The sequence below is a fragment of the Adiantum capillus-veneris genome, chromosome 21 (genome assembly GCF_014529385.1).
Source record: "Adiantum capillus-veneris isolate H3 chromosome 21, ASM1452938v2, whole genome shotgun sequence".
NCBI lineage: Eukaryota > Viridiplantae > Streptophyta > Polypodiopsida > Polypodiales > Pteridaceae > Adiantum > Adiantum capillus-veneris.
This window is the reverse complement of record NC_140951.1, coordinates 19,065,597-19,209,775: the sequence shown is the minus strand read 5'-3', so window position 1 is coordinate 19,209,775 and position 144,179 is coordinate 19,065,597. Positions and strand designations below refer to the sequence as shown.

The following is a 144,179-nucleotide window of genomic DNA, read 5'->3' as shown; positions in this document are numbered from 1 at the left end:
TATAACCTACACTTTTCAAACACCTTCCGCAAACATGATAGATGTTCTTTCCAAGAAGAGTAAACACAAAGGTCGTCTAAGAAAGCTTCACAAAACTCTCTCAAATATTCTTTAAAAGCAGTGTTTATTAATCGTTGGAATGTAGCAGGGGCATTTGTTAAGCCAAAAGCCATCACACGAAATGCAAACACGCCAAATTCCGTGATGAAGGCAGTTTTAGCTTGGTCCTCTAGCGCTATCGTGATTTGGTTGTAGCCTGAGTACCCATCTAGAAAGCTATAAGCTTCCTTGCCTACAACTCTTTCGAGTACATGTTCGGAATATGGTAGGGGGTAATGGTCTCTTCTAGTAGCTGCATTAACTTTTTTGAGGTCCACGCACACCCTGAGTTTCCCATTCTTTTTTGGCACGATAACTATTGGAGACACCCATTCAGAGTGTTCAATAGGATATATGAACCCACATTTGATAAGCTTTTCTAGTTCTTCTTGAATGATCTTTGCGTACTTAGGATTCATCGGGTAGGGTCTTTGTTGTACGGGCTTCGCAATGCTAATCATAGGGATTGTATGTTGGACCACAGAAGATGGAACACCTTTCATATCATGGTATGTCCAAGCGAATATGTCCTTGAATTCCTTGATAAGCTCTTTGAGGACCGCCTCTTCAACTTCTGTGAGGTCTTGGGCAATAAAAACAGGTTTTGATTCTTCACCGGGGTCGGCTAATTCTATTTCTTTAACTATTGCCGGACCATCATAGATTCCATTATTCCCATCGATAGGTATTCTTTGGGCTTTTGTGTACACAACCTTTGCTTCCCCTGTGGTGTAAGATTTGAAATGTTCTGGTGCAGGATGCAAGTCTGTGGATTCTGGTTGTGCTTTGGTTTTTGCTTCCATTTCTGCTTTCTTGTGTTGTCGAGCTAACTCTTGGTTTTGACGCCTCCTTGCAGTGCGGCTCAACTTTGGCTTGTCTATGATCTCTAATTGGGCTATGTCATGGGGTCGTGGTCTACACCACATAAAATTTTGGAGATATTCACCCCAATTGTCTACCAATTTTCGATGAGCATCACATGCTCCTATATAACTGAGCCATTCTGTTGAGGATCGCTTCTTTTTTATCCTAGCACGTACATTGGCTCGATATCGACGCCTCTTAAGGTTTTTCTTTTTCTTATTTGAGACCTGCTTTTGATTTGCATTTAGATCTGGCTCACTAAAGGAGTCCTCGTTGGTGTCCTCTTCACTCTCGGAGGAGCTATCATGGGTTGATGTGCTCGGTCCTTCCGAATGTTTTGACTCTGAACTTGCTCCACTCTTTAATTCATGAGATTCCGAATCCGTTCCACTCTGGAAGTCAGTGTCTGAGTCGTGTTGGTTAAAGTCTTCTATTGAGCTATCGGTGTCACTGTCAGATTGGTCCACAATTGCCTTGCCCTTAGAAGATGCATGTATGGCACTTATCATGTTCAGAGGTGCAATTTGTGGTACCTCTTCCCCCTCTGGTGTGACCCAAGTGGTTCCTCTATTTCCCCAGGTATCTATGGTTGCAGCTAGGTGTACCCAGTCTACGTTGTGTGATTCCGTCATACCCGGTAACACATCCATGTAAGGAGAATCTTGGCCAATGTCTGTATCCTTCTTACAAGTGTAACAATATTGTAGTGGGGCCGAGTGAACGGTGGTGTCAGAGCGATGATCAATAATGGTTTTACTCCCTAAGGGGTGTACCTTACCAGTCACCAAATCCACTCTAAGGACAGAGTCTTGGAATTGCAAATAGACATGATTTTTACACCAATCATGAACCATTTGTGCTTCCCTCATGAATGGTCGTCCTAAAATCATTTCATATGACATAAGGTGTTTAGAGAAATCCATTACAATGAACGTATGTCGTACCTTGTGTCCTAGAACTTTGATCTTAAGATCCTTGAGCATCCCCATAGGTTTGTCTATGGTACCATTTGCCATCTTTACCACAATGTTAGTAACACTGAGGCGGGGTTTTCCCATGGATTCCCAACAATCTTTTGTAACGATGCTAACTCCCGCACCACCATCAAGAATTCCCTTTATAGTTAATCCCTTGGTAGTGATGGGTAGGGTCGCATTAGACTCGTCGCCTTCAAAATACTGCCCTAATTCGTTAATGGGTACCTCGATCACAGACTCGTGTCCATCTAAGTCAAGTGATTGCACATGATTTTTCTCATCAATCATAATCGAGTCAGGCCTATTTGGTTGCGCAAACTGCGGTAATCCCGTTCGTAGCTCTCCGTTAAGGAATGCTCGAAGTGCAAGGAATAACTCAGGATCTCCATACAGCTTTGCTATGATCATGGTTCGGACCTCAGAAGACATGAAGTCCACTAGTTTGGCAACATTCATTGGCATTTTGCAGGGTGTAGGTCCTTGACTAGGAATTGGTGAGGATGGAATCTCATATTCCTCAATGGGATCAGGTATTCCTTCGTTAAACATCCTTTCCAACAAGAAAGGTGTATGCTCACTTTCTGATGTCCCGTCCTCACTCCCTTCTTGGATGATACTAGATATGGCTAACGGTCTATGGTTCATGTGGGGTGGATGAACTTGCGTGGGAAACACTGTGTCATAAATTTTGACATGCATGGGTTCTGGTTCTAGTTTCCTTTGAGTCTCCTCCACTAAACCTCTTAGATGTTTCACCTGCTCAATCTCGTCTACTAGGTTTGGGTACGTCCCAATCTTCTTTTTACGATTCTTCCCTTTTTGCCCCTGCGGTTTATCTTGGGGGTCTTGGATTGGATTTGGAAACACTTGTGGTGTTTTCAGAGGCTCTTTATGGTTTTCTCTTATTCGGTTTTCATTTGGTTCCATGTTACGGTTTTCTTTGTCGGTCTTTCCCTTTGTGGTATTGGTTCTAGTCTCCATTGTCTCGATTAAATCTGAATCATCCTCGAGGTCATTCATATACACGGGGTCATCTCCTGTTCCTATGTTTGTTTTGGAACTTGGCTTTGAATTTCCCGTATTCTGTGACCTCTTCCTTCGTGTCTTCTTTTTCTTTGCTTGGATAACTGACGCGGTATCTCTCTCTTCGAGGATATGGCCTTGCCCTTGAAGCATGGACCGTGTAATCGCATAAGCGGGTGCGACGGGTGGTATTGGCGATGTCACACTAGCAATTTCGACCAAATTTAGGGGTGTGATTTTAGGCGCATTTGGGTTATAGGGGCATTGGGCAATCAAGTGATCTATGCCACAACGATTGCATGTAAGTATTGGCATTGCAGACGTGCTCCCTTGATTCATTTGCATCTGTGCAGCATTCTTTTGCAGCCTAATAGGGCACTCCGCTACCCGATGTGGTCCACCACACTCGTAGCATTGAAGAGGTGGCCTCCTAGCCTGGGTGTTGATATTTTGACCTCTGGATGCGAGAGCAGCAGCTTGATAAACCGGCTTGACTTGCCCCCAACAATCTTCCATGTAGTATATAGGACACTCTCCCAATGTATCAAGTCCGTAGGCAATACTAGTGTCTATTTCCTCCTCACAGCCATCTGCATAAGCATTAGATGGCTCGCAACCCACTTGGTTCATAGGGGCGACTCTTGGATGCGGGGGCTGCGGTCCTAGCACAGGAGGTGGTAGCGGTGTAGCTTGTACAACATTTTGAGATCTAGGGACCATGTGTTGCGGTAGTTGCTCAACAGGTGGAGCAGGCATCAATACAGGAGCTCGAGGTGCATCCGTCCAGGCTACAGGTGGTCTATTTGCCATCATACGTTTGATCATTAAACAATCCTTAGCTTGGTGACCATACCTACCACATGCGTTGCAAGTCCATTAAATTTTACTCTAAACGTAGGGCACTCACTAGTGCTATGTGGACCTAAGCAAATGGAACACCATTGTTGCTCCCTTCTTGGATACATGTGACTATTTTGAGGGGGTCGATTATCCTTAAGAGACTCTTGGATTGCCTTGGTGAGGTCTGTCAAGAATGTCTCAAATACCTTTGGCTCATTAGCAATGGGCTTTGCAGTCATGGGTTCATACTCAATGGCTTGTGAGCTAGTGGATCTCGTGTCAGTAGACACCCTCATGCCTGCTATCATCAAGTTGTCCTCTTATTGGATTGCATTGGCAGTGACATCTTCCCAGGTTGTGATACCTCTAATCACTAGTCCATTATAGATTCCTTCATTCCTCAACCCTCGAATGAATCGATCAAGCAGTTGGTTATTGTTGAAGCGCTCATTTACAGGGCAGCGAGAGTTTAAGTGCTTTAGACGACTAATGAAGTCCTTTACTGACTCTCCTTCCTTACGTTCGGCCTTCTGTAGCTGAGATGCTACACCCCAAAGCACACCTTCTCGTATGTACTCCTTTAGAAACAACCTTCGAAGGGTAGGGTAGATTGTTTTCTCGTCCACCCTTAGGGTTCTATACCAATCTTCAGCCTTCCCACTTAATGTCAAGCTTAAGGAATTGCACTTATGTAGTTCGTTGCGTTCCCCTAAGGAATCACATACTTGTTCAAACACTTCAATGTGTTTTCTAGCATCTTCGTCCCCATTGAATTTTTGCGTGAGTTTGGCAATTTGTACTGCCTTACTTCTAGGCTCTCTATCAGATGCATGACACATATTTTCCGCGATAGATCGACCTATGATTTGAGCAAACGCTGCCAAGTCACCTATGTGAGGAGGCACGGCCGGTGGAGGTACTCTTGGAATCATATGTGGGAGAGGGACGGGTACCGGTCTTGGCATATGTGTGGATGATGCAGGATATGGAACATAACCGGGCATAGGTCCACTCGGATAAGGGCTAGGGAGCGGCACTCGAGGAGCATAAACAAGTGGTACAATTGGAGGTGTGGGGGCCATTTGTGCATAAGGGGCTAGAGGCACATACGGTCGAGGCCCCATATTAGGTACTACGACACTAGGTAGTGGCACTGCGCTAACCGTAGATGTCATCGGTACATTCTCTGTCAGGCTTATCCCGGGAGTGAGCACTGTGTTTTCCTTAATAGAGGGTTGAGCCAAGTTAGGGAAGCTAAAGTTGTCGCTCGGAGGCTCAGATTACATAGAGACCCCAGGTGAAATGACGTAAGATGGGTCCATGGGGCTCATTAGAGGAGTCTCCATTTGTGATAGAGTAGGCTGTTGAGCCTTGCTCATATCCAGAAATCTCATGGGGCCAGTTGAGAGTATATTTACCCCTCGGTTTTGCCTTTCTGATTGAATAATGCCATGGATAACATTACAGATCATTTTTTGTTGATCTTCGATGCTCGTGGCACTAGAGGTGGATTGTACAATCTCTATCCATCCTACATGGTAGGCATGGCCAGAGTGTAGATCCGTCAACACCTCAGTGTGGAGGTCGTATGTCCAATGATCATTAATGAACAATCCTTCTAGAGTCGACATGTTAACGGTTTCTTGTGAGGTAGAAGCAATGTTTCTCCCCGTGGTTTTACTTGTCACCAACGGTACTCTAGAGGGAACTTCTGAAGGAGGTAGCTCAACAGGGCCTTCTTGGTAAGAAGTTGGCAGGATATCCACATGGACACTCTTTGGGGGTGTGGGGTCCACGTGCGATGTGAAAGGAGAGTCCACTTCCCCACCCCCTTCGTGTGCTTCATTTGCATCAGGTTCCGAGCGAGTAGCTCTACCTAATGTTTCCATGAAACGGCTAAACATACTAGTACTAGGCTGTGGAGCTTCGGGAGGTGCATGGCCTTCTCTCTCAGTGTTTTGGGTAGGGTATGCTTCCATGATTTCTGAGTCGGAGGAGGAATCACTAGCGGCTATTTTAGGGTCTTGGGTGGTGCTACCTTGTGTCCCCGCTGAGGGTCTAGAGCCTATCGTGGATGGGTAATGGGTGTCCGTATGAACAGAGGCACCCTCAATATGCTCGTGTTCTAGCACCCGCCCAGAGCGTAAGTGCATGTGCTTTTGATACCCTGAGGTGTCAAAAAGCTGCTCTAGGAGGCCTTGTGACTAGTTTTTAGCGTGTTTTTTGTTTGTTTTTTTGCTAGATTTTTTAGAGCGTGTCGTGGAATGGGCCGTGTGATAGCTCGAAACGAGCGTATCGCTAGGAGGGATGCGCTGTGCTTTACAGCCCACCGTTTGGTTCTATTTTGCTCTAGAAATGCTCGAAACAGTCTTTTCCTAGCTGGGGAACTAGGCCCAAATAGCAAGTCTAAGGGTGCAAGTGGGAAGAGAAGGGAGGAGAGTGGAGGACTTGCACCACATGCTCTCATTCCCTCTTGAGGAGGTAGGGTATATATATAAGAGTGAGTCTAGTATATATCAGAGGACTGAGGCCTGGGCCTGGGCTTGGGCTTGGGCTTGGGCAAATGATCCCGATCCCGATCTAACTTTTATACAAACCAACCCGTCCGTTTTTATAACTCACGTTTTTTATTTTCGAAAATCTAACCTCCCCCTCGCTCACGTTTTTATTTTTCGATAATTTTTTTATTTTTCGAAAACAATTTTTTTTTCAAAAAAAAATTCAAAAAATTTTATTTATTTATTTATTTATTTATTTTTGAGATATTATTTGGTACGCGTTTTGATACGCGCTGACCTCACCTGACTATTTACTGTCCCACCTACCTGCTGACCTGCTAATCAGTGGTTCACCTAATTACTAACCTGCTTAATTAAATAACTGTACGCCTAACTGTGCACAAACCAGAAAACACAAAAAATGCAGAAATTGAAACTTGACAGAACTGTGCAGTGAAAACACAGAAAATGCAAAAAATGCAAAAACGCAAGAAATGCTAACTGCGTAAGCTGAAATCTGAACTTAATAGAACTAGCAAAACAGACCTTAACAGAACACAGAAAACTTGAATGCAGACAACAATAATCAAACTTAAGCCGAGCCTTTCCTGCATAAAAAATAACTTCAATACAATTTACAGGTCGCCATTGGAGCTTCACGCGCAGCAGCTCCCCGGCAACGGCGCCAAAAATGTCAAGGGTAGGGACTTGCTACGCGCCGTGTGCAAGCCACAAAGGCTCCTAGCACACAGTCATACAACAGACAAGCTCACAAGGAAGAACGGTGTGTCACTCACCTTCCTGCGTAGTTGCGAATGAAGGATTCCCGCGCCGCGAAGAAGAGGGAGACGCCGCTACGCCGCGCTCAACCGCCTCGCCGCTGTCGTGCCGCCGCAACGCTCGATCGCACACACACTCTCACTCTCTCTCTCTCTCTCTCTCTCTCTCTCTCTCTCTCTCTCTCTCACTCTCACACACACACACACACACACACACACACACAAGGAGATGGTGAAGGAGAAGGTGGAGATGGAGCAAGAACAGCTTCTATTGCACAATGAGAGAATGACTCAATTTTAGGTTTAATTGGCTTTTATGTGAGCTCACCCCATTCACACTTGGGCGCCCATGCTTAGCCAACTAACCCTAGCATGTTCGTGTTAGAGTGTGCCTCTCATCGGCGATCACTCTACCTTTCCCTATTGGACCGACAAGCCCGGTGCCTGACTCTACTTAAATAAATAATACGGTTACGGTGTCCGTCGTAGGCGATAGGGTGTCCGTGAGCCATGAGGGTTAACACTCCGGAATATTCAGATGTAGAAGAAATTGATGACATGGTGTCTGTGATTGAGGGGACGAATGAGCTATAAAGTTTTTACTATATTCTCAATTAATTTTGCAATGCAAAAGTTATGTGGAGTTTAGCTTCACAATCTCTCTCTCTCTATGTGTGTGTGTGTGTGTCTCACTCTCTTCCTCTCTCATTGTCTCTCTTTCTCTCCATCTGCTCTCTATCATTGTCAAAAAGAGGGAGGAAGAGAGAACATAACTTACACAATTGCAACAACATCCGTCTTGTCTATTTGTTCCAACAAATAGAGATTTACATACCAAAAAGAGGTTTTAGTTACAAATCTTGAGATTTAAGATACAAAAAGAGCTTAGTATTGTTTGGGAGATTTAATTTAAATCATGGGCTTGTTCTCCAAAGAGATTAGACACACAAAATTTTGAATTGTCAAATGAATCACTTGGACCCACATTGCCTATCTCTTCTTCATTAACAAACCCATACCTTGCCTCATACCATGCCAAATCTCTTTCCAGCTCTGCTATACAAGCGCACAACATGGTTGGGGTCTTTCCTTAACTTGCCAAATCCACGCCTTGGGTTGCAAGTTTCTCAATGATTGTGTTTTCTTTGAAAAAATATGTGTAACCTCTCTTGCGAGGAGGATCTTCTTGATTGGCTTCCCGTGCATGAATATTCTCGGCTCGGCGTCCTTTGCCAACGCCTCTTGTAGTGGGATGATCGTTCCAATCTACTTTGAGCCACAATACATAATAACAAGAGCATTGTTGCACAAAGTAAATTGCCATTTGATTATTATTTCATGGCGATCTGTACACTTGGATAAATCTTGAAAGGATATTTCTTGCGAGGACAGTGTGTTGCAAAATTAAAACCTTCAAGGGAGAGGAAGCCTTAGTATTTCCACTGACTTGAAATAATGTATTGCATACAAAGTGATTGGGGCATAGTTGTCTGCATTGCTTGTAATTCAATGGCTCCCCTTGAAGTTTTGATTCGTCTTCTTGGGAGGCAGCCAAAGCATTGAGATCTCCTTGAGCCACCCTAATCTCTTCCTCTTTGTAAATTTGTTGAGCCAATACATGATTAGGCAAAGGATCATTAGGCTATGGTGCATTTTTGGTCGGGAGCAATATCTTCCATACTTGAAATACAAAATAATAAACTTTAATGAGACAGGTCTTAGCACTTAGAAAAGAGAGATGGTTTAGAGGATTTCAGCAATCGAATTTGAAATACTTTAAAACCTTAACTTGAAGAACTTTAAAGACATAACTGAAAATACGATTAAAGATGTAGTTTGAAATATCACCACAGATTGCACACCATTAATGGAAAAAAAGTTTGTTACTGGTCTAATCATCAACATGTCTCAAGCCAGATTCAGTTACAACATGATAGCCAACATTATGGGCTCCATTCAAACAAAGTCTTAAATCCCATATTTTAGGTCTATCTAAGGGTTTAGTGAATTTTCCACTGGCAAAATGTTTGTTTACATATGACAAAAATTTGCACTTGAGAATTTCAGAGGGCTCTGGAATATACACAACCAAGCGTCTAAGAATATATGAGAGACTATATATATCATATGCTTTGGTGAAAGGAGGAGGATTGGTGCTAATATTTTCAGGTGCATTCCATGGATAATCTCGCTCAAATTGAGCTGTCCCCAGTCCGCAATGCCAACATACACTCCTCGCTTGCCAAAATGTAGTAGAATATTTCTAGTGTGTAGATCATTGTGAATGAAGTCCTCGCTTGCCAAAATGTAGTAGAATATTTCTAGTGTGACTATGCACGAATTTCACCGTCTGCAGAAGAGCGTTGCAGATTGGTAAAATGTTGTCTCTAAACTGCTATACAGTTCCAGATGTGTGTTGAAACTCTTTGATTCGGGCTTGCTTCCATCATGATGACATGCCTGAATCCATTGCTCAAGGTGAACTCCATTCCAAAGCTTGAATATCAACATAGGCCTTTTGCTATAACGAACAAAAGCACGAGGCAATATCATGCCACAATGCTGAACAATTATAGCAGTTGCCTCCTCTAGCACAATTTGTAATGTCGTCTTGCTTCCTACCTGGTCCTTGTAAATCTTTGCCACATAGACAGGATCTTTGAAGAGAGGATGGGCCACTGAAACTTGCTTCACATTTGCAAAACATCCCTCACCTAATTAGGGTGCTTGCAAGTGAAAGATACAATGCCCCCCAAGTAAGTGTAAGACAGGAGGATGTCATATCATCCAGGTGTAAAGCTAAGGGCTCAACACCTGAAGGAGGAGGTACATCCTCTTCTGTCCTAGGACGTTTTGAAGAGCCTTCGATCTTATCCTTGCTCTTCAATTCTGAATGTAGCTGTGCCACAAGATACATTCGTTCTTTGAGTCCAGGTTTGGTTTTGATATCTAGATGAACCATACTCTCAAAGCTTCTAGTGACCTGGCCTAATAATTTCTTTACGAGACAAGCACGACTTAAGCTTATCTCAAAATGTGACCCTTCATTTTTACATTTGCACATGCACTACTATATATTGAGCCAGAGTTTGACTTGGATGCATAGCCAATTTTTAAAGGTTTTCTTGCAAGTGCATCGGTTGTGGGAGCTGCTTTAAGTACCACCTTTGCAGGGTCAGGAGAAGACTAGCCTGGATGTCTGAAAACGATATGCATTTTTGCAATAGTTACTAAGTGGGTTCTCTACTCATGTTTTGGTCTCCTAATGTGTACATGTTGGGGTTCTCTACTCATGTTCTCATCTCCTAATGTGTACATGTGCTCTACTCATGTTCTAGTCTCCTAATTTGTACATGCTGGTGTGCTCTAATGTGTACATGTGCTCTACTCATGTTCTGGTCTCCCAATTTGTACATGTTGGTCTCCTAATTTGTACATGATGTTATGGTCTCCTAATGTGTACATGCTCTTAATTTCTCGCATTTGAGGTGGTGTTGGGGGTTGGACTAGTAGAGTGACAATAGCTCCTCTTCATATCTCTGAAGTTTCTTTTTCCTTTGATTGACACGTGTTGATTGAAAGAGAATTCTTTTAACTACACTTACAATCTTGGTGATCGGTTTTTTGTGTCTTATCATCATTGATCTCGTGCCTATAAGTGATGTCTTTTCTACAATGTTGTTATTGAATTTTTTTGTCTTCATGATCTTCCTTGTGTTACGGGGTTTGGACCCATTTCCACAATATTTCCCATAAGAGTTAGGGGTTTTGTATTAGAATTTTCCAAGGAGCTATGTGGATAACAAATGTCATGAGATGACATAGCAATTCCCAATGCTAGATTCATCACTTGGCATTGCACCAAATTTTGCATTTTTTGCATTCTTCTACTTCCTAGCATGGATATTTGTGTTTGTGAAATTGCTAGAAACAAAGACATGCCATTGGGTATGATTGTAGAGTTCTTTGGTATGTCTGTTGTTGAGAAGAGTTGGCAGTCCATATTGATACATTGGAAAAGGAAGGTAGAGTTTGAGTGAGCTAATTGTTAGCAATGGAAAATTGTTTAATTTTTTGGTGGTGATAAAGCCCGGTATTGTTGTCCGAGGGAATAAGTTAAAATCTGTAAGCTGAGGGCTTGCCGAGCTTACACCATCCTAGCGGGATTCTTCATTAATTATCAAGACCTGGGACAACATTGGCTTTAGTTTTTTTGATAGGAAACAGCTTGTGTATGCAATAATTTTTCTAATATCTTGTAGGTTGTGGGTATGCTAGGGATTAGAAGAGCAGGGTCCATATGTGAATTGAGTGTGATTGTATATTCTTATAGATCTTCCAACAATCCTTTTTGCAGGTCATTGTTACCATATACATGTGGTAGTGATGTCTGTGAACACACTAGGACCGTCGGGCCATTTTTACCCTCTTTAGGAGGTTTTTTCCCCCGAGCATTGTATATTCGCTCATCACGCTAGGCTATCTAATATTTGTATTGCATAATAAGTAGCACACTCTCTATTGTGTACCTTGAGCTTCCTTCGTCTTCTCCAAGCTGTGTGCATTTCTCTGCAACCCTAATTCCAACAATTGGTATCAGAGCAGGTTGCGTCCTCCCGAGCTTAGCCGCCAGCTGCTCCAGCACACGCCTGCTCACTTTCTCCGATTACAGTGAGGTTTGGCGAGCGTTTGCAGGTCGACAAATATTTCGGGAGATCTCTTAGAGCTCGGTCTACTCAGAGTTTTGATTTGGGCTCTGTTTCCACTACAGGTAGGTATGCACAGGCAATTTCATCATTTTGTGCATAATTTCTATCAGTGCCGTTTTCTGCATAACAGATGCCTTATAGTCTTCTACGGCTTGTGCTATATAGCACGTGTTGTTCCTGCTCCACTTCTCCTATTTTTGGGCGATTTTAACATCAGGTGCATCATTTAACATGGCTAACAACAACAACACAAATGTGTTCAAGATGTTTGCTGATGAGGACAGGTTGGATGGGGACAATTACCCTATGTGGGCTTATATGATGCAACACGTTCTTGTGTCAAAGGGCATCTGGAATATTGTGCAAGGCATTAATGTATGTTCTGGTTCTGAGGATGTAGACGATGTTGAGGATGTTGCAGGTCTTGCTGCAAGGATTGCTGATGTTAGAGTTGTTTTGCCTATGACAGAACAAGCTCGTTGGGATGTTAAGGATGCGCAGGCTCATGCATTGTTTGCGTTGTCTATGAAGCGCACCATTGTTCCTCACATCCGTTCAACAAAATCTGCAAAACAGGCTTGGGATATTTTGGCTGGTCTTTATGCAAGTCGCAATGAGGCTAAAATTGCTTTGCTGCGTAAAGAGTTGGAGTCGAAGATTATGCATGAGGAAGATGATATGGACACTTTCCTTGCTAGTGTCAAGGATATCAATGAGCAACTTATTTCTGCAGAAGAAGTCATTTCAGACAGTTCCCTTGTGCAGACTATTCTTGATGCCTTACCAGATTCTTACCAGACTTTTGCTAGTACTTGGAGACTTATGACCTAAGGAAATCCAGAAGTTGTCAAGTTTGATGCATTATGCACATTGCTGTTGCAAGAGTCACTTTCCAGAAAAAATAGGACTAGATAGTGTGCAGTTGAATAGGCTTTTATTGCTTCTCAAAGAAAGGATGGTAACAACAATGCAGCCACTTCTTATGGTTCTACTGCGAGTGACAAAACTTATGTTCCTAATGCTTCTGCTAGTAGCACTTTGTCGGGAAATTCTGGTGACAAGGGCAAAAAGAAAATGTGTTGCCATTATTGTAAAGCTAATGATCACTTGATCAAGTTGTGTCCTAAATTGAAGACCAAAGAGGCTACGAAGAAAGAGGGTGGTTCCACTACAAATGTTGGTTCCACTACGGGCACCCTCCATTCCGATCAAGGGGGGGAGTATATGTCTCATGAACTTAATGCATTTCTGGCTAGTCATGGGATAAAACTCGAATGTACAGTCCCTTATACACCTCAGCAAAATGGTGTTGCTCAGAATAAAAACAGGTCACTTACGGAAATGGCATGATGTATGGTCGAAAATCAAGCTTTGCCGCATTCTTTTTGGCTTGAGGTACTTATGTACTTAACACGTGTCCTACGAAAGCTTTGCAATCTATTACTCCATATGAAGCATGGCATGATAGAAAGCCTTCTATTGAGCACATGTTTGTTTTTGGCTATTTGGCATATGCTTTGGTGCCACAAACACAACGCAAAAAATTGGATGATAAGGCTATCAAATGTATTTTTGTTGGTTACACTGCTGGAAGCAAAGGTTACATGTTGTATCATCCACAAACAAAACCTATTTTTGTTTCACGGGATGTAGTGTTTGTGGAAGATTCTATTCAGCCCTTGTTGTCATGTACTAGAGACAGTAATGTAAGCTCACAGGACATTTATGACACTTTTTTGCCTCTTTTCAGTGGTGGAAGTCCGAATGTAAATTCCAATGAGGCAAATGTACAGCCTATGGGGGTTTCCAAAAATGTTACAGATCAGCCTATTATTGAAGCAGATGTACATGATGTACTTGATGAGGAAAGGGATGAAAATGAGCAGGCTAGAGGTATGCCAAAATGGCTGGTGCATACATTGTGTGACAGTAAATTGGATGCACATTTTTCGTACTCATTTAGGCTCTGGCCATGCATCTTATGCATCAGATTGTTGTGTTTTGGTTGTGTCTAGCTTACATGATGTTGAGGAACCTCTCTCTTTTGATGAAGCACAAAATTCAAAAAATTGGACGGCTGCCATGCAATCAGAATATGATGCACTTATAGAAAAGGACACATGGACTTTATGTGATTTGCCACCTGGAAAAAAGGCCATTGGTACGAAGTGGGTTTACAAGTTGAAACGCAAGCCGGATGGTGACATCAATCGATCGCCATAAGGCTCGACTTGTTGCAAAGGGTTATGCACAGCAAAAGGCATAGATCATTAAGAGACTTTTGCTCCTAGCTGTCGTATGACTACTGTGCATTTTCTATGTGCATTGGCAGCTCATTTTGGTTGGGATGTACATCAATCAGACATTGTTACTACTTTCTTGAATGGTGACATATTTGCGGAATTTTATGTAACACAGTCTCACGGTTTTGTCAAGAAAGGACAAGACACAAAGTGTGCAGATGTAAGAAGGCTTTGTATGGGTTGAAGCAATCTCCTCCTGCTTGGTATGAGAAAGCTTATACTCATTTGGTCAAACAAGGCTTTTGTAGCAGTCCAACATAAAGCACATTGTATGTAAAGCGTGAGGGTGATGTACTTCTCATTGTGGTTCTTTATGTAGATGATTTGCTGATCACTGGACCAAATGAGAGACATATTGCTGAATTTAAGGCTGATTTGAATGCTACTTTCAAGATGAAAGATTTGGGGATGTTGCATCATTACTCGGGCATACAGTTTAAGCTGTGTGATGGTGGTATTGCCTTGTGTCAGAAAAGTTACATAGAGACATTGCTACGTAAGTTTGGACTTGAGGATTGCAAACCTATTGCCACTCCCATGGAAACAGGTTTAAAATTGAGTCTTCATGATGCTGGTGATCCTACAGATGTCACTCTTTACCAAACTGTTGTTGGATGCCTCATTTATGTATGCAACACGAGGCCGGGTATTCAGTTTGCAGTCTCATAGGTCAGTAGATTGATGCATAGCCCAAGGTCTAAGCATTGGCAGGTTGTCAAGAGGATTTTCCGCTACCTTAGTGGCACTTTACATCTCTGCTTGTTTTATCCCAAAGGGGGATCATTACCGCCAGGCTTACATGTTTTCTCGGACTCATATTGGGCTAGTTGTTTTGACATGCAAGTGTCCACATGTGGTTTTTGTTTCATGCTTAGAAGTTCATGTATATCATGGTTGAGCAAGAAGCAACCTACTGTGTCCACTTCTAGTTGTGAGGCTGAGTACAGGGCATTCTTCACAACTGCGGTTGAGTGTATGGCTCAGACGCCTTATGGCTGATTTGGGTGTTGGACGAGACACTGCCAACACTATCTACAGTGACAGTCAGAGCGCATTGGCAGTTGCGAGGAACCCAGTTTTTTCATGCTCGCACAAAGCATATTGAGGTGCATTACCACTATGTCAAGGTGAGGCTCTCAACAGGAGAGATCAGCTTGGCTTATGTGCCAACACAGGACAACCTTGCAGATCTTTTCACAAAGGCATTGTCTCGTGAGAAGCTTGAAGCTTTTCGCAAAGCTTTGGGCTTACTCCCCTTTGTGGACTGATCATGTCCTCAGGGCATGGCACTTCCCTTTACTCATGTGCCAGCTCTCGTTCACCGCATCACTCCAGGGGGATTTGTTACCATATACAAGTGGTAGTGATGTGTGTGAACACACTAGGACCGTCGAGGCATTTTTTCCCTCTTTTAGGAGGTTTTTCCCCCGAGCATTGTATATACGCCCATCACTCTAGGGCTATCTATCTTTCTATTGCATACTAAGTAACACACTCTCTATTGTGTGCCTTGGGCTTCCTTCGTCTTCTCCAAGCTGTGTGCGTTTCTCTGCAACCCTAATTCCAACAGTCATTGGGTACCTTTACATCCCCTGCGTGCTACCTAGAATGATATATATTCGATGGGTCTATCATCACTTGGGCTGTTGCTAGGTTCCACTTAGAGGCTCCTAAAGCCCGGGGTCTCCCTTACTCATAGGAAAAAAAGAGAAGGATTTTTTTTAGTTTTAGCTTTGTCTCATGGTTTTTAAAATTTGTATATTTTTTAGCAAGTGCCAAGGTGGCCATCATGATGCATGCATTCATATAGAATGTCAATGAGACTTCTCCTCAGTCAAAGTTGTGAAGGAGGAATGAATCATCCACTCTTTGTTTGAGAATATCTCATTGAAATTCAAACTCACAATTTGATTCATCAATAGAGTAGTAAATAACACCCTTCAATGTGGATTTGGACCTATAGTTGTTTTGGCCCTCGTAATTCTGGCATAAGGTGCAAGCATAGATGATTGCAATTGGAGAAATACCTTCCCTTTGCATCTGGTTAAACCAGCCCGATGCCTTCTTGATGCAAGCATGGTTGAATGCGCTCGGACAAAAGACTTCCCTTTGCATGATAAAACAACTCATAACTTACTTCCTTGCCACATCCTTGTTGGATATATCTTGCAATCAACACGTTCCAAGTGATGGCATTCAGGAGAGGAGGAACATCAAGAATGCTTTGTGTTTTTTATGGCACCACATTTTGCATACATCTTGACCAAATCGGTTCCATGTACAACCTTATTCTCAAAGAATCAACAAATCCAAGTGAGTACAATTTGATGATGATGCCTATCAAGAACTTCTTGTACTTTTGTGATGGTGCCATGCAAACTCATTGTGAATTATCTCATGCTTGTCAACATCTTGTAGAAGGTTATATTCCTTCAATGTGCAAGCATAACTGTTTGAGAAAGTCCCTCTCTTTGCGGCTAGTTAAAATATCCAAGGGCTTCCTTGCCACAAATATGATGGGCATACATTCAATCAACACACTCCACAACTATGTTGGGCTACCTGCAATCAACACACTCCACAAGACATTGGGATTGGATGCACATTGTGGATTCCTATTTCCTGGGAGGCACAATATCTGGCATACATATCAATCAAATCATTGTTGAACATGCCATCTTATGACATACACACTCATTGGGATGTGCTCTTGGACTAGCTTATCAACAAATTTATGTCCTTGAGTTTCTATCAAAGCTGGTTGTTTCGAGAACTTGTGGAATCTATGAGTTACTTTTGATAGGTAGTATGTGGTTACCCAGTTTGAGTTCCACTGCCGCTTGCAATTCCTCATTTCAACACTGTGTCATATCTTGATTCTATTTGCTACACCAATAGTGGGAGCCTACTTCTTTATTGCTACTTGGGATTGCATCTTTAACTGTGGCGTCCCCTGCCAAGCTGGACCAATAGGGGAAGAGGGGAAGAAATATAAGAGATAACTATTAGGTTGAAAGCTATAGTGTGGGGATGTTGTAATCTATTTCAAGTGTTGTCTTTTCCCAAGATGTGATTTTTATACCATTTGCGTACCTCCATCAAATTGCTTTGAGGTGATCATGCTAGACAATATGTTCGAAGATACTCCACTCTAAACCGCAAAGAGCTTTAGGGATATATGTATTTTAGGGAACCACTACTGTCACCCCCAACACACAAAGACCAATTGTCTCTGAAACGAGGCCAAAAACTACAAGAGTCAGTCTGTCGAGAACCAGAGTGGAAGATTCTTTTACTAGACCACATTTTTCCGAACCCAGACCGATGGAATCCTTCAACTGAAGGGTTTCAATGTCTACACATTGAGGTAGTGATATTCTAGACACAATTTTCATCACAAGGGTTCCTGATACTAGAACCGCGGGTAGAGACATGTAACCTGAGGAGAGGCTAAGTGACTGAACTCCCTCCAGGACACCTATCAGTGGATATGAGGCAAGAGATATAGTGGTAGGAGAGCCTGGAATGATGAGAATGTTAGTGGAAACTAGAAAGATGTGACCTTCTCAAGTGGCAAAGTGTGTGTCCAAGAAGTACAGTGGATTGGGAGATCCATACATACATGTTTCCATATTTAAGGGTGAAACAAGTCGCGAATTTCCATACGCAGTACAAAGGATTTGGATTAGACATTGGAAGGAACGGCGTTGACTTGGTTCCAGCCACTGAACAACTGTGATTTCTTAAATATTGATCAACTCTTGCGAGAGTTTTCCAAAGAATTTTCCTAAGAGGGGAATCAAGCACAACAAGGTTTCCAAAATCTATGCTTTTAAGCAGAAGGAGAATGAAAATGTGAAGGAATCTTTTCTTTGCTTCAAACAATACATTGAAAGATATCCAATGTAAGAGTTATTGCAAGATGATCGCTTATTAATTCTCTTCATAGAGGTCCTGAGAAACAAAACTTTAAAAAAGGACTTACAAATGCACCACATTTGAACAAGTCACAAGAGAAGCATTTTGTCTACTTGACAACTATAAGGCACACGGAGGACATTAAAAAAACACTAGAAGTGCCTCTTTTATAACCAGCAAGTCAGCTACAACACAAAGTGCTCCTGCTTCAATCACAAAAAACGTAGACCAAGTGGTTGAAGAAGTGATTTGTAGAATGCACAAGACATATAGACAGAATCCTAATCTGAGACCGTAGCAACCACAAGCAGTCAATGCTCCAAGAGTGTTGACGTGGTGTGCCATTGAGAAAAAAATACACCAATCACGATACGAGTGAGTGCTTTTACAATCGGAATCATGTGAGAGAAAGGAAATATGGACCTCCAACTGTGCAACAATTTCCACCACCTCCGAGGTACCAGATTGGACCCAGTAATGCAGCACGAGGAGGAGATAAACCACAACCTATGTTGGGCCAACAGTCGCCTCTGCCTCATGAAAACTGAGCTATTTTTTGATACATACAGCCGACTGAGCCACTCATGAGTCAACCAATGATACCATCAACTATTTACTTGGAGAAACCTACACAAACCCATGTGAGGGAACCCGAAGGTGTAGCATATGCTACTGAGGATAGTCCATTTTGGGCCAAATCCGACGAATCTACGGAACCTTCATATATTGCTCAAGTAGCTAGAAGCCAATCAACAATGGATGAAAATACGCTCATGTTCATAGCAAACCAAAATTACAAGCCTAGAGGATATCCGCCTAGGACACTACAACCAGCACCACCAGCTGCCCAACTGGAAGGTCCATGCTATGAATGTGGAGGCGACCATTGGGCACGAGGTTGTCCACACAAGGGTCAAGAAACAAAAATATTTGGGTTGTCCACACAAGGGTCAAGAAACAAAAATATTTGGGTTTTGTGAAGATTGTGGGAAGGATCACCTACTCTAGCACTGTGCAAAAAATCCAAATAACATTGGAAAAGCTAGTGTGAATGTCATTGAAGTTTTTCCTTGTTTGAGCGGATTCACGTCAGAGATGCCAATTCCTGCCAAAGTGGTGACTAGAACTCAAGCTCAAGAAGTGGCCAAAAATAAGCCAGTGGTAGATGAGTTAAAACCATCAGAATAAACCAAAATTGAAAGTGGATCAGTAAGGACTAAACGGAAATCATGGAAATCCAAATGAGATAGAATGAAATCAAAGAGGCTAAGGGAAAAGACAGCCTTAGAGACTAAATTAAACCAAACAAAGGAATAGCTCAGATGTGAACAAGAGAATAAATAAAACGCCAAGGGGGAAAAAGAGTCAAAGACTGTATTAGGTGGATCGGTCTTAGTTGAAAAGGTGAACAAGCATGCTATGTTGCAAGCCTACGAGACGAGGTTAAAGAGAAGTCAAACATTTGGAAACAAAAATTGCTTAACTACCCGTATCATGAAAAGAAAACCAAACGAATGGAAATGTGCAAAAGGCTCATAGAGACGGCTCAAGCTTTAATGCATCCAAAAACATTGAAAAGCCCTATGCAAGTAGTGCACGTGCAAAGAAAAGGAAAACAAAAGCGCACTCAAGGAAAGCTACACGAACAAAACAACCATAGTGGAAAGAGAAGAACCTTTGGATACGAGGGTTGTTACGAACACAATAGATGAGGCCAAATCTCATGAGATGCCGCCAATTCTTGAAGTGGACAAGCCTTGGCCACAATCATTATGGGAAACAATCACAAACAAAAAAGACAGAAGTGCGTTGCTGTTTGCACCAATTTTGGAGATCAACATGGATCATGAGATCTATCCTGGGGATATACAGTCATTATACGGGGACCCAGGGACGAAAATATCCATGGAGAGTAAACCAACGACCATAAGGACCTTACCTTCCTTTGTGGGGGAACATGAGACAAAATCTAAAGTGAGGATTGTGCCATCTCAATGGAATCAGATTCCACAGATGACGAATACAAAAAGCTTGCACAATCTGATGTCTTCTCTTATAAGATGCACCATTACTCTTGTCGAACTTTTGAAAATCATACCACATTTGTAGGGACAAATGAGCAAAAATTTGGAAAAAAAGAAAACTGCTACAGAGGCCGTTGAGGCTAGCAAAGATCTTTACGTCGATACAACTTGATAGCCTACTTTGTTGCTCACACTTACCACCAAAGAACCTCATTCTCATCACCTTATGGTAGCTAGAGGTGGGGTGATGGCATGTTTCCCTTCGAAATGCATGGACACACTAAATTTCCAAATGATTACAATTTTGAATGACACACTACAATTCTCTGAAGGACACACTAAGTTTCCAAATGATTGGGATATAGAAATCTAGGAGGCATCCAGCCGAATGCATTTGATTTTGATGTCCATGAGCTCCCATCCACAATCCACTAGAATATCCATCAAGACTTGCCTTGTTTCCCTACGTATACCATGCCTTAAGGATCCACACCAGCAGACTCTTTGAGCACACTTGCAACAGCTTTGCATGTGGGTGCTACACTATGGCCAGTTCTATATGCCTTTACAAGATGAGCCTCTGAAACGTAGCAACAAAGGCTATAGGTGAATAGAAATATCAAGGGTCACAATGACAAACGGGGAAAAGACTTTGAGGACTTGATTGCTTTGCGTTGATGTGAGCCTCTGGCTACGATCACAATCTCATTTAAAAACACAATCCTTCTTGTATACTAAAGCCATTTCTTGCAGAATGAATCCATTTCTTGTAGACCTTATGCACACTTTGATAACGGAACATTGATCACCTACATGCATGTGCTCTTGTGCAAGGTGATAAAGATGGGACGTCCTTGAAAAGATAAGTGCATCATCTGGCTTAATATGCCACATAACCACATACACTTGTGGGAGGTATGGAGAAGCCTTGTAGATCTTAAGTTTCTTTTCTTTTCTTTTTGTTTCAATGACAAAACAAACTTACCAATTAGCAGTCAGGCAAAGCCCTACTCTACTACTTGCCACTAGATGAAAATACCTTTACACCAAATGCCTTCAAGTTCTAGTGCCCTACAAATGTCGTCTTTGACTCTTACTACAATTTGGTAATGTGATTAGAATCACATGCATGCGTTCATATCCCTTCATAGTCAACTTCATCCTAAACTTCCATCCTTGCATAGTTGAGAAGCTACAGTGGTAACATTTAGACCTTAGGAGCCATAAGTAGACGTGATTATTGCAAGAAACGCAAGCCAAGACAACAAAAGGACAAGGGACTATGATGGTTTTGTTAGTGTTGTGATTGGCTTGTTGTTGCGGCTATTCAAGCAATGGTAGCAAAGTGAGTGAAGCAAATTGCCGAGCATCAAAGCGGCCAAAAAACTTAGTTGCACCTTTGTTTTTGTGTAGTGTTCCTCAAATGGCAAGATTTTTCAATCAGAATTGCTCTCGCATGATGGTTGTATTAGGTAGAATTTCATGTTGACCTCGTTTCACCAACAAGACAAGTCATGAAAATACCTTTCAAAAGCTACATACGGAGGACAATGTTGAACTTTAAGCATTACAAAGTAAGACTATTAGACGCTCAAGATTTGCCAAAGTGGCACTACCTTATGGTATTCTCTTACTTCACCTGCTCTTGTACTTTGACAATCTTTTACTTCACCCGCTCCTGCAAAATTTTTACAGCGTCACCATATAAAGCAAGGATGGTTAGTTTTAAAGAATTCTCTCTCTCTCTCTCTCTCTCTCTCTCTCACATTTGCCCCTCAGAAGAGCCATTGCACTTGCTTGGTGGTTCATTGCGTGTAGGTGGTACCCATCTTGAAAATTCTCGTTCATAGGGATCTTGCAAGATCCACTGGTGGAAAGGTGAGTCCATGTTGCCGGTTGGGAAAGCCTCAAGTGCAGATGAGCGATCGGAGCAAGAGCATGAGTCGGAGCAGGACACATTAGGTGGAGATGCAGGGGGAGCCGTGGCGTGGCGTCTTCTGTTTTTTATTAAATAAAAAGCTTTCTAGAGGGCGACTTTGAAGGCCGGTTGAGTGGCTACTCGATGTGGCACAGCTGCATTCACACGTACTTGCGCGCGTTTCGAGAACCGAGTTTGACTTTTATAGTGCCTCTTGGGTTTTAGGATTCTTGCTGTGGAAACTTAGCAGCAAAAGGAATTTGCAGAGATTCCATTGAATAAAACCGAAGATGAGCCTGTATGTGCCCTCGATAAAAAAACGAGAATCTGAATTGATGCAATGCGAAGCGCTAGAAGCAGGGGCTGAAGTCACGCGGCGGAACATGCATCTTGCGGGCGATGGAGGGATGCGATGGTCCAAATAGGCGAGGAAGGGCACCCGTCGCATCGGAGCTAAGTAAGTGCAAGGGGCGTTGTGCAGATCATGTTCGACGTTTTTTTTCTAAATGTAGGGGTTACACGATGAAGCACCATCACGTCGTTGGTGGGTTGGCCACAAGTGCCATCTCAAAGCGTGCCGGCCTCAATCTCCGTAGGAATCTCCTCGTGTATGAATAAAATAAAATATCAGATGAACCAGTAGGGGACTAGTAGGGTATGGGAGGTATATGCTGGTTTCTTAATGAAAGCAAGGCATGTTCAGAGAACTGAGCTGTTTTGTGGTGGTGCTACAGTCTCTTTCCCCGTCCGCCTCCAGGATCACGAAGCAGATCAGGCTGAAGTTTGAACCAATGGAGCCGCGCAAAGATCAGAGAAAGAGAGACGAGACTTGCAAAAAGGGAATAACTCAGAATTTGATCCCGGCCTACCAGCGATTGTTCCAATTCCTCTAAACCATAGGCGCAACAGCCCACACGGTTTATATAAACTTACTTTACTTTGCACCAACGTCGTGCGGTCCTTGATAGCCTAGTTGGTAATGAAGATCTTCGTGCTCATCCCCACCCCCACCCCCACCCCCACCCCCACACACACACACACAATAGAAGTGCCGCCCTCTTGTCCTCTTCAACGCCATGGTCGCCCTTGCTTGCTCATGTGGGTACCCACACAATAGAAGTGTTGTTCCCTCTTCTCCCTTTTGCTAGCTAGTAAGAGAAAGGGAATTGGGATAACCAATCTACCACACGAGCAATAGACAAATTATATTAGTTTCCCCTTCTCTCTCTCTCTCTCTCTCTCTCTCTCTCTCTCTCTCTCTCTCACACACACACACACACACACACACACACACACACATGTGAGAAGAGGAGTTTTTGACATTGTAGGAACAATCCCAAGAGACCTCAAAGATCTATCTCATGTTTGGGGTGGGGGGGGGGGGGGGGGGCCGGGGGGGGGGGGGGGGGGGGGAAGAGAGAGAGAGAGAGATATCAAGATCCACCTCACCATTCCAAAATCATTCGTATTCTCCTTTGCATGAACTATTGAAAAAGAAAACAAAATTTGAATTATTTCCAAACTTTAAAGGGCCAAAACCATTCACTGCATCATTCCTTTTAGTTTTGCGACTTTTTCCTTGATCTCTTACTCTTTCAAAAGTGCAGGTAGCTCTTGTGCGAGTAGCCCAAGGAGAAAATTTCGAGCACATTTTAGCTCCTAACAACAAGTCCTCATAGTATGGGGTGGAAGCATGACTGGGTGGACAAAGGATACAACTATTTGGGAGAAGTGTACCCACCCACTCATGCTCCACCGTATGAAAGGTTGTAAACATATGTGTGAGGTATGGTATGTTACCATATACATGTGGTAGTGATGTGTGTGAACACACTAGGACCGCCGAGGCATTTTTTCCCTCCTTAGGAGGTTTTTTCCCCCGTGCATTGTATATACGCCCATCACTCTAGGGCTATCTATCTTTCCATTGCACACTAAGTAATACACTCTCTATTGTAAAGTGTGAGCGTTGTCCTAAAGTGTGAGTCAAGGAGAGAAGAGTGGTATTATCCCACGAGTGGAAATATCCCACATGCTGTGGAGCAAAGCTGTAGAGCTACTTAAAGCTCATTTCATGAATGAATAAACACAACTCTATTTTGCACTACATGCTTGTCTATGGTGAGCCTGTGCTAAGCTAAGTCAATACTCAAGATTGTGTTTATGAGTCCAAGCTAATTCTATCTGGTACCTAATTCACCTGAGTGATAATCTTGCTTACACACAGGATTGCACTATGTTTCCTTTTCATCCACCCTAGCTAGCATGATCCAATTCCTAACAATTGGTATCAGAGCTTTAGGTAGATTTTTCATTATGCATTAGTGTGTTAATTATTAGCATCTCCATTAGATTGATTAGCATTTCATAATTATTGTTACGGTCCATTGACATTTTCATAACTAGTTGCATCTCTCACTAATTAAGCACTAATCTAGCTATGTGTGGGCATGTCCTTGGCACACCCAAGAGGCCACTACCCTCCATGGCTAGGTAGACATGATTAGGGAGAGGATTAGCATCTTTTTGTGTTGCATTTTAGATTGCCCTTTTGTGTCAATTTTTGCATCATTTGCCTCTTCGATTAAATTCATTGAACTCATTTTCTTTTTGCAGACAATTAGTGCATTTCATAGATGAATGCAAGCATGCACATGATGCCTTGCATGTCCTAGAAAGCAATTTTGGAGCCAGGGCCAAAAGAGTAAAGTTAGTCTCAAAAGACATCTTTACAAGATCAAAAGTTAGTCTCAAAAGAAGTAAAGTTAGTTTCAAAAGACAACTTTACAAGGTCACCATGATTGAAGGGGAGGACATTGCTAGCTTAGTAAATAGGCTTAAGAGCATTGTCACGTAGCTCACTTACATCCAGGTTGAAGTACCAGAAGACGACAAAGTGGCCATACTATTAAGTGCAATTCCACCTTCTTATGACCACTTAGTCACAATTCTTGAAGAAAAAGAACCGGCTCCACCTTTTCAAGATGTCATCAACTTAGTCCAAGCAGAAGAAAGAAAGCAAAAAGATTCATTAACTTCATCAGGAGGGGCCTTTATCACAACATCCTCAAGGGGAAGATATTCGCCATCGACATCATCAACCAGAAGAAAGTGTTATGAATGTGGAAGAATGGGATACATAGAGAAGGACTGTTACACAAACAATCCTTGCAGCAAATGTGGTAAGAAGGGACACCCTCCTTCTCGATGCTACTCAAATGGAGGCACTAGCAGTGGAGAAAGCAGCAGTACTAGAAGCAACAGCAGAAGCAACGAAGGCAAGAGACCTAACAAAGAATCAACTCACATGGTAGAAGACGAAGAAGACAAAGGAGAGACCAACCTTGTCTTTTATGAAAACATACTTTGAAGATGCAGCCTCTCTACTTGTAGGGGAGGACTTTTATTTTCATGTGTGGATATTATCATCCTGTGTGGATTTTGTCAGCTGTGTGAATTTTACCATCCCGTGTGGATACCAGCTTATCATCCTGTGTGGATCATGCATCTTCAGTATTTTGTCATAGTCCAAACCTCAAGGGGAGGATTGTAAAGTGTGAGCTTTGTCCTAAAGTGTGAGTCAAGGAGAGAAGAGTGGAATTATCCCACATGTTGTGGAGCAAGGTTGTAGAGCCACTTAAAGCATATTTCATGAATGAATAAACACAACTCTATTTTGCACTACATGCTTGTCTATGGTGAGCCTGTGCTAAGCTAAGTCAATACTCAAGATTGTGTTTATGAGTCCAAGCTAATTCTATCTTGGAACCTAATTCACTTGAGTGATAATCTTGCTTGCACACGCGCTTGCACTATGTTTCCCTTTCATCCACCCTAGCTAGCATGATCCAATTCCTAACATCTATTGTGTGCCTTGAGCTTCCTTCATCTTCTCCAAGCTATGTGAGTTTTCCTGCAACCCTAATTCCAACAATTAGTATCACATCAGGTTGCGTCCTCCCGGGCTTCGTCGCCAGTAGCTCCAGCACACGCCTGCTCACTTTCTCCGATTTCAATGAGCTTTGGCGAGCGTTTGTAGGTCAACAAAATTTTGAGAGTGCTCGTAGAGCGTAGTCTACTCAGATTTCTAATCTGGACTCATTTCGGCCTCCGTTTCCACTACATGCAATTTTGCACAGGCTATTTCGTCATTTTGTGCAAAATTTTTGTCAATGCCGTTTTTTGCATAATAGGTACCTTACAGTCTTCTACTGTTTGTGCTACATAGCACGTGTTGTTCCCGCTTCATTTCTCTTTTTTTCAGGCAGTTTTTCCATCAAGTGCAACATTTACCATGGCTGACAACAACACAGATGTGTTCAAGATGTTTGTTGCTAAGGACAGATTGGATGGGGACAATTACCCTATGTGGGCTTACATGATGCAACATGTTCTTGTGTCAAAGGGCATTTGGAATATTGTGCAGGGCATTGATGTACACCCTAGTTTTGAGGATGTAGGCGATGTTGAGGATGTTGCAGGTCTTGCTGCATGGATTGCTGCTGTAAGAGTTGTTTTGCCTACGGCAGAACAAGCTCTTTGGGATGTAAAGGATGCGTAGGCTCATGCATTGATTGTGTTGTCTATGAAGTGCACCATTACTCCTCACATTCATTCAGCAAAATATGCAAAATAGGCTTGGGATATTCTGGCTGGTCTTTATGCAAGTTGCAATGAGGCTAAAATTGCATTGTTGCGTAAAGAGCTGGAGTCAAAGATTATGCATGAGGAAGATGATATGGACACTTTTCTTGCTAGTGTCAAGGATATCAATAGCAACTTAATTCTGCAGGTGAAGTCATTTCAGATAGTTCCCTTGTGCAGACTGTTCTCGATGCCTTACCAGATTCTTACCAGAATTTTTCTAGTACTTGGAGACTTATGATCCAAGTAAATCCTGAAGTTCTCAAGGCTGATGCATTGTGCACATTGCTGTTGCAAGAGTTACTTTTCCAAAAAACAGGACTAGATAGTGTGCAATTGAACAGACTTCTATTGCTTCCCAAAGAAAGGGTGGTAACATCAACGCGACCACCTCTTATGGTTCTTCTGCGAGTGGAAAATCAGCTGTTCCTAATGCTTCTGCTGGCAGAAATGTTTCTGAAAATTCTGGTGATAAGGGCAAAAAGAAGATGTGTTGCCATTATTGTAAAGCTAATGATCACTTGATCAAGCAATGTCCCAAGTTGAAGGCCAAAGAGGCTAAGAAGAAAGAGGGTGGTTCCACTGCAAATGTTGGTTCCAGTACAAATGCAGCCATTGTTGAGTCTTCTGTGAAAGGAGACTGTGATGCTGATGTTGATGCAGAATGGGCTTTTAGTGCAGAGTGCACTTACAATCCTATTGTCCATGATGCAAGCATGTCAATTGCTGCAGATTCACATGTGTGGTATTTTGACAGTGGTGCTACAAAGCACATTACCTCACATCATGAATTATTCACCTCTCTCGAGTCTGTCCCTCATGCGAATTCAGTCACTTGTGCCAACAATGCCTCTTATCCGATTCAGGGGGTTAAAAAGATTGTGCTTACTGCTCCAAATGGCAGTTCTTTCACACTTGTTGATGCACTTTATATACTTGGGATCAAGAAGAATCTTTTGTATGTATGTGCACTTGCTAAACTTGGACTTGTAGTCAAATTTGTGGATGGCAGATGTACAGTTCATGATCTCAGATTTGGTGATGAAATTGTTGCATATGGCCTTTGTGTCGTGGTTTGTATAAGCTCACTTTGTATAACAAGTGTGGGCAAAATTTTGCAAATGCAGTTGCAGATTAAAGGGTTGTTTGAGATGCAAAACTATGGCATGCACGTTTTGGGCATCTGAATTTTGCCAGTTTGCTGCGTTTGTAGAAATCTGATATGGTTGCTTCTTTGCCGCCTCTTGAGGCACATGTCAAACATGTTTGTGACGGTTGTATTTTGGATAAGATGCATCATTCGAAGTTTCTAAATAGGATGGTTCAGCTAGGGCCACATGCAGGTTGCAGCTTGTGCATAGTGATGTTGTGGGCACATGCAAACTCCGTCCTTGGGCAATTACCTTTACTTCGTGGGTATTTCCGCTTAAAGTGAACTCCGAAGTTTTTATGTGCTTCAAACAATTCCTAGCTATGGTTGAATGTGTATCAAAATGTACTATGGGCACCCTCCGTTCCGATCGAGGGGGAGAGTATATGTCTCATGAACTTAATGCATTTCTGGCTAGTCGTGGGATTAAACTCGAATGTACAGTCCCTTATACACCTCAGCAAAATGGTGTTGCTCAGAGGAAAAACAAGTCACTTACGGAAATGGCACGATGTATGGTCAAAAATCAAGCTTTGCCGCATTCTTTTTGGCTTGAGGTACTTATGTACTTAACAGGTGTCCTACGAAAGCTTTGCAATCTATTACTCCATATGAAACATGGCATGATAGAAAGCCTTCTATTGAGCACATGTTTGTTTTTGGCTATTTGGCATATGCTTTGGTGCCACAAACACAACGCAAACAATTGGCTGATAAGGCTGTCAAATGTATTTTTGTTGGTTACAGTGCTGGAAGCAAAAGTTACATGTTGTATCATCCACAAACAAAACGTATTTTTGTTTCACGGGATGTAGTGTTTGTGGAAGATTCTATTCAGCCCTTGCTGTCATGTACTAGAGACAGTAATGTAAGCTCGCAGGACATTTATGACACTTTTTTGCCTCTTTTCAGTGGTGGAAGTCCGAATGTAAATTCCAATGAGGCAAATGTACAGCCTATGGGGGTTTCCAAAAATGTTACAGATCAGCCTATTATTGAAGCAGATGTACATGATGTACTTGATGAGGAAAGGGATGAAAATGAGCAGGCTAGAGGTATGCCAAAATGGCTGGTGCATACATTGCGTGACAGTAAATTGGATGCACATTTTTCGTACTCATTCAAGCTCTGGCCATGCATCTTATGCATCAGATTGTTGTGTTTTGGTTGTGTCTAGCTTACATGATGTTGAGGAACCTCTCTCTTTTGATGAAGCACAAAATTCAAAAAATTGGACGGCTGCCATGCAATCAGAATATGATGCACTTATAGAAAAGGACACATGGAATTTATGTGATTTGTCTCCTGGCAAAAACGCTATTGGTACGAAGTGGGTTTACAAGTTGAAACGCAAGCCGGATGGTGACATCAATCCATCGCCATAAGGCTCGACTTGTTGCAAAGGGTTATGCACAGCAAAAAGGCATAGATCATTAAGAGACTTTTGCTCCCAGCTGTCGTATGACTACTGTGCATTTTCTATGTGCATTGGCAGCTCATTTTGGTTGGGATGTACATCAATCAGACATTGTTACTACTTTCTTGAATGGTGACATATTTGCCGAATTTTATGCAACACAGTCTCACGGTTTTGTCAAGAAAGGACAAGACACAAAGTGTGCAGATGTAAGAAGGCTTTGTATGGGTTGAAGCAATCTCCTCCTGCTTGGTATGAGAAAGCTTATACTCATTTGGTCAAACAAGGCTTTTGTAGCAGTCCAACAGAAAGCACATTGTATGTAAAGCGTGAGGGTGATGTACTTCTCATTGTGGTTCTTTATGTAGATGATTTGCTGATCACTGGACCAAATGAGAGAAATATTGCTGAATTTAAGGCTGATTTGAATGCTACTTTCAAGATGAAAGATTTGGGGATGTTGCATCATTACTCGGGCATACAATTTAAGCAGTGTGATGGTGGTATTGCCTTGTGTCAAAAAAGTTACATAGAGACATTGCTATGTAATTTTGGACTTGAGGATTGCAAACCTATTGCCACTCCCATGGAAACAGGTTTAAAATTGAGTCTTCATGATGCTAGTGATCCTACAGATGTCACTCTTTACCAAATTGTTGTTGGATGCCTCATTTATGTATGCAACACGAGGCCGGGTATTCAGTTTGCAGTCTCATAGGTCAGCAGATTGATGCATAGCCCAAGGTCTAAGCATTGGCAGGTTGTCAAGAGGATTTTCCGCTACCTTAGTGGCACTTTACATCTCTGCTTGTTTTATCCCAAAAGGGGATCATTGCCGCCAGGCTTACATGTTTTCTTGGACTCAGATTGGGCTAGTTGTTTTGACATGCAAGTGTCCATAGGTGGTTTTTGTTTCATGCTTAGAAGTTCATGTATATCATGGTTTAGCAAGAAACAACCTACTGTGGACACTTCTAGTTGTGAGGCTGAGTACATGGCAGTCTTCACAGCTACAGTTGAGTGTGTATGGCTCAGAAGCCTTATGGTTGATTTGGGTGTTGGACAGGACACTGCCAACACTATCTAAACTGACAGTCAGAGCGCATTGGCAGTTGCAAGGAACCCATTTTGTCATGCTCTCAAAAAGCACATTGAGGTGCGTTACCAATATGTGAGGGAGAGGCTCTTAGTAGGAGAGATCAGCTAGGCTTATGTGCCAACACAGGACAACCTTACAAATGTTTTCACAAAGGCATTGTCTCGTGAGAAGCTCGAAGCTTTCCGCAAAGCTTTGGGCTTACTCCCCTTTGTGGATTGATCATGTCCTCAGGGCATGTCACTTCCCTTTACTCATGTGCCAGCTCTCGTTCACCGCATCACTCCAGGGGGGATTTGTTACCATATACATGTGGTAGTGATGTGTGTGAACACACTAGGACCGTCGGGACATTTGTTCCCTCCTTAGGAGTTTTTTCCTGCCGTGCATTGTATATACGCCCATCACTTTAGGGCTATCTATCTTTCCATTGCACACTAAGTAATACACTCTCTATTGTGTGCCTTGAGCTTCCTTCATCTTCTCCAAGGCTGTGTGTGTTTTCTTGCAACCCTAATTCCAACATGGTATAGGTTTCCTCACAAGAAATTTCTCTGTCACCCACTTTAGTAAAAACACTAACCCTTGAGAAAACTCCAACGAGTGATCTTGATTGGTGTCCACCTTTACTATAAGTCCCATCCATGTCCATTCCAATCATGTTTTCTAGAATTTCAATCATCTCACTAACTTCAAAATAGGCGCCAAAACGAGGCCAAAATGGAAATCTGGCCACACATTTACAGTTCGAAGGACTATATAGAAACTTGAGATACACAATCTCCAGAAAGAATCACCTCAATCTGAGATCATTTGACTATGGTTCGCGAGAATCTTGAGACCGCTTTCTCTGTTGCTCTTGCTTGCTCCTAGGGCACAACCAGGCTCTTTATCATGTTGAGAGAGAGAGAGAGACTCTTGCAAGCACACACACACACACACTCACATAGATGCAGGAAACCCATGTTCTTCTTCTTCTTCACTATTTAAAGATAAGAGGTCTACATAAAAACATAAGGGAAAATAAAATCATAATGGAAAACTAGTACAATGGTCTAGTGTGAAGGCTAGTGAGTGAGATGAATTGATAAGTGTGCCATCACCCTAGTTGGTAGAACAATTTGGTGTAGTACAAATATAGAATCACTGGCGAAGATATGAGTATCAACCAAGAGATGCTAATGGTGATGACAGTCGGTGATAGTCATCCAGGAGTAGTACATCTTGAGAAATCTCAACATAGGGAAGGTCTTACCTCCAGCATCATTCAATGGTAGCCAAGGCAATGTCCAGTTCCTTACAAACATGAAAACGATGGGCTTTGACAAAAATAATTCAATCATATCATTTTTGTGGGAAACTCTACTTAATAGGCTAAAGGCCTCTTAAAGAAAAAATTTGAATTAGAAAGAAAACTCTATCCTCTTGGCTTCAACATCAAAGATGACATGGAAATATGTGCCATTATGGAGGCAAAATCAATGCCGCTCTTGACTGACGAAGTTGTGTCATTGGAGCCAACTTGGCCTTGCCTATTGAGTCATCCAATATAGCACACTAATGATATGGAATCCAGAGGTGCTCACTAAGCATGCATATGAGGATGTATTGATTGCATGCTCCCCCCTTGCTTTGCCTTGCATCTCAAAACACTACAGTGAAGCTTTTCTTTGTCAGAGTTTCTCCCAAATCGGCACCTTCTTGTAGATCTATTGCTTTTCAAAATTCCATTGAGGATGTCTTCATTCTCCACCTCTTCCTACCATGTCCACTGCTTGCAGCAAGGACTACGTATCAAGATGCCTCTGCTCCAAGCTATGCCAAGGATGTGGGCCTTCAACTTTGATACCAATTGATGGGAAAGAGCTAGGGTGGATGCCATAACATAGAGTAGACATGGAGCATGGGGAGAGTAGATAAAAAATATGGTAGCACACAAAAAAGTAGGTTTTCATTAGCCTTACAAAGCAATTCACACACAAAGAGCCGCCCAAGTTGGGATCAAACCTAACATGGATCAATTTTCCAAAAGAGTAGGTGATGCCCATGGATTATAAGTAGGCTTAACAAAGCTTTTGTTCTTCCTTGGAGTGGCTAAATCTATAAGCAGGCTTACTTATAGGTTTTGAACCTAGCATAATATCAATGCCATGGTCTACTTCCCGAGATGGTGGTGGGAAGCCATCTAGTAAATCACCAAGAAATACATCTAGAAACTCTTCTAATAAATTCATTCAAGCATCTGCATACTTTTCCTTAAGGGTCCCTTTTGCCTTGGAATTTTTTGTTTTAGAATCACATGCATGCCAAATAGGGTTCTCAAGCAGTGGGTTTCATCCAAGGCCATCTTTTTAATTGTGCTTGTCTACAAAAATATTACTTATAGTTTCAACTATAGAAATATTATTATTACTTTCATTTAGAACAATAGAATCTTAAAAAGGATAACAAGCAAATACCTCTACTATCTGGCCTTTGCACACTGCTCTATCTAGATCCATGAAAGAAATGAGAGAGGTAGAGGGGACACTAGGGGTCACACTATAGGGTGATAACCCTACCACCTTGCTCAAACTATAGTGTGTTATGAAATTAACTCCAAAATAATCTAGGGCCCAAGCTATACAACAACTCTCTACCTAGGTACATGTTTGCTTTAGCCAAGTGCATGACTTGAAAGTCAAGCAAAGCCTTGTAGTCTTGCATGGCTAATAGAACTCCCAAGACTACGGTATTCCATACCGTCTTATCATAATTGTTGGCCAACCTAACAATGTACTCATGATCGCTTGCATACTTGGTCAACCTTAACTTCTTAAGCAACGAGTAGTTTAAGAAGTTATCGCTAGCTCCATCATCTATGAAAACAATGACTCTACGGCTACCTATGGTTCCATACATGTGCACCATGCCATGAGTGCCTACACTAGGATACCACATAACTAGTGTCACTAAACAAGAATGACATTTATCATAGTGGCACACAATCACCTCCCTAAACTCTTCAAAACTAAGAGGAAGCATTTGCACTGTTTAAAATTGGCTAGAGGATTTACCCTCTCTCTTGGGCTCACCACCACTAGTGCTAGCTTTGAGCTTTGGGCATTTGGCCTTGGTGTATTCTACCTCATTGCAGCTAAAGCAATGATTTTTATTTTGCGCTTTAACATAATTTGCTTTTTTTTTTTATTTCATTTCCTAGTGCAACATGTTTCTTGATTATCTCCTGATTGGAAATCTCAGCATGGGTTCTCCCATCCATGTCAACAACTTTTGTAAGGCTACCAACTTCAAGGTGCAAGCATGGATGAAAGCATTTGAGAAAGACCTTCCCTTTGGATCCAGACCGCAACTATGTTGGGCCTATTATCAATGAAAGCATTCCAATTGATGACATTCCAGATGGAAAGCCCTTTAAAAACTATTTGTGATTTCATAATAGCATCACATTTAGCTTACATATCAACCCAATCATCGTAAAGCTTAACCTTTCACTCACATATGAATCCAATCACCCCACCAGGAATCACATTTGGCATTACCAGTCATCATATGCTTGCCCATAAACCTCGTCGATGGGGAAAAACAAACACAACCCATATCATTATAACTTAATGTGGTTTCCGAGGTGCATCACATTTGGCATACAATTAAACCAAAACATTGCCAAGCATCTAGATTTGCTCAAAAATCAACTAAACCAATGCCAAGCACAACATTAATTGCATTCACATCAATTTTCTCAACTCATAGAAGTCCAACACTGTGGAGAGAACTGAACTGGCCATAAATTGAGCAAATAATGCCCGTTTAAAGCCCTATAAAGCACATGTTGTAGACCTTTCTAGGTACTAGCAAGAAAAACCCTGTTAAACTTGATTCAAGTTCTTAGCACACATCACGAGACGGGTCCAAAAATAGCAAGATCGCCTCCTGTGGAACTTTTGTATTGCTCATGTTTTCCTCGTCTAACAAGCTGTATAGACAAGCATGTAGAGCATGTCAAGTACTACACTTTGGGAATATAAAACCACACTTTGATAGTATCTTTGCATTCTAGCATACAAGCAACAAGATTGTTAGTCAAAGAATTCCAAGATATTAGAGGGGTGGGGGAAAGTCAAGATCTAGGTTTTGAGAAGGTGATCTAGGTTTTGAGAAGGTGAGGGCCGGGGGGGGGGGGGGGGAGGTATCTGGGGGAATCTAAAAAGTAATCAGATTTATCTTAGGGAAGTCAGTAAGATAGCTCTCGAGTGGGAGTGGAGTACAACAATATGGGGATTTTTAGGGAGTATTGGGTGCATGAAAGAAGCCTCCAATGTGCACATGATAAACCCTAAAATACATCAAAATTACTCTCCCTCAAACATTGACCCCAAAATGTGAGTTCTCCCCTTAACGAATTTTATCATCCCCCTTTGAAGTTGCAAATGTCAAACGTCAAAGGTCTATGTTAAGAGTTCTTTGATCCTAGACTATGCCTAGAAGACTCACTTAGTCTCTCCGAATTGACTCTCACTTCCCTACTCGTCACACCTACGGTGAGTCCTCCAGACTAGCACTGCGTGCCAAGGAGGGAGGTGGCGGTGTTTGTGAGATGGTGTGATCACATATAGCATACCATACCTCTCTAAAAGATGGATCATGCTCACATAAGCCATGTTGTGACTCCAAGAATTTTTTCAAGAAGACTAAGAAGCTTAATTCATTAGTTTGCGGCATGCGAGTAGGTGCATCTGCCACTATGTTACCTCTATGATCACGTATTTGAAGGTCAAACTCCTGTAGCATCTCTACCCACTGAAGTTTTCTTCCGTTCAATTCATTATTCCTTGAAAGAAATTTCAAAATTTCATTGTCTATACGGACCTCAAAAGTGGTTCCATACAAATAGCATCTGAACTTTTTAAGTGCATGTACTATCACTAGTAACTCTCACTCATAGGCTGAGTAGTTACAATGGGCAAGATCTAACTTTTTACTTTCAAATGCAATCGAGTGTCCCCTTTGTATAAGCAAGGCTCCAACAGTCTCATTACTTGTGTCTGTCTCCATGATAAATGAATCCTTCGAATCCACTATAGTTAATAGAGGTGGAGCTACTATGGCCACCTTAAGCTTTTCAAATATATTCTATTGGGCTTCCCCCCAACTTATACTTTTACTTTTTCATCTCAACTAGTCTAAGAAGGGGATTGCAATATACACGTAGTCCTTCACATATTGTCAATAGAACCCCGACATACCAAGAAAGATCTGCAGTTCCTTGGGATTTCTTGGCATTGGCCATCTGAGAATAGCTTCCACTTTCTCGGTTTCCATCCGCAATCCCTCTATGGATTTAACATGACCCAGATAATGAATCTTGGTCATATCCCCAAGGTGTCCACTATGTATAAGTTATATATATCACGTGCATTCAAATCCACTCTTTAAAAACCCTATGTAACCTACTTTAAGAACTTTTTATAACCCCTCTATAAATTTCTAGAAAATAAATAAATCCCTTATGTTAAATAAACACACTAAACAAGGTGAAAAGTGAAGTTTGGCTTCACATTGGCCTACCATAGTAAATTCTACCTCACTTTTAGAGGAGCATGGAGAAGTTGGAAAGGTGTTGATGAAACTTGATATTATATCAGTCAATCTGGTTGAAAGCATTCAAAACTTTGAATAAAAGATGCAATGTTAATGGACATAACTTCAAACAATGTCATTTTCATTCAAAGATACAACTACATCTCTATATTTCTATCAAACCTGTGAACAAAAGATGCAAAGTCAATGGACATAGCTCCAAACAATGTGATTTTCTATCTTAAATACAATTGCATGCTATTTCAAGACAAATAATCTATCTTCACCAACTAGGGCAAGAAACATCTATTGGAATTACCAACTAGGGCAAGAAACATCTATTGGAATTACCAACAATGAGTTTTACCAAGAGCACAAGCTTCCCATTTACAGATTTTCTTCAGTAATCTAAACACATGCAATTCTTTTTCTAAACTCCTCTTTTACTTGAGAAAGAATGTGCAAATGGTATAAAAATCACATTTTGGGAAAAGACAACACTTTGAAATAGATTGCAATATCCCCACACTGTAGCTTTCAACCTAATAGTTATCTTAGTATATTTCTTCCCCTATTCGTCTAGCTTGGCAAGGGATGCCACAGTTAAAGCTGCAATCCCAAGTAGCAAGAAAGAATCAGGCTCCCACTATTGGTGTAGCAAATAGAATCAAGATTTGGCACAGTGTTGAAATGAGGAATTGCAAGCGGCAGTGGAACTCAAATTGGATAACCACATACTACCTATCAAAAGCGCAACTCATAGTTCCACAAGTTTTCCTCTTAAAGGAAACAAACAACTTTAATAGAAACTCAAGGACATAAATTTGTTGATAAGCTAGTCCAAGAGCACATCCAAATGAGTGTGTATGACATGAGATGGCATGCTCAACAATGATTTGATTGATATGTATGCCAGCTATGGTGCCTCCAAGGAAATAGGAATCCATAATGGGCATTCAATCCCAATGTCTTCTGGAGTGTGTTGATTGCAGGTATGCCCATCATAGTTGTGGAAAGGAAGTTCTTGGCTATTTTAACCAGCCACAAAGAGAAGGCCTTTCTCAAATAGTTATGCTCGCACATTGAAGGCATATAACCTTTTACAAGATTTTGGCATGCGTGAGAGCATTCACAACGAGTCTGAATGGCACCATCACAAAAGTACAAGAAGTTCTTGTTAGGCATCATCATCAAATTGTACTCACTTGGCCAAATTTGTTGATTCTTCGAGAATGAGGTTGTACATGGCACGGATTTGTTCAATAGGTATGCCAAATGGGGTGCCATCAAAAACACAAATCATTCTTGATATTCCTCCTCTCCTGGATGTCATCACTTGGAACGCGTTGATTGCAACATATACCAACATGGTTGTGGCAAGGAAGTAAGTTATGAGTTGTTTTAGCATGCAAAGGGAAGTCTTTTATCCAAATGAATTCAACCATGCTTGCACCAAGGAAACATTGGGCTGGTTTAACTAGATGCCAATGGAAGGTCTTTCGCCAATTGCAACCATCTATGCTTGCACCTTATGCAAGAATCACGAGGATCAAAACAACTATAGGTCCCAATCCACGTTGAAGGGTGTTATTTACTACTCTATTGATGATTCAAATTGTGAGTTTGAATTTCAATTAGATATTCTCAAACAAAAGAGTGGATGGTTCATTCCTCCTTCAAAAATTTGATCGAGGATAAGTCTCATTGACATTCTAGATGAATGCATACATCATGATGGCCACCTTGGAACTTGCTAAAAAATATACAACTTTTACAAACCATGAGACAAAGCTAAAACTCAAAAAATTCTTCTCTTTTTTTCCTATGAGGTAAGGGAGACCCCGGGCTTTAGGAGCCTCTAAGTGCAACCTAGCAACAACCCAAGTGATGATAGACCCATCAAATATATATCATTATAGGCAACACAAAGGGGATGTAAAGGTACCTGATGACCTGCAAAAAAGGATTGCTGGAAGATCTACAAGAATATGCAATCACACTCAATTCACATATGGACCCTGCTCTTATAAATCTCTAGCATACCCACAATCTACAGGATATTAGCAAAATTATTGCATACACAAGCTCTTTCCTATCTGAAAAACTAAAGCCAATGTTGTCTCAGCTCTTGATGATTAATTGAAGAATCCCGCTAGGATGGTGTAAGCTCGGCAATCCCTCTGCTTACATATTTTAATTTACTCCCTTGGACATCAATACCAAGCTTTATCACCACCAAAAAATTAACCAATTTTCCATTGTTGACAATCAACTCACTCAGACTTCACCTTCCTTTCCCAATTTATCAATATAGACTGCCGACTCTTCTTTACAGTAGACATACCAAAGAACTCCACAATCCTCTCCAATGGCATGTCTTTGTGTCTAGAAATTTCACAAACACAAATATACATGCTATGAAGTAGAAGAATTCAAAAAACAAAAAAATTGGTGCAATGCCAAGTGAAGAATCTAGCATTGGGAATAGCTCTGTCATCAAGACATTTGTTATCCACATAGTTCCTTGGCAAATTCCAATACAAAACCCCTAACTCTTGTGGGGAATATATTTGCACAAATCATGTTGTGGAAATGGATCCAAATTCCGTAACAAAGAAGATCATGAAGGCAAAAACATTCGGTATCAACATTGTAGCAAAGACAACATCACTTATATGCACGAGATCAGTGATGATAAGACACAAAAGACCAATCACCAAGATTGTAAGTGTAGCTAAAAGAATTCTCTTGCAATCAACATGTGTCAATCAAAGGCAAGAGAAACTTCAGAGATATAAAGAGGAGTACAAACACAACACCACCTAAAATGCGAGCAATTAAGAGCATATACATATTAGGAGATCAGAACATGAGTAGAGCACCCCAGCATGTACACAATAGGAGACCAGAACATGAGTAGAGAACATGTACACATTAGGAGACCAAAACATGAGTAAAAGAACCCAATTAGTAACTACTACAAAAATGCATATCATATTGAGACATGCAGGCCAGTCAGGTCCTGATTCTACAAAGGTGGTACTTAAAGAAACTCCCACAATCAATGCACTTGCAACAAAACCTTCAAATATTGGCTATGCGTCCAAGTCAAACTCTGGCTCAATATATAGTAGAGCATGTACAAATGTAAAAATGAAGGGTCACATTTTGAGGTAAGCTTAAGTCATGCTTGTCTTTCTTGATTGCCACATTCAAAACAAGCCTTTTGAAACCGGCATGTAACCCTTTCTTATTGATCAATAGCTATTTCTACCCATAGAAGATTTTGTACACATGTGAAAAACGTTTTATGCCTTAGTTTCACTAGAATCCTGCAAAATGCAAAACCGAAAAAACAAGGTGATGTAAATGCTCAGCTATTAGATGGGAAAAAATTTGTCATTTTGCATATTCAATAAATATATAGAGTAAGAATGTGTTGTTGACTTGAGATAAATCATCTTTGCTACACCCAATCAATGCATGTTATATCAATAACTAATGAATTGCATGGACATTGGACATTTTATGTAACTATGATCCCATTGTACTTGTCATAATTTGCAACTCTTACCACAAGCGTGGGAGTTGTGAGGCCAAGCATCTCCAACACACTGCTTTCTGCCTTCTAGGATCTTTCTTTGTTTGTTCTAGGCTTGCTCTATGATCCATAACTAGGTGCCCCTTTTGGTCCACAACACTGCTATCTATCTCATTGTCCCCCAAGGTGAAATGAGAGATCTTCTTAGCACAACTGAAAACATGACCTTTGCAGAAGAAGCCTAATGATGTATAACTTTGTAGGGAACCCAAACTCACTTGATCATTGTTGGTAACTCCTCCATGACTGCTTTAAGATGCCTCTCACAAAACATGCATGCATGCTCAATGGAGAGCAAGCCTACTTTCTTTGAGCGTGTGTTTTTGACTGGACATGGAAGAGCTATAGAAAATCTCAAATAATCCACAACATGGACTATACATGTTTAATCTAAGTTATTAAGACTATCAATGTAAGCATTAAATAAAACTAAGTACTTGTGAGATTCAATATGACCAATCCAAGCATAGGTGCAACTCCAAAAATCTAGTTTTCAACCATCAAAAAGGTTGAGACCAGACAAACAAGTCCACTTAGAAACATTTCAAAGACACCATGCAATACAACATTTTAAACATGTGCACTTGGAAACATTTCAAAGACACCATGTAATACAACTCACAAACATATCGTAAACAATCCCAACAAGCTAGCACTTCTATAATGAGCATACTTGTGCTTTGGGGGACATCAAATAGAAAGTTTTGTCCATTGTCACTTGACAACAATAGCAAGTAGATGAACTTAAAAGTTCTACTTTTTTTCCTTGTTCTCTAAGGTAAGCATGAGCTTCATGTTGTTGATGCTGATGCTTGCAGGGCGTAATAAAGGTGTTGATTGAAAGAGAAGGTTCACAGTTAGATGCCTTCATGCACCTTGCATGTGGGGAGATGTATTAGGCAAAAGAGCATTTGTCTTCTCTTGAAAATTCAAAGAGCAATATTTTGATGAAAAAATATTGATAGTTCTAAATTAGCTTTACAAAAGATATACAAAAGCAATGGAAAACCTAAATGGAAGCAAAAATTGCCAAAAAATGATGTCTGTAAGGCAAGCAAACACAAAGTCAGGAGGGGATGCGGAGAGTGCAGGCCTTCTTGTAGCTTGTTGTTGCTACAAAGCTCCCTCTTTGCCTTCTAGGTATTCCTCATCTTCAGCATGTGCGTCTACTACTTGCTAGGCCAAGACTGCCTCACATTATGCTCCTTGTTGGTGGAACCTACAGCTTAATGTTGTTGATGTTGATGCTTGCGGGGTGTAAAAAAGGTGCAGATTAAAAGAGAAGGTTCACAGTTAGATGCCTTGACACACCTTGCATGTGGGGAGATGTATCAGGTAAAAGAGCATTTGTTTTATCTTGAAAAGGGAAAGAGTGCTATTTTGATGAAAAAATATTGATAGCATTAAATCAGCTTTACAAAAGATGCACGAAAGAAAAAACCACGCAAAAATGATGTCCATAAGGCAAGAAAGACAAAGTCGAGAGGGGATGCAGAGAGTGTAGGCCTTCTTGTAGCTTGTTGTTTCTACAAAGCTCCCTTTTTGGCTTCTAAGTATTCCTCAGTGCTAGGACTTGACTCTTGTACAGCTACCCCCTCCTCTATTTGTATCTCTTTGGAGCTCTAGGTGCCCTTTGCTCCTTTTGTACAATTGTGTTGCTCCTCTCACCCACATGCACCTCCCTCGTGTTGGCTTTGATGGTGAGGAATGTGCGAAACACAATCAAGAAAGTGAGGATATCAAGATTCTGCTTCAATGAGAATCAAGGGGGGGGGAGGAGAGAGAGAGAGAGAGAGAGAGAGAGAGAGAGAGAGAGAGAGAGCTATTTGCCTTCACTATGCCTTGAGAGAGCTGCTTCCCTGAGATCTCTCAATGAGAGAGAGAGAGAGAGAGAGAGAATTTTTTGTCTACCTTCACCATGCCTTGAGGGTACTATCGAGGTCGAACTCATCTAGGCCCACGATCTTAAGGACGTCAAAAATATGAACCAAACTACATCCTCTCATGTGCTCCATAGCCGCATTCACCTGACCTTCCAACCATACTATCTCATGCACAAATAAAAGTTGGGTTCACTTCACACTCAATTGAACATTAGGACTAAAGTCAATAGTTCAAAAATACCTCCAACTAGCCAACAAAATTTGAGAGTTATTTCTAAAATTGAAATTTGAAATTTAGCTCTAAAATTGAAATTTGAAGGTGGGAACCTGGAAAAGAGAGTAGATCCAGAATAGAAGTGTATCTCTACAGATGGTTCTCCACTCTTAAGAGCTGTTGTCTAGGGGCGTAGATTGAAAACTTTTAATCAAGTCACTTTACCTCTAGAATTTTTTGTTTGTGTGTTTTCTATATTTTTAGGAAAACATTATTTACTTGGTGCATATGTGCCTATTGCTTATTGGGTAGGTCATGTTTGCCTCACACTATGTTTCTTGTTGATGGAGCCTACTATTGCTCCCCCATTGACTCTCTTTTGAGATCCCATTGCCCTTTTCTTCTTCTTCTTTGCGCTCATCTTGTTGCTCTCACCCACATGCACCTCACTCATGTTGGCCTCTGTGGTGATGACCAGAATGTGCTGAAAACAACACAAAGAGGCAAGGATATCAAGTTTCTCCAAGAATGGAGCCTAAGACTCTCATTGAATGATGTGTGAGATACAATCCATTTGGAAAATCAACAGAAAAATCCCACACGAGAAGGGGCAAGGATGACAATTCTTTGCAATACTTTTGCCCCGGGACAACTGTCCCCTTTTAGAGACAATGAAACTGGACACACCTCATCTCCACAATTTTTATGTAGATTTTTGCAAGGAGTAGCACAAGAGAAAGTTTCCACAAAGGGCTATCTCTAGCAAAAAAATTCGTCGAGGACGGTGCTCAAACGAGAAGCACGAACTGCATCTTTTCATTTGCATGTACCAATAAATGTGAGCCTTTAGGAAGCTAGTGTTGGGAATGTTTAGAGCAATGCACGATAACAAGGATGAAGCCCTACACTAGTCCAAGGGAAATGTGACACGTCAGTAATTTTCTAACCACTACACCAACACCATTGTCTTCATATGGGAGTGAAAACATCTTTTTTATTAACACTAGTCCTGTAAAAAAATAGCCACTTTTGTGGCTTTAAGAGGCTTTGATAGAAAAACAATTCAACAGCATTTTTAACTTAAATATGACTCTCAAAGTCTTAGACACATCCTACCAAGATGCCCAAGTAGTTTCATTAAGTTTTTATGTCATATGTAAAAGTTATGCTTAAAATACTAGAATCTCATCATAGGCCTCTTTAGTGGCTCTAGCCACTTTTGTGGCCCATTACAAGACTACTGGGGGAAGACTAGCTCAGCATCGGAGCTCGTTATTGTCTCCTCTACCCTACTTGCGCCTTCTTTCTAAAAGCGATCATGTAGTTTGCCACATCACTTGCAAAAAAATAAACACTTCACAAAGGTCCCCCCTATAGCAGGCCAAAAAGATTGGAAACACCATCAACGAGGACGCACATCAGGGGACAAAGGAGAGGGAAATTGGGCTTATTTTTTCAAAAAGAGCAACAACTACTTTGAGCCCACTCAAGCCACCTACTTATGTGTTGTTTCAAAAATGGACCATGCCACATCAGAAAGACCAAACTCGGACAAACACTTAGTCCCCCCCTCCCTTGCCCAATGGCAACCAAATAGCCATGTGTCTATGCTAGATGAACTAAGAAGCAAGCTTGACGTGAAAGCATCAAATGTGTGTTCATTGGCTATTCCCTTGAGCAAAAATGATACAAATGTTACAATCCTATCACTAAAAAAGTGAGGGTGAGCAAAGATGTTTTTTTTTATGAAATGGAAAGTCCGTATGCTGATGTGAAAGTTGATTTAGGAGCTGATGTTAGGGAAATGCGGCCACAAAAAATACAGGTGTATAGTCATAAGTTTTGAGTGGGAAAAAAGAGTTACCTGTGTAGTTCATGGTGAGAGGGCATGAGAGTGAGTCCTAATAACTCTTTAAATGTATCAAGAAAAGGGAAGAAAAAGGTTGATGATTCTCCTAAGCTGCCAAATTTGATTATTGGTCATGATGATGGTGATAACAGTGGTTCTGAGTGGAGTTTAGATGAGAAGTTTGGCATAGCCTCTGTGAAGACTTCGAGTGCAAGAAGGATGCAAGTAGGGAACAAGGCACCTAGAAGTGATCTTGGACCACACTGAAAGATTAAGAAAGTAGGGAACAAGGCACCTAGAAGTGCTCTTGGACCACACTGAAAGATTAAGAAATCCTATGCAAAGATTGACTTATGACAGCTATGTGGCTCATCATTGTGCATATATAGTGAAGATTACATAGGAGATAGAACCCATGTGTTTTAAGGATGTTGTTAAAGATGAAAAATGGTAGCTAGATATGGATGAAGAGATAGCTACCCTTGATGCAAATCGAACATGGATTTGGTGCCATTACCAAAGGGAAAGAAGGCAATTGTATATAAGTGGGTTTACAAAATAAAGCATATTAATTGACAGTGTGAGCAGGTACAAGGTCAGGCTTGTGGCCAAAGGTTATGTACAAACTTATGGGATTGATTATGATTAGACATTCAGCCTTGTAGCTACCATTTGTGTGTTTATTACAATGGCTACAACTTTAGGATGGGTGTTGAAACAAATGGATGTAAAGAATGGTTGTTGAAACAAATGGATGTAAAGAATTTCTTTTTGAATGAGACTTGGAGGAAGTTGTGTATATGAAGCAGCCACAAGGCTATGCAAATATGAGTCTTCATGAAGTTGTATGCATGTTAAAGAAAGCATTGTATGGGCTGAAGCAAGCATCTAAAGAAAGGTATGAGAGGATTGTGGTGTTCGTCATTTCATTCGGCTTTGAGATGTGTGATGCAGATCATTCATTGTATGTGCAAAAGAATTGAGGCAAGAATTGTGGTGATATGCATTTATGTGGATGACTTGATTGTTGGAGATGATAATGTGGTTGAAGTAGAGGGTGGACAAGTTCTACCTATACAAGAGTTTGAGATGAAAGACTTAAGAGACAAGTTCTTTTTACATAGAAGAGGGTGTATGGCTGTCACAAAGACAATATGGTTTGGACATGTTGAAAAAGTAGGGTATGGCTGATTGTAAGCCAATTGTGATACACTTAATTCAAAATTTGAAGTTGGGGAATGATGTAGGTCAAGTCCTTGATAATGCTACCATGTACAAGGATTATCACATGGATTAGTAAGAAGAAACTTACAGTTGCTCTTTTAAGTATAGAGGTAGAGTACATGGGTGTTACAATGGCAGCATGTGAGGTAGCATGGTTGGGATTTCTACTTTAGGACTTTGGAGTACACTTATAAAGGCCTATTTTCATCTATTGTCACAACCTCAATACCATTCAATTGGCACAAGACTTAGTGCTTCATGCCAGAACAAAGCACATTGAGGTGTGTTACCACTTCATTAGAGACAGGGTCTTAGCATATAACATCGACCTTGAGTACCTGGAAACATATGAGCAACATACATATATCTTCAAAAGGGCCCTTATGTAGCAAAGAATCTATGGCAGTTTTGAGCGATTCTCAGCATACGAGAGATGGCCTTGAGCTTGACGGAGAGTGTTGAGATGTCAAGCTTGACATGTATGACTCCTAGATAACAATCATCAATAATCATCATCACTGGCATGCTTTGGTGGATATGCATATCTTTGCTAGTGATACTATAGTTGTACTACACCAAGTTGGTCTACCTACTGGAGTGATGGCACACTTATCAATTCACCTCACTCACTAGCGGTTCACAGTAGACCATTGTACTAGTTTTTTTTTATGTTTTCATACTTCCCTTAAGTTTTGTAGACCTCTTATCTTGAGTTAGTGAAGAAAAAGAGGAACATGTTTTGCCTGCGTGTGTGCGCGTGTGTGTGTGTGCGTGTGCGTGTGTGCGTGCGTGCACACGCGTGTTAAAAAAAAAATGTGTGTGTGCGTATGCATGTGTGCTTCCAAGAGCTCAACCTCTCTTTTTCACTCTCTTGACAAAGTCTCATCCAAGGAAAGAACACATTGTATGATCTCGATGACATGAAGACATGGAATGTATTAACACCTTATGAGGTTGAAATGGTGACTGAGCGATGGAAAGACTTGGAGCAAGAAGCCATTTGTCAAATCATCTAGAAGAAGAGCATTGGCTCCAATGCTCAAGGAATTGACTAACCTGGAGCACTTGAGATCCCATCCTAGGTAGCTTAGAAGACCACCTTGAATAAGTCTCTAGATAAATGGAAGTGCAAACACTGACATCAGTGTGCTATTTAGAATTTTGGAATATTCCAAAATTCAAAGAAAGGGGAGAAGAATGTATATTATGGAAACTGCCTCTATACACGTGCTTGTATATAGTCATGATAGTACATTAGGAAGAGAATAGAGTCTACGAGAGCCTCTTTATTTGTTACTTGGGCATACAATTTGAGCAGTGTGATGGTGGTATTGCCTTGTGTCAAAAAAGTTAAATAGAGACATTGCTATGTAAGTTTGGACTTGAGGATTGCAAACCTATTGCCACTCCCATGGAAACAGGTTTAAAATTGAGTCTTCATGATGCTGGTGATCCTGCAGATGTCACTCTTTACCAAAATGTTGTTGGATGCCTCATTTATGTATGCAACACGAGTCCGGATATTCAATTTGTAGTCTCACAGGTCAGCAGATTTATGCATAGCCCAGGGTCTAAGCATTGGCAAGCTGTCAAGAGAATTTTTCGCTACCTTAGTGGCACTTTACATCTTGGTTTGTTTTATCCCAAGGGGGGATCATTTCCGCCAAACTTACATGCTTTTTCGAACTCAGATTGGGCTGGTTGCTTAGACACACGAGTGTCCACAAGTGGTTTTTGTTTCATGCTTGGCAGTTCATGTATATCATGGTTGAGCAAGAAGCAACCTACTATGGACACTTCTAGCTGTGAGGCTGAGTACATGGCAGTCTTATCAACTACGATTGAGTATCTATGGCTCAGACGCCTTATGGCTGATTTGGGTGTTGGACAAGACACTGCCAACACTATCTACACTGACAGCCAGAGCGCATTGGCAGTTGCAAGGAACCTAGTTTTTCATGCTCGCACAAAGCACATTGAGGTGCATTACCACTATGTCAGGGAGAGGCTCTCAGTAGGAGAGACTTGGCTTATGTGCCAACACAGGACAACCTTGCAAATCTTTCCACAAAGGCATTGTCTCGTGAGAAGCTCGAAGCTTTCCGCAAAGCTTTGGGCTTACTCCCCTTTGTGGAATGATCATGTCCTCAGGTCATGGCACTTCCCTTTACTCATGTGCCAGCTCTCGTTCACCGCATCACTCCAGGGGGGATTTGTTACCATATATATGTGGTAGTGATGTGTGTGAACACACTAGGACCGCCGGGGCTTTTTTCCCCTCTTTAGGAGGTTTTTTCCCCCGTGCATTGTATATACGCCCGTCACTCTAGGGCTATCTATCTTTCCATTGCACACTAAGTAACACACTCTCATTTGTGTGCCTTGAGCTTTCCTTTTCTTCTCCAAGCTGTGTGCATTTCTCTACAATTCCAACATTTGAGGTGTGCAAAATGCTAACAAATATTTGTCTTTTTTTTTGGTATGTATGCAAGTGAGGATCTCTCTCTCTCTCTCTCTCTCTCTCTCTCTCTCTCTCTCTCTCTCTCTCTCTCTCTCTCTCTCTCATTTTTTGTTTGTTCCTTTTCAAAGAAAGATGGAGCATCTTTGAACATAGATAATCAAAACTCTAATCTAACTCTCTTGAAATAGATCCAAAAGAAATTGGATTATGGTACAAAAAATATTTACTCTCTTTTGTTAGTTTTAATTTATAATAGTTCATCTATTCTGCCATTTATATTAAACAAGGATACAGATACTATACACACAGTGTTCTGTCTTTATAAACATTGTCATAAAATCTAATATCTAACCAACCCAAATGATTTTCTCATATGAAACTGGTCATTTAATCTGGGAGAATAAACGAAAACAAGGGCTAGAATATAGACATGTGCTTACAGATCTATCTCAAGACGGGGCCAATGGTAAAGGGGTGCAAATGAGAGATGGTCTGTCAAAGAGAAAGACTAACCAATGGATCTTAAAAGACCTTAGGTTTAGATCCATTGAAGACCTTCAAAGGTTAGTGTTAAAATTCCTTTGATCTTAGGTAAGGTAGGATTGTGCTTAAGGTGGGAACCTTGACCAAGCTTGAGGTGCTTGTTGTGCCTAATGACTTACTTGAGATGCGTCAAGTGCCTGATGATTGATATTTTTGAGGTGCTTGTCATGCTTGAGATGATAGGGTTGTACTTGAGGTGGGAACCCGGCCCAAGCTTGAGGGGCTTAAGGGCCAAGCTTGTGGTGAGAACTGGGCCCAAGATTGAGGGGCTTCAGATGTCACAAAATTCAATGCAAATCCCTACAAAGAGGGAGCGATCCATGCAAGTAGAGGGGGTGGTTGCTTCACCACTCTCTCTCCCAAAGGGCACCCCTTGCTCAAGAGGCAAGTAGGACACATGTCAAGGCCCTAGCTAGGTTACCCTCAAGGAGTGGCCAAAGCCTATTGGTTGGCCTCCCAAGGGGTCCAATGATAATTAAGTAGATTTAATCAATTGTTTTTTCATTTATCAAGGCCTATCTCTCAAAGGGGAAAGGGGGACACTTGTCCCAAGACTATCCTTGTTGCTTGTAATGCATCCTGCATGTGATTGGCCAATCTTGCAGGGGTCCGATGAGCTTCAAACTTGAGCTACAAGGAGGGGTCGACCAAAGCAAGAAGGGGACTAGATTGGGGGGGTATACTCTCCCACACACACTCTCCTTGTGTGAAGTGCAAAGTGCAAGAGCTCCATCCCCTTCTCCAAGCTAGTAGAGAAATTGAGAGCCTACACCAACACTCTTGGCTATGGAATGCAAATCCAACCAAGAGCCATGCTTCAATGCTTAAGCTTTTCATCTTCTCCATCTTCATTACTATACTATTATGTACACTAGCAAGAAGAGTGATGATAAGTGAGGAACTAATTCTTTCTCCTATGAAATGTTTCTTCTTCCTCTTCCCTACCCTCATTGCCCGCTAGCTCTCTCCACCTTTGAAGGTGTTTGAGGCCTTAGGACCGAGGCTTGGGATAGTTAATGATTTCCACAAAGTTTATGTTATGCTCATGATCCATGAAACTTTCCATCTTCATTGCATCACCTAGGTCACAAGGAACACAAAGATTGTATTGTACCAAGTCTCTCTTGATGGGAGAAACTATAATGCAAATGCCTATTGGAGGGGGGACCGGCTCCACATAAATCGGGTCATCAATTGTTGTCATGTTCTCTAAATTCTCTCTCTTGCAAAAGTTTGTTCATGCCAAGTTAACGAAATGCTATTTTAAGTTGCTACCATCAATTAAGTTCACCCTCTATGCTCGCCAAGTAATTCTACAAAGTACTTTCTCTAATTTCTGGTACTCTCAAAGTTAATAGGCCATTACAATTACATTGGTATCAGAGCATTTGGTTTCTCTTTTCTTGATTAAGAAGAGAGGTCCTTAAGTAGCCTATAAATGGGTGATTTTTTTAATTATGGTGCACACCTCAGAGCTTTGGACTTAATAATGGGGTCTTTTTTAGACTTTCCTATGGCTTTACCATTATTGAGCCATAAGAATTCCGAAAGGAGCTAGCCCTCGGCAATTCTGCAATATTTGACCCACTCCACTACTCTGTATGCCATTAACAACGTCAAGCCGCGGGTGTAGATACTTAAGTGCCTCTTTTCAAAGGCTAATAGGAGTGGCAACTAAGATTTTGGATTGCCAAAGCATACACTAAGAAAGTACACAATTTTTGTTAACATGGCTTACAATAACCAAGAGAGTAGAATGAACATTGATAACTTTGATTTTGCACATGAAGGTGCTAATGATGATGCCCCCATGTTTGTCAATTATCTTGTTACTAGGTTGCAGCAACCCTGCTTTGCAAGCCAAAGTTACTCAACAACTTCGCGCTTATGGGATTTCCCTTCCTCTCCAAGAGGAGAGAGAGCTTAGGAGGCCTCTTGAAGAGACCCCCAAAAGAAGACTCTCTCCCATACGAGAGGAGGAATCCAAAGAGCAAGAAAGTAATGAAACTTTAAGTTCCCCTGAAGATGAGGTGACTTTTAACCCACATTCCTTCTCCTCATCACTCCGAAAGGGAAGAGAGGAAACAAAGGAAGAAAAGGACAAGAAAGAGGTCACCCTCTTCTCCTTCTTCATCACCTTCCTCCTCTTCCAATGAAAGCTATCGCTATTCTCCTAGAGAATACAAGAGGGGAGGACATTGCAAATCATACCCTGCATGGCAAAGGTCACAAAATCTCAAGACTTTTAAAGAGAGAGGAAAAAGTATCTCTTCTCTTACCTATGATGGCACCTTTGGTACCACCGACAAAGTATTGGTCTTCATTTAGCAATTTGATGCGGCCTTTAGAGATGAGGGCTTCATGAAGTCCTCCAAGCTGCACCATGTAGCTATGCACTTCCAAAAATCGGCTCGTCAATGGTAGGCTAGCCTTCGTGGCAACAACGAAGCCCCAAAGACATGGAAAACTCTACGAGTTTCCATCATGAAACAACTCCGCAAACAATGCAAAGGACAAAAATGCTCACCGAATGGCGCAGTTTGAAGCTTCTCTCCCAAGAGTCTATTCACAAATATGCGGACAAGTTTTGGGACTTACATCTCAAGACTGCTGTCTTCCAAAAGATAGACTTTGCCAAGCAAAAGCAACATTTTTGTGTGGGATTACCTAAAGAGATGACCGAGTATGTCAACTCCCAAAATGGCCTGTTACTATTACCGAAGTAATCGGCCACACCATGATTGCTTCGTACATCAATTTCCAACAAGGGGCTAGACGAAATGTCAAGCCCATGAAAAACAGAAAAAAATGATGCAAAGGAAAAAACCAATGCCCAAAATTCTTCCCAAGCCAATTCCAACAATAACAATAACTATCGGTCTAAGGATAAGGGAGTTTACAAAGGTAAAAACAAACTCTCTCCTGAAGAGCTTGAAGCTTTTCGCAAGGACCATAAATGATTTAAGTATGGGGAGCAAGGACTATCGTTCTTGCCCCAAGAGAAATGATTGCAATGAGACTCCTAGCGCTTCCACCATTGAAGCTCCAAAAGAGGATGCTCATTGCAAATGTGCACCTCTCTCCTATGCTTGGGGAAAGGTAAGGGAGCATGATGCCTTCATCTTGTTTGACCTGGCTCTACTCACAACTTCATATCAACAGAGTTGGCCACCAAGTTGGGCATTCAAGCTTTCGACATGGGAGATGTTGTAACACCCGCCACTGCTTTCAAGGGACATCAAGCCTCCGTTACTCCCTTAATTGGGAATTTGAGGCTCCATGTCCAATCTATGTCGACAAAGAAGCTTTTTTTATCTCTCCTCTCCAACATGAGGATGCTATCCTAGAGGCACCATGGTTCAACCGCATGGCTGCGAACATGAAGTTCCCAGAAAGGAGAATCTACTTCACCTACAGAGGAAAGAACATGTATATAGATTCTAGTGAGTTTGGTCGTACTATACCACTTGAAAATCCTCCTGCTTTTGATAAATCAATGAAGAGCTCAGTTTTTGCGTACATGATTTTTGTCAAAGAGTCCCTAAAAGGTCCTCAAATGTAAATGGTAAGATTTAAACTAGTCTAATTTCCTAAAAGGATTCCAAGATGTGTTCATCTATGATATCCCTATGGACTTACCTCCAAAACGAGGGGATGATGGCCATCGAATTGAGCTCCTACCAGGAAGCTCACCACCTAACAAGCCACCTTATCGAGTTTCCGAAGCTCAACAAGAGGAGATTATGAGGCAAGTACAGGAATTGGTAGACAAAGGGATGGTCAGGCCTACCTCCTCTCCCTTTTGTTCTCCGATCCTCTTAGTGCAAAATAAAGATGGTACATACCGTATGTGTGTGGACTATCGAGCACTAAATCATACCACTACCAAAAATAGATTTCCCATGCCTTGGGTAGAAGATCTGTTTGATAAGCTACAAAGCTCTACCTACTTCAGTAGGATTGACTTAAAAGTGGCTATCATCAAATAAGGATAGTGGATGAAGATATCCTAAAGACCACGTTTCGTACAATGTTTGGTCATTATGAATATCTAGTCATGCCTTTTGGCTTGACTAATGCACCAGCCACGTTCAATCGTCTAATGGAGAAAATCTTTAGACCCTACCGCAAGTTCACTGGAGTGTTCTTTGATGATATCATCATCTACTCCAAGTCCTTGGAGGAACACAAGCAACATCTCCAAGTGATTTTTCAAGCATTGAGGGAGAACAAGCTTTTTCTCAACCCAAAAAAAAAAGGAATTTTTCCTTCAAGAGATTCAATACTTAGGTAATATTATCTCTCAAGATGATATCCGAATGGATCCATCAAAGTTGGAGGTAATAAAAGCATGGCCTAATCCAAGGAATCTACATGAGCTAAGAAGCTTTATTGGTATGTGTGCATACTGTTGATGCTTCATAGCAAAATTTTCTCAAATAGAAGGACCATTACATGACTTAACAAAGAAGAACGTTAAGTATTCATGGATTGCTAAGGAAGTAAATACTTTTGACAAGCTCATAGAAAACTCCCAACCAATCCTCATGCTTCCGGATCTCTCAAAGCCATTTGAGGTCCAATGTGATGCTTGTGGTGATTGCCTTGGAGCAGTCTTGCTTCAAGAAGGGCATGCCATAGCATATGAGAGCCGAAGGCTCAATACAGATGAACGGGTCTTAGACATTTATAAGAAAGAGCTTTTATCTGTTCTACATGTCCTAAACACAAGGAAGCACTATCTATTGGGGACTCCATTTATTCTACGAACTGGCCACCAAAGTCTCAAGTACTTCATGACGCAAACAAAGTTTTTTGACAAACAAATGAGGTGAAAAAAATTTCTTTCGTAATAGGAAGAGGGTGGTGGCAACAACTATACCTTCTAAAAGGTAGGGTAATAGGAGAGCCTAGGTACTTATTTGTTTCGCTCATTATAGCTTTGTCTCTTAGAAAAAGAGAGGAGGAGAAAAAGGGGAGGAAACTTTCCCTCCAATTTCGTGGACATCCATAAAGTAATCCTAAAATTTTAAATTTTTTTGAAAATCTCTAAATTCCACCTTTCACATCTTAAAAGCTTCCTATCCAAATACATGGTCAAAAAACTATTTTCTTTGACCAAAATCTACATTTCTCAATAAGTACCCTCCATTCTACCTCCTCTCTCTCTCTCTCTCTCTCTCTCTCTCTCTCTCAGCTTTCCATAGTTGCACCACTTGTCTCCCTCTTTCATCCACACCATTCCTTGGAACTACTACTTCTCCCCTAGCTCCCCATTGAACCACTTCCTCCCCTCCCTCTAAACTTTCCATAGCTGCACCACTTGTCTTTCGCTTTTATCCACACCATCCCTTTGAACTACTACTACCCCCCTTGAACTGTTACTACCCCCCTAGCTCCCTATTGAACCACTTCTCCTCACTTCATTGCTGAAGCAACATGCCTCTCTAAAACCATAACTCTTCTTCTTCTTCCATTGCTACTATGTCAATGCCCTCCACTTCAAGGAAGCCAAACGATAAGATAGAAACGATCTACTTGCATAACACTAGGGATTCTCATGGAAAATGCGTGCGTGTTTTCTAAAGGATCTTGGGTCTTCATGCAAACTGCAACTATAGGACCTCATCGTGTTCGAAACCGTGGCAACCTCGACGAACATTAAAAGGGGAGAGTTCTTGGTTTCAAGAACCATAGAGTCAATGGCCATTGTTCAACACATGTACTCTTGTTGTTCCATGTGCTCGAAGAATAGAAACTCAAGAGATTTCTCATTAGTGTGTCACCTAAAAAACCTAGGTTTAGTCCAATCCCACCTTCAAGATTTTTGAAAATAAAAATTAAAGGTAAAAATACCTGGAAATGTTTAAAAGTTGTGTATTTTTGTGATAAAAGCTCTAAATTTAGCCAAAATACCTCCAAATTTTTCAATTTAAAGGTTTGTCAAGTTTTTGGGAAAAGATTCATTTCATGCCCTACCGCACCATGCATTAAGAGGTGGTTTGACAGGTTTAATCAATGAGTTGAAGACAGTTAGCTCCCCACATTGGAGGAAGAAAACCAGGAGATGCTTGTAGAGAGCACCTGGTTTGTTTCATGGCCATCAGTTCACACGCAATATTGTATATCGTGTCCACCATTACATGCTCCGAGACTTCATGTATTACCTCAACCATCTCTTGATGGGCTGCCTTCCAGTCTTCCTCATCCAAAGACTTCTCTAGGATGTACTCAAGGCTGAATCCACCCTCACATGCTGCATCTGCATGCTCATTCACATTATTTACCAGGGCCTCCTTCAGGTATGGCTCTGCTGGACATGGCTGAAGGAAAAGAAAGAAAGTCGGTAGATAAAACCGCAAGAATTTCTTGTCAAGACATTCACAAACTGCCTCAAGAAGCATCTTTCCATACAGCTTCTCTTCAACATTCCTTTCATCGCCTATACTTCGCTTTTCCAAGAATCTCAGGGACAAAGTTTCACCAGATGCATATACTTCCAGAAGGCTCGATACGGTCGAGAGTCCTTGAGCCTCTAAGATTTCTTCAACAAACTTAGCGACCAATCGCTTACTGGTTACCTTGAACGGTTCTCTATAAAGCTCAACAATATCATTGGCAGGACTAATTGACTCCATTGTTGTTGCAGGATCATCATCATCATAATTCTGGTACTTCCAAGGATCAAAATCATCGTAAGTCATCAATGGCCCTGCGCTGCAGATGATGGGGCTTTCCTCCGCAGGTAGCGGACTAGTAGAAACGGATGTGCAAGGAGACCTTGGCAGCACATCAGAAAGATATTGCACTCTGCATGCACCACGTAAATCGGCCGATTTCTGTTTCACACATTCTAACATCTCCCTTTTCATCCTTCTGAGCCCCGATGCACGCAATCTATCCTGGCTATGCAGCACCATGTCTGGCAAAGTAGCAGCACAAGTTGAGAATGCATTACAATCTCCTCATATTTTACCAAATTTTATTATCAAGAGGAGACTTTACCTGATAACTCCGAATACAACAGCTCCTGCATAAGCGCCTCTGTGATGGTGTCGGCTAAAATTTCTTGATCGGCGTTCATCCCTTGTTGCTTGAAAAGAACTTTCAGGTCCCCATCGCTCCTAGGTTCCTCCTGTATTTGATTGCAAACATCAGTCATATGTTTAGGATTGCACATGATTCATGCATGCACAAAACATGTAATAGTTACATCTACATAATTATGAAAGAAATGAAACCAGAAAAACTACAAAAAGGTCCAAACAAGGAAACAGTTTAAACCGTCCAGTACTCGGAACGTATTTTAAATTGCCAAAGTTTTGAAGTACTTTATGGCCAACTTCTTGGGTGCGCTCCCCAAGAGCTTGCACATTATCAGACTTACTGGTGCCATTTGAAATATTTCCACCCTTCGAACTTGATGGTGAGCTGTACATATTTCCATGTTAGCATCTATTGTTGAAGTTTCAAAACTTTTGCCGGATGCAGTCATATCCCTTCCTGCCACACTTCTTGGGGCATCATTAGCAACCGGTTCACCAGGACCAACGTAGTAGTCGTATATGGACACTGTGTTGCCCTTTTCATCCGTTGATATGCCATCATCATCTTTTACATTTTTCTCATTTACGTCAAGACTATTTTCTTCTAGTGAAGAGCTGTCAAATTGTCTGCAAGATAAGAGCTTTACACTAACATCCGAAGAAACATGAACTGCATGTGAAAGCTGGTTTTGATTTTCTTAACTTCATAGAATTACTTTGACAATTTGATGTAAACAGCTGGTACTACAGCAACATACCTCAGTCTCTTCTCACAACCAGATGCCCCAATCGGCTCAATTTGAGCATGATAAATATACGTAGACTTCTCTTCAGCTAAATTGGGCAAATCCATCGATCTTTCTGCACCACCGACAATCGTCAAACTGCCACTCCAGTCACCTAAATGACATGTTGGGCTGAAAGAAAAAGGTGAATGAACCCCACCAGAGTCTGCAAGAGGATGTGATGAGAAAAGATTGAGAGCCATTCTCAATTTTGTCTCCTTGATTTCAGCATCTAGTTTCTGATAAAATAACAATATACTATCAAGTAACAGCCAGAAGCAAACAGATACAAGCCACAAAATAAAGCCATACTGCACGTGTACACAACGCAATTCACACAACGGCTTTATCAGTGCATTATCTAGGAAATGAAGAAAGAAACTCTCTCTCTCTCTCTCTCTCTCTCTCTCTCTCTCTCTCTCTCTCTCTCTCTCTGTGTGTGTGTGTGTGTGTGTGTGTGTGTGTGTGTGTGTGTGTGCGAGCGCCCGCTGTGGGGACACAGCATGCTGGTATGGGCAGATGAAGTCATGGTTTCAGTCACATGGCTTCAGCATGGATAGACTGCCTCTGTTCCAATACTCCTTGGATGCACCTCCCTATCTCTCACACGGACAGAGATCGCTAGACTCATGCGTCAAGGATTTGATTCAGCTAGATACCAAGAAGGCAAAAGACAAACACATATTTTTGTGGGATTTTTCCCTATTTCTTCCATTCCAAAGTGGAAAATTTTTCAACGTCAAAGTTGTAGGCGGTGAGTTGATCTTTCTGTCCCTATTTGTTTTAATATTTTTGGAGCTATGGTTTGGGAGATATGGCCAAGATGGTGGAGCCTATCTGTTCACATGGGAAGAATTCATGGTTATCCAACTCCACACACATAATTTCTTATAGGTTTCTCTCCATTATTGCTTGATTTTCTCTTATTCTATCAAGACTCTCTCAAATATTATAAGGAAGCTCTTGGACTCAAGCTAAAACCCATATTCATATCCCTATTATCCACCACCTCTACCTGCATTTCCTCAACCTTTTCCCCTTTTTCTGGAGTCAAAGAAAAAAAGAAAGCGTTACAGTTTCTTCAATGGTTTGACAATATCTATGCACTCAAGAATTACACAGACGAATACAAATTTTAGGCAACCACTTTTCTTAATGATAATACTATACGGTAGTGAAGTTCTCTCAAAGGTGGTAGTGGAAGATGCAATAAAGACAAGAACTGGCTCGTGATCCGGTGGATACCTCGACTCCGATCTAGAACACCTGCAACGCCAAACATATGGACAAGACACACCTGTGGAGAAGAGACACCATTGAGGTAGAAAGAGACGGGACATCTGAGAATGAGAGAGAGAGAGAGAGAGAGAGAGAGAGAGAGAGAGAGAGAGAGAGATCTGGAAAAGGCTCTCCATGCATCCATGCAAGAAGAGCTGTCAGAATTGTCAGAAGACAAAGAAGAACTAAGATGTTCCTCAAAGCGAACACGCTTATTTGATTTGATAGCCTCCTCTAAATTAGAATGCTGGCCAAATAGCTGGCATGATCCTTTTACTTGCTACCGTACCGCCGAGAGTGCTTTTTAGCTTTCATCAACCTGCTGACTTTCTATTCAAGAGCTTCATCAAACTCTTCCTGGGAGTACATCTTCTGCTTCTTCCAACCAGCTTTACCTTGGTCGGAACATTGCTGACTTGGTCGGAGTGTGGATGGCCTTCTGCCATCTATTCAAAACCTCAACAATTGGATGACTCTTCAAATGCTTCACATGGTTCGAGTCCTTGGAGTATTTGACCAAGCACTTTGCAAAGTTGTCAAACTCAAGTTGTCGCCGATATGTCAAGAAGCGAGCACAGGTTAAGGTAAAGAACAGATCCATGTACTTTGACGTGCCTTCCTGAATCTTCTCCTTGACCCAGAGCTATGGGTCGACCATGTACCTATCAGGCACTTGGGTCCGATGTACAGGTTGTGCTTCAACATACAGTTCCCATGCTACGTAAGTGTTTCGAACAAGGTAATATCTAGTCCCTTTTGAAGCTCGAACCACTTCAACTCCCCAATGAACATTGAATCCAACCGCATAGTTGAAAAAGACATTTTGTACCAAAGACTTGCCATGGTGCTCTCTCGGTTCGTCAGAAAAAAAAGGCTTGCCCTTGGTGAAATCTCTGTTCATTCTCTCCATTCCCCCCGCTCAAATTGGAGTGCTCTTCATCCTCCACAAGACTACAATAAGTTGGATGTTGTCCACTTTGTGATTCACCGTTGGAACCCATGTGTGCTACAGAAAAAGGATTCGAACCTTCATAGGAGTAGAATCGTTTGAGCTCTGATACTACTGTAACATGCTTGGGCACCCAAGCAAGAAATCAATAGTACCACACAAACAAAAGCTACAACAAACCGAACTGAATAGAGAGAGTGTGTCACGGGAACAGGCACCACGTGCCAACGAAAAAGAACAAACTGAACAACTTTAAGCACTTCAAATAACAACTGAACTGAAAGAGAGAGAGAGTGCACGACAACGGGGAGTGGCAGAGTTCCACCCCGAGAGAGCACTGGCCCCAAACCTTGGCGCCCCTTTCGGTATTTCTTTATATTGCTTGAACTCACTACATCGCTGGTACTCCATCCTCTGCACCTTCACATTGAAGTATGAGCCCTTGGCTCATATTTAAAGGCCCTTGGCCTCTCAAAAGCATTTACATGAAAAGCTATCAACTCAAAAGCATCTGGTCCAAAAGCACTAGCGCCAAAAGTTGTCCGCACATTTCACGAAAATTAGTACACCTATCCTGCTTTATTTATCGTCTCTAGGTCACTTGGACCCCATCGGACGAGGTCCCGTAAGTTGGTGGGAACTCCTCTTTCAAAATAGGTCACTCTTTAAGACTTTGTCAGTTGGTGAAACTTATTTGTTGCTTCTAGGGTTTAGGCTACTCTGCATGTTGACTCGATTCTTCAGTGGCTTGACACGTCAGGAATTTGTGACATCCCGCCTTCTTGAAAGAAAGTAATCGTGCGCGATTACCGTATATCTCAAACAACTCAAGGCAGCTCAAAAAATTTTGAGGGTCATTCCGAAGGACGATCCAAGAACAATCAGTTTTCTCATTCTAGATTGGAGCTCTTGATATCCTAGGTCGTTGGCTTCCCATAAAAATCTCATCCAATAAGAAGTATTCAGTGGTTTTCACATGACAATGCAACACAAATGCTCACATATGCATGTTACAAGACATAGAAACATAAAGTCGTCGATGAACACTCCCTCCGCAAATAACCATCCAGGTCAGGGCCATAAGTTGTTCAATGACTCCCTCATCACTCTTCCTGCAAATAACCTAAAAAGGTTCAAGCCATGAGATATAGAGGCATTTTAAAATCAAACATCCCCCAAACCGCAGCTTGCATCGTTTGGAGGTGCTGAGAGTAACCACTACTCAGACTTCTTAATCAGGGCCATAAGTTGTTCAATGACTCCCTCATCACTCCTCCTGCAAATAACCTAAAAAGGTTCAAGCCATGAGATATAGAGGCCTTTTAAAACCAAACATCCCCCAAACCGCAGCTTGCATCGTTTGGAGGTGCTGAGAGTAGCCACTACTCAGACTTCTTAATCCCCCCTCCCCAAATAACCACAAGGGTCCGGGCCATGAGTAACAACAACAATACTCTCCCCGTTGAAACGAATCCCCGTTGAAACGAACACAGGGAGTGGATCTCCCGGCTACACGGACCGCCTACAGATACGCATCAGACGAACCACCCGCACCATAGCCACCATCCGACAGCTCCCTCGTGCTGGGGCAAACGTCCGAGGACGTAGGCGTGCACCTGTAAGACCGAGCGTCCCATACCACAGGGCCTCACCTCCTCGAGGTGACCTTGCACACTCCTAGTCTCACGGGCTAACCACTGGCACTCTGCTAGTGGGGGTTGATAACTACAAATGAGGCCTTGGCCACCCTTTTATAATAATGGCCGGGTTTACACTACGTCCGCCAAGACACTGGACGCCCATCCCGACGGCGTCTGGGCTAGATCCCCTCTCCCAAGAGCGGGACATAACATACTTCCCCCCTTAAGAACCATTAATGTCCTCATCAATGAAGTGGGGATACTAAGCTTTCAGAGCTCTAACTGGTTCCCAAGTAGCAAACCTTTCAGATTAACCCTTCCATTTAATTAAGTACTCATCATAAGCCTTTTGGCATGAATGACGGGTACAATGATGCAAAACTGCCTCTAGTTCTTGAGGAATATACTCAGTTTGCATATCTTGCCATACATTTTCCTCGATGGGCACAACAACATCGGCTTCGCCCAATTTTACTTTAAGGCGGCTGACATGGAACACTGGATGTACACTAACATCTGAAGGAAGAGCCAGTTTATAGGCAACTTGGCCAATTTTCTTTGTGATCAAGAATGGACCACAATATCTAGCTGAAAGCTTATAATGCTTTCCCGTTCGCATAGTCTTGGAATCCTTGGGTATCTTCAGATAGACCCATTGTCCCACATCTAGAGTCCTTGGAGATCTCTTTTGATTATCATAAGTAGTGACTCAATCACGAGCCGTTCTTATACTATCCTTAGCCAATTTGAGCATTTCTTGCATGTCATACAAGAAATCACGAGCTTGGCATTCCTTGACTTTCTCTAAGCAAATAGCAATCGGGGATTTAGGCTCAAATCCATACATCAATATGAACGAGCTAAATCCAGTAGCACAATGCTTGCTACTAGTATAGGCAGACTCTAATTGTGGAAGATACCTTTCCCAAACAGACTGCCTGTGAGAGACATAGACTCTCAACATGTCCTCTAACGTCTGATTCATCCTCTCAGTTTGTCCATCGATAGAAGATGACATACTCAACTTCGTCTGAAGATGAGCAAACACGTCTCGCCAAAATCGGCCAGTGAACTTAGTATCTCGATCACTGAAGATATCCTTTGGCAGACCATACAGCTTGTAAAGCTGATCGACAAATAAAACAGCTAACGCATGGCTTTTAACTATCGACTTCATTGGTATAAATTTTGCCATTTTTGTAAGTCTATCGACCACAACCCAAATGGCGTCATTGCCCTGACTAGTATTTGGCAAACCGACGATGAAGTCCATGGCAATACTCTGCCACTTGGCATCTGGGATTTCCAAAGGATGTAGCACGCCAGCTTTCTTAAGGCGCTCTGCCTTCTTGACCCGACACTGAGCGCATCTCTTCACATAGCTCTCTATGTAAGAGCGCATTCTTGGCCAATAGAAATATCGCTTGACCAAAGCCAAAGTTCTCTTGATGCCTGGGTGCCCAGCGCTAGGAATACCGTGGCATTCGCACAAAATTCCTTGTCGAACCTCATTGATTTCCGCCACGTAGACATTTTTATTTCTGAACAATAGTCCACCTCTTATGGAATATTGTCGTTGTCTCGTCTCTCCGGCACGATGCACTTGGGTCTCCGGATCACCCAAGCTTGTACGCGAGTCATGCCCCACTTCGACCTCGTTCCATATATTGCCAAAATGGCTATCAAAACGACCTAGCCCTCGGAGAGAGAGAGAGATAGAAGTCTGTCGAGATTTAAGCCATAGACAAGGCATTAACCTCAAGAATCCTGTTGAGTGCATCGGCAACTCGATTGCTGGATCCTTTTCTATAACGGATCTCAAAGTCAAACTCTTGCATAACTCAACGCATCCAACCTTCCGACCTCTGAGATCACCTAATCACAGACATAGCGCAAGGAGTGACGATCTGTTCATGCAACAAATGTAGAGCCATACAAGTAGTGCCGCCACTTCCTCAAGGCGTGAACTACGGCGTAGAGCTCCTTCTCATACATTGGATAACGCATCTCAGCATCAGGAAGTTTCTTACTTTCAAACGCAACAGAACGTCCATCGTGGTATAACGCCGCACCAATGTTATAATCACTAGCATCCGTTTCGACCACGAACGGTTTACTAGAATCCACAATGTGCAATATTGACGCAGTAGTCACCAAGTGCTTTAGTGTCCGAAAGCTCTCATCAAGACGCTCATTCCAGACAACAGGGGGGTTACCTTTACGATGAGAACCCGAAGTCTTTGGCCCTTTCATCCCTCCTTTTAAAAGTTGCGTAAGCGAAGCAACAACTTTAGAGTAATCCTTAATAAACTTGCGAAAGAATCCAATAAAGCCTAAAAAGGACTTTACTTGGCGCACATTCTTCATAATGGACCAATTTCGCACTTTATCCAACTTTTCAGGGTCAACGCGAATTCCATCGCGAGTAATGATGTGACCCGAGTACACAAGCTCTTTCCTAAAGAATTCACACTTAGAAGCCTTAGCATAAAGCTTCTCAATTCTCAGTACGTCGAGAACAGCGTGTATATGCGCTAAGTGCTCAGACAAACTTCGGTTGTAGATCAAGATGTCATCGAGAAATACAACAACGAAGTTGCCTAGAAACGGTCTCAACAGATCATTCATCATCTGTTGAAACATAGCTGGAGCATTGGTCAAACCAAAAGGCAATACCAAAAACTCATAGTGACCATAACACGTATGGAAACTTGTCTTAGGAACATCTTCCAGTTTGATCCGTATCTGATGATAGCCTGATCGCTGGTCTATCTTCGTAAAATACACCGCTCCGTGGAGCCGATCTATCAGATCGTCCATACGCGGGAGCGGATGATAGTTCTTAACACTGAGTTTATTTAACCCTTTGTAATCCACGCATAAGCGCATAGTGTTATCCTTCTTTCGAGAAAGTAACACTGGCGCTCCCCCACGAGGATTTACTTGGCCGAACAAAACCCCTGTCAAGATAATCTTTCAGCTGCCGCTGAATCTCGTCCTCCTCGGTTTTACTAAACCGATAGGGTTGCTTTGAGAAGGGCTGACTACCAGCCACCAACTCAATGCCATGATCTACTCCTCTCAAAGGCAGGTCATAAGGGAAGACATCCTTAAAATCAGTTATGATTTCTCAGATAAGGTTGGATTCGTCAGAATCCCGAAGTTCAACAGAAGAACATGAAACATTTTTACGAAATTCAGTGACAGCAGTACCAAGCACTAATGAATCAAACCAAGCAGATGGTACACATTGATAAAACCAACATCTGAAGACTGTATCTTTATACATTTCCAAAGCAGTAACAACTGGTATTGCAAAACCATTATTTACTGAATTCTGATTACAAAGCGACACAGATACATGAGGCACGTCCTGCTTAACAAAAACAAGAGTGATGTACATAGTCTATATACAATGAGTCTTGTTTATCATAAAACCATGGAATTCCTAAAATAACATCTGCTCTATCTAAGTGCATGATAAGGAAATCCAGGTTCTCTTTGTAATCAGTCGACTCGAGCGACAAATTTGGAACCATCCGATTCCATACATCCGTATCCTCGCCACGAGCCGTCTTCACGCGATACTCATGGTCACTGTCCCACGTCCGTAGGCTCAGTTTCTGCACCAATTTTGCATCCACAAAATTGTGTGAGCTTCCATTATCAAGGAGTACGGTCACGTCGTGACCATTGATCTTCCCGAGGAAACGGAGAAGATCGTGCTTATCAAACACTTTGGTGTTGAAAGTACAATTAGTACATGAACTATGCGCTAAATGATGGATTTCAACTTGAATAACATCAGAGTTACCTAAGATCTCGTGAATCTGAACCGAAGGGCAACCCTGCGGTTTCTTTGTCTTCTTCTTGGAGCAATCCTTGATTAGGTGACCTGTCTGGCCACATCCGAAGCAAGCCCCCTTCTTCACTGCATCAGCAGCTGAAGCATTCTTGGCTTTCTTCTTCTCTTGAGAAGATCTCGGCGGTGATTTGGACTTTTGCTGGAATCGAGGTCGCTTCCTCGAAGCGTCCTCACCTTTTCTTCTCATAATTCGCTCCATTTATTAAATGAAACGTCTTGGCCTTTGCCACTGCGTCCTCGACGTCAGTCGGGGCTTTGTCCTTAATTAAAGCCCAACGGTAATCTTCATGTAATCCCAGCAGATACATGTGCACAGCGTGCGTGGAATCAACCTTGCAAAAGGTGAGCGCTTCTTTGAAAGCCGTTGTATACTTATCAAAAGACAGAGCTTACATCGAAAGACTCTGCAGTTTGGCATAAGCTTTCAAAGGATCCATTTTGGCAAAATTCTTCTTGAATTTCACGCAAAAGTCAACCCACATCGTAGGCTTCTCTGTCATGTCGCGCCACCAAGTAAGCGCCTTAGTGCGTAGATAGAGAGGCTGTAGTTTGGCATAAGCTTTCAAAGGATCCATTTTGGCAAAATCCTTCTTGATTTTCACGCAAAAGTCAACCCATGTTGTAGGCTTCTCTGTCATGTTGCGGCACCAGGTAAGCGTCTTACTGCGCAGATAGAGAGGAATCGTATGAATCCTCCGTTCATCATGCTCCCCATGGAGGTCGAAATACGTAGTCCACTGGTGTAACCAGCTATTTACGGCCAGTTCCGTACATTCCTTCTCCTCCCTTGAGAAATTTGCAGTTTTGTACGGAATCGTGGCAGTCGAACCACCCTGTGAACGCCCAAAAGCAGCAATCTGCGTCCGCAATTGCTGGAGATGAGTTTCGCCCTCGAGAATACGCGCAGTCATCGACTGCTGTATTTTCTAGAGCAGCAAGCCAAGAATTAAACCGCTGCACAGCCCCTTCGAGAGAGGCCAAGCGAACGTTCTTCTGGACATTCATGTTTTCAAGAGCGGTAACACGTTGGTCGAAGCTCTGGAAAGTACTTGTAATCCATGTGTATAGAGCATGCGTGAACGGAATTTGCATGTTACTTGGCCCATCATCACGCTGCACATCCGAGGTGGAGGAATCCATGGCGAAGTGCGTGAAAAACTGAAAGTTTCACGCAACACTTGGCCTTTTCTGCAATTTTTTATCGCAAAAAGTTGAACTCCGAAGAGCGCTATGCGTCGGCGTACGCGTCCGAAGGCAAGCAGGTGATGATGGGAGCGCGGGAGTGCGAGCAGGTGAGAGAGCAAAGAGGTGGGAGAGAAGCAGCACAGCCAAAAACTCAATGCTCTGCAAACTTGCTAGTTTCTATAAGTGAGTTTTAATACACTGCAGGTTTCAGACTCATTAAAAAAACCTTAAGTGTCCAGGACACTTTAAAACAAAAGGGCCACTTAATAAACTAAAAAGACAACCCAGCATATAGCGTTAAAAAAAAAAAAAAAATCAGCAACGTGGGTTCTTTTGGGAAGGCAGGGACGTGACGCATGGAGAGAGAGTGGTGCAGCAGCGCACGTAGAGAGAGAAGGTTACTGGGCTCGTGGAGGCTTGTGTCCAGCACGCAAAATAGGTGGCAATTAGGAGCCAGCTTTATACAAAAAATTATCCACGCTGGCCTCTCAGCGCTCATCCGAAACATTTCTCTGGAGGCTGCTACAGAGAGAGGTAACTCTCTCTCTCTCTCTCTCTCTCTCTCTCTCTCTCTCTCTCTCTCTCTCTCTCTCTCTCTCTCTCTCTCTCTCTGTGTGTGTGTGTGTGTGTGTGTGTGTGTGTGTGTGTGTGTGTGTGCGTGCGTGCGCGCGCGCGAAGCACAGACATAGAGGAGATTACAGAGAAAGGTTAATGAAGTCATCTATCGCAGAATTTTACTCCAAAATCAGCAATTAAATGAGGGATTTACTTATTTTCATCGAAAATAAGCTAAATCAATAGATAACTTTGATTTTCAGACTTCCGCCAATCAATTTGCTGGTTTTTTGTCAAAAATCAGCAACTTAGCATTGATTTGCACTTGCAAACATGCTCATGAGAAGAAAATAATCAATTAAACGGTTATTTCATCAAAACTTGCATGAAATAGTGATTATCTGACTCTAACCAACCCGTAGGTGTGCAAACGGTCCCTTCCATAGCCAAGCCGCTCTGATACCATGAAACGAACACAAGGAGTGGATCTCCCGGCTACACGGACCGCCTATAGACACGCGTCGGACGAATCACCAGACCATAGCCACCATCTGGCAGCTCCCCCGTGCTGGGGCTAGCGTCCGAGGACGTAGGCGTGTACCTGTAAGACCGAGCGTCCCATACCACCCGGCCTCACCTCCTCGAGGTGACCTCGCACACTCCTAGCCTCGCGGGCTAACCACTGGCATTCTGCCAGTGGGGGTCGATAACTGCAAATGAGACCTTGGCCTCCCTTTTATAATAATGGCCGACCACATTGGCCGAGTTCACACTACGTCCACCTGGACACTGGACGCCCATCCCGACGGCGTCTGGGCTAGATCCCCTATCCCAAGAGCGGGATATAACACCCGTACAACATAACCACAAAGGTACAGGCCGTGAGTAACAACAACGCTTTTCAAACATTCAATACTCCCCCCTCAAATAACCACAAGGTTTTGGGCCATGGGTAACAACAATACTCCCCTCGTAAATAACCACAAGGGTCCAAGCCATGAGTATGTGCAAGCATTCTCAAACATTATTTCTCACTGTATATATATATATATATATATATACACACACACACACACACACACACCTAGATGAATCCAGAATAAGCCCAGATTCACCTTTGAAGAAAAGTGCAAGGTATAGACCCGTGGTAGTCACCCACAAGACAATATAACCATCAGCTCCATCATGCATAGTATTGACTAAATACCACGACATCCCCACTAACGTCGTCAGTGCCCAATAATGGATGTAGAACTAGGTACTAACATATGCTCCCAAACACAACACACGCCACACACACACACATATGAGGCTTGAGCATACATCAACACAAAGTTCAGCGTACTGAGTTTCTGTCACGAGTCCGGAGATCAAGGGCAGACTCAACCATAATGAAGCCTAGCACTAAAAGAAGCATTAAATCGGAAGAATTACCACAAAAATGAGGTAGTTGATAGGGTATACGCACCCCAAAAGATAGAAAGAATTAACACAATATCAATTGGTCGTAACTTGGACGAAAACTTCACAGTGTGAAGTCTGTGGTCACCCACACAACAATATAACCATCAGCTCCATCATGCATAGTATTGACTAAATACCACATCCCCACTAACATCTTCAGTGCCCAATAATGGGTGTAGAACTAGGTACTAACATATGCTCCCAAATGCAACACACACCACACACGCACACATGACCATACATCAATACTCCACCCGAGAGTAAATCACCAATCATTGAAACTACTATTAAAATCAAAGTCAAACAATTCAAATTGGCACCAAGACAACTTTAAAACAGATATCATCCATTTCAAACAAATTTCAAACAATATCACCAAACAAGTTCTCAAAATTCAAACTTAAAGCAATCTCGACATCAGTCGAGCTCAAAAAGACGCCTTGCTATCCATCCTGAAACTTGCACCAAAATCAGGGTTAGGTTTCTTCCAAAAGAATTTGTAGCCGATCGCGGCATGGTCCATAAGCTCTTGAATAGTCGAAACAAGCCTCGACAGACAGTGTTCTTGTGGCGATGATGGTAGCTCCAAAATATACCAATCACACTGGACCTCCAAGGTTATCAATTCGAGAAGAGACACCTGTTGAGAGATAGCAAGAAACTTCAAGTTTTCATCTCCTAGGGTTTCTATGGCAAGCCTTTCACGATACCCACTTTGCCAGAAGTTGCAACCCAAAGGAAGATGTTTGAAGGCATGTAACTTCGGACAAAAGTTTTCTTGAAAGCTTGCCAAGTGCTAGCAGTGTGCGGCTTGGTACCTATAAACATCCACCATTGCATGGCATTGCCTCTAAGAAAAAGGACGGCTTGAAAAATCCTTCTCTTGCAAGTGATCTTTATGGCTTATGCCCCGTAAGTCACAGCGATGAAGATGGGAGTGCGTCCAATGCGCGATGGAGTAAGGGCGGGAGTGGCTAAGTCCGGAGTCGCGACACGGAGATTCTTTGAATCAAATTTTCAATGAACTTTGAAAGCGCCACCTTGCTCTGACTGCTCTTTAGTAGAACCAGTATGCTTTCAGAAAAGCACACGCCTGAAGCTCTCATACCACTGTCACGGGGACGCGCACCACGTGCCAACGAAAAAGAATAGACTGAAATACTTTAAGCACTTCAAATAACAACTGAACTAAAAGAGAGAGAGAGAGAGAGTGCACAACACATGAGACGGGGAGTGGCGGAGTTCCACCCTAAGAGAGCACTAGCCCTAAACCTTGGCACCCCTTTCGATATTTATTTATATTGCTTGAACTCAATACATCGCCAGTACTCCGTCCTCTGCACCTTCACACTGAAGTGTGCCAGAGAATGAGCCCCTGGCTTATATTTAAAGGCCCTTGGCCTCTCAAAAGCAATCACATGAAAAGCTATCAACTCAAAAGCATTTGGTCCAAAAGCACTAGCGCCAAAAGCTGCCAGCGCGTTTCATGGAAATCCGAACACCTGCCATGTCATCAACGCAAATCACGAACGTCCGTACATGTTTCCACGTCAGCAACGCAAATCGTGAGCGTCCGTACTGACTGCCACCTCATCAAGTTTTTACGCCAGGCTTTTGTGTGTGTGTGTGTGTGTGTGTGTTGGTCCTGCTTTATTTATTGCCTTTAGGTCACTTGAGCCCCAATAAACGGGGTCCCGTAAGTTGGTGGAAACTCCTCTTTAAAAGTAGGCCACTCGTCAAGACTTTGCCTGTTTGTTGTTGTCAATCTTGACCAGCTCGGGGGTCTCGTTGAAGAAATTGAAGCGCTCGAAGAAGTCATTCTTGGTCTTTTCCCATGCTAGGGGTAGCCCACCAATGCGGACTAGAGGCCGTGTGCTCCTTGGAGCCGTCACTCTCAAAGCTCTGTTGTCACACAAGTTTCCGCCTTTGCGGGTGTCACCGAGTGTGCTTGGATGACCTTTTGCTTCAACTTCCTTCACCTTGTCCGTGGCGAGGTCAACCATAGAATCGATCATGCTTCAAGTTCGCTAAGGCGAGATTTGAGATCAAGATTTCCTTCCATGACTCTATCAAGGGCAGCTTGGAGTTGTCCTATACGGTCTAGCTTGCTTGGAGCTACCAGGATAGCTGCAAAGCTCGGTCGAGTTCTCGCAGGGTTCTTCAGGACTTGTCCTTCTCAATGGTTGCCATGCATGAGATGGCGGTGAGCTGCAAATGACCAGATCCCAGTGCCCTAGGTGGGAATAAGGTTTAGGGCCAACTTTTACCCTAAGGACTTTGAGCATAGACGTCAAAGCTCGAAACTAGTTTAGCTCGGACGTTTGCAGAGAGCATATGTGAGCTCTGGCTTGTGAGCTCTGGCGGAGATGAAGACCCAATGGCCTCTAGAGTCACAAGCTGCAAGAAGAGCTCGCCTCCAAAGTCATGTTGCGAGCAGAAATTGAGTTGAAACTGTTGTTTGCTGGGATTTCGAACTGCCTGAAGGCCGAGATTGCTTCGTCCTTGTCAAGGGGCATAGTTGCAGCTAATGCCCCCCCCTCCCCAACTCGTTCCTTGGGGACGCCAACGATGATGGTGGGTGTCACAAAGTGATGACGTAGAAACCCTAATTTCTGCCAGAAACCCTAATTTCCGGAAATCGCGGAAGCGAAAAAACCAAAAAGAAAAAAAAAATTATAATGATGAGCGACGCGAATCTTGCTTTTTACTCTACGCAAGAGAAAGGAAGAGAATGCTTTTTTTTTAATAAAAAAAGAGAAGAGCTTGAGAGAGAAGAGCTTTTGAGCTCTTATGCTTTTAATTGGAAAGCTTTTGGGGCTTTGCTTTTGGGCATCCCTTGTACCTTTAAATATGTGGAGAGGGCTTCACTTCTCAGAGCATATGGACGCAGAGTCTGAGAGTGAAACCGTAGCCACACTCTTGTACTTTGATCTGATTAATATAAAAAGAAATACCGAAAGGGGCGCCAGTCTTTGGGGTCAATATCTCTAGGCACGGAACTCCGCTGAGCCAGTGCAAATCTATTGTGATCTGTGAATTGTTTTGAAGTGGTTATTTGGTGCTGTCGCGGTTGATTCTTGACTTGGAGTATCCAAGTCTGTTACAGTGGTATCAGAGCACGGCCGATTTCTCTTCTACGGGAAATCCGATCCCCGAAATTATTTTTCCGCGGCACCTATGGCTTCAGGCAATGATCAGTCGACTCCCTCTGCATCTGGAGATGCGGGCAGGGATCACAACGAAGATTCCGGCACGGAGTTTGGCCCGTCTAGGCCTACTCCAGCGGAGCAGCGAGAGATGGAGCGTCGAAAATTGATTGATGATGCAACAAAGATGATGCTCAATTTTGCCAAGGACCCGAAGATGGCAAAATATATGAACCGGACCTCTTTGGAAGAGGTACAGACGGAGTGGCAGAGAACCACAACACCACTCCCGAAACCCGCTCTCAAGAAACCTTCTGCCTCCAAGAAATATACAGAGAAGGAACTGGAGAACGTGGTTGATGCACGGATTGCTCAGCTTTTCGACATGCAAAAGAAGGACAAAAAGCATGGCAAAAAACAGAAGAAAGACACTGACTTCCCGAGATATTTGGGTCGTCGGTCGACATTCGACAAGGCAAAGAAACAGAAGAAGCGTGTCAAGTTTGAAGGCTTACCCAGTTCTTCTTCTTCTTCTGACAATTCTTCTAGCTCTTCAGACTCGAGCGAAGAAGACAGAAAAAGCAAAAAGCGAAGCAAGAAACAACGCTTCGGAAAGGGCAAGAAAAAGGCAAGGAAGTCTAAGTCTCGCCCAGTGAGTGACACTTCTACAGAGGACTCGTCTACGGACAGTTCAGACTCTGACTACGAAAACTTTTATGCGAACAAGAAGAATCTTTACGAAGCCAACCAGTATGACTTTCTCGAAGATAAAAGCAAGAAAGTCCGAGAGTTTAAGGAAGGTGGCCAAGCACTTACGTTCGATACTTTTTCGGGATACTCCGATGCTTCGAAGGCTTTGTCTTTTATACAGCAGTTTGACATCGCTTTCGCGGGAGGACGCTATTCAGAGCACTCCAAGATTTGGAGAGCTACCTCTTATTTCAAGGGGAATGCTCGCACTTGGTGGTCCACGCTTCTATTAAGCAAGACTGTGCCAGTTACATGGTTGAAATTCAAGAGGCTTTTTATTTCTTCTTGGTTGACTCAAGAGTTTGAGCGAGATATACGAGCTGCTTGGAACCATTTCCGGATGACCAAGAGCGATACAATGAATTCTTACTGTGAAAGATCCTGGAGCTCTTTTCTACCTGCCTCTTCATTCAAGAAGATCTCGTTCAAAGAACAGATTGAGCGGTTTACCTTGGGTCTACCTACAGAGATTCGAGACCACTGCTTGGAACAGAAGTCAGCTTCTATTCAGGAGTTGATGAGTCATGCGAAGCGGGGCTTTGCAATTCACTCTGGAAGTCTGACCTACCCCACAGATAAGGTCACGACACAACGAACCAAACAGACTTCTGGGAATGAAAGTAGAAAGAGAAAGAGCAACCCAGAGAAAAAGGATGCACGACCTAGGCTTACTCCTCAAGAGCGGACTTGCTTCATTAGGGAGGGGAAGTGCTTTGGATGCAGGGAAACTGGACATATCTCAGCGAAGTGCCCTAAAAAGGCACAGAAAGAACAGAATGACAAGGACGACGAAAGGCCTGAGAGGTCCAGAGCAACTGAGGAACGTGGCAAAAAAGGCAGATAGAAAAACAGAACTGGTACCACATGGCGTGGAACCTGCATCGAATCTAATGAATGAAAGTACAAACTTTGCCGCTTTTGGGGCAAAGTGAAGGATCAGGAAGCTCTTTTGAAGGAGCCAAGGCCAACTTCTTTTCACTTGGAATTGGCGGCTCGATTTGGAAATTACGCCCGACAGACTGACGCCACAGGCGGAGGTAGTTCGACTGGCACCCGGATGGGATGTTGCCATTACACCGAGCATTGGCAAACTTCGTTTGCAATGACAGGGGTGTTCAGGGCACGCGAGTGACGTTCTACTCAGGATCCCTTGGTACCACAAGAACTACGCCGTGGTTGACTACCGGGCCGAGAAAGCGACTTTGATAAATGAAGGGCTCAGAGATTGTACTTGATGAATTTCAGTTTCTTACTCATTCTTTTGGGAGAGAACTGAACGATGGATAAAGGTTGAATATGTTTTGACCTGATCAAAAGAACGCCAAGAGTTTTCTCCACACTCATGCCGATTGCTTTTCAGAGGGCCTGAAGATCAAACCATTGATCTGATACCTGGAAGCACGCCACTGAATCGACCACCTTACCGCGTGAGCCGAGTACAAAATGAAAAGATTATGAATCCAGTGAAAGACCTCTTGGAAAAGGGTCTTGTCCAGCCTAGTACTTCACCGTATTGCTCTCCAGTGTTGTTGGTTTTGAAGAAAGACGGATCTTGGAGAATGTGCATCGATTATGGCGCTCTCAACAAAATCACCATCAAGAACAGATTTCCGATTCCTAGGATCGATGATATACTCGACAGGTTACAGGGATCCTCGTGCTTTAGCAAGATTGACTTGAAGAGTGGATATCAGATCAGGATAGCGCCAGGAGATGTCTACAAGACAGCTTTTCGGACGACTTTTGGGTTATTTGAGTTTTTGGTGATGCCTTTTGGCTTAACCAATGCTCCTGCGACATTTAACCGGATGATGGATAGGATTTTTCGAGAGTACAAGCTATTTGTTGGCACTTTCTTTGACGACATCATTGTTTTCTCCAAGAATGAGGTCAACACAGAGATCATCTGCTTCAGGTCTTTCAAGCATTACGAGATCACAAGTTAGTGATTAATGCAAAGAAAATGAATTTTTCCTACCAGAGATACACTTTTTGGGACACATTGTGTCAGCAGCAGGAGTGCAAATGGATCCGGCCAAGATAGAGACTATCCGTGATTGGCCCGACATGAGAAATGTCCATGAAGTTAGAAGCTTCTTGGGACTGTGTTCGTACTACAGGCGGTTCATACGAAAGATTGCAGAGGTTGCTTCCCCTTTGCATATTTTGACACAAAAAGGAGTACCTTTTTCATGGGGACCCACATAGGTGACTGCCTTTCAAACATTGAAAGAGAAATTGACTACAGGACCAAATTTGACTTTGCCGGACTTGCAAAAGTCATTTGAAGTATATTGTGATGCTTGTGGTCGTAGTCTGGGTGCGGTCTTGATGCAAGAAGGCCATGTCATAGCTTACGAGAGCCGTTTGTTCTCTAGGCTGGAGATGACAGCACACATTTATGAGAGAGAGCTTTTGGCGGTTATCCATGCTCTTACTCAGTGGTGACATTACCTACTCGGAGTGGATTTTAATGTCTTCACAGACCATCAGAGTTTGCGCTACTTCTTGTCACACAAGCAGCTTTCGGAAAAGCAGATGCGGTGGGCGAACATCTTGTCACAGTTCCACTTCCAGATTGCCATGTGCAGGGACAGAAGAATGTGGTGGCACATGCTTTGTCTCGGAAACCGTTGGTTCTGGCTATTTCCGCGATACATCATAGGAGCTTCAAGGATATGGTCGATCAGTATGCCACAGATACAGATTTTGCAGATGTTTTCACACGGATACGGGATGGGGAGACAGTAGCTGGATAGTCCCTTCGGGAAGGCTACTTGATGAAAAAAAGACTATGTTGTGCGTTACACAACCGTTGAGAGCAAAGGTTATGACTGAATGCCACTGTCCACCTTTACGGGTCACCGCGGCATTGCTACCACCATGAAGGGGGTAGAGAGATACTTCTATTGGGCCGAGACTCAAAAAGGATGTGGAAGAGTTGTGCGCAATTGCTTAGTATGCCAGAAGGTCAATTTTGACAAGCATAAGGCACAGGGATTGTTAAAGCCTTTACCCATACCCACCCACCCCGGGAAAAGTATTGAAATGGATTTCATTTTTGATCTCCCGAGAACATAGAATGATCACGATGATTTTCCGATTACATGGCACGTTTGAGACGATTGTCTCCGACAAAGACCCCAGATTTATGAGTTTGTTTTGGAAGGCAATTTGGGAGAACATTGGCACACAGTTGCAGTTCTCGTTATCGTTCCACTTGTAGACTGACGGGCAATTTGAGATTGCCAACTCAGTGATTTTAGATTTATTGAAGTCTTGTATCTCAGATCAGAAGACTCAATGGGAAAAGAACTTACCTTTGATGGAATTTGCCTACAATAACACGGTACAATCTTCGACGGGGAAGACGCCATGTGAGATTGTTGAAAGTGCTGCGAAGGTTCCATCCTTCCTGAGCACGAAAGATTAGATATTTGAAGTGGATGAATATTCGCAAGATTTGGATACGGCTTTTGCCAAGGTTCGCGAGACTTTGCAGGAGTCTCAAGAACGACAGAAAAAGGCAGCGGATTGCCATCGTCGCGACTTGAAACTGAAGGAGGATGTTTGGGTGCTCGTGCTTTTGAGAAGGCGCGCCTAAGAAAGAAATAGGGAAAGGAGAGGCTTTTTCCAAAGCTTGGTATGCGATACTACGGACCTTTCCAGTTAACTGAAAAGATAAATGATGTCTCCTTCCGATTGAAACTGCCAGATAATTGGAGGATTCACAATGCATTGTATGTGAGTCTCTTGAAACCTGTTAAGGGTGATGTGCCTGATGATGGGGAGCCTGATGAGCAACCCGAAGTGGAAGAGAACGAGGAGACCCTTGTTCCTGAACAGATTTTGGCACATACGGATATGAAGAAAGGTAAAGTCCGAAGGCGGTTCTTGGTTAAGTTCAAGAACTTTCCTGCATTTGATGCGAAGTGGATGGAGGAGGAGGACCTAGCAGATACTCCTCGGATTGTGAAACTTTACCTCGATGCTTTTGGTTTAGCATAGTCTACTCCAAATGGAACCCAGAATTCAACTTGGCCGGAGATCTGGTGCAGTGGGATGCACAAGAGGGGAGTCACTCCACTCCTTTGTCAACAGATGCCTTGATTTAGATACTAGAGTCATTGATGTCTCTTTGAGCTTCAGGGATACTGAGAGCTGACAGTATTCTGTTGTATGACTTTATGAAATGGAATTCCTGATAATGATACTGATTTGTTCTTGACTTCTTGTGAGTGCAAAAACTGATAGCCGAAATGACTGCAGCATTTTGGTCTGATTGATCTCGAATAGACATGGTTGCAATAGGGGTTAGTCAATCGGACATCGATGAGGTCCCGATTGGACCTAGATGTGATTGCTAGCTACATTGCCGATAAATCATGCTCTAAGATCCGAATGAATGTTGAATGTCATGTGATGTCCTGTGATGTCGTATGATGTGACTGTCGATTTTGTACATGTGCTAGATGTGTGTTCCTAGTACGTAGGTACTAACAGTCAGTGTCTGCTAAGACGGTTTATGGCTTTTGTCGGTTTTGTAGGCGTGATCGCAGTCGATTACAATGCTTTCAAGAGGGGGGTATGTCACAAAGTGAAGACGTGGCGGACAGCAGAAACCCTAATTTCTGCCAGAAACCCTAAAATTCCTGCAAACCCTAATTTCTGCCAAAAACCCTAGTTTTCGAAAATCGCGGAGCCGAAAAAACCAAAAAAATAATAAAAAATTATAATGATGGGCGACACGAATCTTGCTTTTTACTCTACGCAAGAGAAAGGAAGAGAATGCTTTTTTTTTAATAAAAAAAGAGAAGAGCTTTTGAGCTCTTATGCTTTTAACTGGAAAGCTTTTGGGGCTCTACTTTTGGACATCCCTTGTACCTTTAAATATGTGGAGAGGGCTTCACTTCTCAGAGCATCTGGACACAGAGTCTGAGAGTGAAACCCTAGCCACACTCTTGTACTTTGATCTGATTAATATAAAAAGAAATACCGAAAGGGGCGCCAGTCTTTGGGGCCAATATCTCTAGGCACAGAACTCCGCCGAGCCAGTGCAAATCTATTGTGATCTGTGAATTGTTTTGAAGTGGTTATTTGGTGCTGTCGCGGTTGATTCTTGACTTGGAGTGTCCAAGTCTGTTACAGTGGGAGAGAAAGCTCTCAACTAGAGAGAAGAAGAAGAAGAAGAAGAAGATTGTTTTAACGTCGTAGGAAGCTATCCCAAGAGAACTTAAATATATATCCGACGAGGGGGGGGGGGGGGGGGGGGGTTTCTCAATTTTCTATAGAGAGAGGGGATCGATTTTCTACACATATTGGTTCCCTTGTAATTATATTTCCTGGAATCTTCGTAAATTCCTCATCTGCCTCATTCTCTTGCAAGCTGGAGTAAAACTCCAATGGAATCAAGGGAATCGAACACATGACGAGCACCATCGCAGTGAGTCCTTTGCACTAACCATCCCATAGTAGTTGTTATGCTGTCTTAATCGAGACCCTTCAAAAATAAAAGATAAACGTTCCTAGCTCGGTCATCGGCCCCTGCTCTACCATTGTTTTCTCATGGTCTTGTTTAGCTTCGTTCCCGTGTCTGCTCACTGCTCATCATCTTGCTACCACCATCAACGCTCATCGCCGTCTTGCACGCATACTGTCCTTGCTGTGGAATCGCTCACGATTCCTATTAATAGGAATTTCTTTATATCGTTGGTACATACTACACACACACACACAAAATGAAATGAAATGAAATGTAATATTAACATCTTGAAAAGGCCAAAATGACCTATGAAACCAAACGGTTACATGTGGTGAATCTAATACCAAGTCTGGGTACAAAAAGTGCAAAGAACTGAAAAGAAAATAGTGGGTAGGGCTGGGGTGAAAGCTGATACAAAGGGTGAGTTGATACAATGGAGCTCTCTGACAGCCGAGGCATCATATACATACACATCAGTATTTAAAAGGCTATAGAGATTCAATGTCCTCCAAGGTAGGCACTCTGTTGGGACGGCTCCTATGTTGCGCCAGTATGGTATGGATCCTCTGTTGCAATCTGCGTTGATGTCGAGAGGGCCCCCTCATCCGTGGGCGACGGGACCGCCCCAACTCTATCGCCCGATCAAGCAGTATGTTGTTGGGGCTGCTCGGGCTCCTCTCTCTGTGACTGAAAGAAATCTGTAATTTTCTGCTGTTGCTGGATCTCTCTCATTGTACCCCTCTTCAAGAGGTCTTCTCTGTATTTGCGAATCTCCAGTAAGTATAATCCGAGGCATCTCTGATCCTAGGCATCTCTGATCCTGGTATCTCATGACTCTAGAAAGTGGCCCAAAACCCTCTCTGAATAGAGAGTGAAAGCGGTCTCGTATTTCATAGTATACTGGGCAGTGACATATGTAATGTAGCTCCGTCTCTGGCTCTATCTGGCACACCTGACAAATCCTGGACTCAGCGAGTACTCCTCTAAATCTGCCCGTCTCGATCTCTAGCTGATGTGAGGATGTGTGTATCTGACCAATAGCACATCGTATTCCGTGGGATAGATGAGTGTCCATGTATCCTGGTCTGATCACAAAACCATCCTCCATGAGTTGGAGAAGATGCTCTCTATAGAAAATCATCTTCGTACCTAGCTGATGTGTAGGTTGTATCCATGTCCTCTTCGTATCCAGTTGAATCAAGTCCTATCTGATGAGCCTGGTAATCTCTGCCCTAGTGAGGGAGATGGAGGGTGCATCCAAAGAGAATTGAAATGGGGGTAGCCGATCCATACTAAAGCCATGTGACTGAAACCAAGATGCCATCTCTGCATACCAACATGATCTATCTCCCTGCAATGCCAGCTGTCGCGAGGAGAGAGAGAGAGAGAGAGAGAGAGAGAGAGAGAGAGAGAGACACACACACACAAGGAGAGGGCGATGGTTGGAAAAAAAAAAGAGAGGGTTGCTTCTTGTGGCGGCACCAAGATTTGGAGCTGCATCTTTATAATTGGGCAGCCGGACAAACTTTAAAACTTTAAAACCCTGTTAAAAAAATCATCAGATAAACTTATGCTTGTGCACAGGGGCACGTGCATGCGCGCACACATACACACACTAGCAAGACACCCTTGGGGACTAAGTGACACGGGCATCAGAGGGTGGGATCTATGGTGGGGGGATTATGGGCCGTAGAACTGCGATACGGGTACCCAAGATTATTTTTGTAAACTAGGGTAACTGAGATTACAAGAAGTAATCTTGGGTACCTGCATTTTGAAAGTAATCTAGGGTACCCCATTTTGCAACCGTGGGATCTGAACAAGTGACCTCACCCTGGTGAGGCACGTGTCCTAACCACTTCGTCTCACGCGCGCATCTAAAGAATGCGGACTCTAATTTACTTAAAAAAAGTGTGCAAAGTGGTGGCGCCGAGAGTAATCTAGGGTACCCTAGATTACTTTCAGCACCACCCCCAAGATCTATGATCCACAATCCCCTCACCGTAGATCCCACCCTCCCATGCCCATGTCACTTAGTCCCGAGGCAAGACATCCCCATGCATAGATGCAACGCTAACACACAATCTCTAGCGAAAAAGCATCTGCTTTCCTAGAGATGCAACTAAAAAGCAAGTTCCTTTCTTAAAAGACGACAACTTTTCCAAAAAGATTTCCGAGAACGCATCTTCATACATCCATCACAACTCCATTAAGCGTCGCTCTCCAGGAGAAACCCTTGTTTACTATATGGATAACAATGGAAACCCAGACAACCTAAACATGGAGGAGCTCAGAAAGGTTCCTGGCCCCACGCATGCAGCCACCCCGTATGATCTGTGACCAATGGACCACTGGTTGGCAGAATGCCAACTACAAGTAGACTTAACTCCAAAACCGGTAAACCTAACCTCTGAAGGGATAAAGAGTTCTGCCATAACCTGCCAGGATGATGGAGAAAGAAGCCACAAAGGAAAGCAAGAGAGAAGCCAAAATAATGCATGTAAAAACCTAGTCTGATCATCACCACCAAAATGCAACCAAAACAGCATAATCCTCAACGAATAGATCATTGGTTGTCTCGGATGGAATCTCAAAATAGTGCAGGCCAGGTAAAGCCTGCCAAAACGGCTCAAACAATTCAGAAAGCAGAGAATACATCGATTGGATGCTCCATTACATCTATCATAAGATGTAGTGCAGCATTGGCAGCAGAAGCTAGAGATTGAGAAGCACTATGTCATGCACCATCAAGGCAATGCTACCGTCTGTGAGACTAGAAGGCAAAGCTAGAGAAAAATTCTAGAAAGACATTAATTAGTTCGTTCATTAATTAGGCAAAGCTCTACCACCATCAAGGCAATGCTACCGTCTGTGAGACTAGAAGGCAAAGCTAGAGAAAAATTCTAGAAAGACATTAATTAGTTCGTTCAAAATTCAGAAAGAAAAAGTACCTCAAGCTCTCTATCCAATAGATGATGGTCCCATGTACGTTTCTCTTTGATTGACGATTCAAACTTGGAATCTACACAAATGGACCGAAGCCTGTACTCCAGCTCTGTTTACAAGAAAAGAAAATGCAGCCCATTCTCAGCACACATCTCCTCTTCTTAAACAGCATGTTATCTATACAAGCTTTTGAAGAAAAAGGTACCAAAAAAACACTAAAAAGTTATCAGCAGACTATGATGTAACCCTTCTGATTAGGGTGTCAATCTGTACCTTGAAACATATCATCGGATGCCTTCGCTTCTAAAAATCCTTCATTGCTTTCCCCACAAGAGCTTAAAACAATGTCCTTTAAGGAATCTCCAATTCTTAAGCTCTGTTGCCCATTTTTTATTCCCTCTTGTAATATGGGGGAATCCATTTCTGTAGAAGTAGCTGATTTTGCTTTCTCAGAGCTCAAGTCATGATCAAGAAGCACATATTGACCATTGAATGCCTCCTCTCTTTGGAGTGAATACACAGCTGCTGTTTGGGAACGTCCTGCTAGACTCTTATCGGATTTGAAGTTTCTTTTTCGCTCAAGCTTGCTGGGCAAGACAATATATCCACTACTCTTCATTCTAGAAGGCTGAGAATAAAAAGCCTCTAGCGCCTTGACAGCCGCATGCAGCTCTTCCTGGAACTTCTCAAGGTTCTTTCTCAATGAGAGGGCATGTGCCCGGACTTGACCATCAAGCAGGTACGAAGGGTGAGATTCTGCAGTATTAAGTCGAATAACAAGTTGCTGAGCCAGTACTTTAAGCAAAGCAACACGTTTTTTCTCTGTCAAAGCTTCCCTCTTATATTGAGAAGGAAACCTTTCGAGATGATATGTCAGATACTGACTATGGTATGGCATACTTTCGTTTATTTTATCCATTGCATTGTAGCCATTATGTATGGTTGCTGGCATGTGTACTTTGTCGTCTAAGCCATTAGCTTGGGCATGCATCTTTAGTTTCCTTTCAACAGATTTTATATCCTGACTTGTGAGAGTGTATGTTGATAAATTTTGCTTGTTTGAAGAAAATATACTGTGTCCTATCTCATCATCACAGTAAGAGAGAGGTGCGCTGCTCTCTGTATCATAAGCCTGCTGGAATGAGGTGAAATTTGGTACATACTTAGGAAAGGTCTTGCTGAAAGGCTGACCAAAAAGTTCTCTATTTTGAAAATTTTTAGCTATCCTTGATTGCAAGGACCTCATCTCCTTTGCCCCATCTTTAAAACTTTGCACTTGGGAATAGCTCCTTGACTTTACACTGTGACTTGCTGAACAGACCTATGACAAAGCAGGCCGGTCCTATTTATGCAGGTCCTATGTATACTGTTCATTTTCAGAAAAGATGCTCGAGTATTCCAACTGAGCAAATGACTAATCTGATTCAACTAATTTCACTTAGAAGCATGTACAAGGCATATACTTATATACACAAGCAATCTTGTTGTGTAATTATCATAGAGCTTGCCTTGTGATTGATGAACACCTTTGTCTCATGCTGATTTACATTTTTACATGAAGAAGCTCTGTGATACTCATTGTTTTGCACGTTGATCTTTTCTTGTGAGCTTTCGGCACGCACACATACACCTTCCAACGAATTGCAATCAGTGATGTTTGACGTTTCCTGAACAGTGCCACTTCTTTCAATTGATGTGCAGAAGCTCTTGCAGCTGCTTTTGCTTGCTAAGCCTGCAGAGGACAAACCATCTCCATCTATTGCCTTCGGTAAAGGAAAATCAACTGGAGTTACCGGATGAGATGACCTCAACCAAGGGCCATTAATTTCACCAGTTGAAGCTGATACATTGGAATCCCATTGAGGCCTTGGAAAGGTCTCTCCTCTTTCCTTCTCATTCAGAGCATCACTACCAAGAAAATAATATGGAATCTGATAGTAAGTTGCATAATTGAACTTCAAGGACAATATCATCTCTGGAAATGTGTGTGTTGTGCACACATAAATTACAAGTATCTGTGCAAGTGAATCATTGCAAAATTGCTTGTTTGCCAAGAAACATTGCAAGGCCTTGTGGGCTTGTGCTATTCAATGTCTCTCTTTGGGCACTAGAATACACTACCCATCTCTAGCAGTGTAGCGCCATCCTCTGTATGTGGTTTCTCTAGAAAATAATCAGCCATACTTTCAGTTTTTCCTTGTTTCAGATAATAGACTTGTCTGTTTGACATAATGTGACGGTTTCAAGCAGCATACATAATGATGATGGAGATTAATCATACACCAGTAGATAAGTACTTACATGCATAGTCGAGCTCTGCGCTCCATTTCTAGCACTTTCAATCTCTCTTTTCTGGCAGCCATTTCTGCTTGAGCCTGTGTAAGTGCTGCCCTCTTCTCTTTGCTTCGAAGCCGATTCTTTTTCCTCATATAAGTCTGGATCTGCCGTGAATCAAACCAGGTTATGACCAAAAAAAAGGGACACCACATTGCAGAGCGTAGCTATGAATTCCCAACTATGATAGGAAAAGTATTGCTCACTACAAAATTATAATATAATATGCCGTGCTGCAGAGCTTAGCTTAGGTAAGAAAGGAGTAGGGGTTATTTTCTAGATTAAAAAATGCAGAAGACTATTAAACATCTTACACAGACTTCATGTTTCAGGCCTTTGATGCTCAATGTAAACAATACCCAGAGAAAGTTTAACTCTCCATAACAGGATGAGTGAGCTTAGGCCAGTATTTGAATTGACAATAAATACCAAATCCTTCCCTACGCAGTGTGCACTACAAAGAGCTCATGGGCTAGAAAGAAACAAGCTAATTTTCACTTCCTTTAATTCATCTAACCTTTTCCAGAAACAGCACATTAGTTTATCTGTATTTTTGTACCCAGTACATAGCGTTTACAGTTTGAAGAGGAGTATTTTATGAAAGACCAAAATCATTTAGATTCCACTAATCACAAACATAGCAAAATGAAACGGAAACGAAATTTGAGCATGTCTCCCGACAACAGAGTAAGAAAAGATCACCCCACTTGACAATACAAGTTACTGCAACCATTACTACCTCATCGGCCATAGGCACAAAGGAAAACAAGTGTCAAGTACTTGTCACAATAGCATACATAAAACAATGCCTCTTACACGACATAGAAAGAACGATTGCCATCATTAACTTGCCATGTGGCACTAATCGACAAGCTTTATCCAATGGTCCACAATTGCTCCCAAGAGTTCCCTGCTTTACTAAGGTCCTATGTAGGCCAAAAACATATAGTAGACTTACCAAAAAATTTACCTACACTTGAAAATAAAGGTTACCCAAATTTACCACCTCAAGCAGCCATTGGCATGTGATTATGACTATCTATTAGGCTACTGATTCTTGTGCTTAATATGTGTTGAGTAGAAAAGGAACCTACCTGAGTTGAAGACGCACTCTTTGTTACTCTATTAGTTGAGGATTGGGCAAGCTGCATAGAAGGAGAGACTGAAGCCATTATGGCGATAAGAATAGAAGTAATACCTGCAAGCATCAGAGATAAGTGTGAGAGGGAAAGAAAGAAAGAAATATTTTATTAACATCTTTGAAAGGCCGAACTCAGCCTATGAGACAAATCCATGTACATATGTGATATATCCTCTGTCATCCCAAAAAAGGGAAAGCTGAACTGAAAGTAAAGACTATGGCTAAAGCTAAGTAATAAACTGTCAATCTCGGGTGCACCATGAGTAGTGACCATGATAGTGGATGGAGGGAGGACTATATGCAACTATGATATACTCTCTAGCTAGTTCCATCATGTACTACATTGGGGGTGTAGTATGGTATTCATCAAAGATGGGGGTGTCAGAAGCTCCCTAAAAGATATGCCTGGGTCTGATCTGGGCTGAGCCAAATGTTCTGCACTCTCTTGCTAGAACCGGTCTCTGATCTTCGCCATCTCTTGCTGGTAGAGATGAGTTGTCCAAAATCCAGGTGCTTTGTCTCCTGCTCGCTCTACATGTCTCTACTCTCTGGAGGGTCTCTCCCTGTTGTGTGGATGTCGAAGGTGGGCTGGATCTCTGAAAGAATGAGGTGATCTATGTCTGACGTCCCCCACCTACTACAGTCTGGGCCCATAAAGAGATCTCCCTGTGTCGCTTGAATCTCCAATGTAAACCTCTCTAGCGCACGTTAGTATGCTAACTCTAAGAGATGGCCAAGGGAGCGCTGCTCTAAAGAGGGTGGGGTGTCTCTCTCCCATGGCAGTGTAGGCCCTGCAGCTGCATACATAGTGCTCCTCATCCGCCACCTCCGCCCACTGCAAACCATCCACCTCCCCTATGCATAGTCTGCATATCCTCTTGTCTCTAGGGATCCGAAATGCTAAGCCAGTGTCTCTCGAATGTGGCGAAACCCTGAGTTGGCCAAGCGCCACCCTCGACTCATGTGGTAGGAATCCCCCCTTGTATCTGGGTCTCTATGAATCCATCCTCTGAAATGCTCATGAAGCGCTGTTTGTAGTCTTTGAAGGAAGCAGCTTCCTGGTTGCTATCTGTCTCTCACATGTATGCTACCAGAGGTCCTGTCTCACTCTGTTCTTCTCACCATGTGAGAGGTAGATGTGGGGTGCATCCCTGTCACATTGGAATGGTGGGAGATGGTCCATCTCTAGTCCTTGCTATGAAAACTATTGTGTGACATAGATATACAAAGATCCTCTATTCCCTGCCTCAACCAACTGTCTGGAAGCCTCGAAAGCTATATGATAAGCCGTCATGTGCCAGGAGGTCATGTGACCTCTCAGAGAATCTGTCTAGAAGGCATATAGTCAGTAATAGGATTGCCACCATCATGGGGTGGTGTAGCAAACTCTGCTCAAACAATATCATGAGGTACTGAAGGTTTTCGGCAAATCATAATTGCCATCATGAATACCTATGGCCGCTCTACTTTTGTCCACCAGTGCACAGCTAGGCTTGGTGCCCATACTGTAGCTCTATACATCAGAGTTACCGGGGAACGCCGGAAGGGGTTACATGGCCCGGAACGGCCAGACGTTCCGCAGGGACTTTTGGTACCGGAACGGTCCGGAACGGCTGGGAATGGGCAGATTTTCAGATTTTGGTGATTTGTCTTGTGAGCCTTCCCCTTGTTAAATGTCCCTTCCCCTACCCCTTACCTTCACTATGCACACAAGCTTTCAAGGGCCAAAGCTAAAGCTCTACCCTCTCGAGTCTCGACTCTCGACTCTCAAGCTCTAGCCTCTTTCAAGCTTTGAAGTCTAGACTCTAGAGTCTACAAGGCTAAAAGCTCTCCCCCTCTCTCTCAAGCTCCCTCCCTCTCTCTCTCAACTTTAAGCTCTCTCTCGAGTCTCTCCCCCCTTCCCTCTCTCCCCCTCTCAAGCTCTTAAGTCTACACGACACACATTTGCCATAGTAAGACTGAATGGTCTTCAAATCAAGTGTTTTGTGAGTGTTAAGAGTCAAAGGACTCTAATACTACTTCTATTCAATCACAAAGAGCTTGAAATTGCATTATTTGGGTGTTTTTATGCCTCCCGTTCCGCGCCGTTCCCGTTCCGGGGCCCTCCCCGTTCCCCCGTTCCGCGGGGGATCCCGTCGCCGTTCCCGTTCCGCGTTCCGCGTTCCGGGTAACTATGCTATACATGTCACGTGGACACATCCAACCCTATGTGTCCGTGGACAAGCTACAGCATGATCACGGTTCAGTCAGTCCAGTCAAGTCTAGATTAGAAGTGATCTGGCACTTTTGTGAGTCTATTCGTAGACTATGCATGCCCAGTCACTTAGTGTAGATGCATATCCTCTAGTTGCACAGAGCATGATCATAAGCATTCCCATCAGATTCCATCAGGGGAATTTTCCACTGCATTTAGCCTATTTTCCCTATTTTTGGTATTTTTCACTTATTATTTTTAACTTACTTCCCAACAAAAGTAGCTAGGGCAATTTTGCTAAGTTAATATATAAGCAAACCCAAGTTAGCACTAAATGGCAGAAGAGGCAGCAGGAGCACCGCTCAATAGGCACCTTCTCAGCAGGACCCCAAAGGCTTCTAGCGTTTTTGCTCCACAGCATCTTGGCTAGCGTTTTTGGACAAGACACCGCAGTCCGCAGATCAGCCAGCGTTTTGCATTTGCGGAGCCACGGTGACAAGGCCACAGCAGATCAGCCTAGCGTTTTTGCATCTGCAGAATCCCGACGACAGAAACTCCATTTTCAGCCCTAGCGTTTTTGCATCTGCCAGCAACCTCAGCGTTTTGCAGATCTATCGGCGTTTTCAGTTTTCAGCAATCAGACATCGCAAATCAAGTCCCGAACCTTGCAGATCTCACCTTCCCGCAGTAGTTCCTCGCCGCACGGTCAGTTTCCGCAAGGTTTACAGTTACAGCCCGGAAAACGCAGATTTCAGTATTTGCGTTTTCAACACATCATCGTCGCATCGTCGTCATCGACATAGAGTCAGAATTCAGCAGAAAGAACATTCGCAGATTTCAGCCCATAGCGTTTTTGGACAGCAGTAGAAAGATTGCAGATTTCAGCCCTTAGGTCGACTTTGTCATCACCGTCGTCATCGTCGACATAGCCTAGACTTGCATCAATCTCATGCATTCCATTTGTACCACTTTGTGCAATCAATAAGTAGACCACTCTCGCCGAAGAGAGTGGGGCCTTCGGAGGAGGGTTTAACAATGTCTCTGGTGTCGTATCTCTCTTCTCTCTATCTCTCAGTCTCATACACTTGCACGCACAGTGTCCATTCACTTTGTTTGTGATCATAGCACTTTCCATTAAGAACGGAAGGCTCTCCCTTCCATAAGAACTAAAAGGAACCTTGAGCACAGTTCGGAGCACTCATCTTGAGCAAAGCACAAACAATCATTCCGCTGAACCTAACAATACATCAATGTGGGCATGACTAGAGTGTCAAAAAGCCATCTCTTTGTCATGTGCACATCTAACCCTATGTGCATGTGGACAAGCTATCTAAGGTCTAGGGTTCAAGTCAGCTTAGGAAGTGTTCTAGCACCCTTGTGAGCCTGTGCGCAGGCCGTGCATGTCCAAGCACTTAGATTAGTTGCATATCCTCTGGTTGCACACGGCATGATCATTAGCATGGCATTTAGTACCCATCATGAGCATTTTATAGAGCATACAACCCTTTTTCCCAAAATACACATTTTTCACTTATTTATTAATAAGTGTTGGAAAAGTGAGTAGGGCAAATTGCTAAGGCACTATAAAAGAAACCTAGCGCTAGCAATTCTAGGCAGAAGAGGCAAAAGAAGTTCCAGCAACTTGCAGTGCACCTTCTCAGCAAGACCGGCAGAAGGCCCTAGCGTTTTCAGCCAACACAAGCAAATAGCCTTTTGGGATTCCCTCCCTTGGCATTTTCAACAGCAGATTGAGCCTAGCATTTCCATTCACAGCAGATTTGTTAGGTGCAGCGGAATGAATGTTGTATTTTCTCAAGTTTAGTGATCTTTATTGCTCAAGGTTCCTTTTAGTTTTTTAGGGAAAGAGAGAGCTTTCCGTCTTATGGAGAGTGCTATGATCACGAACAAAGTGAGTGGATATTGTGCGTGCAAGTGAATGAGACTGAGAGAAGGAGAAAGAAGAGATACGACACCCGAGAGGTTGTAAAACCCTCCTCCGAAGGCCCCACTCTCGTCGGCGAGAGTGGTCTAATGAAACCGGCCTATACTTTCAAAAAGGGCAGTAGACTTTAGACTTAAACCTTATTTGCTTTCACCCATTTAAATTGTCGCCCACTTTACCTGTACTTTCAAGACACAACAAAGGGGAGAGTGATACAAGCTGCTAGATTGCACCTGTATAAGTACACCGACACCAGATTGGCCCCTAACTTAGGCGCCCCTTTCGGTATTTCTTTATTGTTCAAAAGAGGGAATAAACGTTGTGGTTCCTTACAAGCTGCCCCGCACAAACTTGGCTGAATTTAACTGTTCCGGTCCGATTTCGGCAACATAACTGTACTAGGACCCTTCACAGTCAGTATTCCCATGCATTGACTGACTTTCCCGACGCATACGGGCACTTTGCAAAACCTGGCGAGAATCTGCAGCACGCTGAATTCTCTGTTTTCAGCCCCGAAAATGCGCCAGATTACCTATACAGCGGTCCCCTCGCGTCCCCGAACCTCCTGGGGGTATTAGGGACCGTTTAGAGCCAAAACCCTAAACCTGCAAAAATACACAGCAGGCTGTAATTTACTGTTTCGGGCTCCGTTTCGCGTGCTGGTCGATCCGTAGCAAGTCCTCGAGCTCCCGCACCTGTAGGGCTACTTGCCCTTTGAATCGGACGAGATTTCTGGCGTGAAACCTCTCCGAATTCACCTGTACCTGCGGGGGATTAGCCGCTAGCTAATCTAGTACCTGTGCAAGAGGCTCTTGCCTCGGCAATCACGCATGAACCCACACAACTGTACATTGGTCAATTGAAAAGCCCACTAGAGGGGCATAACATACTGCCATAGGGGAGAGAGAGGGCAGTGCGTAGCGTGCAGGGCATCACTCCTAGCACCGCATTGTACATAGGAGGGAGAGGAAGCACTCCATAGCTCTTAACCTGTGACAAAATCTACAAATCAGCCCCTCCTCCCTTCAAATTCAGTGCCAACTCCTCCTTGCATTGGAAAGTGCACCAGAATGTGCCCCTTGGCGCATTTACAAGCATTTTCCCGTTTCGGGGTTGCCGCCTAAAAATCTCCCAACCGGTTGCCCAGTTGACTTCACGACAGAGTAAGAAAATGTTCTCCTTGTCATTCCGGAGGTAATGACGCAAACACATTTTCACGTCCCAAAATAGCAGTTCCCTAAATTTTAGGAGATGCTGCCATTGTATCTTTCTAGGTCATCTCACCCCCTTTGTACACTGTAGCCACACCTAGAACTGAAATGTAGCCTCTGTAGCAAAGGATTCCACTTTGGCTAGTCCATGACCCCACTTTGGCTTACCATAGTCTTTGTCCAACCTTAGTGCTCTCTTGCCCTCAGGCATGGACTCCCTCTGGACAGTTCCACACTAGCTATGCAATGCAGGGCAGTTAGATTTCCCGATGGGTGTTTCCAAAAAGTGAAAGTAAATAAATAATAAGAAAGAAATCAACAAAAAGGATAGATAGTAATCACACGCTGGTGACATACCCCCCTCTTGAAATCTCAAACGTCCTCGTTTGCATCTATGTCGTACATGCTCACAATCAACACTGATGTATTCAACACCTGTTGACACATGTACGACACATACATGCTCATTGTCAACCCTGGTGTATTCAACACCTCGTCAACACATGTATTGTCTGCGTGTGAACCCTGTCCCAATGACATAGTGGTAGCTTCGCACTCTGCCATTGCTTTGAGTCACTAACTTTCCAATGACAAAATGGTAGCCAAACATTTTGCCACTGTCTTATAGCACACGTTGGGCCCAGTAACACTTTCAAGCATACCCAAACCGACAGTTTAAGAATGCAGTTACACATGTACCCTTTAATAGAAGCAATTACTGTATCCTTGACAAACTGACAAGAAATACTCACTTCTATAGCACTAACCAAAGTTTTGGACATTCCATAAGAGCAATTGTCAAACTGACAATCTGTACAGCTCTAACATTCATGTAACAGGTATTTCATTTGAGCTCACTTTATATACCATGTACATCATTTGTTTCAGAAGCCATTGTCACACTGACAATCCATGTAGCTTTGAAACTCAAGGGGTCAAGGTAGGTTGCAAATCGAAGGCTTCAAGGTAAAGTGATAACACAATTGGTGACTCTGCAAGTTCACCTTCTTCCATCCACTTAGCATCCATTGGTGGATAGTTTCTGAACTTTACCAAGTAACGCCTAGCAACCTTGCCTTTCACTTTCCTTTCTTTGTGTGCCAAAATCTGTTCCGGGACCAAGATCTCGTCAAGTTCCTCCACTTCCGGCTGATCTTCAGCTGGCATATCTTCTGGCACATCACCCACATAGGGTCTGAGAAGACTCATATGAAACGCATTGTGAATCTTCTAACTGTCATGCAATTTCAGCCTATATGCAACATCATTGATTATGTCGCACACTTGAAAAGGCCCATAGTAACGCATGCTGAGCTTTGGAAACAGTCTTTCCTTGCCCTTCATCTTCTTTAACCTTGCCTTCTCAAAGCGCAAAAGCACCCAATCACCAAGTGAATATACCACTTCACGACGGTGACGATCAGCTGCTTTCTTTTGCTTTGCCTGAGTCTTTTCTAAGGCCACTTTGACCTTCTTGTACATTTCATCCATGTCTTGAACATACTTATCTGCTTCAAATATCTTGTCCTTTGTATGCAGTATGGAAGGAACTTTCTTGCCACCTTCAACTATCTCAAAAGGTGCCTTGCCAGTTGATGAATGCACTGTATTATTGTATGCATACTCCACCAATGGCAAATACTGCTCCCATTTTCCTTTATGGTCTGACACGTAGCACTTTAGCAGATCTAGGACAGTAGAATTTGCCTCTTCTGACTGCCCATCTGTTTGAGGATGAAATGACGAAGAGAATTTGAGCGTTGTGCCCATATTCTCAAACAAGCCTCTCCAAAACAAACTTGTCATGCGTGGATCACGGTCGCTAACAATCGACTGTGGCATGCCATGATACTTGAAAATATTGCTCATAAACAAGCGTGTCATCTAATCTGGTTTTATCTTCTTCCTGATAGGAATAAAATGAGCCTGTTTGCTAAGTCTGCAAATAATGGTCCAAATACCATCGTTTCCTGTCTGCGTTCTCGCAAGATCAAAGATAAAATCCATAGCAATACTTTCCCATGGTTATCTGGAATAGGTAGTGGTTGCAATAACCTTGGTGCCTTTTGCCTATCAAACTTGACCTTTTGGCATATTAGGCATTCTCGCACAAAGGCATCCACATCTCTTCTCAATGTAGGCCAGTAGAAGAATGTCTCAACCGCTTTAACTGTAGCATCGATACCACGATGCCCTGCATACAGTGGGACATGACTCTCTTCCATAACTTTGCGTCGCAATGGCTTTGTGACACACAATCTGCCATGCATCATCATGAACCCATCTTTGAGAAGATAGTGTTCATGATGTCGTCCATGCAGTAGCTGCTCGAAGACCCTTGCCAAATCTTCATCATTTTCATATTGTTCCCTCATATCATCAAGTGCATGATGATAAGGAATCGACACAGCTGAAATGCTTCCTTGACAAGGCATCAGTCACAACGTTCTTCTTGCCTTCCACATGCACAATCTGAAAATGGAACATGGACAAGATATTTGCCCATCGCATATGCTTCTCAGATAACTTTGTCTGTGTCAAGAAGTATCGCAAGGTCTGATGGTCTGTTTGGACAACGAAATCTGCACCTAGCAGGTAGTGTTTCCAACTTAAGAGCGCATGAATCACAGCCAGTAACTCTTTCTCATAGACCTGCATGGTCATCTCTGGCCCTTGCAAAATTCTGCTCTCATAGGCTACTACCCTGCCATCTTGCATTAGCACTGCACCAATGCTACTATCGCAGGCGTCACACTGGACCACAAATGACTTCCTAAGATCTGGCAACACAATGACTGGATCTAAAGTCATCTTTTCCTTTACGAGATTAAAAGCTGAAATCTCTTTCTGTGTCCATCTAAAGGTGACTGCCTTCTTTTGAAGAGCATGTAAAGGTGAAGCAATCTCAGTGAAATTTCGGGTAAACCTTCTGTAATAGGAGCATAGTCCCAAGAAACTTCGGACATCATGCACCGTCTTCAAATCTGGCCATAACTTGATCGCTTCAACTTTTGCAGGATCCATTCTGACACCATCCTTTGAGACAATGTGTCCCAGAAAGTGGATCTCTTCCAGAAAAAATTCACTTTTCTTTGCATTGATGAGCAACCTATGACTGCGTAGCTCTTTGAACACAATGGCCAAGTGATGCCTATGCTCCTCTTCATTCTTTGAGTAGACTATCATGTCATCAAAGAATGTACCAACAAACTGCTGGTGTGGACGGAAAATTCTGTCCATCATCCTATTGAACGTAGCAGGAGCATTTGTGAGACCAAAGGGCATCACTAAAAATTCGTAAAGGCAAAACGTTGTTCTAAAAGCAGTCTTGTGCACATCCTCTGATCTAATGCGGATCTGATGGTACCCACTCTTTAGATCTATCCTGCTAAACATAGCTACTCCTTCTAATTTGTCCATAATATCATCAATTCTAGGTATAGGGAACCTATTCTTGATGGTATTCTTGTTCAGTGCACGGTAGTCGATACACATACGCCATGAGCCATCCTTTTTCTGCACCAACAACACTGGAGAACAGAATGGAGATGAACTGGGCTGAATCAGCCCCTTTTCTAACAGCTCCTGTACTTGGCCCATTATCTCTTTCTGTTGAGCCGCACTAACCCTGTACGGAGGCTTATTTGGTGGGCTACTGCCTGGCACCAAATCTATCGCATGGTCCTCGGGTCTCTTTGGCGGTAATTGAGACGGTAATGAATCGGAAAAACAGTCACTATACTATTGTAAAAACATTGACCTTTCTTTATCTAGCACAGATAAATTTGATTCATCACAATCTGACACTTCACGTGCAAAAACCAAGTACGCAGAAAGATGCTTTTTCATTACAGAAGTAATAACAGAAGCTGATACAATGGGAATAAACTCCCCTTTAAGCTTTACATCAAGAATGTGAGTCTTTCCCCTGCTCTGTACAGTGATCTTTTTGTTGTAGGCATCCATGACTCCCTGTACACGAAACAACCAAGGAATACCTAACAACACATCACATCCGTCCACTGACATGATGTAAAATTCTTCAGCATCTACATAGGACTGGATATGTAGGCGCAACTTTCCAATGATGGGTGTCACAGCATCTGTATGGCTAGGACATGCCAAACCTGCCTCTGCTGTATACCCTATCTCTTCAGGTCTGATTCCCAACTTTGAAGCCAATTCTAGGGAAATGAAGTTGGCTTTGGCACCTGGATCAAAGAAGATAAGCATTGTTTGATCCCTGACCTTTCCCCATGCTCTGCAAAGCTCACTTGCATCTGAATTTGGCTCGTCGCCCACCATATCTGGCACTAGACCAACCATGGGATTCTTTCCTTTCTTGTCCTCCTTGTCTTCAGAATCAGCTGGCCTTTTCTTTGTAGGACAATTGTAAGCAATGTGGCCAAGCTGCTCACAGATGAAGCATTTGTTCTCTGACCTCAGGACCTTCTTTTGCTCTTCCGACTTGCGAGGAAAACGTCTTTTCCATTTCTTCGCTGGTCCCTTTTCTGATTCAGCCGTAGCTTTGTCTTTCCCTGCGTTGGCGGGCTCCTGAGTCACTTTCGGAGCCTCCTTGGGAACATACTTCTTTGCTGAATTTTTCTTGGCTGATCCTTCCTTGACGCCAGTATTGAATTCACAATCTTCTCCCTTGAGCAAACCATTGCCAGTGTTTGCTACCTCAATGAGCTGCGTCAAAGTAGTGACTTTGGTCTTCGTGCATTATTTTCTCAATCCTTTGGGTAGGCCCCACCAGTATTTTTCAATCTTTTCTGTCAATGGCACAAACCTATAGGAAGTTACTGGAAGTAGAGCTTTCCAAAACTTCCGATTGTAGTCATCCAGATTCTTGCAAGTGGCAGCATTAAGCTGGTGCCATTCTGTCATGACATCTGCTTCGAAATCATCAGATAACCATGCTGCTGTAAAAATCTGCTTGAAGTAAATCCATATGGATGGAGCTTGCCCTTGCAGCAATAAAGTTGTCCACCATTGTCCCGCATTCCCTGTCAAGAAAGTGGCTGCCTTGCGGACCTTTGAAGCCTCTGTAAAGTTTCCCCTTGCATAGGCCTTGTCAAACTGCTGGAGGAATGAGAGAGCCTTCTTCCTGTCATCAAACCCTGTAAAGGTCGTGAAAGACACCTTTGCCACCTTCTTTGTACGGAGTTGGCCTCTCCAGCGGCGTTAAATTGTCATATGGAAGTGACTGAAACATGGGAACACTGTTAGGGTTCATTTGTGTTCCCTGACCGCAATTAAGTTGACCTAGAAATGTGCCATATTTGGCTGCTGATTTGTAATTCCAGCCATACCAAAATTTGCCTGTGGCAACCCAAATTGGCCCCGAGTGCTTTGAAACCCTGGTAGCATGCCCGTGACACCATACATGGGGTTAGGCATCATCGTTTGAGCACCTCCAAACACTGTTCATGGCGTGTAAAACTGATTTCCAGGTGCATGACCAGCCATGCTCTGGAATACCGACCCACCTCCAAAATAGCCAGGGTGTACTGAAGGTGGTGGAAAGACCTGTTGCATAGCCTGTACGTTGCTTCCCTGTCCATTAACCAGCTATAGGCTGCTGAAAAGTGGCTGGCTGAACTGGTACAGCTTCAAAGACTGGCATCTTAGCCACCTGTTCTTGCACCTTAGGCACAGGTTGTGGAGACTGCATGTTCTCCGTCAAGTGTACAGGTGTTTCCATTGACTGTGCAATATGAATCACCTGTGCTCGAGCCTTAACAGGCTTTTGAATATGATCGAGTGACCCAACTTGCTGAGACGGAACAGGAGGTTGCAGAAAGGCTAAAAACCTCGGGTTCTGCATTACTTGTGTGAACATAGCCACAGCAGTAGCCAACTGGGTCCTGAATATATCATCATCCGTCTGTGGTGGTCTTGAAGACTCACCCACTTCATGTGCCTGTTGACCCTGTGAAGAGGAAACCTCTTCAGTCACATCATCTGGTCTGTCAGCCATGATTGCAATTCCCTGTGTCTGGTCTATGATCCCCTGTGTCATCAAGCTTAAACTGACCAAGGCTCACTTTTATGGGAAAAAGTGATTTAATCCCGGCGATGGAACCATGAAACCGGCCTGTACTTTCAAAAAGGGCGGTAGAGTTTAGACTTAAACCTTATTTGCTTTCACCCATTAAAATTGTTGCCCACTTTACCTGTACTTTTAAGACACAACAAAGGGGAGAGGGATACAGGCTGCTAGATTGCACCTGTATAAGTACACCGACACCAGATTGACCCCTAACTTAGGCACCCCTTTCGGTATTTCTTTATTGTTCAAAAGAGGGAATAAACGCTGTGGTTCCTTGCTTTCACACGACTGGAGGTTCTCATCTCAGTCAGGGCCTGTTCAGAGACTGTCCCAGCCCTGTTCTTCGAGCTTCAGGGTGGGGGACGATTACAACGAGTTGCAGTAGAGGCCCCGCAGGTAGCAGAGTGCTGCTTCCAGAGGATCCGTGTTGTGGGCATCTGTGGGAGGACTTGCGTCATAGACCCTGACCCAGCAGCTCTTGAGACAGGGCACTGGAGGCTATGGGCTTGGGAGTGCTGTCCATTGGCACGAGTGCAGTGGGATCCTGGTGAGTGGCTATGGAGAGACCCCTTCTCTTCTGCAGACCGCCCAGGAGTCCCTTTCTTTCAGTACACTGTTTGGCTAGGACGTCATATACTTGCAGCGCAGAGAGAGGCCCGCCCCGCTGCAACACGTCATTGGCAAGAGGAGGACCTCACAATTGAGTTCTTGGCAGCTTTTTGGCAAAGGGTGTGGGACTCCAGACAGCCGAGGCGCGTCACTTTGTTCCAGTGGTTGGTTGCACACAGAGCCACAGCAGTTGGGAGCTAGCTTGTGCATAGTGGTCTCTCGGCCGCATGTACAGCCTGTGACCAGTTGGTGGAGAGTCAGCGTCACTGTCTTTGGGACTGTCCCTCGGCCCAGCAGGTGTGGCTACGAGTTCTTCGGCTGATGCCTGCCCTCTCCACGGCTCGACAGTACACTTGGGGGGCAGCAGCTTGGTCCACCCTCACGGGCCCGGCACTTCAGTTTGAGCTATCTTCCACCAGCAGGATGATAGTGATACAGGGGGGGCGACCTACACTCCAGCCTGTTACAGATCTTACTCCACAGGAGTGGAGCAGTGAGAGGGAGGAGTGTTGGGAGCTCATCAGCGGCTTAGCTCTCTAGTTCATCTGGCGGGCCCGCTGTTTCCGCATCTTTGAGGGTCGCCCTGTGCCACCAGCAGAGACTGTTCGTGACTTTTGGCTAGAGCTGATCCATACTCTCAGAGGACAGCTTGAGGGACTACAGGGCAGCTCTGACCGCATGCGGGAGCGCCGAGAGGCTTTCCTTCGACTCTGGCGCCCTGGGCCTTTTTACACCTTGGTCCAGGGGGTGCTCAGATGGCACTACTGTCCACGTGTGTGGCTTTTCCCTCCTCCCATCTCTTGATTTAGCCCCATTGTATATCTGCTGTTTTTTCATTAGGAGAGTCTCCCCATCATGCTTGTTGTAGCCCTCTCCTGCAGAGGTGGATGTAGCCCTATGGGCAGTTTTCATTAACTAATAGAAGGATCTTTTTCTCGGAAAAAAAAAAAAACGTTGTGGTTCCTTACAAGCTGCCCCGCACAAACTTGGCTGAATTTCGACTGTTCCGAACCGATTTCGGCAACATAACTGTACTAGGACCCTTCACAGTCAATATTCCCACGCATTGACTGACTTTCCCGACGCATACAGGCACTTTGCAAAACCTGGCGAGAATCTGCAGCACGCTGAATTCTCTGTTTTCAGCCCCGAAAATGCGCCAGATTACCTGTACAGCGGTCCCCTCGCATCCCCGAACCTCCTGGGGGTATTAAGGACCATTTAGGACCAAAACCCTAAACCTGCAAAAATACACAGCAGGCTGTAATTTACTGTTTCGGGCTCCGTTTCGCGTGCTGGTCGCATCCGTAGCAAGTCCTCGAGCTCCCACACCTGTAGGGCTACTTGCCCTTTGAATCAGACGAGATTTCTGGCGTGAAACCTCTCCGAATTCACCTGTACTTGCGGAGGATTAGCCGCTAGCTGATCCAGTACCTGTGCAAGAGGCTCTTGCCTCGGCAATCGCGCATGAACCCACACAACTGCCATAGGGGAGAGAGAGGGCAGTGCGTAGCATGCAGGGCATCACTCCTGGCACCGCACTGTACATAGGAGGGAAAGGAAGCACTCCATAGCTCTTAACCTGTGACAAAATCTGCAAATCAGCCCCTCCTCCCTTCAAATTCAGCGCCAACTCCTCCTTGCATTGGAAAGTGCACCAGAATGTGCCACTTGGCGCATTTACAAGCATTTTCCCGTTTCGGGGTTGCCGCCTAAAAATCTCCCAACCGGTTGCCCAGTTGACTTCACGACAAAGTAAGAAAATGTTCTCCTTGTCATTCCGGAGGTAATGACGCAAACACATTTTCAGGTCCCAAAATAGCAGTTTCCTAAATTTTAGGAGATACTACCATTGTATCTTTCTAGGTCTTCTGACCCCCTTTGTACACTGTAGCCACACCCAGAACTGAAATGTAGCCTCTGTAGCAAAGGATTCCACTTTGGCTAGTCAATGACCCCACTTTGGCTAACCATAGTCTTTGTCCAACCTTAGTGCTCTCTTGCCCTCAGGCCTGGACTCCCTCTGGACAGTTCCACACTAGCTATGCAATGCACGGCAGTTAAATTTCCCGAGGGGTGTTTCCAAAAAGTGAAAGTAAATAAATAATAAGAAAGAAATCAACAAAAAGGATAGATAGTAGTCACACGCTGGTGACATCTAATCTTTGATTGCACAAAGGTGTACAATGCGTATGCAATGGACTGATGCAACTTGGACTATGCCGATGACGACGACGGTGATGACAACGACGACTTGATGGCTGAAATCTGTGATCTAATCGCTGAATTTCGGGACTGTTTCAGTGGCTGAAAATAACTGTTTTGGCTGCGTTTTCTTGGCTGAAAAATGAGGTTTCTTAGAGCTGAAAACTGATGGTCTTTACGGGCTGAATCTGCTTCACTTTAGGTGAATGATACCGGTCTTAATTTGCTGCTAAAATCCAAAAACGCGAGGGGCTGAAATTGGCCTTTCTGTCGCCAGTGTTCTGCAAATGCAAAAACGCTAGGCTGATCTGCTGTGTCGTGATGACGCCGGGGCTGATCCTGCTATGGTGTAACTTGTCCACGGACACATAGGGTTGGGATGTGTCACGTGACATCCCCTCCTTTTCAAAGTGAGGTACTGGTACCGAACTGTATGGTGTCGAGGGAGATAGCCAACAGCGTTCGGAATCCTGGAAGGGACTCTTCGCCAACCCACTGTGCTGTGTGGGTCGAGCGGTACTTGAACTTCATAAAGGTCTGCAACGCTTGCTTCTTTGGGCTGCGTCGAAAGCGACTCAAAGTCTTCTGTGGCTCTTTTGATGCTTCAACTTCGTCGATTATCCTGCTTCTTTCGTCTTTAAGAATCTCCATGGCTGAAAATTCCTGAAACAATCTCCAACACAAAACCATGAACATATCCATTCCATGTAAAGTGAAGGAAAAAAATCTTGTCTTCTCTAAAGACTGTGCATGCAATGTAGATGAACATATAGACGGAGTAACAACCCGTTCATCAAACACATGCAAACAATGCGGTCGAATATTTACCTTGATTATCTAAGAGCAATTTGGAGGAATGAGGAAGGACAGGGGTGCCACTTGGCTTCCCTTGATTGGCCAGAGACATTGGGAAAAGGGTTGGTCTATGAAGAAAGTGGGAAAAGCGTGGGTGTAAAAAAAAACAAGGTAAAAAATTGCATGAAATGAGCGGCCGAAATTTGAGCGCATGAAAGCAGCATCCGCATTGACTGCGCAAAGAGATGGAGAGAGAGAGAGAGAGAGAGAGAGAGAGAGATTGAAGAAGGTGCGCGCACATGCTTTTTTAAGCTCTACACTGCAGGTCTACGGTAGCTCTGCGCTTTTGCTACCGGCAACTCACGCAGCTTTAATGTATTGATTTAATTTCCTTTTATGTGTATTTACCTCGTTGTCTTGCTCTCACCACCTCTTGCAACAACTGAGAGAGAGACAGATCGGAGTGGTTTTGTTCACGGGTATGTCCAAGAAGGGGCGAGGAATCTCTGCACTGTTTTCAGCATGTGTGAAGCAAGGGCCTCTCTCCATAAAGGATTTCTGTCCATGAGCATGTCCAGGAAGGGGCGCTCTAGTAATGTTCAGCAGATCAGCAGATGTGATGCAAAGGCCTCTCTCCAGACACAATCTACCAAGAAGGGGCAGGTAGTAATGTTCAGCAGATCATCAGATGTGATGCAAGGGCCTCTCTCCCGATGCAATCTACATGCACTGCAAGCCGAACTGTGTATATTGTGTCCTCTCTCCAGATGCAATCTACACGCACTGCAGGCCGAACTGTGTGTGCGTGTGTGTGTGTGTGTGTGTGTGTGTGTGTGTGTGTGTGTGTGTGTGTGTGTGTGTGTGTGTGTGTGTGTGAGAGAGAGAGAGAGAGAGAGAGAGAGAGAGAGAGAGAGAGAGAAAGAGAGAACCCAAGCTTCCTCACGTCGACGACATTGCAGCGAAATATCTTGAAGCTCTGCGCCAAGCACGCCTTCACAATTGCGAATCGAAGGCCTCTCTTCAGACACAATCAATGGGCACCAAAATTAACAACGATACTGTTAATTACAGGTATGATATTCTCTCTTTAGACACAATCAATGGGCACCAAAATTAACAACGATATTGTTAGTTAGAGGTATGATATTGTTAGTTAGAAATTGTGCTTGGCATTCCCTTGGTACAAATTCTGTCTTACACTGCTGTGTGTGTGTGTGTGTGTGTGTGTGTGTGTGTGTGTGTGTGTGTGTGTGTGTGAGAGAGAGAGAGAGAGAGAGAGAGAGAGAGAGGGGGGGGGGAGAGAAGAAGAAGAGAGTTTTAACGTCGTAGGAAACTATCCCAAGAGACCTTAAAGATCTAGCCGACGAGGAGAGTTGAACTCAAGACTTGTTGTTCAAGAGGGAAATGGGAGAGAGAGAGAGAGAGAGAGAGAGAGAGAGAGAGAGAGAGAGAGAATCAGAGCTATTAAGCAACTTGTGAATAGTACTTTGACTTCACATTTATTTTGGAAAAACTAACACAACCACTCACAATTGTGATTACTTTTATCAGCTCTTTTTTAGCTTGTAAACATGAAGACTTTGCTCTTATATCAATAGCATGATTGTAGGGGCCAATATGTATGTGTATGTGTATTTTCAACTTGTAAATAGGAAGATTTTTTCTTCAATCCTATATCCATAGCGTGATTGTAGTGGCCAATCCATGTGTGCATGTGTGTGTGTGTGTGTGTGTGTGTGTGTGTGAGAGAGAGAGAGAGAGAGAGAGAGAGAGTGGTGTCCTAATTGCAAGGTATCTCAAATTTTTCAGCTTGTGAATAGGAAGACTCTGCCTTTGCTCCTATATCAATGTCATGACTGTTGGCTAATCTTTGTGCATATTAATTTGTGCTCAGTATATGTTTGGTTAAAGAGAAAAAATATACATAAATATAAAAGTTGAAAGGAAACAGCTCAGTTTTAAGTTTCTTGAAAAATTAAGGGTCATAGGAAATTGGACATTGGTCATAACATTGGTCGTCGTCATCGCATTATTGTGAGACCCCAATACCCACAAAGGAAACCAATCCCTTTTCGTTTATGTTGATGGAAGTTATGGAACAGAAGCCCTATCTCGAATTTTATTATGCTGCATATCCACAGTAGCACTTTTGTACCTGTTTGGTGTGTAAAGTATCTAAACATTGGATTCATGCTAACTTCCAGTGTTCCTTGAATTAAATGGAGCAAAGTATACTAAATTGTTGTCATTTTCTTGATTTTATGAAAGAAAACTTGTCAGACAAAAGGCGTAAGTCCCAACATTGAAAGGGATACAAGTGGCGTGGGAAGGGTATATTCCCTACAGTATTATAAACAATGTGGAGAGCAGTGCCAACTCCACACCATACTTATGTATGGTTTGTTTTTTCCCCACAAAACACAAGGATGTTAATTGCACACTCGATGTATGTGATTGCATAATCTACATGTTAACAGTGCAAAGATGCATACTACTAGCAATGAGACATCATCACTCTAGCTTGTAGATACCATTGTAGTCGATGTAGAAGCCCGCTTGGATTTGTTAGCCTCACTCTTCTTCCTCTATTGACAAATAGGCTAGGCTAGTTGTGGCCCTTCTTTTTACAATAATGACACTTGATATCCTTACCTGGGCTAGATTCACTTACCATCACACCCATTTCTCAGGCTTCTGCAAAGCAAAGAGTAGGGAAACTAGGCAAAACGGGACTAGGAAAGTGTTATTGCTTATACACGCCAAGTCAAAGCCTGGGTTTCATCTTGAAGGTTTATGGCCTTACACAAAATGTCGACATTGTGAAGAAAATTCACCATATTGCTTGTTAAGGGTTGCTGGAGAAAGATGTGCTTACTCAGAGTGCTTTGGTTGCTATATGCCCAAATGTGCTGCGATCATGAAAGGATAAGAAGTTTCTCATGGGATTCTTCTATGAAATGTCATCGCTTGGATATACTGATTGCAAGATATGAAGTGAGGGACTTTCTCTAAACAGTATCACCTATGCGTGCATCTTGAAGGCATGTGTCTCTATGTAAGAGGAGAAATCTTTCTTGGCACTAGCTTAGCTGATATGTATGCCAAATGTGGTACACTTCAGAAAGCACAAAAAGTGCTTAACGCTTGCTTACTGTTCAAAATGGCGTACATTGATTTAGCTTACTCTAATACCAATAACATTAGATGTAGTACAAGTAATGGTAGGCATGATCTAGCAGAAGTGAATGTGACAGTCAACATGTTGGCATAAGTTGCAAAAGGGATGGCGATGGCAGAACACATACTAGTGGGAAGGTGGTGGAACAATGTAAGGAAGGTCTAGCAACCGATCCATCTAAGATTGTGCTTTGATGCAAAGGACCAATATCAAAGGTACACTTTTATTTTGTATTTTGATTTCCTTTATGTGATCAAATAGTGCTTAGATTACGTCATGTACACATTAAAGGAATGAAATTCACATCATTTTCATTGAAAAGATTGTAGATGAAGGTGACAAGGACTCAAGAATTTCTGTTATGCTCAACAAAGGAACACGTGGATAATACACCATGACATGGCAACGTGGAATGATACATGTCTTTATAAAACATCGACAGTGAGTTATTCCTTCTACAACTCTAGTATTTTTGCAATAAAAAAGCCCCTCCAACACTGGAGGAGAAGCATAAGTCCCCCTTCAACACTGGAGGAGATAAAAGTGGCGGGGGAAGGGCACGTTCCCTACGGTATAATTATAAATGTGGAGAATGGTGCCAACTCCACACCATATATACGTATAGTTTTTTCTTTGTTTTTTGGGCACAAGCATCGCAATGCACAAAATGCATCTCTTTCCATCTTTGAATGCTAGAATGTGCAATTTTTTTCCCATACATCTTGATGCAAAATCTCTTTTGTGATGCGAGGTGATAGAGTTTTTGGCAAAAGATTCAAGGAGAGATGCTAAGGAGCTATCATCCCAAGCTCTACCATCAGGTAAAATCCACATCACTATCACTTTTTCCTTCTTATCATCTGCATAGTAGAGCAATCAAGGCAAACTAGTTTCTGTATGATCGAAATCAATCAACTGTGGCAAATCACAATGGAAATGCCCATGCTTGATGCTCATACTATCATGTGCTCTTTCGGAAACTGTGTCAAGCCAAGGAAGAGACATGGAATGTGACTTCTTGACATACAAACTTTGCAGCTTTTCACGAACAATCCGCATACATTCGTGCTCATCCATGAGAGAAACATGCTCAAGATACAATATGTCATGCCTAGGAAAAGGGATCACATAACGATGCTGACTAAAATATAGGAAACCTTCACGAATGAAACACTCGAACAATGCGTGCGTATCAATCATGCAAACACATAATACTTCCTGTGATGGTTCTTTGGATCGAGGCTCGAGAGCCAAGATCGCTTCTTCGGGATCTATCGAATCTTCTTGTGGGGGATCTGTGGACCTTGACTCGAAAGCCAAGATCGATTCTTGGGAATTGAGCGAATCTACAACGAGGTTAGCTTTGCTAGAAAAAGCATCAACTAACACATCATCAATCACATCATCTTCGTGCAAGTCATCATGCTTGTCTTTGTCATCCAAATCATCATACAAATCCTTATCATTCAAATCATCATGCTTCGCATAAGCATGCAAATCCTGTGTGTCATGCTGTGGAGAAAAAGAGACTGAGAGAATCTCCTTATCCCGAATCCTTTCAATCTTGTCATGCATATTAGCAATGAGAGATGGAGAAGGAGAAGTATCCACTCCATGAAAGACAGTAGGAGAATCACTTTTGGCATTGAGAGTTAAAGTGCTAGCCTCCCAAACAATGAGAGGGTTGATTTCACGAAACCATTTCATGCCTAAAATCATATCACATCCTGAGAGAGGTGAAACAACAAATCTTCTAGTGAAGGCAGTCTGTTGAATTGCAAACAACACATCAAGGCACTCCTTCGTGATGAGAGCGTCCATACCAGGACGAAAGCCAGAGACCTCGATAGGAGACCTCGGACTAACTTCAAGGCGGACTCTCTCAACAAGAGAGGGGTTGATCACATCATGCATACTACCTGGGTCAAACAATATGACAAAACGGTGCCCTGACGTACGACCATAACATTTAATGAGAGAATCATCAATGGGAGGGTCCTGAGAAACTTTGGGCACAATCGTGTTATCATTCATTGCATTGACAGATGTAGTGGGTGTTGTGGGTTCTTTAGATTCATTCGATTCAAGCTTAGGACATGTTCTTTTTATGTGACCCTTAATGTGACAATGAAAACAACGACCTTCTTTAGAATAAGTGCTTTGTTCTTCCGAAGTGATGTATCCTCCTACAATTCCTTGTGCTACCTTTTCATCTGGAGTAAGCTTAGGTTTAGCAGTTGTGTTAGCCTTACCCTTAGATTCATTGGAAGAATTCTTTGTTGAGATACTGTTGGAAGATTGGTTAGAAGAGTTATCATTCTTACCATTCTTACCGTTCTGTGGAGTCTGCGAGGTACTTGTGGAAGTCTTGTTCTCCTTAGGCTTTCCCTTGTTGTGCTTCATCTCCTGTGTGTGAGCAATCGCTACCGCCTTGTTGAGATCGATTGGATCGAATACCTTGACATAGTACTTGATATACTCATCCAATCCAAAAAGAAAAGCCTCTTTGCGTTCATCATCTGACATGCGTAATTGGGTACCTAGCTGCAAAACACGATTAGAAAAAGACATAACCGGCATACTGTTTTGCTTGAGAGCTCGCCAATCGTCCTTCAATCGTGCAAGGTATTGAGGTGGCATAAACCGCGCCTTGAGCTTGTCTTGGAAATCAGCCCAACTAAAAGAGAGGGGCGTGAAATCATCGGCTGCCTCTAGGTGCCCGGCTAGCTGTGCGTCTTGTCATGCGTGGTACCAATTGATGGCATCACCGGCAAGGTACATAGCTGCCGTCAATACTTTGCTATTCCCTGTCTTCTTAGTGGTCACAAAATAAGCATTAAATTGATGCAACCAAGAATGAATCACTGTAGCATCCATCTTACCATCATACTTTCTGAAAGTCAACTTTTCTGTAACTGGATGGTTGGAATCCGCGTCGTGGCTTGCGCCACTTGACGAACTTCCACAATCTTTGGGTGGTTCGGTCTTCGAGGCTAGGATGTGGGAAATAAACTCTTGATGACAAATCTCCCTTTGAGCCTCGCATTCTTCGCGCTCGCGTTCAAAAGCAAGTCGATTTTCTTCTTGTTTTGCGGCAAGAGCAATGCGCTCACGCTCCTGAGCAAGGCGCTTGTCGTCCTGTAGATCCATCATGGCCATCATTTGCTTCATCATTGCCTCCATAAGGTCTGACGTAGATGGCGAAGGGGGAGGGTTGGAAAAACCTCCTGGTGGGGAGAATCCTTCGTCGCCTCTCTCATGCTCATCACCTAAAGGCAAAGTATCCATGCCGCTTCGGGTGACGACCATGCACTATGATCTTGGGGTCTTAAGCTCGCGAGGAACTTGGTTCTTGAGAGTCTTCAGGTTCTTGAGGTCCTTGATTCGTGAGAATCTTGGGTTCTTGAGGTTCTTGAGGGATTCTTTTGCTTGCAAATCGCGTTGGAGAAGGATCTTCTCTTCACCCGAGTTCTACCCTTTTCTGCAGGCGCACCCCTTGGCGGCCTTGCGCTCACACCAATGTTGCTTTTTCCCACCTCACATCGATTGGCCGGCCGCTAAGTGCACGGTCCGCTCTCAATGAGTGAAAAGAGACACAAGGGGAGACTGGACAAGCCCTTCTTTCTTGGGATTCCTGTCACTCTTCAACAAAACACGATTAGAAATCGCCACGCCCAAGTAAACTTGGGTTCGTGCTATCGCAACAAGCAAAAAAATTTCTTGTGGTTCTTTCCTTGAGTAATGCAGAACACTTCCAAAGCTCTGATACCAATGTTAGGTGCAGCGGAATGAATGTTGTATTTTCTCAAGATTAGTGATCTTTATTGCTCAAGGTTCCTTTTAGTTTTTTAGGGAAAGAGAGAGCTTTCCGTCTTATGGAGAGTGCTATGATCACGAACAAAGTGAGTGGATATTGTGCGTGCAAGTGAATGAGACTGAGAGAAGGAGAGAGAAGAGATACGACACCCGAGAGGTTGTAAAACCCTCCTCCGAAGGCCCCACTCTCGTCAGCGAGAGTGGTCTAATCTTTGATTGCACAAAGGTGTACAATGCGTATGCAATGGACTGATGCAACTTGGACTATGCCGATGACGATGACGGTGATGACGACGACGACTTGATGGCTGAAATCTGTGATCTTCTAATCGCGGAATTTCGGGACTGTTTCAGTGGCTGAAAATGACTGTTTTGGCTGCGTTTTCTTGGCTGAAAAATGAGGTTTCTTAGAGCTGAAAAATGAGGGTCTTTACGGGCTGAATCTGCTACACTTTAGGTGAATGATGCCGGTCTTAATTTGCTGCTAAAATCCAAAAACGCCAGGGGCTGAAATTGGTCCTTCTGTTGCCAGGGTTCTGCAAATGCAAAAACGCTAGGCTGATCTGCTGTGTCGTGATGACGCCGGGGCTGATCTACTGTGCACAAATCGCCAAGGCTGATCTGATGCAAAAACGGTAGGTCTTCTGTGGAGAAAACGCCAGAGTAGTCGCGGGGGTTGGTCTTGCTAAGAAGTTGCCTGTTGAGCAAGGTGCTCCTGCTGCCTCTTCTGCCAGAAAGTGCTAACTTGGGTTTGCTTATATATTAACTTAGCAAAATTGCCCTACCTACTTTTGTTGGAAAGTCACTTAAAAATAATAAGTGAAAATAACCAATAAATAGGAAAATAGGCTAAATGACTGGAAAATTCCCCTAACCGATGCTATAATGGGAATTCCGATGATCATGTTGTGTGCAACCGGAGGATATGCATCTATGCTAAGTGACTGGGCATGCACGGTCTACGAATAGACTCACAAAAGTGCCAGATCACTACTAATCTAAACTGACTGAACTGACTGAACTCTGCTATGGTGTAGCTTGTCCACGGACACATAGGGTTGGGATGTGTCACGTGACAAGATCCAGCCTAGCGTTTTCAGCAGTAGCAGTGTCACGTGCATATCTAACCCTATGTGCATGTGGACAAGCTACTTCATGTCTAGGCTTCAGGTCATCTTAGGAAGTGTTCTGACACCATTGTGAGTCTGTTCACAGGCCGTGCATGTCCAGGCGCTTAGAAAAGTTGCATATCCTCTGGTTGCACACAACATGATCATCAACATGACAGTCAGTAGCCATCATGAGCATTTTACAGTGCATAGAACCCATTTTCCCTATTTTAGCCATTTTTCACTTATTATTAATAAGTGACTTTGTTGGGAAACTAGGTAGGGCAAATTGGCTAAGTGGATATTTAAGAAAAGCTAGCGCTAGCACTTTCTGGCAGAAGAGGCAGCAGAGTACCTAACCTTGCAGTGCACCTTCTCAGCAAGAACCGACAGGAATACCTAGCGTTTTTCAGCCATCAAGACCAGCCAGTGTTTTCATCTTGCAGATCAGCCTTGGTGTTTCTGCAGCAACAAGCCTAGCATTTTCAGCAGTACCCCATCAGCCTGGCGTTTTTAACTTTGTAGATTCACATCAGCGTTTGCAGATTCCCGACGACAGGATCAGCCCTCGCATCAGCGTTTTCAGTTTCACCACTTAGACTCTGCAGCAGCAGCCCCAAACCTCGCAGATCTCACCTTTTCGTAGCAGATCCTTGCCGTGTGGTCAGATTAGCCAACGTTTTCAGTTTCAGCCCGCTGTTCGCAGATTTCAGCATCTGCGTTTTCAGCGCATCGTCGTCGCATCGTCGCCATCGCCGTCCTCGCCGACATAGAGTCAGAATTCAGCAAATAGCATATTTGCAAATTTCAGCCCCTAGCGTTTTCAGATTTCAGCCCGTCTCGTCGCCGTCATCATTGTCGTCGACATCGTCAGCAAGTCCATTGCATCTAGACCATTGTACTAGCATTGCAGCTAAGAAATCTGTGTTTTTTCTCACTTAAGTTACTAATCTGGGTTATATCATTTCTGCAGAAGGCGTCAAGTTAGACCCCGGGAAGGTGGAACACGTACGTAATTGGGATTTGCCCAAAGCTTCATATCATGTGTGTTCTTTTCTTGGTTTATGTCAAGCATATAGTTCGCACACAGAGAATTTTGCACGCATTGCCGCACCCATGACAGATGTTTTGAAAAGAATAAAGACTCGCCGACAGCGCGTGGATTTGCCCAAGGCAGCCATTGGGACTTTCGCAGCTCTCAAGGTTGCGGTGACGCAAGCGCCGTGTCTTATCCTTGCCTCTTGGGATGACCCCTTTGAGGTATGGACGGATGCGAGTTTCAGTAGCATGGCCGTTCGGTTGCATTCCTTAGTCGGAAGCTCAATAGTGCAGAAAAGAACTATTCAGTTTATGATAAAGAACTTATGTCTGTCATTCACTCTCTTAAGCATTGGAAGCATTTTCTGTATGGTAGAGAGTTCACAGTTCGCATTGATCACCAAGCCCTCAAGTGGCTCCAGTTTATGCCTAGTGCGCATTGGAGTGATAGCCAAGCACGGTGGTCACGATTTTTTGAGCAATTTGAAGGTTTGATTGAGTGTGCGTGGAAAAGCTAACCCTATTGCAGATGCGTTAAGTCGCAAAGGACAGATTCTCGCGAGTCAAGATCCACAGTTTCTCTTTAGGATGTGTCTTTTGACAGCATGAAGAACCAGTACGCAGATTCCAAGTTTGGTAAGCAATGGTTGCAAGCTCTTTCTTCCCAAGGGCCTAGCAACTATCTCATTCGTGAAGGTTTATTGTATTTTCGTCACCGTCTATGTGTGTTGCCCTCTCTCAAGACAACCATATTGCACGATGCACATGACTCTCACGGGTGGGCATAGGGGAATAAACACCACTCTAGAAAAAATAGAAAGATTCTTTTATTGGCCTAAAATGCGAAAGGATGTGTTTTGTTATGTCCCACAGTGCACTATTTGTCAAAAGGTAAAAGCTCCTTGGGATAAGCAGCAAGACCTCTTGCTTCCGCTGGCTATTCCCCATGGACCTTTTCAGGATATTTCCATGGATTTTGTGACTAACCTTCCACCTAGGTTGCATTCAAGGAACACTAAATGTTTGACAATTGTTGACCGTTTCAGCAAGTTTTGCATGTTGATTCCTTGTAAGGCCACAGTCACCGCACACAATGTAGCACGGGAGTTCATAAAGCATTGATACCACCTCTGTGGTTTGCCAAAGTCGATTGTTTCAAATAGAGATGTTAAATTTAAGTCCAATTTTTTGCGCGCACTCTTTAAAAATTTTGGCACTAAGTTGAATTTCTCATCGGCTTTTTATCCACAGTCAAATGGTCAAACAGAAATTTACAATCAATTGGCTTTTGATGTTTTGAAGTCATATGTGCATGATCAGCAGTCTCATTGGGAGCTCTATCTCCCATTGGTTCAAGCTATTTTGAATGACTCTTATTCCTCTGCCATTGGTCGAACTCCGTATGAGGCAGCTTTTGGCTGTCCGTTCCAGCCACTTTTGACTCACTTGGTCAGTCAAATGCCTGATGCCAATGCTGAAAGGCAATCGTTGGATGAGATTTCTGAGAGTGTGAAGCTTCGGCTAAGCAAGGCTTAGGAGTCTTACTCACGACAGGCTAACAAACATTGTCAGGATGTTTCCATCAAGGAAGGGGATTGGGTTTATTTAAGAATCATGAAGCAACGTCTTAAGCAAGTTGGAAAGAAGTGTTCTAAGTTGTCTTTCAAAATGTATGGTCCATTTCCTATCATTAAAAAGATCAATGAGATTTCGATGAAATTGCAATTGCCTAACTCATGGTCAATGCACAATGTTTTCCATGTTTCTTGGTTGAAAGATCTCTATCCAAAACAATAGATGTAGACATCTCATGTAGCCGAAAGATGTGTGAGACAACAGCTTTGCCAAATGATCAGCCTTCAGTGTCTTCTTCATTGGCACAAAATGAGCCTGCTTGCTAAATCTATCCATTATAGTCAATATGCCATCATATCCACTCTTAAGTCTTGGAAACATCAAAAATAAAGTCCATTGCAATACTCTCCCAAAGGGCGATTTGGAATCAGTAGAGTTTTGAGGAGTCCCATCGCCTTGTCCCTATCATATTTTACTTTCTGACATATCATACAAGTACGCACAAATTCATCCATGTCCTCCTTGGGCCAATAGAGATATCTCTCGACACTTAAGTGTTGCCTCTATGCCCTTGTGCCCAAACAAAAGGAGGACTATGAGAGAATAAAAACCCTTTCTGAGAGAAGATCTTGAAACTATCTTCCCAATATGTATCCTGCTGAAAACCTCACCGAAATTCGAATTTGTAGCATACTAAACTTGCATTTCATCAAAGTTACCATGATGTAGTGAAGTAACAACAGATATATGTGGCTTGCAAGACAACACGTCGTCCACTTTCCCTTCAGATATATCGGAAATGGAATTGCGACAAAATGTTCATCCATCTCATATGCTTCTCAAAAAGCTTGTGTTTTGGGATAACAAGTATCTCAAACTCCAATGATCCCTGTACACTGTAAAATCTAGCCGAGCAAGTAATGCCTCCATTGAGTTAAAGCACGCATCACTGCTAAGAACTCCTTCTCATAGTCTGTGCAACGCTCTCTAGCTTAGACGACATCCTACTTTCATAAGCTATGACATGGCCATCTTGCATTAAGACCACTCCTAGATTGCTCCCACAAGCATCACAATAGATCTCTACAAATCTAGTAACTTCAACACTAGCCCTATAGTCAAATTGTGCTTCATCCTTCAATCTCTCACAAAACGTAACCTACGAGGATCTCTACGTGAAAGGAGTCCCTTTCTGAGTCACGGTATGCAACGGCGAAGCAAACTTTGAAAATTGTTGAATAAACCATCCTCCTTCAGCCTTCAATCTCTCACAAAACGTAACCTACGAAGATCTCTACGTGAAAGGAGTCCCTTTCTGAGTCACAGTATGCAACGACGAAGCAAACTTTGAAAATTGTTGAATAAACCATCCTGCTTCAGCCTTCAATCTCTCACAAAACGTAACCTACGAAGATCTCTACGTGAAAGGAGTCCCTTTCTGAGTCACAGTATGCAACGGCGAAGCAAACTTTGAAAATTGTTGAATAAGCCATCCTGTAGTAACAACATAATCCGAAAAAGACTTACATTGCGCACGTTCCGAAGAGTTTGCCGATGTCATATTGCAACCACCTTGGCTGAATCCATACTTTGCAAAGACAATATGTTTCAGAAAGTGTATCTCTGAAGGAGTCCCATTTATAACCAATATATGCTCCCTCCAAGCCTAAAATACTTTTAGCAAATGCTCTTTGTGTTTGGTCTCGAATTGGGAGAAAACAATGATATCATTAAAGAACGTGCCCACGAACTAGCGATACTCTGTCAAGATCCGATCCATCAACTTGTTGAGCGTTGCAAGAGCATTGGTGAGTTTGAAAGGCATCACAAAATACTCAAACAATCCAAAGGACGTCCTAAACAGGTCTTGTATACATCCAAGAGCGATCCTAATCTGACGGTAGTCAATTTTAAGCTCAATTCTGCTAAAGCAAGTACAATCCTGTAATCTATAAGTTACAAGTATATCATCGATCCTAGGTATTGAAACCTGTCCTTGATGGTGATCGTGTTGAGAGCCCTATAGTTGATGCACATCCTCCAATATTCGTCTTTCTTCTGAACTAGCGAAACCGGGGAACAAAAAAGTGATGTACCGAAACGTGATGTACTATGCTGGATCAATCCTTTCTACAAAAGGTCTTGTACTTGGCTCATTATTGAGCTCAGCTCACTCTGCAAGGAAACAGATCTGTAGTGTGATCCTCTGGTCTTTTGTGTGATAACTCATAAGGCAAACCCTTAGAAAAACAATCGGCTTGAGGTTGCACAAAACTTTGCTGCCTTGACTCTGACTTTGACAAACCCTTACTAACAGCTGTCATCCACACTACTGAGAAAGATTGAGTAAACAAAAAGGTTGGATTCCATTAATTTAGAAATGGTCAAACCTGATAAAGGGGCACAGATTCACCTTTCAATTTTACATCAATCACTATTTCCCAACCCTTGCTATTCTTCAATTGGTTTTTCTTCCCCATAATATAACACACACACCTCATGCAGACAAACCCTTGCTAGTTTCTAACAAGTTCTTGACCTCGTTTCTTCCTTTTTTACACACACACACACACTACACCAGATGATGTTACTTTAGCCATGCAATCTTGAATCCTGCAAAGGCAGATGAGATATAGCTATACCTAAGAGACAAATAGAAATAAATGCAAAATAAAAGGCTATCCTTTTTCTCTTGACTTTCTGTATTCAAGTATGAAGACAACATGAAAGACCGTAGAGATTTCACATTTCACCTATCCTAGACTCTTAAATTTTCATGTTCTTGAGCATTGATCCATTTACTCCAAAAAAAAGTCTGAGAATCGTTTACATTTACCTTAACACTAAACGGTACGGCCCTCTGCCAAGCGCCGCGAGGGAGTATAATTTGAGAAGGGCCGCTTTGAGCCTCACTCACAGAGCCACAAGGCAGCGGCTTTGACAATCCGCAGGTTGCGTTGGAGAATCGGCTTACCGTGCAGGTCTCAGGAGACTAGAAGCAATGGAGAGTCAGCCAGCCAAGATGGAGAGTTGGTGACTCGGCTGGCTGCTGCAGGTCGCAGGCTGCAGAGTAGTTCTCATGGGCTGCAGACCCTTCTCGTTTCCTCATAACGGCCCCGAAGAAACCTCCTAGCAAGAACTATAATCTGGTTCAACTGAGATATTGCAGGGTCGTAAGGCGCCACAATACTTGTTTATGCTCTCATGTTGTCTACGGGACGAGGCTAGAGCATAGCTCTGGCATAGCGAGCTCCTTTTGGCGCATCAGGGCAAATTGAGAAGGAGATGTTTGCCAAGAGAGATAAGATCGCTTATTTGAAGAGCTTCTTGTTCTAACAGGTCCATCTTGCCAGGGCATTTTGAAACACGATAAATACTAGGGTAAAGGGGCCAGTATTAGAACCTTTAAAACGTAGGAATCAATAGTGGGACATTTTAAATTGAAATGATTCAATCTTAGGATAGAATGAATTGTTTTGAACAAAAGTGCCATGAAAAGATAGCTCATTTAATGCACTCCACGTTCCCAATGCTATTTGCATCATGATTATCAACATTCTTAAAGATATTTGATGTTTAATTTGAAGGTGTTCCGATTTTCTCGGGTTTACAAAACTGATCAGGTTTACAAAATTGGCCGAGTTTATAAATACGCCCCGATCTAATCGTTGAGATTAAGCCGCCCTTCGAAACCCCTCACTTGAGTTGGGAGGTGGTGCGTGTGAGATAGTGTTGAGGGGAGGCTTCCATGGCTAAGAGCTCAAGAGTACCAAGCAAAAGAGGGAAAGATACCCAACTCTCAAAACTGTCTTTTGCACGCAGGATGCCGTGGTGGTCTTGATTGACATGCGTTTTGGGGACTACACCACTGCAAAGTTCTTCATCGGTAGTCTTAAGGATGGGCCACCCTCTTGTTGAGCTCATGAGCAGAATGCATGTAGACTCGAATGGTCGGCTTGAGACGGTTTCAAATCGTGATGCTTTATGGGTAAAGGAGAGATCTCCTTCATGTGCAATTGAAAGTAGTTCCATGAAAGCCACAGATTTTTGTTTGGCGGTGGTGGCCATGGAACTTTAAAACTACACTAAAGGTTGGTTTTCCATGAACACTGCTCCTCAATACATGTTCCCACAAGGGAACATGAAACAAGTAAGCCCCTAGGTACAAGCTTTGGTGTGTCCATATTAAAGGCCTCTCATCGGCTCGATCGTGAAGTCCTTGAGGCCCCAATAAGCAAATTTGAATAAAGATCTCGGATGGACGCAATGCGTCTCGAGATAGCCTTGAGCGTAGGACCTATAACACTCACCCCTACCTCAACAGAGCTCAATTTCCTCATTGAGCATGCCATCATCACCTTGGATCTCAAACACAAGGAAGCATAGAGCGTAAGGACCTGAAACGCTAAAAGGAGAATTAGAAAAAAGCACTATGTCCAACACCATATCTATACTATATATAATTGAGCTTAAAATTTTCAAGGAAGGAGAGGGCATCCATGTGTCACTCTCTCCTTCATTTCAAGAACTTAAGAAACATTTGGTTTGAAATGTAAAAGTGAAGAGTAAGTAGCAAGTATGTTGTCCCAATCTTTGCAGCAGGACACGTTAGTTAGATTCTATGAAGATGCTTGTCTATACTATATATAATTGAGCTTAAAATTTTCAAGGAAGGAGAGGGCATCCATGTGTCACTCTCTCCTTCATTTCAAGAACTTAAGAAACATTTGGTTTGAAATGTAAAAGTGAAGAGTAAGTAGCAAGTATGTTGTCCCAATCTTTGCAGCAGGACACATTAGTTAGAATCTATGAAGATGCTTGTCCAAAAGGTTGGATAAGGAAATGGCAGGACAGGGCACGTAGAGAGAGAGGGAGAGGGAGAGAGAGAGAGAAAAAAATCTGCCTGAAATATCAGTCTGGGAATTGTTTTGAAATTTGAGAGGTATTTTGAGAGTCACCATCTGTCAGTGCGCGAGAGAGGAGCGAGGTGTACATGTCGGAGGACAGAGAGAGATCTGAGGGAGAGTAGAGGTGCGCGTCATTTTCATGGAGGCACAAAAGCTGTTGGCGCTGTATTGCGTGTCCAAGAGGAGTAGATTCTCTCTCTCTCTCTCTCTCTCTCTCTCTCTCTCTCTCTCTCTCTCTCTCTCTCTGCCTGTTTCACTAGAGCCTGGCGAATAGTGTGATCAAACCTGCGAACGCCAAACTATGTGTGTGTGTGTGTGGAGGGAGGAAATAGCAGACGCTGAGAGCAGAAGCGTGAGATGAGGAGGCAGCTGGGGAGGGTCGCTCGGTGATCAGGCGAGCGGCATGAGAGAGCCGAGTTGGCAAAATGTTGTCGTAGGAGGGAGGCAGGGGGAGACAAATGCCAATGGGAGGCGCAACACGACAGTGGAAGGGGGGGAGGCAGTGGTCGATTTGCCTTGCACGGTTTGGGGAGTGGGGGTGCGTGGGAACGTGGAAAGTGCTGAGTTTTCCTTTTGCTGGAGGGAAGGGGTAGGAATCTGGGCGGGTAATTGTTTAATGAATGGTACGTTGACCCAGTATGTACACTCATGGTAGAGAATGAAAAGACTTAGTTTGACTTCTCAGATTTATCAAAAAGTCACAATACTTAGTACTATATATATATATATATATTTATATTATTTAAGCTCTTTAGCAAGACCCTTGAGCCTTCAATTTTGAAGGGTGATTACTTTTGTTTTTGTAAAGGGTAGCTCTACTTCACACCTTGGGAAAATTACAAGCAACGAGTTGTACCCTACATCGACAAGTTGGTCCATCTCGAATGTGTGTGTATGTGCGCGCGCATGTGCAAGAGAGCGAGAGAGAGAGAGAGAGAGAGAGAGAGAGAGAGAGAGAGATCAGGTTTCATTTTCTACGGCATCGTCCTGTGTGTCGAAGGTCTTAAAGAGAGACCTCTTTGTTATTTACTACAGTTGTGTGTGTGTGTGTGTGTGTGTGTGTGTGTGTGTGTGTGTGAGAGAGAGAGAGAGAGAGAGAGAGAGAGAGAGAGAGAGAGCCAACTCCATTTAGTCATGTTGAGGAGTGTGTGTGTGTGTGTGTGTGTATTTCTGTTCGAAAGAGAGAGAGAGTGCCATTGATTGGCCTTGGTGTTTGTAAAAAAATCCCCCCCCCCCCCCCCCCAAAAAAAAAAAAAACTCGATCATGACACTTACTTCATGTACAACTTCTCAAATATTGCCGCAAGAGGCCTTCTGTAGTCTCCTCTATCAACAGCCGTGGTGGCTGCCAACAAGTGATCCGCCACGAGCCCCACACCCTTATACAACCTCAATCCTCTGTTGGCCAAGATTCCAAGACTTTGGATCCAATACATGTCCCACTCGCCACAAGCGCTTGCTGAGCCACTGTACTCCTCTACATCTGCATGTCTGCCACCCTTCCTGATGAGCTCCATTTTAGCCTAGCTGCGGCCCTCCACACCACGAGAGAGAAAGAGAGAGAGAGAGAGAGAGAGAGAGAGAGTCCCACATCCGTCTCCACAATTTCTTCGTCTTTTTTTGGCCATCAGTGAATGCTACAATGTTGAGAGCTCCAGCGAGACCATTCAAGCTTTTTAGCTTTCCCAAGTTTTCACCTCTCGAACTCTTGACATAGGCAAGAAAAAAGGGGTTCTGCAAGGGGACAAGTGGCATTGCCTACTGCTACAATGCTCACGGCAACCATCATGCAAGGTGGGTCTTCCATTTAGTGTTTGGGAAAATTTTGTCTCAGCTTAATATCATGTCGTTTTCAATTTCAAAACTGTGGGTTGAGGGCAAGGGGAAAAGGAGAAATCCCACCCCAAAGTAGAGAAAAATAGTGTAAAAATCTGCAAAATAAACCTAATTTTCTAAATTTCCTCTTGGAAAATTAAAAGAAAGCAATTTTGTATGTTTGAAAAAATGATTTTTCCAGAACACTGATGTGATTGCATCGGAGGATGATCATTCCCGGTCGAGGGTATTGGCCTTGGTCTTTGAGTTAGCAATCATTTGCTCATTTGGATCCTCCTTGGTGTTGCATACCTAATGTGGGCCCTTTGCCTCCCCCTAGAAATGATGACTCCGATCTCTTATTTTAGGGCTGCCTCCATGCATGTGCCTCCATTGTAGGACTGCCTCCATATCATTTTGCTTACATTTAGAGCCTGGTCACTTTGGCACGGCTAAATAGCCTTCCAAATTTGTTTGCAAGTCAAGAAAACCGGTGTCTTTTTGAAGATAAATGTTGGATTTGACTGAGTGATGAGACAAATCTTGAGCAGGTTCTTGCTAACCGATAGGGCCTCAAAAGTCAACCATGTTAAAGGCTATGCCCGTTTCGAGGCTCTTGACTACCACGCTTAGATAGGTAGAGAGAGAAGAGCCGTCTCATGAGCGGACAAAAAGCAGGCTCGTTGGTACACACGACCAGGCTCTTCACCTCTCGCATGTTTCATTTTAATATTACAAACTAGACATGCAGCCTGAGAGAGAGAGAGAGAGAGAGAGAGAGAGAGAGAGAGAGAGAGCGAGAGAGAGAAGAAGAAGAAGAAGAAGAAGAAGACCAAAGAGACCTAAAATTTTTAGCCGATGAACATTGATTCTTGAACTCAAGGTCTTGCATGCTCACATACTTATACAAGGAGAGGGGGACACAATGACCTTAAAGGTTAACCCGAGAGAGAGAGAGAGAGAGAGAGAGAGAGAGAGAGAGAGAGAGAGAGAGAGAGATCATCCTTAAAGGTCCGATTGACCTATGGGACCGAGTACAACATGTAACATGCTTGAAGACTAAGTGCCTCAATGCTCTGCCTCACATTTAAGCTAAGCCAAATGGCTGCTATGGAATAAAATATGGGTAAGGGCAATCATGTGAATGGTTGAATACAGTCTGCTCTCTCGAAGAAGAACATGCATGTGTGTATGTGTGTGTCTGTGTGTGTATTTTGCAACAGGCCCTTTCTTTTAGGATGATGCCCAAAACTCTTGCAAAGAGAAACGATTGAGTGAACTTTTGTCCTCACATTTTAAGGTGCCAATGGTGCCCAAATGTACACAAAAAAAAAATATGTGTCTTATATTACTAACATGCTTATGGTCAATTGCAAGAGACCTCAACATCCATGTGACAAGAGACCTCAACATCCATGCGACAAGTCTTGGTAGATGCAAGTGTACATGCTAGCTAGATTGAGTGCAATCCAGCCTGTAAATTTTGAAATTTACCCACATACAGAGACAAAGTTGATATAGCCATGCAGTCACCCCCAGGTCACATACCCATCATGAATAGTGCCTTTGAGAAGCAAATGACACACTAATCACCAAATCAGTTGTGCATACCAATGGAAAAGTTTCTTCTACTACTATGTGCTGTAATGTTGGCATGCTGGGTCATGGTTGGTACATGCATCCAAGTGCCAGCAAATAGCAGTTGATGACTTAGTTGACTGTGATGCCCCAAATGCAAGACCAAAACTACACGAGAGAAGCATGGGAGAGTTGCTATCATGACCAATGCCTTGATTGGTAAGGATGGTGACAGGGGATGCTAATGCATCTAAAGAATTTGTCGTTCAATGTAAACACTATATTCAAAGATGGATACCATCTCTCTATTAGTCTATTTAGAGGGCCACTACCACTCATCAGGGTCCCACATCAATTGTGGGGAGGGGGGGGGGGGGGATGTCGCTAACCTAATCGCAAATTCACTACCACCTTAGAGAGAAACATAGGATGTTAAGACAAGACATCATGCGAAGGAAGCAGGCCATTACTTAATTCATTCCCAAGAGACCTCAAATTGACCTGATAATTATTGAACTCAACACACCCACATATAGATAGAGAGAAGGAGGGGAGTGACAAACTTGCCATGATTAGGCGAAGTATGTTGGAGCTTGGCATGACCAACTAGAAGTAGATTTGTCCATGGTCAATCCACAAGAATGTGGAGAGTAACTACACTTCATTAGTTGTTCGACCTTACACTCAAAAAGGTAGACATAGTGTTGATCCAAAAGATAGATTTGTGCTTGGTTGATGAATGTGGAGGGCACTTAGACCTTGTGTGTTGTCATACATTGTCATCTATAAAGTAGTTATAGTGGTGGTTGATGCACAAGTGTATTAAGAGAGCTACAAAAGCTCACATGAGAATCATAGGCATTTGCCCACATTTTTGCCCTCCCTATGAAGGGAAGGAGAACAATGGTTGCTTCAATTGACACACATGTAGCCGCGGCAACGCACAAGTCACATACTAGTCCTCAAGCAATTGCATTCACACAGAAGCAGCCAAGTTATTTATCCAAAAAAACTGGATGAGGAGACAAAAGAATGTACAATTGTTCATCTCTCTTTAAGTTTAAGCTATATCTTGCATCTCTTGTAGTTGTCTTAACGAGTGTTTTGTGTTTGACAGAGAGGACATATAGTCACAACATTAGACGTTTCGATTGCACAAGCATGACTTCAACTCGACACTATTGCAAGGTCCGTTTTTACCATCCAATTCTCCAGGTCTATGTGTTTGCTTGGTGCAACACATAAATGCTACAGGACAGGGCACGACTTTCGTTTCTTATAATATTTGGAGAGACCACAGTGCCAACTCTCCACCATACTTTTGTATGTCACTTTTGCTTGACATGCATTGTATACTTTGCATTTTTAGTCTATGACATTTCATGGCAAGACGAAATGTTTAACTATTCACATTGCTTTTTTGTAGCTTGACTTAAATATTGGTCTGTAGTTTGGACAATCAAAAAGCATATGTACATCATTGCAGGTTAGTAAAGCACTTCATTTCTTATTGCAATTCATTGATGTTTTATTCATTTTGCTTGCTACTTGGTGCCTAAGGCGCTTTTCCCAAAGGAGGCTAGGGCGTGAAGCCACTTGGCTCAATCATAACCCTCGATTAGGAATTCAATCCAGTGATTTGTGATCACCTACATTCTAGCATTGAAAGCACCAGCGGTCCCCTACGTTCCAATGTTGAAAATCACCGACACGGTCTCTCATATCCGTGCTGCATCTAAGGCCCCTCCTCAACAAGAAGCTTGAGACATCACCATCCATGCTTCCGACACTCGTCCCAGCAACAAGCTCGACTCCAACGCAGCTCCCCCTCCGCCTATGCCCCCAAATTACTTCTTCAGGTCCAAGCTCCCCAACATATGCATATCTGACCATCTTTTACTCATGCAATATTGCTTGCAGAGTGCTCTGATAATCCATGCCTTCCAACGTCATTGCTACTTGCATTACAATTGTTGCTTGACTCATGATCAATATCTTCCTCAACTCGTTGTGTGAGCCCACCTACTACTCTCAAGTAAGTGTCTATGTGTTGCTACCTCTATGCCATGAAAACACACGTACACACACACGCGTGCGCACACATACACACACACACACACACACACAGTTCCTAAATTGTTAAGAAGGTTGGGTACAAGAAGGTTGCTGCCAACAAGAGAACATAGCAACAAAGATGTGGCCAAAACCCCATTTGAGAGCCGTTGTGCAAGCGATCTATGATCATATAAACATCGACACATACAACTACTTAATAATTAGGATCGTCTTATGCCTATTACGTATCGAAATTGGGCACCCCCTTATTACGTATCAAAATCAGGTGCCCCTTACGAGGTATCAAAAGCTTTCAAATAAACTCCCCTTGACCATGTGATTTTCCTTTGATCTCTACTGTATTCGTTTCTACATCAGATTCTTTTGAATCTTGTCCCTTCCTCTAAGGGAGACATTAATGAAGTGTTCTATTAAGGGCTGCAATAATTTTGCTTCACGCCTAGATGCATTCACAGCTACCTCATCAATATTAGCGCATCCGCAATGCATGTCTTTTTGCCTACGTTTGAAGTATCTCACGATCTAATTAATGCCCACTAGAGCCGTGGGGACCCGCAGGATCACTCCAACAACGACTATGCTATACATTAAAAATTGCAACACAAGTTTATTCATGCTCCACATATTGCCCACTAGAGCCATGGAGAAACAGAGAGAGAGAGAGAGAGAGAGAGAGAGAGAGAGAGAGAGAGAGAGAGAGAGAGAGAGAGATGAAATGTTCTATTAATGTCTTCTAAAGGCCATGTTGACCTATGAGACCACATAGTTACATCATGGTGAATCTGATACAAGGTCTTGATAAAACGAAAGAAAGAAACTAACTAAACATAAATACAACTAGAGCTATAAAATGTGGGTATCAAGAGCATCAGAGATACATATACAAAAAGTAGATGCGTATCTCAAAGAACAGATACAAAATGGTGGATATGCAATGGCTCGCATTTGTTGTTGCATGATTGTTGTCGATGTCCTCCATGGCGAGAGTTTGCACATGGCATCTCCCATGTCTCACCCATATAGATTAGATCCTCTGTTTCAACGTCCTCCGTCGATGGGAGCATCCCCTCATCCTGAGCCTCCTGGATCTCCGCAACATTGTTGCTCTATTATACAATATACCTCTACTAGTGATGTTCCTTGTATCCCTCCTCTCTGACAGTGAAAGGGGTGATCTTGACGCATCGGGGGTTGGTGATGAGCATCGCGCAGTAGGTGGATGGCGATAATCTCAAAATGTGGTTTGGGGAGGATGATGTAGTGCTATGTGTGTTGCCCACATTTCACATATATTTGTTGTTGATCATGCTGGTGAGCTTGCGAGTGGCGACAACATTAGCCATAATGGGAAGGTTTGAGGTAGGGCCGTGTTGGAGATAGTGGTGCCAAAAGTTATGATCTGAGAACTCATCACTATAGTAAACCCTACACCATCTATAATAAAGTTATTTGTGCTTCTCTTTAAGTTTATTCTATAGATGTTCTATAGAAACGTCCACCAAGCAAGATTAGTTTTGGCCTGCTAAAGGCCTTAGTATCCATATGGATGAAGGTCGTTCAATTCTAAGTGCTTGACATGTGTCCCTCAAGAGCCTCAAAATTCTTGAATAGAAAAAAGCCATGTCCTTCAAATGCTATTTCCCAAAGGTCTATTTATGGTTTTGGCATGATGAAAGAAGCTTTACAGTACAAAAAATTAAAGATTGAATTCATAGAAGTTTGATCCATGATGTGAGTATTAGTTCAATTATATTTCTATTTATATAGAGTCCTTTTATTTAAGGACTTCACATGCAAAGATTCATTTTATTAAATTATTTTATTATTCTCTATGTTTATTAAATCTATCTTTTTTATAAATGTATTAAAATATTCCTTACTTTTAGTTTTTTAATGTGTCTTTTTATTTTATTTTATTTTCAAATTATTTTTGTTTTCAAATGATAACATGCAATGTGCACTGTCACCTTATTACTTACGTGGAGCCTTTTCTAATATATAAACTATTCATGATCATGTATGTATAATAGATGTATAATCAATGATATAATATGTTTTTTTAATTTATTAAATTTTTTATTTTATTTTTTCAAATGATAATGTGTATCTTTCACTTTATTATTTAAGTGGGACCTTTTTTAATCTATAAACCATTTGTCACCTTATTACTTACGTGGAGCCTTTTCTAATATATAAACTATTCGTGATTATGTATGTATAATAGATGTATAATGAATAATATAATATGTTTTTTATTTTTGTTAAATTTTTTTCAAATGATAATGTGCAATGTGTACCTTTCACTTTATTATTTAAGTGGAACTTTTTTTAATCTATAAACCATTTGTGATTATGTATGTAAAATGGATTCAGAAAAATTAAAAGGTATTCCTAATTCAAAGATTCCCTCACAACAACAACAAAAACGATGCACTAGTCTATAGTACATAGCAACGGGGCAATGATGAGGCACGTAGATTTGCAACAATATCAGTTGGGAAGGATGTATACAACATTGAGAGAGAGAGAGAGAGAGAGAGAGAGAGAGACTTTAAAGAGAAGAAAACTTTAAAGGGAAAATAAAGGAGAAGAGAAACACAAACATACCAATGTGAAGTTGACTACCTCTTTATATGGACACAAAAGGTCTTTTTACTTTCCACCTTCATGTGTCTTTTGACTTTCCGCCTTCATGTGTCTTTTGATTTTCCACCTTCATCTGTCTTTTCATTTCTTAAATTCACCCTTCACTCAGGCACTTAATATGTTTTGAAAGAATTTTTACTTTTCTGAGATTGGGGAGACCTAATGGATAATATAATTTTATATTAAGGCACAAAAAAATCTATGTGATTATAAGCACTAATTTAAATGTACTCTCCATAAATCTCATCCCCCCTTTAGCTTAGCATGCCTTCGTGTCTCCTCACCTTGTTTTTTGGCCTGCTAAAGGCCTTAGTGCACTATGGGCAAAGGTCGGCCAATTTTTAGCTTTCAACACATGTCCAAGGTTGGTGATTTTATCACTTGTTTTTAAACCATTTGGATTTACACCACTTAGTTAAAACTGTTGTCTTAGTTAAAAACTTTTTTTTACCATTTGGATTTACACCACTTAGTATGTGCTACCCATTTTGGAAAAAAAACTGCAGATGGAATCTTGCATGGATGCCTCGAGCAACCAGACGTCTACGCACACACGTGGGGGGAGCAACCAAAGGCAAGGTCGTTGATGCATGTGGCGTAGGCGTGAGCAGCAAGGCTGCAACGTCACCCTCAGCAAGAGGCGGCAGCGCAGATGGAGGAGGGCCTGGGAGGGGGTTGAATGTTTCTTTTTTCTAATTACAGGTGCCAATCAGGAGGCAGTGAGCGTACCTTGCTCAGGTGGTTAGCGTAGCAAGCACTGACCTTATCTGTCCGAGTTCGAATCAACAAGAGGGCCCTTACTTTTGCTGCTCTATGCGCGTCAGAGTAAGCCACGGAAGGAATCTAGGAAGATTCGTGTGCAATTTAATATTGAAGCTGCCAGTATGCCAGTAGTATGTGGTGCCAATTCTGCAAGCAGGACAAATTAGAGAGAATCTAGGAAGATGTTGGCGATTTTTTGAGGAGAAAAACGTTGCAGATAATACACGTCAGAGTGAGGGAGAGAGAGAGAGAGAGAGAGCCGCCAGCCTGGTGATCCTCGGGCATCCCAGGTGTCACCATGTCTGTCCGTGGCTGCGGCTGTTGCTAGCGCTGATGAGAAGATGGGTAGGAGAGTAAGAGACAGGCGCAGGTCGGAGGACTCTGAGGGTTGCAAAACTCTCTCTCTCTCTCTCTCTCTCTCTCTCTCTCTCTCTCTCTCTCTCTCTCTCTCTCTCTGTGTCTGTTTCACTTGCATGGGAGGATCTCGTCAACGCGCGCAGTTTGCTCCCTCTCTCTCTTTGTCTGTTTCGCTTGCATGGGAGGATCTCGTCACGACGCTCTTGAGTGGGAGGGTGGCAGTATGCGCACAGTGTGTGTGTGTGTGTGTGTGTGTCCCTTGCAAGTAGGTGGAGTGCCCACATGCAGCGCAGAGAGGGGCGCCTGCTGCAGGAGGGAGCAGCTCCCTTCGTGGCCACCTCGCGCGTGCAATGCATCCAAGTCACACGTCTGATTTGAAACTTAAGTTGGAGCGGAATCTCTTGAAAAATTAATTAATAAAACGAGGCTAGACCAAGTATGTGGTCCTAATATTCCGATTTTAAGGCCAAAGTTTGAAGCTTGCACCGTTAATTACACTAAAACTTGTTTGAATTCCTTGGATTTCTTAAAGGAAAGCTCAAAATCTAATCGAGATTTCACAACTTCAGCCAATTAGAAAACATTGAGCACTTGTTTTTTTCCAAACGTTGAGCCAAAGCCCAATGTATTTGCAATCGAGATCCCAATTGTAAGATTTTGGGACTATTGTCTTGCATACTTTATTGCTTTTACTTCCCGGGAAGAAGAGGGTGCAGGGACACGGCACTGCAGGTTCGTGGTGTTGGACCTAAGTAGCATAGGAGTAGAGACAAAAAGAGAAGAGAACATCTCTCTCAACTGCTAAGTTCATACCTTTACTATTGCCTCTCTCTCTCTCTCTCTCTCTCTCTCTCTCTCTCTCTCTCTCTCCCACCTTCTCTGTTATGTTATATTGCAGTTGTCTTTGATATTTTGTGTTACTAAAATATTTGATAAACTCATATGTTGGACCTACATTGCAATGGTCTTATACATGTCTTCAACGAGGTGATTTGGAAAAAACCCCTTCTTTTGGTGAAATTTTATTGGAAAATTTGAGAAATGGCTTTAGTTTTTTGACATTATTGTACTAAACTATCTATTTACTCTATTACAGAGGCCCGAATTTAGGGAAGGCCATGTGGCTTGATTTGTGCCATCTGACACTTCCCTCGATGTGTTCTCTAAACAGCTCTCGCTGTTTCTGAGGACTCAAGAGCTCTTGCCCACGTGCACACACTATATATATATATATATATATATATATATATATATATATAGAGAGAGAGAGAGAGAGAGAGAGAGAGAGAGAGTCATAGATATGGAGACTTATATGGGGGGAAGAAGAGAGTGCAAGGGACATGGCACTGCGGGTTTGTGGTGTCAGACCTAAGTAGCATAGGAGTAGAGACAAAAGGAGAAGAGAACCTCTCTCTCAACTGCTAATTTCATACTATTGTCTGTGTGTGTGTGTGTGTGTGTGTGTGTGTCTCACCTTCTCTGTTATGTTATATTGCAGTTGTCTTTGATATTTTATGTTACTAAAATATTTGATAAACTCATATGCTGGACGTACATTGCAATGGTCTTATACATGTCTTCAACCAGGTGATTTGGAAAAAACCCCTTCTTTTGGTAAAATTTTTAATGGAAATTTTGAGAAATGACTTTAGTTTTTTGACATTATTGTACTAAACTATCTATTTACTCGGGCCAGAATTCAGGGAAGGCCACGTAGCTCGATTTGTGCCATCTGACACTTCCCTCGATGTGTTCTCTGAACAGATCTCGCTGTTTCTGAGGACTCAGGAGCTCTTGCCCGCCTGCACGCAGGCACGCGCGCGCGCACGCACACACACACACACACACACACACACACACACACACAGAGAGAGAGAGAGAGAGAGAGAGAGAGAGAGAGAGAGAGAGAGAGAGAGAGAGAGAGAGAGAGAGAGAGAGATAGCTTTATTATCGTCCTCGGAGGTCAAATATGACCTATGGGACCAAATGAACATGTCACGTGGTGTGAGTGGAGGTCATAAGTGACTCTCGATGCTCAAAAATGGCTGAAATGAGCGTCGCAATAGAGAGTCCACATCGTGGTTGGGAGAGGAAGGTATGTAGGGAGAGCTCATGGATGAATATATGGGGAAAAGAGGATCTAATGTGGTCAAAAGCTGAGCACTCAAGTAGTGTGTGGTACTCACTCTCTCGCACTTGACGAGGGCATAAGGTGCAAAGTCGATGACACTCCTCGCCAATGCCCCAACGTCCTGTCTCGCAGCGTAGAGAATGGGAGCTAAGACGAATGGAGGCAATGGTGTGGATCACACTCAACGGGATGGGCTCAAGGATGTAGGGATGGGTTCGGTTACCTCGTTCGAAGAAGAAGAGAGATTTGTAGTTTGGGGCAACGTGTGTGGTGTAATGGCTGAAGCGAGAACCTCCGGATTTCTCCCAAGCCGTGATACATTGGCGTTGTAAGAAGGCCTCATTAACTTGGGAGTCGATCGACGCATCCTTGACCAAGTGACATGCATCCCATCTTCCAAACCATTTCTTGATGTCAAGCATCCACCCCCAACTTAGTATTTTGCTCTTGCATGTCTTTTGAACCTTTTGACTTGCTTCATATGCGATTCTAGGAAGTTGATGCAAAGGGCTACGTTGTGTTTTATGCATGTACTCCACAACCCTTTGCATGCCCAAGACCTCAATGGGAAGCGATCCGGACTCAAGAAGTAAGAGCATGCAGGGTATTTGTGTCTTGACTTGGAGAAAGTTGGTGAGAAAACGCTTTTGGACATTCTCAAACTCTTTCCAAGTAGACTTCCCGATGCTTGTGTGTGTGTGTGTGTGTGTGTGTGTGTGTGTGTGTGTGTGAGAGAGAGAGAGAGAGAGAGAGAGAGAGAGAGAGAGAGTCTGACCTAAGTAGCATAGTAGCGGAGACAAAAGGAGAAGATAACCTCTCTCTCACCTGCTAATTTCATACCTTTACTATTGCCTCTCTCTCTCTCTCTCTCTCTCTCTCACACACACACACACACACACACACACAAGCTTTTCACTTCTAAATCTACGTCTCTCTCTCTCTCTCTCTCTCTCTCTCTCTCCAAAGACTTGCTAGGCATATGGGAGCAATGTTCGCGAAAAATGTGCCTTACCTTAATATCATGTCGTTTTCAATTTCAAAAATGTCGGTTGAGGGCAAGGGAAAAAGGAAAAATTCCACCCCAAAAAAGAGAAAAATGGTGTAAAACCCAAAAAAATAACCTAACTTTTCTAAAATGCTTGACAAAATCAAGGAAAGGAATTTTGTATGTTTGAAAAAATGATTCTTCCCAAACACTGTATGGGAGGCACATAAAGTGCCAAATTGGGTCGGAACTTGAAAATTGAAGCCAATTCAAGGGTTCCATATATCAAGCAAAAGTATTGCATGCATCTGACATGCTACGGACGGTGCTCAGTGTAGACTACCACATATGCGAGTGGCCACTAGCTTAGGAAGTCCAATCCCTAGAGACTTGACAGCCGGCCTACCAACGCTCAAGATGCCTGAGTCAAAACACATTGTATGGAGAGAGAGAGAGAGAGAGAGAGAGAGAGAGAGAGAGAGAGAGAGAGAGAGAGAGAGCTTCATAGATATGTAGACTTATATGGCGAGAAGAAGAGGGTGCAGGGGACACGACACTTTGGGTTCGTGGTGGCGGACCTAAGTAGCATAGGAGCAGAGACAAAAGGAGAAGTCAACCTCTCTCTCAACTGCTAATTTCATACCTTTACTATTGCATCTCTCTCTCTCTCTCTCTCTCTCTCTCTCTCTCTCTCTCTGTGCACATGCCAAAGAGTTGCTGGGCATATGGCCATACCTTAATATCATGTCATTTTCAATCTCAAAAGTGCCGGTTGAGGGCAAGGGAAAAAGGAAAGATTCTGCCCCAAAATAGAGAAACATGGTGTACAACCCCAAAAAAATAACCTAATTTTCTAAAATGCTTGACAAAATCAAGGGAAGGAACCTTGTATGTTTGAAATGAAAAAATGATTTTCCTTGAACACTGTATGGGAGGCACGGGAAGTGCCAAAGTGGGTCGGAACATGGAAATTGAAGCCAACTCAAGGGTTCCATATATGTCTATTCTATTCTATTATGGAGCTCCAGATTCTGGTAGGCCTCAATATGCTCAATATGCAACCAAGGGTGGTGGGCAGAGAGCCATGTGTAAGGGGGGAAGAGGTACTGGACCGGGCTGCCAAGAACAGAAAAGGCACCGAAGAGAGAGACGCCATTTTGGAGCTTGCGATCTGTAGGCCCGACTCAAGGAGCTTTGTATCTCCCATAAGAATAAGCTTCTGCACATCGTCGCCAAAGTTGGAGGAGAAGAAAATCCATGTCGAATCCACAACAGCCCTTGCCACCCCCCCCCCCCACACACACACACACACATAGGTCCCTCTTTCCTAATGGCTACCTTAGCAAATGATTGATCTTTTGCCTCTGTTCTCCTTGCTTCATCATTATTCTAACAAGCTCCCCCCCCCCCCCCCCCCCCCCCCCCCTCTCTCTCTCTCTCTCTCTCTCTCTCTCAGAGGGTCATTTGTGCTGCTATATTATCACAACCAGAGAAAGGTTCAGCTCTACAACTGTGTGTGTGTTGGTGTTGCTATATTATTACAACCGGAGAAAGGTTGAGCTTTACAACTGTGTCTGAATTTCACAACTCACACATCAATCTTCTACTACTAGTGTAGCCGGCGGCTTCGCCGCCTCTCTCTCTCTCTCTCTCTCTCTCTCTCTCTCTCTCTCTCTCTCTCTCTCTCTCTCTCTCTCTCTCTCTCTCTCTCTCTCTCTCTCTCTCTCTCTCTCTCTCTCTCTCTCTCTCTCCCCCCCTGCGTCACTGTGTTTCCCGAACCTGCAGGCGACACTGCCGGATTGATCTCCTGTTGACGCGTGTCAGGGGGGAACCGGAATTCCCTCCCCCTTTATCTATTAGTATAGATATCACAACCGGAGAAAGGTTCAACTCTACAACTGTGTGTGTGTGTGTGTTGGTGCTGCTATATTATTACAACCGGAGAAAGGTTGAGCTTTACAACTGTGTCTGAATTTCACAACTCACACATCAATCTTCTACTACTAGTGTAGCCGGCGGCTTTGCCGCCTCTCTCTCTCTCTCTCTCTCTCTCTCTCTCTCTCTCTCTCTCTCTCTCTCTCTCTCTCTCTCTCTCTCTCTCTCTCTCTCTCTCTCTCTCTCTCTCTCTCTCTCTCTCCCCCCCTGTGTCACTGTGTTTCCCGAACCTGCAGGCGACACTGCCGGATTGATCTCCTGTTGACGCGTGTTAGGGGGGAACCGGAATTCCCTCCCCCTTTATCTATTAGTATAGATTACTTAGACGGACCCACCCTCAGCTCATGCTTTTGAGTGCTTTTAATGATGTAAATGATCCTTATAAGAAAGGTGAGTATGTCTCCCCAATTTTGAAGCACCTCTGATTAGAGGGTATCTTGGGAGATGCCCTCAAGTTTTGAAATGAAAAGGCAAGGACTCAGGAGCACACACATCGAGGGCAGGGAAAAAGGTCGATGCCAGGTGTGTGGGAAAACGCATAGAGAGGGAGATTTTTTTTGTTCTCGCAGCTGAGGGAAAAGTGCACACGGCACGTGGGTGGAGGGAGGGAGAGAGAGAGAGAGAGAGAGAAGAAGAAGAAGAAGAAGTTGATTGCAGTGCCGCGTGCTCATCTGCAGATGAGGGTGATTTCGTAGCTCATGGTGACTATGAGATAGACCGAGTAGGTGGCACGAGCAATGAGCAGCATGGAAATTTTTTTGCCCTGATTTTTTGTCATTGCGAGCCGAAGACAGAGAGCGGCCCTGGTTTGATGCATTGTTGCGAGCCTCAAGATAGAGAGAGCCGAATTTTTTTGGTGTGCTTCTACAGCCATGGGTTGCATGTGCACCCTCCTGTGTTCGATAAGCCGGTACAAGTTGGTGGGAATGAACGGAGGGAGGGAGACAGATAAAGGCGGAGGTTGTCTAGTACATGTATGGCCATTGTGAGAAAGAGTGGGAGGGTGTCATGCACGTGCATCATTCTGCAGTGAGAGAGGGAGATTGCCAACCATGGGAGTACCCTGCATAAGCTCTTCATTGGGAGAGTTCGTTCAAGGAAAATGGAGGTCAAAGCTGTGATGGCAAGAGGGCTGAGACGCAAGCCATGCTCTCTTTCCTCTCCCTCTTCTGCCCGTGCATTGAGGCATTGCAAGAGCAACCTCGCAGATGGTGCGGTGAAGGGAATCTATCACGACACATAGCATTGGTGAAGGGAACAACAGAGGGCGAGTGCAGGAGAGAAAGAGAGGGACACAGACCTCCTTTGTCTGAAGGGTGAACATCGAGAGAGAGAGAGAGAGAGAGAGAGAGAGAGAGAGAGAGAGAGAGAGAGAGAGAGAGAGAGAGAGAGAGAGAGAGAGAGAGAGAGAGAGAGAGAGAGAGAGAGAGAGAGAGAGAGAGAGAGAGAGAGAGAGAGAGAGAGAGAGAGAGAGAGATGAACTATCTGTCTGAGGGCGAGGGGGCGTTTGCAGAGGCGGGCATGGCGAGGAACGGGGCAGGGGCAGCGCCCTTTTTTTTGCTTTAGAATTCACAAATTCCAGGCTGCTGTCGAAGTGCCTGCTAATGAGGCAGATGAACGGAAGAGAGAGAGAGATAGATAGATAGATAGATAGATTTTATTATCGTCTTCGAAGGTCAAATATGACCTATGGGACCAAAGTTACATGTGATGTAGTATGTGTATGGCTGATGAGTGACTCTCGATGCTCCAAAATTGTAGTGATGAGAGTCGCAATGGAGAGCCCACACTTTGGCTGGGAGAGGAAAGTGTGTAGGTCTAGGTTTTGGCTGAAAATGTGAGGGAAGCAAGTTCGGATGTGATCAAAAGCTGAGCACTCTAGTAGTGTGTGGTACTCAAACTCTCGAACTTGCAGTGAGCATAATGTGCACAATCGATTTGACTCTTCTCCATTGCCCCAACGCCCTATCTCGCATCGAAGGAAATGGGAGCTAAGCCGAATTGCTGCGATAGTGCGTATCGCGGACAAGGGAATAGGCTCAAGCATGTAAGTGTGAGTATGGTTTCCTCTCTCAGCGAAGAACATGGTTTTGTAGTTGGGGGCAATATAGGTGGTGTAATGTATGAAGCGTGACCCACCAGATTTCTCCCAAGCCGTAATACATTGGCGTTGTAGAAAAGCTTCATTCACTTGAGAGTCAATTGAAGCATCATGTAGCAAGTGTAATGCATCCCATCTCCCAAACCACTTCTTTATGTCTTGCATCCATCCCGTGCTCAAGATCTTGCTTTTATGCGTCTTTTGAACTTTTTTGCTTGCTTCCCATGCAATTGTAGGAAGTCGATGTGAGGGGTTTTGACGCATCTTTATCATGTACTCCACAACCCTTTCCATGCCCATAACCTCAATTGGAAGAGATCCCGACTCAAGAAGTAGGAGCATATATGGTGTTTGTGTCTTAACTTGGAGAAAGTTTGTAAGAAAACGCTTTTGGACATTCTCAAACTCTTTCCATGTAGACTTTGAGATGCTCCCGCCCCACACTTCAACTCCATAAAGAAGAACCGGTGTCACCAATGCATCAAAAAGATACTTCTTGAGAACCCAACACTTGATGTTTCCCGCATTACACATGTTCTGAAATGCATAATATGCTCTCTTTCCCGCTTCCAAACGATGCATAGCGCATTCATGCCACTTGTGATTGGATGGAACCTCAAGGCCAAGGTACTTAAAGCTCTCAACAACTTCAAGTGTCTCGTTGTTGTACACAATGCATGGCTTCTCCTTATGGTTGGTTTTCACAAGCATAACCTTTGTTTTGGATTCATTTACAATCAGCCCACTATGCAAGCAAAAGTTCTCAAGGACAACCATAAGCTTTTGTGCATCTTCTAAAGTGTGTGCTAGAAGCACTACATCATCCGCATACAACAAAAGCATGATTACCGCATTGCAAATAGTGACCTCTTCAATGCCTTCTTCTTGCATAAAGTCAAGTACCATTTGTTCCAATTGATCGATGCATAGACCAAAGAGAGTTGGTGACAATGGACGTCCTTGTTTAACCCCAATAGTGCTTACAAAAATTTCTGAAATTTCTCTTCCCATGCGCAATTGACAAATCACCTTCTCATAGATTCGAGAAACCGCAAGCATAAACTCACTTGGAACTTGGAGTTCTTCCATCCTTCTCCACAAATTGTTACGTGGAATCATATCAAAGGCTTTCTTAAAGTCCACAAAACAACAATACAATCGCTTGCCTTTCAACCGAATTTCCTCCATGAGAACACGAAGAGTGACAAGATGATCAATGGTGCTATGGCATCGACGAAAACCCGCTTGTCCCTTTGCACGCTTGTCATTCTCTTCAGCCCAATCACTCAATTTCATCTCCATTATGCACCCAAATAACTTTGCCATAAGAGACCCAATCATTATAGTCTGGTAGTTGCTTACATTCTTTACATCCCCTCCTTTATGCAAAGGCTTAACCCAATTAGTACTCCAATCATAAGGCATACCATGTTGAAGTGCAAGGTTGAACATATCACACATCCACTCATGGGTAAAATCTCCCGTCCATTTGATCATCTCCGGCTTGATACCTTGAAGATCTCCCGCTTTGCGAGTGGCCAACTTTTCAAGCCCACCGCATACATCCTCAATAGTAAAAAAAGACGGCATACATGGGAGTGAACCATAAAATGGCATTTTTTCAGTATTTGCTTGCTCATATAATTGCCTACAATGTGTGTACATATCCACTAGACTCAAGTTACCAAAATTCTCAACCCGCTTGCCTCTCAAGTTCCTCCAAAATCTTCCACATGCATGTGCCTTTTCTTGGACTTGAAATTCTTGTTGCTTTACTTCCCATCTTCTTCTCTTCTTTTGAATCAATGCCTTGTATGTATGCAAATGACTTTGATAGTTGTCTTTGTCCATAGTTGCATCAAGCTTTATCAAGGACTTTCGAGCATCTTGACATTCTTTATCAAACCACCTTTTGCGTGATCTATCTTTGTTGATACCATGGAGATGCTTTATGGCAAAGCATTCTTCCGCACAAGAACAAATAGCTTTCTTGAAAGCTTCCCATTTAGTTTCCAATGGTGCATCACATTGAAGCTTTGTCATCCATAATTTTTGCTCAACCATTTCAATGTACATTGGTGCCCGTTTGAAATCCATACATAGTGATAACTTCTCTTTCCTTTGGCTGAAATTATCATGCTTAGTTTCTTCTCCACATGAAAGGTCAATACATAAGGTGCGATGGTCGGATTCCGGGGTCCATTGACCAAACATAAAACTCTTTATGCGATACATGATGGCTTCAGAGAGTAGCATATAGTCAATCACACTATCCCCATTATGTCTTCTACATGTAAATCCATTGGTTTCACTCCACAAAGATACACCATTGGCAATGAGCATACCCGTGCTATTACACATGTGTAAAAGTAACTTTCCATAGTGATCCGGCTCTTTCTCATCCATTGAAGTACGATCATACAAGTGAACTTCCTCCAACTCCCTTGAAATGTATGGCATATCAAATTGTTGAGTATCATGTTGCAATGTTTTTGTGCGAGCATTCATATCCCCAAATACAATAATATCACCTTCACCTTTGAAATAAGCAATGTCCTCTTCCAAATCAGAAAATGATTGATCTCTATTCATGCAAGCATAAAAGGGAGAATCATGATGAGGAATGTAGCAACCGGCTACAAAAATGGGTGCTCTTTTTGGTGTCATAATTTTCAGCCATACATAACGTTTGTACTTGTCATCTTTCACAATTGATACAAAATCTTCCAATCCTTTCTTAACTATACATGCTAACCCTCCTTGTCCTCTTCGTTGCTTGAGATTCTTTGACCACATCAATGAATGTACATTGTAATCCTCCAAGCCGTTAATCCTTTGTGTATCATGCTCCCAAGTTTCAACAAGAAGTACAACATCGGCTTTGCTTGTTAGTTCATCAATGCCAACCCCCGCATTCCATGGGTATCCATTACAATTCCAAAAACATATTTTCAATTGTAACTCGGTCTCATAGGTCACGCATCCCTATTTGCTTGAGAGACTTGCCTCCTCCTTGGGCACATTTTCTTCATGAGAGATCTCCTTGTTTTTATTATTCTTTTCCTCATATGCCTTGCGACGCATATTTTGTTGCTTAATAGTGCGATCTTCACATACAAAACATTTTGTATCCCTCAAATAGATCCAACTATTATCAAGGATAATCTTTCGCTTGGTCTCATCCGGCATGGTGCATACAATTGGCCGTTCTCCCGAGCGAGGAGCTCCTTGCTTCCCCACTCTATGTGCTCCATAGACAATAACTCCGGACATGCCAAAGTGGGTTTTGAAGAAATCTTCAATAACAATGGCAAGAGAAGGAGGTGTCTCTAACTTCTCTTCGGGAATTCCACGAATAACAATGTTCTTGGAACGTCGCTCCCGTTCCTTCAACTCCTCCACATCCACATTCTCAACATTCTTTGTTTGAACCATAGCTTGCATGAGTGAGGAATTAGAAACCACATTGCTACCACATACATCAGCCCAAGACTTGTTTGTGCATACATTTTTCATGTCGCATACATCCCGGCTCATAGTGTCAAATTTCTCTTCTTTCAATACATGGTCATGCTCTACTTTGCTCATCCGCTCCTTCAAAGCATTTAAGTCCACAAGAGAGCGTTTACATTCCTTGACTTCCTCTTCAAGTTGCATCAAACGTGTTGTTTGCATCTCAAGTGTCCTCTTGAGATTCTCATTCTCAACCACAAGTACCCTTAGTGTGCCATTCTCCATTGCAAGTGCTCGTAAGTCTTCGCCTTGTTTGTTTACGGTCTCTTGCAATGATACCAAGTACGCCATGATCATGGTTTCCGATGTCGTTGGTTGGGTGGTTGTGTTGCTATCTCCACATTTAGGAGATTTTGGATCATTTTCCACAATGGTTGTGGACCTTGTTGAAGAAGAAGAACCCTTGCGAGTGCCGGAAGACATTGTATGTAAAATAGGAGATGAGAATCAATTTTGTTGAACCTGTTCACTTCGGAAATGCTGCTACAGAATCGCCTTCCATAACTCTGAAAATTTCTATCTTTAGATCATGCGTAGAGGACTTCGTGCTCTTCGATTGAGGCTATAGATCACCCAAATCGGAGTTCGGATGAAGAAGTTATGATCAAAAGAGTGGACTGCTGTCTACTAGGTCAAAAAACGGCTGCACTGAGAGAGAGAGAGAGAGAGAGAGAGAGAGAGAGAGAGAGAGAGAGAGAGAGAGAGAGAGAGAGAGAGAGAGAGAGAGAGAGAGAGCTACATACTGACGCTCTAACTGAAGAGAGAATAAGCGGGAGAGAGGCACAGAGCGATGGGGAGGATGCACAGGTGGGAGGACTGAGACGTTCACGAGGGCATGTTGCCCGTGCAGATCAAGGAAGAGGCGACCTTGTAGAGGGGGGGGGGGGTTCCTCGATTGCGATGGAGCTGCTATCAATGGGCTGTGCAGGCAAGCCTCGATGAGTCACTTGGCGAAGCACGCGGGGGCGAGCACGCGAGGGAAGAGACAAGAGAGAGATTGAAGAGAAAGGAGAGATAGGGTCTACTTGAAGTCTTTTTGTTTGGTACGGAGGAATATCGCTAGATTCCGCTTAATAGGAACAACGTAGACCTAGTACGAACCGTTTGATTGTGTTTTGCAATCATTTTTCCATCCTATATGGCGTTGCAAAATGCTAAGCGCACCAAACGATTTTCTTTGTGTAAACTACAACCAACATTTGATTAATATCATTTTCTTTTGTTTTGTAAACTGCAGGCTGCAGCTTCTACCACAAAGGAGAATCACCTTCTCTGTTATGTTATATTACAGTTGTATTTGATATCTTGTGTTACTAAAATATTTGATAACCTCATATGTTGGACCTACATTGCAATGGTCTTATACATGTCGTCAACCAGGTGATTTGGAAAATAAACCTTCTTTTGGTGAAATTTTTAATGGAAAATTTGAGAAATGGCTTTAGTTTTTGACATTATTGTACTAAACTATCTATTTAATCTATTACCGAGGCCCAAATTCAGGGAAGGTCACGTGGCTCGGTTTGTGCCGTCTGGCACTTCCCTCGATGTGTTCTCTGAACAGCTCTTGCTGTTTCTGAGGACTCAGAAGCTCTTGCCCACTTGCACACGCACGCATAGAAGAGAGAGAGAGAGAGAAGAGAGAGAGAGAGAGAGAGAGAGAGAGAGAGAGAGAGAGAGAGAGAGAGAGAGAGAGAGAGAGAGAGAGAGAGAGAGAGAGAGAGAGAGCATCATAGATATGGAGACTTATATGGGGGAAGAAGAGGGTATAGGGGACACGGCAATGCGGATTTGTGGTGTCGAACCTAAGTAGCATAGGAGTAGAGACAAAAGGAGAAGAGAACCTCTCTCTCAACTGCTAATTTCATACCTTTACTATTGTCTCTCTCACTCTCTCTCTCTCTCTCTCTCTCTCTCTCTCTCTCTCTCTACACACACACACACACACACACACACAAGCTTTTCACTTCTAAATTTGTGCCTCTCTCTCTCTCTCTCTCTCTCTCTCTCTCTCTCTCTCTCTCTCTCTCTCTCTCTCTCTCTCTCTCTCTCTCTCTCTCTCCAAAGACTTGCTGGAGCAGTGTTCGCGAAAATGTGCCTTACCTTAATGTCGTGTGGTTTTCAATTTCAAAAATGCCGGTTGAGGGCAAGGGAAAAATGAAAAATTATGTCCCAAAAAAGAGAAAAAGGGTGTAAACCCCCGAAAAAATAACCCAATTTTTTAAAATGCTTGAAAAAATTAAGGAAAGGAATTTTTTATGTTTGAAAAATTGATTTTTCTTGAACACTGTATGGGAGGCACGAGAAGTGCCAAAGTGGGTCGGAACTTGAAAATTGAAGCCAATTCAAGGATTCCATATATCAAGCAAAAGTATTGCATGCATCTGACATGCTACGGACGGTGTTTAGTGTAGACTACCACATATGCCAGTTGGCCACTCGCTTAGGAAGTCCAATGCCTAGAGACTTCACATCCGGCCTACCAACGCCTAAGATGCCTGAGTCAAAACACACTGTATGTAGAGAGAGAGAGAGAGAGAGAGAGAGAGAGAGAGAGAGAGAGAGAGAGAGAGAGAGAGAGAGAGAGAGAGAGAGAGAGAGAGAGAGAGAGAGAGAGAGAGAGAGAGAGAGAGAGAGATATGGAGACTTATATGGCGGGAAGAAGAGGACGCAGGGGACACGTCACTGCAAATTCGTGGTGTCGGACCTAAGTGGCATAGGAGCAGAGACAAAAGGAGAAGAGAAACTCTTTCTCAATTGCTAATTTCATACCTTTACTATTGCCTCTCTCTCTCTCTCTCACTGCAAATTTATGGTGTTGGACCTAAGTAGCATAGGAGCAGAGACAAAAGGAGAAGAGAAGATCTCTCTCAACTGCTAATTTCATACCTTTACTATTGCCTCTCTCTCTCTCTCTCTCTCTCTCTCTCTCTCTCTCTCTCTCTCTCTCTCTCTCTCTCTCCACATGCCAAAGACTTGTTGGGCATATGGGAGCAGTGTTCGCGAGAAATGTGCCTTACCTTAATATCGTGTCGTTTTCAATTTCTTTCAAATATTCCGGTTGAGGGAAAGGGAAAAAGGAAAAGCTCCACCCCAAAATAGAGAAAAGTGGTGTAAAACCCCGAAAAAATAATCTAATTTTCTAAAATGCTTGACAAAATCAAGGAAAGGAGCTAGGTATGTTTGAAAAAAATGATTTTTCTCAAACACTGTATGGGAGGCACGGGAAGTGCCAAAGTGGGTCCAAACCTGAAAATTGAAGCCAATTCAAGGGTTCCATATATCAAGCAAAAGTACTGTATGCATTTGACATGCTACGGATGGTGCTCAGTGTAGACTACCACATATGCTAGTGGCCACTCGCTTAGGAAGTCCAATCCCTAGAGACTTCACAACCGGCTGCCAATGCCCAAGATGAAAACTTGAAATGGCGAGAGAGAGAGAGAGAGAGAGAGAGAGAGAGAGAGAGAGAGAGAGAGAGAGAGAGAGAGAGAGAGAGAGAGAGAGAGAGAGAGAGAGATTTTATTATCGTCCTCGGAGGTCAAATATGACCTATGGGACCAAAGTTACATGTGATGTAGTATGTGTATGGCTGATGAGTGACTCTCGATGCTCCAAAATTGTAGTGATGAGAGTCGCAATGGAGAGCCCACACTTTGGATGGGAGAGGAAAGTGTGTAGGTCTAAGTTATGGCTGAAAATGTGAGAGAAGCAAGTTCGGATGTGATCAAAAGCTGAGCACTCTAGTAGTGTGTGGTACTCAGACTCTCGAACTTGCAGTGAGCATAATGTGCACAATCGATTTGACTCTTCTCCATTGCCCCAATGCCCTATCTCGCATCGAAGGAAATGGGAGCTAAGACAAATTGCTGCGATAGTGCGTATCGCGGACAAGGGAATAGGCTCAAGCATGTAAGTGTGAGTACGGTTTCCTCTCTCAGCGAAGAACACGGTTTTGTAGTTGGGGGCAATATAGGTGGTGTAATGTATGAAGCGTGACCCACCGGATTTCTCCCAAGCCGTAATACATTGGCGTTGTAGAAAAGCTTCATTCACTTGAGAGTCAATTGAAGCATCATGTAGCAAGTGTAATGCATCCCATCTCCCAAACCACTTCTTTATGTCTTGCATCCATCCCGTGCTCAAGATCTTGCTTTTATGCGTCTTTTGAACTTTTTTGCTTGCTTCCCATGCAATTGTAGGAAGTCGATGTGAAGGGTTTTGACGCATCTTTATCATGTACTCCACAACCCTTTCCATGCCCATAACCTCAATTGGAAGAGATCCCAACTCAAGAAGTAGGAGCATATATGGTGTTTGTGTCTTAACTTGGAGAAAGTTTGTAAGAAAACGCTTTTGGACATTCTCAAACTCTTTCCAAGTAGACTTTGAGATGCTCCCGCCCCACACTTCAACTCCATAAAGAAGAACCGGTGTCACCAATACATCAAAAAGATACTTCTTGAGAAACCAACACTTGATGTTTCCTGCATTACACATGTTCTCAAATGCATAATATGCTCTCTTTCCCGCTTCGAAACGACGCATAGCACATTCATGCCACTTGTGATTGGATGGAACCTCAAGGCCAAGGTACTTAAAGCTCTCAACAACTTCAAGTGTCTCGGCATAACCTTTGTTTTGGATTCATTTACAATCAGCCCACTATGGAAGAAAAAGTTCTCAAGGACAACCATAAGCTTTTGTGCATCTTCTAAAGTGTGTGCTAGAAGCACTACATCATCCGCATACAACAAAAGCATGATTACCGCATTGCAAATAGTGACCTCTTCAATGCCTTCTTCTTGTATAAAGTCAAGTACCATTTGTTCCAATTGATCGATGCATAGACCAAAGAGAGTTGGTGACAATGGACATCCTTGTTTAACCCCAATAGTACTTACAAAAATTTCTGAAATTTCTCTTCCCATGCGCAATTGACAAATCACCTTCTCATAGATTCGAGAAACCGCAAGCATAAACTCACTTGGCACTTGGAGTTCTTCCATCCTTCTCCACAAATTGTTACGTGGAATCATATCAAAGGCTTTCTTAAAGTCCACAAAACAACAATACAATCGCTTGCCTTTCAACCGACTTTCCTCCATGAGAACACGAAGAGTGACAAGATGATCAATGGTGCTATGGCATCGACGAAAACCCGCTTGTCCCTTTGCACGCTTGTCATTCTCTTCAGCCCAATCACTCAATTTCATCTCCATTATGCACCCAAACAACTTTGCCATAAGAGACCCAATCATTATAGTCTGGTAGTTGCTTACATTCTTTACATCCCCTCCTTTATGCAAAGGCTTAACCCAATTAGTACTCCAATCATAAGGCATACCATGTTGAAGTGCAAGGTTGAACATATCACACATCCACTCATGGATAAAATCTCCCGTCCATTTGATCATCTCCGGCTTGATACCTTGAAGATCTCCCGCTTTGCGAGTGGCCAACTTTTCAAGCCCATCGCATACATCCTCAATAGTAAAAAAAGACGGCATACATGGGAGTGAACCATAAAATGGCATTTTTTCAGTATTTGCTTGCTCATATAATTGCCTACAATGTGTGTACATATCCACTAGACTCAAGTTACCAAAATTCTCAACCCGCTTGCCTCTCAAGTTTCTCCAAAATCTTCCACATGCATGTGCCTTTTCTTGGACTTGAAATTCTTGTTGCTTTACTTCCCATCTTCTTCTCTTCTTTTGAATCAATGCCTTGTATGTATGCAAATGACTTTGATAGTTGTCTTTGTCTATAGTTGCATCAAGCTTTATCAAGGACTTTCGAGCATCTTGACATTCTTTATCAAACCACCTTTTGCGTGATCTATCTTTGTTGATACCATGGAGATGCTTTATGGCAAAGCATTCTTCCGCACAAGAACAAATGGCTTTCTTGAAAGCTTCCCATTTAGTTTCCAATGGTGCATCACATTGAAGCTTTGTCATCCATAATTTTTGCTCAACCATTTCAATGTACATTGGTGCCCGTTTGAAATCCATACATAGTGATAACTTCTCTTTCCTTTGGCTGAGATTATCATGCTTAGTTGCTTCTCCACATGAAAGGTCAATACATAAGGTGCCATGGTCGGATTCCGGGGTCCATTGACCAAACATAAAACTCTTTATGCGATACATGATGGCTTCAGAGAGTAGCATATAGTCAATCACACTATCCCCATTATGTCTCCTACATGTAAATCCATTGGTTCTTGGCCTGACACCAAGCCTACCCATTGGTAGTCTAGACAAGTTGCATCTAGAAGGCGATGGAAATGATGAAGAAGAATGTCGGTTACTATACCAGGTGGGGCTATATATCAGTTTCTCACAATTGAGCATTGCAAATTTCTTGGAGACTTTTAAGCCGTGCATTATGGCTAAGGTGGCCTTGCATGACCCGCATGAGTGCGCACACTCAGTGTGCATGCAAGGTGCAATTTGCCTCATGAGCTTTGTTCAATGCAAGATCTTCTTATGCGATGTGCTGTGATCAATTTCTATAAGCGAGCCAAGCTCTACACTTAGACAAGACAACTCAAAGTACATGATGGGCACATTTTGAGCAGGTCAACAAGATGCTTGCTAGTGTACATTATGGTAGTTGAAAGGTTTCAGTTTCAGATGTTGTGTATGGGGTCTCTACATCGCTATAATCATTGCCACTCAAACCATTTCTGAAGTGCTTACAAGGATTTGCCAAAGTGCTTCACTTGTAGGACCTTCAGTTGGGCATGCAATGAGTTATTACCACATGAACGTAAGAAGTTTATTTTCTCATCTACAAAAAAGGACTCTTTCTCCCGGGTTTTCATGCAGTGCATGCATATTTTATGTCACAAGAAGCTTCTACCACTTTCCCACGTTAGTAAACATATTGGTTTTTAGTGTGCTCAATGTAAGAAGCTATTGATGTTGAGGTAAATGTAGCACTACAATGATCTTACAATGTGGTCTCACGCTTTGGAAATTACTATCACTAGGGTAAAGGGGCCATATTTATGACATTTAAGGTGGGATTGGACGGATTCCGTGTGTGTTGCTTCATTTTGGGTATGGAGAGGCGAAATGCATAGCTATGATCAAGATCAAACTACAGCAGAAGTCTTGGTACAAATGACCCTTCATAGACGAATATTGATATCATTTTTTGCAATATCGTGTATCAAAAAGTGGTGCCAGTTGCACAATTGTAGTGGCCCATTTATAAGACAAAGATGCCAGGTCGAATCGAGCCTTCATTCGACGGCCTCGTACCTTTCCCGGTTGTGCTAATTAAGGTTTCTCTCACGATTTGCTGCTCCATAAATGGTCCAGCTCGTATATGTCTATTTGAGCTCCCCCTTTCCACCTGCTGGCACCCAGTCATTTTTGAAAATGGAGATAAAGTGATTTTTGTTGGATGCATGATATTTTAAAGGGCAGGCTAATTCGTGGTTTTATCACTTGTTAAAAATGCATATTTTTTTATTGGTTGAAAGAGAGAGTATACTCATTACTCAGACAAGCAAAATTTATTTAGATTGGCACTTAATCATGGACAGAAATCTCATGACTTATCTATATAATATATATACTTATTTAGCTTAATGGATATTGTAGTTGGCCAATATTCACAAAACCCAAAATTGGTAGTGGGTCTAATCTTTGAAAAGTTATGTTTCTAACTTGTGTGCACCTCCCCTCCACACACCCCCCCCCTCTTCCAAGTGTTAGAAAAAACCCGGGTCCAATGTATTTTAACTAATTGAAATCCTATAATCCCGGTTAGATTTTGAGCTTGCCTTGAAGAAAACCGGGAAATTTTCACAACTTTTAGTGTAATTACCGACAAAAAATTTCAAAATTTGTCCTAAAAAACGAAAGAATTTCAAGTTTGCCCTTATTTTCTTCGGTTAGGAAAAATGTATTTTTTAAAACCCCCCAGAATCGGGTCAAATAGTGCAAAGGACCCCCCCCCCCCCCCCCCCCCCAAAAAAAAAAAAACCAAAAAAAAAACCGGCACCGCCCCCGTTCACCACCATGATACCATCATGTTCTCAACACGATGCAGCTCATGAACACAGGGCCAGCAAATGAACAACATGTATTGCGAGAAGAAGGTGAAGACACAATACATGCCCAAAAAATAACGCTAGAGAGAGAGAGAGAGAGAGAGAGAGAGAGAGAGAGAGAGAGAATCCGAACGGTGGAGTGTCTTGCACCCCAAATATGATGTGAATTGTGATAGGTATTGGTCGCACCTCCGGTGAGTGGGGTGAGATAGCTTGCGCACATGCCCTGGTGCCAGCGGCAAGCTGATTGAGTGTGAATGTGATTACCTATCGAGAGTTTGCGCACATGCGAGAGCTCCGACTGCCCTTGGTTGCAAAGTCAATGTCTTTTGTCATGCTGTAAGGTGTCGCAGCCAATCACGTTTCTCTTTTGCACGAAACGGCTCTCCACCGGGGGTGACTGTTCAGGCTTCCGCCATGACATTCCAATGGTGCCGGTGAGAGAGCCGGTTGCTGAGCGCAGGGGCAGGGGCAGGGGCAAGGGCATGGTGGGACACTGGTGGGCCTCTTGAGCTTTTTGCATTGGAAACGACCACCGCACTGCATGTGCGCAGCCTAAGAAAACAATTCAGGTATCCATGTTTTACCGGAGAGAAATCGTAGCTTTCAGCCTGCGCTTATATACTAGCACTTGCAAAATACATAGGTTTACGCTATTTTCACGTTGGAGAAGCGCTCTCCTTGTTTCCAGCCCTCACAAGAGCCTTGCTCTGTGGTGCATCGCGAGAATAAATGTCCCAGCAAGCAATGCAGATTGAGCAGAGGAGAAGGATAATTTGGTGCGGCAGGCAGCGGACATTGTGAGAGCGCCGGCATTTTTCTTCCAGGTCAGCAATTCTCGACGACTAGTTATAAGCATCGAGCACTGCTAGCTGCAGTGCAGAGAGCCTGAGACTATCTCTCTAATTTTGCATGGCAATACCCTTCATCAGTAGCTGCAGCTTATATTAGCAGCATCAACTCTTAAGCAGCTTATACCTTCGCCTGCACTGTACCTGCAGCACATTCTGCCTTTGACTGTGTGTGAGTGTACTCCGCTCATCTCTGCTGCTCTTTTGCTACATAGCAAAAGGCAAGCATACAGATAACTGCAATTCACCTAGAGGACCCCGCGCTCTCCCCATTGTGACCGGCCACTTGCACCTGCTTAGACTCAACCACAGTCACTCCTTCTACGGCCCCTCGCCCGGACCCCTACTGGCGACCCATGCACCAGATCTGCGGCACAGAGCTCTTCAACAACAAGAGACTGGACTACTTTCAGCACATTCGGACAGAAGAGCTTGGCAGCATGATACATTCCATCCGCGCCCCCATTCCCGTGCTGCGAACCATATATGCAAGTGAACGTCAACAATGTCAAATCGCAGATGGTGCTCGGCAAGTGCATGGATGCTCTTGCAAAGGGTGGAGTAGACAGTGTGATCTCCATCGTTTCATTCTTGCTGCATTTAATCCAAGTGATTTCATCCTTTGGCTGGCTCGGACTGATTTCCGTTTCATTCTTGCTGCAATGAATCCAAGTGATTTGATCCTTAATTGGCTGGCTCGGACTGATTTCCTAGGCTTGGTGAAGCATAGCAAGCAGATAGGGCGCCGAGCGGAGGCGGCATTTCGAGAGCTGAACGACTCTAGGCGTTTTATGCGCATGGAAGACGACCCGGCCAATGAATAACTTGACCTGCTCTTACAGGCTTCTGTTGACACCAAATATAAAGAGCTTCAGCTCACGCATGCCATTCTCATGGTAAGACATTTATAACTCGTGCTTCAATTCTTATAGGTGGGGTGAAGAGGAAGACACGAGCCGAGCTGATCTGGTGTAGACAGCGGACACGGAATGACTACAGCAGCACGACCAAGGCCTGGGGCGTGGATCTGGAGTACACATTAGGCAAAGGACAGAGTAGTAGTGGTTGAGTGGGCAGAGCTTGGCGCAGCTGCACAGAGCAGTCCGAGCACACTAGGGGGACTTGTTGGATGAGGCGGGGCGGCGTATGGGCAGTTCCCAGCGTCGTTGAGGCAACTGGCGGGGCCGAGCCAATTCGTCTATTGAGCACGCATCGGATGAGGGATTGGAGGTTCTGCACGCTGTGGCATGGATCAGCGCAAGCTGGGAGAGAGGGAGGAGAACAAAGGAAGAGAGAGAGAGCTAGCTCAGTGGATAGAGCAAGAGCCTCTTCTGAGTAACGTCTTGGGTTCAAACCTCCTTGAAGACAACTCGTGTGACATGAAGCCCTTAGGGGCTGTTCCCATGGTCCATATGTGGGTTGGCCACCTTTAACCGGCTGGTATGCTCCACCTCATGTTCCCATGGTCCATATGATGGGTTGGCCACCCTTACCGGTTGGGATGCTCCACCTCACGGAGTCCGATGTGTGTGTTGTAATTTCAAGTTCCTACTCTCTTTAATAAAAAAAAAAAAGAAGAGAGAGAGAGAGAGTGTGCACACCTAAGAGGGAGCGGACCTCTTTCCTCTCTAGTTATATTTCTTTAAACAAGCAAATGTTTGAGGCTCCCAAAATTTTGAAGGAAAAATTACTAAAATATCCCTCTAATTTGTGAAAATTTCCCTCAAATTAAAAAAATTCCCTAACTACCCCCAGTATTTTGTCATAAATTCCCAAAATGCCTTTCAAATTTTCCAAAATTCCCAAAATACCCCCTTAGAGTAAATTTCTCAAAAAATGATTTTGTTTGTAGCTTCTCATAAGAAGATTGATTATCTATCATACAAGATGCTAAAACTAGAAATTGAGTTGGTTATGTACGCTTTGAAGATGAATCGCTTCATTATTTTTAGACATAATTACCAATTTTTTTGCGAGGTAATTTGTGCCAAATTACATGCTAAGCACTCAAAAACGGATCTCAATTGTCAAAAAGGAATTAAGATTAGGAAATCTTGAAGAATCTAACCTAAATAGATACAAGGGTATTTTGAGAATTTCCACATATTAAAGGGGTATTTTGGTAAATTTCCCTAAAAAGAAATACCAAATGACTACTATACAGACCCTCTTGACCGCACATGGAGGTGTTCACTCCTCCATTCAACAAAAAAGAGAACACCACCTCAGTTGGTCCGCCACGCCCCAGTAGACAAGCACTGGATGCATCAACGGTTGTACCGTAACGGAGAACCCCCCTTCAACACATTCCCATTAATGGAGGAGACGTTCAATAGGCAAGAATAGAGAAGATTGCATACGAGCCTTGCAAAAGCTGCCAACAGATGATGTGGAGGATTCTGTTGTGGCTTGTAGCGTGCACCAACATCTTCAACACATTCCCATTAATGGAGGAGACGTTCAATAGGCAAGAATAGAGAAGATCGCATACGAGCCTTGCAAAGGCTGCCAACAGCTGATGTGGAGGATTTTGTTGTGGCCTGT

The 144,179-nt window shown here is 43.1% G+C and overlaps 1 protein-coding gene across 1 annotated transcript; it reads right to left on the bottom strand.

Annotated features, from left to right (window-relative positions):
• Positions 1 to 53,516: 53,516 nt before the first annotated feature.
• LOC147430619 (uncharacterized) lies at positions 53,517 to 111,275 on the bottom strand. The gene is made up of 11 exons (XM_086493210.1): positions 110,744 to 111,275; positions 82,134 to 82,237; positions 81,007 to 81,146; positions 80,336 to 80,613; positions 78,979 to 80,016; positions 78,711 to 78,814; positions 55,606 to 55,684; positions 55,419 to 55,521; positions 55,002 to 55,287; positions 54,620 to 54,749; positions 53,517 to 54,536 (listed from the first exon to the last, which is right to left on the bottom strand). The coding sequence occupies exons 2-11, from the start codon at positions 82,209 to 82,211 to the stop codon at positions 53,626 to 53,628; spliced, it is 3,147 nt and encodes a 1,048-aa protein (XP_086349336.1). The 5' UTR covers positions 82,212 to 82,237; positions 110,744 to 111,275; the 3' UTR covers positions 53,517 to 53,625.
• Positions 111,276 to 144,179: the final 32,904 nt, after the last annotated feature.

Coding starts and splice junctions, on each gene's coding strand:
- LOC147430619 (XM_086493210.1), bottom strand. CDS start 82,211: ATGGCTTCAGTCTCTCCTTCTATGCAGCTTGCCCAATCCTCAACTAAT. Junction 81,147..82,133: donor AGAGTGCGTCTTCAACTCAG/GTAGGTTCCTTT, acceptor GATTCACGGCAG/ATCCAGACTTATATGAGGAA. Junction 80,614..81,006: donor CGCAGAGCTCGACTATGCAT/GTAAGTACTTAT, acceptor TTTTCTTGGTAG/TGATGCTCTGAATGAGAAGG.